Source organism: Stegodyphus dumicola, chromosome X1 (genome assembly GCF_044657685.1).
Source record: "Stegodyphus dumicola isolate Sdum_Otavi_A_Nest chromosome X1, ASM4465768v1".
Taxonomy (NCBI): Eukaryota; Metazoa; Arthropoda; class Arachnida; order Araneae; family Eresidae; genus Stegodyphus; species Stegodyphus dumicola.
In genome coordinates this window covers 97,176,187-97,298,082 of record NC_140780.1, presented here as the reverse complement: position 1 = coordinate 97,298,082, position 121,896 = coordinate 97,176,187, and the positions used below count along the sequence as shown (strand labels likewise).

At 33.7% G+C, this 121,896-nt stretch overlaps 1 protein-coding gene across 1 annotated transcript; it reads right to left on the bottom strand.

The window, feature by feature from the left end:
- Positions 1 to 7,929: 7,929 nt before the first annotated feature.
- LOC118204753 (lipopolysaccharide-induced tumor necrosis factor-alpha factor homolog) lies at positions 7,930 to 86,013 on the bottom strand. Its single transcript, XM_035377047.2, has 6 exons — positions 85,768 to 86,013; positions 73,905 to 74,032; positions 54,535 to 54,612; positions 40,748 to 40,804; positions 25,384 to 25,540; positions 7,930 to 14,819 (listed from the first exon to the last, which is right to left on the bottom strand). The coding sequence occupies exons 2-6, from the start codon at positions 74,008 to 74,010 to the stop codon at positions 14,711 to 14,713; spliced, it is 507 nt and encodes a 168-aa protein (XP_035232938.1). The 5' UTR covers positions 74,011 to 74,032; positions 85,768 to 86,013; the 3' UTR covers positions 7,930 to 14,710.
- Positions 86,014 to 121,896: the final 35,883 nt, after the last annotated feature.

Below are 121,896 nucleotides of genomic sequence, written 5' to 3'. Positions count from 1 at the left end.
GCATGGGAACCCTGCCAGTAATGAACTAAAACATAAAATATAAATATTCTACGTCGGAATTACGAGCATAAATAAAAAATGTACAGAGGCTATCCCGACTTTTATAAACTAAAGCATTATAAAACAAATACATGAAATGTGAATGAAACCGTTTGGAAAATTAGACTGAATATGCTCGACTGAATTTATGAAACTTCATCACTGCTGGCTGCCAAAATATTTATGCCTGAAGTCAAACAAGTCTACAGGTACTTAACACCTAGCAATCAAATGGACAACGTATCACTAAACTAGAAAAAAAATCCTTCATACTAATACATGTATGTACTAAAGGACCAATATTCTTTTTCTAATACGATGTGAAACACTGTTTATACAGTTCTCTCGGAAGTCCAATCAGAAAGCTATATATATATAATCAGAATGTACTATTACTATGCAACGTATGCAAACAGTATTATTACATCAACGAAGACTGAAAGATTAAACCTTCCCTCTGCCCCAATTACTTTGCCAGTTCCACATTTTTCTCATGGTTTTCCTGCGCAAAACTTTTCATTCAACAAATAACTAGTGATGAGCTCTTCATTATATGAGACATTAAAGAATGCCTTAATTATAAACTTTAATTTGTCACACGCTTGTTTTTATGATGCACGAACAGAATACATAACGCTGAGCTTCTAGAACCATCTTATTATCCATTCATCAGATAAAAATGTTCGCAAGCGTTTATTTCCTTTCCTGGTCTTTTTATATCCATTTATTTGCGTCGTTTTTCTTTTGAGAATAAAAACTCTATACTATATACCTTTAGATATTTATCAATAAAGGGTGTTTAAAGAACGACAGGACAAAGTTTAAGAGGTAGTCGAACACACCGAAATAGTTATTTTGTGAATTGCGTTAGCGCAAGAATAAATGCGCCTTAGTTTTAACTTATGAAACAATGGACTATATTTCAGACGTTTGCTGTTGCAAATGATGGACGATTATTTCAGAAGCTCATTTAAAGTATGAGCAAAGAATCATTTAATTTAGTGTACAGTAGAATGGCTATTCGATAAAGTTATTTTTTTTATTTCACTTCATTCATTTTAATAAAAAATTCTACCAGCAGTTACGGAAAATGATAATTATGATGCTTTTTGCCAGAACCATTTTATACATAAACATAAGACTGAGGAAACTGAGAGTAGTGTGATGAAAGGGCCAATACGACCTCCTCTGCTCCTAGCTTTACGGATGGCTCTGCTAAACTGCGCCTCCCCCCCAAAAAAAAGGGTAAGTTCGTGAGTAGACTGCACTGTATGAAAAAAATCGTGCAGCACGTGTGCGTGAAACTACAACGAAGCGAAGACAAATCAGACCCCTGAACTAAACTTCGGAGACCAGGGGGGTGGGAACTGAAATATATTCCTAGACTCCTGCCAAAGAAAAACTACAGTAGACTCCCGATTATCCGCGCCTGCCGCACACAAAGGTTTTTTTTTTTTTTTTTTTTTTTCAAGCGTAAAGCAAAGAAAATAAAAATGTTCACAAAACTAAGCGAAACGTTAAATTTGCTAACATCGTGGTTATTTATAGCAAAAATATCCCAGGTCTTCTCGGAACCTTCCCCTCCGACTTCTGATTAGTAACAGATTTCTTACTCACCCTTGCAGTGTCCGCTCCACCGCCCTCTCTCGTCTTAATCTTGGAATTCGAGAAATTGGACTTCATGGGGAGAAACTTAGTGGTGACCAACAAGCAGCCGACGATTTCCACCATGAATTTCAAGAATTTGTTTTAAAAGAAGAGCTATCTTTAGAACAAATTTACAATTCCGACGAATCTGGACTTTTGTGGAAATGTCTTCCCACTCGTACTTTAGAATTTGAAAGTGAAAGTAAAGCGGCGGGTCATAAAAGCAGCAAGGAAAGGATCACTATCATGTCTTGCAGTAACGCTACCGGTGGACATAAACTTAGACTTATTGTCATTGGAAAGTAAAAAAAAAAACGAGATCTTTCAAAGGCACAAGGATAGAAAATTTGCCAGTTGATTACTTTAACCCCCCCCCCCCAAAAAAAAAAAAAAAAAAGAAAAAAGGATGGATAAACATTTTTCAAGAATGGTTCGAAAAAAATCTTTGTTCTTCAAGTGCGTAAGCATCTTAAATCGAAAAACCTGCCTGAAAAAACTGTGCTATTGATCGACAAAGCACTTTCTCACCCAGCAATGAGCGTGCTAAAGTCTTCTGATGGACAAGTTTCTTCCCCCAAACGTTACTGCGCTAATTAAACCCATGGACAAAGGAGTCATTGCAACAATGAAGAGAACATACCAAACTAAGCTGCTAATGACCAAAATTGAAGAAGGTGATCTGAAAGAGTTTTAGAAACACTACAAAATCTTGGATAGCATCTGCATGGGACTCGCTGAAACCGTCAACCCTCATAAAATCATGGAGAAAACTCATGCCTAATGTTGAAGCCAACAACAACCTAACCCCTTTGAGTTGTGAAGAAGTGAATGAAGATGCAGACACGCCCACGGCGACTCTTGCCGATATGGTTAAAACAGTTCCGGGTGGTGAGAACGTCGATGCTGAAAACATTAACGAGTGATTGGAGTGTGACGTCAACGAACCTGGCTTCGAACGCTTGACAGATGACGAAATTGTGAAGAAAGCATGGAGGTAGGAAAGGGAGGAGGGGCCATTCCGCGCTAGAAGTGAAGCACTGCTTTGAAGCTTGGGTCACCAGACGGGGTGTTCTTTGTTTACATTCAGAAGCTCGCTTGACAAGATTCTGATAGTATTTCGACACACGACAGTTCCATAGAAATCGAAAAAGGGACATTCTCGCATGAAAGAAACATTCATAGTGTGATGGATAATAGCAATTTGTATAGTTTACTGACATTTACGCAAAAATCACATCTTGGTTATTTTTCGATAACTAACAACAGCGATTTTGATTATGAATTTGTTTTATAAAATTCTAAGCAGTTGCACTACAAAAATATAGATTTTAAGAAAATTGCTAAAAGAGATCTGCCAAAATTTATTTTCTAGATTTGAAAAGTTTTAAACTTGATGGCTAAATGTAAATATAAAATTATGTATGTTAAAATATTTGTAATTAGGCACATAGGTCATATTAAGTTTTTATTAAATAGAGTAATGCATGCAAGGGCTATCTGCCTAAAGAGAGAGATGCCATCGTGGAGGAATTTTGAAGAAAAACTGACCTTTGAGTGGGTATTAAGAATAATACTTAATTTTCATTCAAATTATATTCATATATATTTTTTATGTAAAACTTTCGGGTGTATGCTAAATTAGTGTAAATTACTTTACACGAAAAATATAGTGAATGCACAGAAATTAAAGATTTGCACATGCCGGAAATGAAAAATAGGAAATATGTATGGGTATTTATGCATGTGCTTGAAAAAGCATTTATCTGCCTTTGACAAAGTACTTAAATATTCATTAAATTATTTATAAATGTATCTGAAATGAAGAATTTATTCACTTATAAACAACTGTGAAGAAATCTAACGATTAAATGTATCTAATTTATAATGATTATAAATGTTATCTAAATATATAATAACTTTAATATTGAATTGTAAACATAAATTGAAATCCTGTTGACAAATACGTTATAAAATTATTTAAGCAAGAATTGTTCGTATTGGAGAGCAATCTGTTAAAAGGTATTGTAAAGCAAATGCTATGAGATGCGCACTTAAGAACGTAATAAAGAGTTTTGGAATATAAATTGTTGAAATGAATTGTAAAAAAAAAAATCTGATAAGTATAATTAAAAGAATTATTCCCTTTACATTTTATAATAACTCAGTTACAAGTTTTAAATAATACATATTTAAAAAAAAAAAAAAAAAAAAAAAAAAACTTATTTTATTCCCTTTCAGAAATGTTCAGAGAAAGTCAAATACTATTTAATACCTATTTAATTATTAGGAATTAGCGAAATACTTTAAAGTATTTCGCTAATTCCTAATTCTCTAATTTAAAATGAACCGAATAGAGCATTAATTATAAATTGACTTACATTTTTCGATTTAAAAGAAGCCAAAAAATCATGTCATATTTAAGAAAGTATTTTAGGAAGAAGCTCTATAAATAGAAAAGAAATAATGCATAATTTTAATAATTATAATACAATAAACTTTGATCCTAATTTTTGTACCTTAACCGAATAAAATCGAATTACCTTAATTTTTTTTTTTCTAATGTAATTAACGAAAACTTGTGAAAATATTTCATTCAAATTAAACCATTCTGAAAAAACTGTCCTGTGAAAAGTATAGCATTTAATTCTGTTCAGAATGAAATGTTGTTTAAAAATATGTTGTTTTCACATACTTAGGACTCTGAAGTGTTGTAGAAAAAGAAAATATATACATTTATATGTATATTTGCAACGTAATTACAAAATATTTACACCTGAATGCGTCAAATCCCATAGAACTCAATGGTAAATGACCCAATGTTTTGGTCACCACGTAGGGATCGTCGGTGCTTCAGAGCAGGGTACGGAGAAACTTGTTTAGGGCGACTCCATCTTACTTCCTACCTCCATGGAAGAAAGCAAGGGGAGAGACCGATAATGAAGGACAGCGAAGTGAAGGCAAAGACGAGCCCACTGCGCAGATGCGGAAGACTCACGAAGCGGCTTTGCAACAAGTCGACGGACTGCTGAGCTATTTGGAAGAACAAGACGACGTGGAGTTGGCCGAGAAACTTATAATACAAAAAATGCAATCTCGTATCAAGAAAAAATGCTTCCAAAACAAGAAGCAAACACAAATGACTGATTTCTCCACAAAGGTGTAGTTTTACAGTTATGCTTTTGTAATTACATAATACATTACAGTATTAAAACAGTACATGCGTATTAATTTTTCTGTGTATCCTTGAAGCCTCTCGTAAGTACAAAGCACTTTTCTGTTTTCATTAACAAAATGAATTTCAGGTTAATTTTGAGTGATATACTAAAATATTAAGCGTTAGTTAAACATTTTCTGCTGTTTAGTTTACGTTTTATTGTATATAAAAGGATTTTTCAAAGTTGGAATGACTGTTTTCTCTTTTGCAATACCCGTTTTTAGCTTTTTTCGGATTATCCACGATTTTTGTTATCCGCGGCGGCCACGCCACCCAATTCCGCAGATAATCGGCAGTGTACTGTACCTAGTATTTTCTGACGATGGTCAAAGATAAAATGAAAAGAAATACTACAATGAAAACCAGACACTTCTCATTGAAAATAATATAACTGTGTTTTAAGGAATTCTTTCAAGAGACTGTTCAAATTCGATGCGACACGAGGCAACTGTTTGTCTTACTAAGGAGGAGATCCAATAATTTAGCATTTCCCACAAATAACCGATACCTCTAATCAAAGCCATTATTTGTGATATAACAGCAGATAATGAAGAAAAGGATATTTATTGTGAACTTACAATGTTTGGAATACATGCGAAAAAGACTAAGCAATTCACAAGACAATCATGAGAAACTTCTAGTGATTTTCCTAGAAATATCTAATAAAGGGGGAGGGGAGTTCAAAGTGAAAATTTTGATGCTTTTGCAAGTCACGATTAAATCTTTTAAACGGAGAGAGTTTCAGTTAAGTTCTATTAATGCTAACGTTTAGGACATGGACAGATTTGCTTTAATCTCCCCAGATGCTTAAAATGTGCAGGAAGAAGGGAATAAAACAACTTGCTTGAAGTGTTCTGGAGAACATTGAGTGAACTAAGCCCGAAATTCTCGAGATTTCAGGGTAAAGAAGAAACTCAAACTCTCTCAACTATGAAAACAGCTCCTAAGGAGTGGAAAAATCGTCGCACAGCTTCGATTTCCGGCCCTCCTTCTGTACAAGAAAAAGGCATAAAGGAAGATATCTTCAACGGTTTTCGTTGCAATCTCTCTTAAAGAAAGTCATATATGCAGAAAAAAGCAGAAAGGCTGTATCGACACTTCAGAAACTCAAGTTTGCTTAGAAAGCGGTTGAAATCCTAAATTAATCCAACCAGGGACACTAAACTAGCTTCCCACAAACAGATCTTTCTCCTTGTTATTTCTTGCCTTCGGATTCGTATTTTTGACAAGACACAGCACCCAAGACTTTGCTAGTTAAGAGAACAGTTTTGTACTTTATTTTTTCATGTTGCCACTATCCATATTTTTATGGACACAAATTTTTCGACGTTTCACATGAGGTTCCCCATCTGGGTTTATCATAGTTACCAAAGAAAACATTGATTAAGATCTAAAAAATTGTCAAGGATTTTGAGTCGATGGATTAATACATTATTGGCAAGAAAACCGGTATTCTCTTCTCAGCTAGAATTGCTGGAGGATGTTCCAGAAACCAGCCAAAGGCAGATGCGTTCCAGCACAATGGAACACCGATCCATTTTTGACAATATGTAAGGAACCATCTTATGCCCCCCACCCAAGTTTCCACAGTCGCCTGATTTGCCATATAAGTCAACTCAAGAAGTCTCGTCTACAGGAGACTTCCTTTGAAGCTGATGAACTCACTGCCAGAATTTCGGTTGCTGCTGCAGCTGTGTGCATGTGATATGTGTGAGATGTTCGAGAAATTCCGCTAATTCTTCCATTTGCACTTGCTCTTTCGAGCAATTAATATAATAATTCAAGTTTGTTAATTTTTTTTTAATCTTCTGTGGCAATCTCGTGTTTGCACCTCATCAGCTTTGGCTTCGCTACAAAGCATCTTCCAGCACCTTTGTTTCATTTTCGGCCAAAAAATAATTACTTCCGTGTGTTCTGCCATATCTTAAAAGCATGTCCACTTTTTCTGAAATACCCTGTATATGCTCCTTTACAAACTACCAAAGATTTCCATTCCTAGCACTTTTTCATTCACTAAATGAGAAAAAAAATTTAAGATATTTGAGATCTGAGATTAAGATAAGTGATTAAAGATAAATGCATAACATATATCTGGGCTGCAGATATATAAAATTCCGATTATTCAAATCAATTACCTTTTCTAGACCAAGTAAAAATTCAGCTTGCTGTTAATTTATATGGTTTAAATTGATTTTGTTGATGTAAGTAATATAAAAAGACAATGCAATACACATTTTAAGACACTATTAATTTAATTTAGATGGATGAGCATGATAAGAACTTTGCTCTTAAGTTTCAGCAAATACACAGCATGTAAACATGTAAGGTTCCTTTATATTAATTAACCAGTTATTTTATGTTTTGGATCTTTACTGTTACTGCTCCCTTTTGTTTTCCCACCACAATGAAAATTAGTATGCATGCATTTAAGATGATGTTCTTAGATTGTAAGACAGAAAGTGTTCTGTCTCTCAGGGCCACATTACTAGGTTGCTAGATAAAATAAGCTTTGTAGTCTTCGGCCTTGCATTATAATTGCTGATAGTTAATATTCATTCCAATTAAGTTTTGTGCCAACTTCATATTAAATCGATTTGTGTAGTCTTTGGCTACTACCTTAATTGAATTTAAATTTTAAGACTGAACTTAGTGTTATTTTAAATTATATCACAACAACTGGTTGGCTGAGTTGTAAGCATAAGGTTTGCCTTCTGTTCTTATTTAGTTTAAAATAAAGGGCCTTTTACACCCTTCTTAAGTTTCAGTTATTACCTCAGGCTTAGCAATAATTTGCTTAATGTCTACCAAGAATTTGGACACTTTGGATGATTGCAAAGAACTCTATTAACATTAACAGAAACAAAATTCATATTGTATGTAAGCCTATGCTCTTTGGTTATAACAAGCATCATTAATCAGCAATAATAAGAATTAAAAAAAAAAAAAGAAGAAGAAGAAGGGGACTAAACACGATAATGTGACAATCCCCTGTCCGCACAAAGAATTAGTCTCACAATGTGCAACATAACTGCAGTCAGATATCTTTTATTAACAAGCTAATGCACATGGCATCATTTAAAAAAAAAAGATACTTATGGAACACTCAGTTATCCAGACATTTTTATTACATGGAATGGGCTATGACCTCAGTTAGTCCAAATAATGAGTTTTACTGTATAAAGCATATTTATCAATTTTTAACTGACAGTGTAAATAAAACTCATACATATCCTTGAACAAAATGTTTTTATGATATGAAGTATAAATTGTTCTGAAAGATTTTATATTAATTTTGAACTCCTGAAAACAGAAGCATATTGAAATTTTACTGTCAAGAGTGATTTTGAACTCCTGAAAACAGAAGCATATTGAAATTTTACTGTCAAGAGTGATATCTAGGGCAGTAATTTTATCACTATGAGAAAAAGGCTAAATGGACAAGTTTTGCACTAGTAACGTTTCAAAAAAAATTTCAGTACAGAATTTAGAATAACATTTCCGTAGGAAGGCCTATATACACCAGGAATGAAACAATTAACATCAATTACTAGTATTAGCTAAATAAAAATTATTAAATAAACTTTAAGTTGAAATTTACATTTGTAAATCAATTTCTAGAAACATAGCCAACAGCATTTTTTTAGATCAAAATTAACATTTCACTTGATTTTTTTAACATTATATTGTGCATACGGAGTTTTTTTTCATTAAGTAATTAGTTTTGAAAAAAAGGATAATAAAGCATGAAAACTCTTGGCAGGCAAGAATTGGCAATTTTATGTAACTTCAGAACACAACTTTTTTTGTATTCCAGAAATACAGCAAAAGTTAGTATAATTCCATTTTTTAATTTTACTTTGCAGTGTATTTCTGTAGAATTTATAGCAAAATGTGGCCAGAAAATTATTTAAATATAATCTAAAAGTTAAAGGACAGTGAATTCAGACTTTCAGAAAACAAAATGCTAACAATGACTGACCGAAAACATAGTAAATTGCTCCTTATTTTGTGAAGATACTTGCATTTAAGACATTGAACAAATAAGCTTTTTGCAGCAATAGCTACAAAACACATAGCAATGTATATTCACAGAAACATCACATATAAATGTAAAAAAGGTCATAAATCACTAAAATATCAAATGCATTATTTCTTTTACACATTTTTAAAATCATAATTCAAAATTTATTAAAGCCCTTTTTTCCTGTTTACCCATAAATTCTAATTCATCGTTTACATCATCACACTGCATAATATCCATAACTACAAGTGTTAATTGCATTTTGTATTGAAAACTTTTCATCAGTTTTTCATACATAAATACATGACTGATAGTTCTTCATGGAATTTTGAATCTGATGTCATATATAGTACATATTTAAGGATTCATTTAATTTTATGCTCAGAATATCTAAATCTTGTATCAACTTAATTTTCATTTTGCCTTTTCAATAAATGAAATTTGCATAATTTTCAATACATACAGATATGTGTTAAGACCAAAGCCTGAAAGTCTAACCACTCCGGAAACTCACTGGTCACTTATATAACAATTTATGAATACTTTGTGAATCTGGTGAAGAATATATATGAACATGCTATCACATGTACAAAATATTCATATTTAGCAATCTAAATATGAATGTTTTATGCAGTTTATTAACCTTTTCCCGAGGGCTGGGACATATATGTCCCAAGCTAAGTGTACAGCAACTGGGGTCTTAAGACAGCTTCTTGCTGGTCACAGGGATAGGAATTCTAGCACTTGAGGACTATTTTATTTTACGACACCTCGGACAGTGCGTACTTTTGTGGGACTCCGCTAATGAGCAGAGGGGAATTGTTGTTTGTATTTTCAACACACATGGCATTTGCGAATTTGGTACCTTCCAAGAAATATTTTCTTAAGAGGAGAAAATAAAAAGAATAATTTGTTACTTCGATTCTCACGCGTTTGCATTTTAAGACCTTCCTTCAGTTTTTTTTTTTTCACTGCAAAAACCATTATTAGTTCTTTCACTTGATATTTTCCTTTTTTTTTTAGTTCGGTTGTAAGTAATGGCTAAATTTAAAGGAAATTTTCTTTGTTTCATTCTTTTCATAATTGTTTTTTCGATTTATTCCAGTTTTTAATGTGCATGTAGAAGCCAGTGTAGTGAATGTAAAAGTTTCAGGCGATGAAAATTAATTTTAATGTTGTTTCCAAATGGCATACGTTCCACAACTACTGTTTACTTGAGTAAAATTTTAGTTTGTTATGTTCTAAATCAGTGTTTTTCAACAGACAGTCCACGGGCCGGTCTGTAAACACTATTTGCCAGTCCTTCCAAATTCAGAAGTATTATGACAATATACCTACCGTCGTTTACAAAAGAAAATAACTAAAATCTGACATGCATATTGCGCAACACATTATCTCAAGCTTTCTCAACATGTCTGTTATTGTCTGTTTAATTTACATTCATTAGTATTATGAGACCTATTGTTGTGCCACGAACGTGTATTTGCGGGTAATGAGTAGTCTAAACAAGATATATTAGTTTTCAGTGGAGAAACGCTTATTATTTTTTGAAGTCCATTGAATAATGGCAGCTGTATTATTAGTGTAATAAATAGAACGAACTTCTTTAAGTAATTTCATTTACAAGAAAACAGAAGTTAAGCAAATGACAATGAAGTTTTTTAACCAAATTCAATTGTTATTATGAATTCCGATTATTTCAGCCGTTGCCACTTGAGCAAAGAAAAGCGACATGAAGAGGTTGAAAATTTTGTATTTGAAGGTTTACAACACTAGAGTATGCTCACATTTGTCGCTTGTTACATCTCGCATTTTTTAAAAAAACTAGATGGAGAGCTCAGAGCAGAGAAAGGGTTACAGTAATTCTGGGATGCAGTAAAGTCCATCGGTGTAAATGAAGCGGTAGCGAAATGTGACAAACATTCTGGAGAACATTCAGAGGTATAGGTTGGTTTCACTGCAGAATGCTATACACACCCGGGTACCTGGTCCTCAGGCCCTACCCCTATTAAACAAGAATCGGGTATTTCCTAATTATGAGCGCATTAACAACTTAAAAGTTTAATAATTTTTTCAACCATAGTTTAATTCCAGGAGAGCACTTTGCTTGTCCGTGTGCATGTGCTTTAACCACCGGTCCGCGAAATTTGTTCACAAATTTTGTCGGTCCACAGGCCAATAAAGGTTGAGAAACACTATTCTAAATGATAACTAGCGACCGAATGCATAAAACTTCTTTAACACTGAAAATTCCACTCAGATTCAAATTCTGATCAATGGGGGTCACTGCATAACTTTTCATGTTCTCTCATATATGTAAAATACATACAAGCCAATTTCCTTCAAACACCCTCCACAAAAGCCCCTTTCACTTCGGCAGATAACCTTGTCTTTAATTCGACAAATAAAAATAAAATTATATTCGAAATAAGAAAAGAAAGCTAAACATATGAGCGTTTTACAACTATGTTTAAAAAACTTTCCTTTTATGAATAATACTGATGTTGATGACAAAATAATTTTCAACTGTGCGACAAATGAAATATGAATTTTTATCAAAGCAATTAGTGTAGTACATTTCATAATTCAAAATTTTAAAATGTTCCAAAACTTATTAATTTATCCATTGTTATATGTTTGCGTCTATACTATGATATCTGTATCAATTCATTCAGAAAGTAGATACATTAGTTTAAGTTAATTGAACATGGGAAAGCCCACAAAGCTGTCTACCTAAGGCAAAGGGTGCCTTTATGAAGAACTTTTAAGGGAAAATGGCTTGTATTCACGTTTCACATGGAGAAAACGAGGAAAATCAACTATGCAGCCAGCCTGGGTTAGAATCTTAGTCGAACTACCAGTATCCAGCAGTCTTGACCACTGAGTCACAGGTAGTGTTAAAAAAATAATTAATTTTTGCATGAGAATTGTATTTTGGAGGGAATCAAACAATATATTAGGATACTAAGCATGTACACAGGAAATTAGATGTGTACCATTTTTTAGCTCCCTGAACTTAATTCCCAGTACGAGTCTTCATTAATACTCATCAACTCAATGTAAATCTTCATTACTCCCAAAGAAAGCAACAATAAAAAGCTTGAGATCAAAAAATTTTGCAAAACAATGTGATACCTCAAAGACTATTTTAGCTTTCTTAAAATGCAGCTCATAAAAAAAAAAACCAAAATATTTTGCGATTCTATAAAGATCTTTATTTTTTAAAATTTTAATGCATTCCTGAATATGCAATTTTGCATTCAAATAAAATATGCAACAGCAATATAAATCAACGACTAACTATTCCCCTTCTTCTAAGGTAAAAGTAATATCTAATATCTTTAAGTGATAAAACTAAATTTTTGTTATCGAATACATTAAAACTCAACAAGGATTTTATTTTCCAAAGTTCCAGCGTTTGCTTCTGCATTTCTTTCCTGAACCAAAAACTATGAAGTGGTTAAAAAAATTAAAAAGTCTTATATCCCTCATATAAAGACAGATCAAGCCTGGGACAGGTATTTGCAATGTCACATAGAAGAAAAATATTTAAAAAAAAATTCACACCTCATGCAATGGTAAATTTTTGTTAGTGCATGTGTCGTTCACAAATGCAGTGACCAATTTCTATTTATCCAGAAATGAATTTTACCAGACTTGTACAAGCAATAACACTCATTTGGAAATTTGAAAATGCTTTTTAAATTATACTTGTAACAAATAAACTCTATTTAATCAGCTCTTCAATATCAAAAAAATTATACTACTTTAAATGAGGATGTATATATTGTTTGAAGGAAATGTTTGAATATTTTAAATCACTGAATTCTCTACACTATGACAAATGAATATATTTAACTTTGATTGCTTCACTTATTTTTCAGCACATAATCTATGTACAAGTTTAAAATTAATTTTAATCATAAAATGAAACATTTTTTGGGGGGAACAAATTTCCTAGTTATAATGTACATTTCATCTGAAGATAAAATAATAAATTGTGTTTTGTGAAAAACTTCATTTCATCTGTGTGAAAGTGATTAGAATACTTCCCGCATTCTAATGCCTGGGGCTTTGGAACTGGATTGAAAGGAAATACTGACTGTTTCACTGTCTGTTGACAAAAAAGCACTAATCACCTCATTGCTAAGATTTGATCTGATAAATCCCCCCCCTTTCCATAACCGCTGAGCCAGGAGCCCCCAGCGAAGAAACACAGCTATTTTTTGAGCCCACGGTAAAAGGTTAATAATATGAAGAAATAATTCACTGGTATCTTCTCTTAGAGATTATCACTTTAGGCTTTGGCCAATCAGGAGCTAAGGAGAAAATTATTAATGCATATGTATTTGTTCAAGAAGAATCTGACAATAATACAAATTATCTCAAATTTGCTAATCAGAAGAACCATATTCTGCTTACAGACTGTAGCAAATACACTAGAGTAATCATGAAGTGAAAAGTAATTAAATGATTTATAAATAAGAAGATTACCAAAGTAACAAGTAGCAATCTGTTATAAAAAGGTAGTCTAAAATTTCACTGTAATTAGGAAAAAATATTGTCATTTAATAAAAGAATTCACTCTCTAACTTAGAAATGTTTGAATATTGTATAAATTCATTCTTTTGATGAAATGTGTTAAATAATCATATTATTAAATATGAAGAGTGTTTTATATTTTGATACAATATTCAGACATATTCTAAATCAGATTCCCCAAATACTCATACATTATTGCAAACTTAGTTTTGTAAGCACTAGCTAGCAAAAATGCAAAATGTAGTATATTTTGGGAAATAAGCTACATCTCAAGCTTTAGACACACACACACACACATATATATAAATTATTCTTTATAAAGACACATGTGAAATGAATGAAACACTGTATTTAATTCCATATGCAAAACATTTTAAAATTGTTGATTTTTGGGGGGGAGTAACTGAACTACTACAGAAAACTTTTGCAGCTCCTTTTCGAATTAAATATTTTCAGTAATTTTTCACAGCATAAAAAGTGATTCTCTTCAGAACAAACATGCACAATTAATAAAATAAAATTAAAAAAAAAAAACTATTACATGACTATACTCAATGACCACTGAAAATACTGCGCATAACAATAATTTCTTATGCAGCATGCAACATCTTTAAAAAGCACATATTAATAGCAAAACGCAATATTCAAGCACAAATTCGATACGCTTATAAACTATGTCACTGCTTTGACATTTTAGATTGATCACATGCCAGTTTCACATCAAGGATAAAATTTTTAAAGTAATTAATAAAAATGTATATAATATTAAAAATATTTCTGAAATACTTTCAATTGTTAAGCAACACAGTTAACATCAAAAATATTGCTACAAACAGCTTTGAAGACTAGAGATGTAACACATGTTAAACAAAATATAATGTATATTATATATAACACATAAAATATTTTAACCAAAATACAAAAGTTTTAAACAGAAACACTCTAAAATTTTCAAAATACAGAAAGCTAGATATTCTAACTGAAAAATCCATATTTGTAAGAAATGCAAAAATAAATAACAACAAAGGCAAACTTGGAGTTAAAGTTTCCAATAAGCTTAAATTATGTATCACATTAAATCTTTACCAGTTTGAAGAAATAACACACAAGATGGACATGTTTACACAGCACTAGAATAAAAGAGCATAAAAAATATCCTTTGCATGTAATATGCTCACACAGCTACTGTTGAAATCCACAAACTGTTGCAAGAAAGCTTTACTTTCATCTTTTCCCCATATTCACAATTACAGTCTGCGAAATGTGCCTAGATGTTGCTTGCAACTTGGACAACGGTGTTCAATATCTTGACACTCTGGGATACAACATGGAATCAAGCAACAGCCTACCCAGCACCTAAGAAAAATTTGAGCAAAAATAATCATTTATACTAAAACATACGAGAGATGCAAACTGAAATCCGAGTTCTGTTTAAATTAGAGCAATGGATATGTCTGTTAGGAAGGAAACCTTCACAACACATACGAATACAGACAAGCATTTTCCCTATTGCAGTACACCTGCATTTACATATAACTAGAAGTCAGTTGAATGCACTGCCATTCATTGGTACTATACTGATTGGTGGGATAGCCTTGAAGTATTTTAAAACAATTGCCATAAGTTTTTGTTCTTGTGAACTGCAAAATAATGGAAAGGAATGCTAGCGATTTTGAGGTTAGTATGTTTATAATGTGTACTATGAAGCTCAGTGAATGATCACTCAGCTTACATCAAATTTAAAAAAATTTCTGCATTTCTAATGGCCTTAAACACTTACAGATAATGTATGATTAATATTAAAAAATACAGTTAGCATAAAACACACACACACAAAATGAATCGCCTCATTAATTTTAAAACAGCTGGTACTTTACAAATATAGAGCAAATGTTATGAAAGAATTATCCACAATATGTATTATGTTTTTCAGTACATGTGAATGACTATTGTTGCGTGCGTACGGGTTCGTTTATGAAATGAATGCACAAGTCCGATGAAAAATGAACAAAAATTTATTATTATCACAACAAAAATGCTTAAATTTTCTCAAATTATCAAGCAGTATTACAATATCTCACAGTAGTTATCTTTTAACTACTCAAATGTCCAATAGAACGTAATTCAAAACAGCTAAAGAAAGCTAATCCGCGAATTCGCTAGAGTCAACAAGAGCAATTTTCTAAACAACAACAAACTACGTAACTACTATGAACTGAGAGGTTTTCCTCCTTTTATAAGATTTTTAAATCGTGTGCGAGAATTTTCTGGTATTTTCTCGAAATCAAAAAGATATATTTATTTATTTAATGTTAAATGCACATGCTCTTGTATTTTCAATTTTTCCGGCTTAGCTTTCTTTTAATATTCGTCACACGCTGCACTGCGCAGGAAATAAAACCATTTAATTTATAATTGAACTAACATTAGCTTTTTAAATACCAAAATTCGTAACACTGCCCCCTTCCCAAGGACTGCACGTCCCGGGCAATACAATCCCTGGACGGGAAGCTAAACTTACAACTGTGGCATAAATGCATTAATAAGCATTACATTACTACATTACAATAATAAACAACATGAACAATAAATGCAATAAATAAAACAAATCAAATGCTATCAAATACAAATCAAATACAAATTAAATCAAATGCAAAATACAAATCAAATACTAAATACACATTTAGAAACAAAAAGGACCATGGTCTTACACTATTTACAATTATTTATACTACATACTATGCCATAGTAATGAGCTAACCTGTCGTAATGAACGACTTTAGGTTTATAGTTCGAAGACTTACAGATCCGAACCACGACATAATTCAGCCTGTTTAGGACTGTGTACGGACCATCCCAAGGTGACTGTAATTTCGGACAGTCCTTTCCGTCGAGTCGGATTCCACAACCACACCTTGTCTCCTTCGTGGAATTGATGTTCAGTAGCTCTTGTGTCGTAACGGGTCTTCATCTTCTCCGTCGCCAAGTTGACTTGCTCTCGTGCAAAGTTGTGCATCACTTCAAACCAGGCCTGGAGATCTTTACTATATTCCTCAGGCAATGAAGGAACATCCGGAGGGCGACCAAACAAGAGATCACAAGGCAGACGAAGGTCACGACCGAAGAGCATCTGTGATGGGGAATAGCTGGTAGTCTCGTGGACAGCACTGCGGTAAGCCAGTAAAAACAGTAATAATTTCTTGTCCCAATCCTGTTGGTTTCTGGAAACCACTAATGAGAGGTTATTAAGGATGGTTCAATTGAACCTCTCTACCATGCCGTCCGACTGGGGATGTAATGACGTTTGGGTTTTGTCAATGCTGAGTAGTTTGTAGAGTTTTTTTATTACTCCCGACGTAAAATTCCTTCCCTGATCGGAATGTAACTGAAGAGGCACTTCGAACCTACAAATCCAGTGCTGTACCATCACCTCAGCTATTGTGACAGCCTCTTGATCAGGAATGGGGTACGCTTCAGGCCACTTGGTGAAGTAATCAATGACAACGAATATGTATTTGTTGCTATCAGCACTTCGTGGCAGAGGTCCCAAGATGTCAAAGGTGATACGTTCAAAAGGCGCCCCTACGTTGTAACATTGCAGCTTGCCTCGGCTGCGTCTCTTCGGTCCTTTCCGACCTGCACAGGCATTGCAAGATCGGCACCACTTTTGCACGTCATCCTTTGAATTATTCCAGTAAAAGCGCTCACAAACTCTCTGCAAGGTCTTCATTATTCCAAAGTGACCTCCTGTAGGGCTGTTATGTAGTTCTTTAAGGACATCAGGAATCTGGGATCTTGGAAATATCAGTTGCCATCGGAATGTCTTCCCATCATCCGATTGGAATTTCCGGTATAGGTCTTCTAGACAGGGCGTCGGCGTTCCCGTGTGATGATCCCTTACGATGACGGATAGTGATGTCATATTCTTGGAGTCTCTCTATCCACCTGGCTATTTGACCCTCAGGGTTCTTGAAATTTAAAAGCCAGGCCAATGAGACATGGTCTGTGCGGAGGAGAAATTTTCTGCCGTATAGATAGTGATGGAAATGTTCTACAACTTTAACTATGGCGAGCAACTCTTTCCTAGTGACACAGTAATTCCTCTCCAAATGATGGTAACATTAGCTCCTGTGTCAATGATCATATTACAAGGAACTCCATCGATGTGCCCATTGATGGACAGTCCGTTACTGTTGCCACTCACTATAGAAATCTTGAGAGCTTTAAAACAAGGTTTTCCATTATCTGGCAACCTCCGTTCCTCGATATGGCCATTCATTTGTTTCCTGCATCGTTGCTGAGAAATGGTCTCAATTTCCGTACCCTGGGGCGTTCTGCAATTCTTTCATACATGGCCTTCAGTTCCACAGTTCCAGCACTTTGGTTTCTTGTCAATCCTTTTCTGTAGCATGGCATTTAATTGTCTATTTAACCCGCCTCTCGTACTTTCCATGCTTTGGGGTATTCTGCAGTTCCTTTGTATGTGGCCTTCAACACCGCAGTTCCAGCACTTTAGGGTTGGTTTTTTCTCACCAATAGTCTTGAGTTGTCTGGTTATATCGTCTAGACAAACAGTAACTTGATCCCTTGGTTCCTGCACATGAGCAGCTCCGATTGGGTGGCAGTCTCTACGAGTTGCTTGCTGGGCTGCCTCGAATTTCATGGCGTACACAAGAGCGCTTTTTAAATCTTTTACATCCGCCATTCGTAGAGCTTTCTGTATTTCAGAATCCTGGATGGCATCGATAAAGTATTGCAAGGACAGGATTTCCCTTGTTTCTGTCGGGCATTCCGAAAAGGCGAGATGAGACAGCCTTTCAACATCCGTGGCGAGCTCCTGAAGTGTTTTCGGTAGGCTTCTGTTGACGAGATTTTAATTGGAGCCTGCTGTAGTCTTTTAAACACTTCTCCCTGAAGCGCAACTCCAAGGCGCTGGACAGAGCTTCGAAATCTAATCTTTTGTTTTCGAAAGAGTCTAAAGGATATCCGCTGCATCGGCTCCTAAAGAAGCGGCAAAATGACAGGCCTTAGCTTGGGAATCCCATCCATTTGCATCCACCACGATAGAAAATTATGTCTTATACACCTGCCAGGAGGTCTTCCCATCATATGTCGATAGCTTCAGAGAGGGACGAGCAGGCATGGGTAGAAATTTTAAACCATCCGAAGTGCTCCCTGAAGTCGCTACGAATTTCTTTAAAGTGTCAACTTCTTTGGCGACGACAGCAGAAATTCTGTCTTCGATTTCTTGTTCAATATGTCCTTGGACGGCAGAAACTCTTTCTTCAATTTGTTGTTGGAAGGCCGAAACTCTTCCCTCGACTCGTTGCTCCACAGCCGACACTCTATCTTCTATTTCATCTTTGACAGAAGAAACCTTTTCTTCAATTCGCCCGACTTTATTTTCGACAGCTCCTATTCTGTGTTCCATAGCCTCAAATTTACTTTCTATTACGCAGGTTATTTCTGTTTTCATTTCGTCTTGACCTGCTTCAATATTTTCTTGTACAGCTTTTATGTCTTCTTTAAACGTTACTTGACCAGCTTCCAACTTTTCATGAACGCCTTCCATTTCCTTTTTAATGGATTCTTCCATCTTTTTCTGACCAGATTTCATCTCATCTTTCATTTCTTGCTGGCCCATTTTCATTTCCTCATTAAACGCAGAAAAGGCTGATATCAGTTGTCTTAACTGCTCTTCCATCGCTCGTGATTGGCATTCAAATCCTACTTCTGACACCAAAAATTGTTGCGTGCATACGGGTTCATTATGAAATGAATGCACAAGTCCGATGAAAAATGAACAAAAATTTATTATTATCACAACAAAAATGCTTAAATTTTCTCAAATTATCAAGCAGTATTACAATATCTCACAGTAGTTATCTTTTAACTACTCAAATGTCCAATAGAACGTAATTCAAAACAGCTAAAGAAAGCTAATCCGCGAATTCGCTAGAGTCAACAAGAGCAATTTTCTAAACAACAACTAACTACGTAACTACTCGAACTGAGAGATTTTCCTCCTTTTATAAGATTTTTAAATCACGTGCGAGAATTTTCTGGTACTTTCTCGAAATCAAAAAGACGTATTTATTTCTGTTCTTGTTAACGATCTGTTCTTCAAAATCTTTCTGTTCTTGTTAACGATCCTAATTCCATTCCATCTTTGCCCTTTAAAGAAATTATGTTTTAGTTCAGGTTTCACCAACAGATGGCGCCACTTGCTTATTCTTGTCCAGGCTTTCTTATCTTATCTAATCATTATTTCCTATCTTGTTCATTTGCGGTTTTGCAGCTGAGGATGGTGGTTCGGTAAAACTATCGAAACTAGTCCTGTGAAAATTTTGAAAATTAACGCTGATTTTTGTTGTTTGACTTCTGAATTAGTACTTATTCGGCGTGTTATTGTGTCTTAACATATTTATTTATTTAATGTTAAATGCACGTGCTCTTGTATTTTCAATTTTTCCGGCTTAGCTTTCTTTTAATATTCATCATGCGCTGCACTGCGCCGGAAATAAAACCATTTAATTTATAACTGAACTAACATTAGCTTTTTAAATACCAAATTCGTAACACTATCATGAAAGTTTGCATATTTCATCACTTTACATTCTAGGTATAGTCTCAGGACGCAGGGCACTCTTTTATATGTTTCTAGTAGTGTCACAAAAATGAAATTGGTCTTTTTACTGTTCAACTCTGGTATGTTTTTCCATGTGATATGCAGCCGTCCATAATTCGGTGAGGCTTTGATGACAGGGCCATGCACGTAATAAGAGATATTGTTGTTAGTCAGTGTGGTATCTGCGTAGTGGCCAGTGTATGAGGTATTGAGGTATGATGATTGGTGCTGGTGTATTTAGTTATGGCAAAGCACGAGGGCTATCTGCCTAAGGGGAGGGATGCCTTCGTGGAGGACTTTCTAAGAGAAACTGGCTCGTATACACGTTACACATGCGGAAAACCATTGAAAGCGCCCATGCAGCCAGCCTGTTCGCGGGATTCGAACCTTGGACCGAACTACCAGTGTTCAGCGAATTTACTGCTCGGCCGCTGCTGGGCCTTGAGGTACGATGATGTGAGCTGGGTATTAATATTTGTCTAGGGCAGACAAAGAGTAGTGAAGGTTTGAGATTTGCGGATTATGGTGAAACTGTACAGATCGGAAAACGTTTGTGGCAAGTCTATGCATATAATCATTAATGGTGTCAATGTTAAGATCTGAGTGAATAGTATTATTAGGGATGAACTGTGGTGCCTTTACTAGTTCACATAGTAATTTGTTTAGTAAAACTTGGATTTTTTTAGATATGTTTTAGCCACATGTCCCCAGATAGGACATGCATATAGAAGGGAGGGCATAGAAGTGTCTTGTCCAAGATGATTTTGTTTGGAATGGAGAATACATTATGTCAACCTAAAAGTGATCACATTGAGGCAGTAGTGGTTTTAAATTTGTCAGCAGTTGCTCAAAAGTGTTTTCTGAAAAGTTAATTTACCATCTAATGTGACACCAAGATATTTAACATTGGTGACCCATTCTGTTTCATTATCGAATAGTTTGATGTTGGTGTATTTAATTATGTGATTTATATTTTTATGCTACATACTGATCAATTATGCAAAGCTACATACTGAAGTACCACTGAATTAGAGATATATGATTAGCAAGACTTAATTCTACTTTGGCTTTCATAATGGCTATTGCATGAAAAAGCATAGCTTAGAAAACTCTGCAGAATTATTTCAGGGGTATTATTTACTAAATATCTACAATTTGCCATAAATCAATTTATAATATTAATGATAGATGGCATGCTTGGATACCTTTTTCCAGAGTATCTCAAAGGTGTTCAACTAGATTTAAGTCAGGGTCCCTTTCTGTTGGTTATTTCAGCAGAGAGAATTCAATGGAAAGCTCTTTGAACAAGGATCTGTGATGGAAGCTGGATGCTCAATATTTACCTGAATAGCAAAAAGGCATGAAAAAAATCGAAGTCATCACCCAGCAGATCTACATACTTAGATGCAGCAATGGCAGTTGGAACAAACATCAAAAGGTCCCAAACACTGTGAGAGAAAACACAACAGACCATCACTCAGCTGTCACGATTTTGTGCAGTTCGAAATCAGCACACTAGATCCATGGTTTCTTCAGGATGGTAACACTTCTTTAGCTTACCATCAGCATGATACAGAGAGAACTGAGATTCATCACTCCATGCTCTCTTATAAATGTTGGTGGTTCAGTCATGATGTTCTGTGGCCCATGGAAGATGTTAAGCTCAGCAGCATACAATAAGTAATAGTACTCTCAAGGGTCTGACTTCTGAAGCTCATATGATGAAGCAAATGCTGCATTGTCCATTTACTGACTATCCAACTGGCGCTTCATTTAGCTGCGTGGTAAACTGAGATAAGGTTTGCTATACAAGGCTGTGTACCATGCAGATAAGTCTATGAAGATAACTGAAGGCTGTTTATTAATGGCAGTTTGATCAATCATTCTTTTTCTGCTATGTGTGTACTCGTCATTTTCTTAATCCTGTGGAACAAGAAAATCCCAATTCTCAAATTATTTTTGAAATTGAATTATAGATGCATTAAGCACTTGTTCTAGACTGATGATGTCCAAATCACAAGTTGGATAACTCAGAAAAAGAGATATCATGTCTTATTCTTTACATTCCAGTCTTGAAAGAAAATTAAACTAAGGTTCACTTAATCCATCTAAGAATAATTGTTACTAAATTTTGAACTGTAAATGAAACTGGTTACACAATTCTGAGGGAAATTAAGCACGGATACAAAAACACAAAACTCAAGCTATACATATCATTCAATGCTAATTTCATACTGAAAAACAGAACAAGGCAAATTTTACACGAACAATGGGATAAATCCGAATTTAAGCCTTGCAGTTAGTTTGTTTACATTTTGTGTAATGAGCAAGTTCATTTACATCAGCAGTTAATAGGGAGAAATTCCTAAAAATAGCCCTTGCAGAGATTATTATGGCACGAAAAAATGAAAGCATGGGGATAAAACAAGGGGATAAGAAAAATTTTCTTTCAATAAATGTAAAATTTCAATTCTAGAACTTTTTATGAGTTGCTAGTCATGTTATTAATCCAGCTGCATGTGCACAAAATGGAATAATAGAATTAGCATAAGGATTCAAATTAGTGAAAACCATACTGCCGCGGCTTCTGTAAACTAGATATTTACTTATACTTTAATCAATTTTTTTCTCTCAAGAGCATAAAAATTACTTTAAAAGTAACTTCAATGTTGTATATGTAAGTTTTTTTTATACTTTGATGAATTTTTACAGGAGTTCTCCCCCCCCCAAGAAACTTCAATACACCTAGCTTTTTTCCATCCAATGGACATTGATTATTTTACATAAAAATCCTTAAAAATATCGTAATTTTGTATTAGAAACATACTGATTAAAGACTTCTTAAAGTATGATTTGGTTATTTAACTAAGTGAAAACAACCCAATTTCAGTCAAACACAAGAAAGCAAATTCTGAAATTTTGTAATTAGCAGTAAAACTCAAGAAGCCAAGACCTATAATTTGCGTTATAGTTAATCCACGCAATCCTCTGTCCCAATATGCATGGTTTATCCCAGGGGTTCTCAACCGGTGGTATGCATACCACTGGTGGTGCGCAAGAGAAAAATAGGTGGTATGCAAGGAAGCAAAGGAATTTTAAGTACAGTCAAAAGTCTTTAATCCGGACTCATCAATTCTGGATTATTGTCTGACAGTTCCGGATTATCGGTCTTTCCGGATTATAGATCATCAATTTAAACCTGGTAAGATAGCATGAAATTATAAATTATAAAATTAAAAATGCAAAAATTATAAAATTAAAAATATGAAACCGTAATTTATGAAATAAAGAGCAATTATGATCTAAAGGGTATGAAAATTTACAAAAAAAAAAAAGGTTAATATTTACTTGCTTACTTTATTAAACATTTCTTTCAACGCGCATGGGTAAAGCATACATTACGAAATCGAATTAGTCGAAATTAGAAAATTGCAAACAGAAAACTATTTGATGTGTATTCATGATATTTATAATGACGAGGAATTTGATTTAAATCATATAAAAAATGGAGCACATCAAGAAGAAATACTACATTAAGTAAGGAATTGTAAGCTGAATAAAATAAAAACATCTGCCCTGAAGATAAGGATAGTGCTGACAGATCAACTTCCAGTTCATTGCAAGCCGCGACATCCCCCCTCCCGCCCGCAGAGCGGCACGAAATTGATAAACAGATTTCAGAATGGTTAGAAAAACAAAGGATATGCTTTTATCCATTTTTTGCAGCAATTCCACTTTTTGTTTGATGGACATCGAAACATGCTTTCGCTTTGTAGATCCTTTGGCAGCTCCATAATCGGAAATTCTTTTTGACTTAATCGAAAGTTCAAGCTTAATTTTATAAAATTGCTCTAACAGTCTACAAAAAATAATAAGCCGGATACAATTTGTAGATTAAGGAACAATGCAATCTGCAACATTAACTGAAATAGATAATTAGATAATTTTAGCTTAGCTTATACCGTCCGTTATACATTTAACATGCATGCGTAAACGCATGCACAGAAAGTTTGTAGCTTTGAAATCCGGATTATAGATCATTCCGGATTATGGACGTCTGGATTAAAGACTTTTGACTTTAGTAAATTCAAAAAGTAAAAACCCCAACATCCTGATCGAGTTCTTTCTCCAACACTCGTAAATTTATACGGTCTGAGCTTTGTTCATGAGTGGTGGTGGTAGTAGTATTTTGTAGTGTTGGTACCAGAGGTTTTCAATTTTTGTTTAGATAGTACGCATTAGTCAAAAGGTTGAGAACTGCTGGTTTATCAGAATTCTAATTTTATGAAGAGGTAAAATATATTTTAAAGGATAATGAACAACAAAATATTTTTACTGAGCAATTATACTATATTTTTAGGCGTTCTGAACACATTTAATTGCCTCTCATGCTGAATACATTGAACCAATATTTAAGAATACATATTTTCTGCATTATTTTAATACACTGTACTCATCATTATGCGGGCTAATGTCAGGGAAACAGGTCCCGGATAATTGAAAAAACACCAATAATCCAAATAACCAATATTCATGCATATTGTATGTGTTTGTGTCTTAAAAAAAATCAGTTATTTTACTTTGTTTTTGAAAATGTTTAAATATTTGTCGAATTTCACTGCATATTTTTTGAAGTGTTATTTCATCGTTATATTTGAATTCTCTTTGGTCGACGAAGTCGAACAGGGCTTCAACAAAAGTCATTGCTATCTTGGGTCTAAATTGCCAGTATTTTCTTTGCTTATATACTTAGTATCATTCTCTGCCTCTTCTGTTTTTGCGACATTTGAAATGATACCCAGATCACTCAAGGACTGAAAACCTGGCTTAGCCAAATTGCCATCGAACCAATCCTCAACGTTTCCACGAATGACATTTTTGAAAAATTTTTTATCTCCAATGTTTTGACATATAACTTCACTTATTGGCTCGACTTCACAATTAGATAAATCACTGATATCTATATTAGGCATAATCTTCCTCCATGTTCAGACTTCAGCATTTTATATTTTACACACTCTTGCGCACAGCATCAAGTGTGCATGCATATCTGCAGCCATGTACAGATAATCTGCACTTGGGTAATTGTAAGTATACTGAAATCCAAAACGACAATTTCACAAGCCACTTAGAGCAAGTAATTTTTCATTTAGCATTGAGACCTTAAGCCTACATATTCACTTCAGCTGTATGTGTCAATTTATAGTGAATCTGAATTTGAATTATGAAATATGATTTTTGTCATTTGCTCTAAGTACCAGTTATTTTTGAAAATAAACCAATATAACTTACCCTAAAAGAATCAGACCTCCTGCCAATAACCAAGTTAATAAGCCAGGCAAAGCAGTTGTTTCAGACATCACATGTGCAGAACAATGAGGACAAGTTACTTGCATTGGGTAAGGACCACACTGAGCTACACTTAATACTGTTACAGATTGTACGCCTGCTGCAAAAATATTCAAAACATAAAACTTTACACACAGACAGATCGAGAAAAATATATGCCAAATTTTAGGAATCTTCATTATTTTGAATAAATAAATGTAATTGAAATATTAAGTCATAAAATAGCTATAACATACATCATTTTTACATCTGATACAAGAGTATAAGAAAGCTGTGGACAAAGCCTCTTGGCTGTAATCTTCTAGGACTACTATTTCTGGGATTTCAAGTTCCTGAATATCTTTCCTTTCACGAAAATACTGATTCATAAAAGAAGTAACCGATACTGGAGTTTGATCCAATCACTTGAATTAATATGGTTCAAATTTCAGTAATCTTTATGTACAATAAAATCAATTTCAAATTTCTAGTCAGCTTTATCAGATCCCTGGAAAATTATTTATATTTTGCATACAAAATATCTACCTGATGAATCATTACATCTACTTTAACTAAAAGATTATACATTATATTACAGAGCTCTTATTAAATAATAAAAATTAGCATTTTAATAAAACATGCTGTGAAAAGTTGCTTTAGAATAGACTATCTCAGTTTAAAATTACAGTATGTGACTGATCCTCTGTGAAAGGAATACTTTGTCAGGCCATATAGTTAAAACAACTATCTGAACAAACGACACAGTTAAGACCGAATTTTTGAAATGAAGTCAATTCAGAGCTTCGGTAGTTCAACAAATAAAAGCAACTCAACTTCACACAGCAACAGTTACTGGGTCAAAATCTCCGGTCTTTACACATGAGCTTGTACTTGTATGCCTAGCAACATACTACTAAAATTGTATTGGTCAAAAGCAACATATATACAGTTAAATTAACTACCCCTATAATGATACTACAGACTTTGGTCCCGAAGGGCAGAAAATGTAAATTTTTAAAAGAGAGATTGAATTACTAGCAGTGACTAAGTAATACTAAAAAAATAATATTAAAAGAAATTTGTACCCTACCTTTCCATGATGTGTAAATTATTAACTTTGCAATCAAATTTATTCTTATTATGTTAATAACAGAGAAAAATGTAAATACCTAGTGATTCAAAGTTCACTTCTGAAGGAATATTCAGTAAACAACTGAATATTTCTTTAGTGATATCCTATTCTTGATTCTAACATACAGAATTCTGAGTGATTGTCACCTAACATACATAATTACAGAATGGTTGAAAAACAAATTGCAGGTTATTTTCTTAACTTTACCAGCAAGTGGAAGGCTATGAAAATTTTAACATAGGTCTCATACTTTATCTTATAAAAATAATATATTAAATTCTAATTAAATTTTACAAAAAATGGAAAATACAAATAAACGTGAGTTAACAAAAAATTTTAAAACAAAAAAATTGTCACAGATTACATAAAACAAGTACATTTAATTATGTAGCAAAATTTATGCCAGAAACTGCCATATTATTTTCTTCTTTCACATCAGTTCATCGTCTAGGACAGGGGTCAGCAAACTATGGCCAGCCAATTGAATTAATGCAGCCTGTGGCTCAATACTGCTTTTTACTAATGTTTTTGTATAAGAAAAAAAATTAAGTTGATGAAATTACGCACTCTAACACAACTGCCAATTGTTGAGTTGGGACTAATGATTGCACATAGCATTACTAGTGTCGCAAATTCACATTTCATTGTCTGCTCTTACTGTAGAACAACCATTGCCAGTTCTGCCAGTTTTGCTTTAGTTGTACACATGGCTGTTGGCCCTTTTCATTGACATTCTGTGACATTTTTTCCTTTTCATTTGTGACCCAGCTATGTCATGTCACTTTCAAGACCAGATCAAAAGAGAAAAGTGGACTTCAAATCTAATGCTTGTAAAGCAGAATGGAATGTATCTTCAAATCTAATGCTTGTAAAGCAGAATGGAGTGTATCAATTATTTCGTCATATAATTAAATGCTTATCGTGCAATGCCAGAATATCTGCTGGAAAGGAGTACAACATATGCCCTCATTTTCAAGCTAAGCACAAAACACAATATTCAAAACTATGATCACTCAAATTGGAAACTTTAAGACAGTGTTTCATCACAGCACAATTTATTCATAAAATAAAAAAAAATATTGATATAATAAAGCTAACTAATGTCAGCTAACAAATAGCTCATTTATCAGCAATGAAAGGAATATCATTTACTAATGGTGAATTAATTAAATCAAGTTTGCTTGTGGCTGCCTAAGAAATGTACTCACAATAAATGGATTCATTCCTGTCAGTATTTGGGGGGGGGTGAGAACTGTTAGAAGAGATCAGTATATCAGGTGCCACATCAAAGTCAATTATAAGTAAGGCAAAGAAATTTCAAGTGGTTTTTGTAGGCTATTGATTGTTGACAGACATTCCAGTACTGTCCAACTATTGCTGTTTATTCAAGAGGTTAATAATGAGAATGAGATGAGTGAAAAATTAACTTCTATGAATAGTCCACATGGAACAAGTACAGGCACAGATATCTTCAAGGAAACATTAACACAGTACAATTTCCAATAGAATATGTTAAAATGTGTTACAACTGATGGTGATCAAAATACTTGTAAAGAGTCAGTTGGACATATTTTTAAGGCTCGTGAGGATATTTAAAACCTTTGGCAATTCATCATATTTTCCACCAGGAGGCTCTTTGTGGAATAAACCTCAATCTGTCACGTAATACTGAATCAGCTGTGTCAGCGATTAGCTGTGTTAACTCTCATGGATTTAGCCATCATCAGTTTCATGATTTTTTAATTAGAGATCAAAGTCGAATATCTTGATTTGCCAGTATTTGATGGCTCAGCACCGAGAAAGTTTTAATGAGACTTCTTGAACCAGAGAAGTAATATAAATTTTCTAAACGAGAAAAATTGCCTACAACCACTACAACGAATGTATATACAAATTAGATTTTGCTACAGACATCATGAGATATCTTAATGAATTTAACTTAATTGCAGGGTAAAACAGTGCTCAAATGTGAAATGGATGTCATAAACTAGTTTTACCAAAAATCATTAGTTCTTTTATATAAAAAGATGCTGGATTTCAAGCTTTAAATAACGTCAAGGCCCTCCTTAGAATCAAAAATAAATATAGAACAATAAGAATACAATTCTTTTACACATACTTAACTCCCTGAGTGGTCATGACCAGCCATGAGTGCTTTTTGTCACTAGGTACAGATTAGCTCATAAAAATATTTTACTTTCTTTCTTTAAATTTAAATATCATCTTAATGAATGGAAGTTTATGAAAATACAGACTAAAATAAGTAATTATAAAAATTTAGCTAATAAATGCTATTTAAATACATCTCTTCATGAGCAGATCCAAAAACCCATGCCACTCAGATGAGGGCTAAAACATGTTAAAAAACTAAGACTATTAATGTATGCCCTGGAATTACATACCTAAGTAAATTCTAAACCAGCAAAACTACTGAGAAAATTACAAGCAAAATGATTTTGAAATAGTACTTTAATGATTAAGATTTCTATTAAAATATTAAATTTTGCCAATTTCATTCTAAAGCACAAAAATTTAATGTCATAGGATGAGTGCAAAAACAGGATTTTCAATAAGCGAATATACAATAGGATTTCATGGAAACATTTTCTCCTTCAATTCTGTTTCATAAATTGCATCATTTATGTTATGCATGAAAGTGCAAAATGACTTCATTTCATTTAACTTGCACTGTTATATCTGTGAACACCGTTGAAATATTTCTTGAGCTTCCTGAATACATATTAACAAAGCACTAATCAATTTTCATAAATACAGTGTTGACAGAAGTAAATTTATTCTTCACAGATTAATATAAAATTCACTTAAGGGACATCAAGAAAATTCATTTCTCTGATCTACTGCATACTTACCAGCTAATGACAACACAATATTGCATTATGGTCTTTGACAAGAATAAAAGCAATGTCTGTATAATGGGAAAAAGCAGTATTAAATTAACATACCACAATGTAACTTAATAACAGCTAAAATAAAATACTGGTGTAATTTCAAAGCTGAAGTGCTTTTATCATACTGTGTCGCTTTAATTATCTATAGACCAAAATTCTTTTGATGCATACAAAAAATCCAAAACACTTTTCTGGCAGATGAAAATGGTCTCAATTAAGCAATGATGCATGATAGACTGTCACTTGAAGATCAAATTGAAGAGTAATGGTATGGCATAAGAAACAAGCAAATAAAAACTAAAAAAAAACTGTCACTTGAAAGTTACATTTTGACCATACACTGCTAATTTTAGGCAATTTTCAATCAATTTTTGTGATGAGCACTTAAAGGAATTTTCATGTACCACGAGTTAAAAAAAAAATTCACTGCCACCAAGAACATTTTTCACTGTTCCTTCAATACCACACAAACCAAACGCAGTTGTTTTTGTTTATTAATTAGGTGAAAAAAAAACCCTAATGTAATAGAGAAACTGACAGCTTCCTCTTTTTTTCCCAAGGGTATCAATGTAAGTTACTTTTCATTCTAAAAGTTATTATCATTTTTTCTCAGTATAAATAGCTCAGTCCTGCTGATGTAATAATATATCTACAGTTGCTAAAGCCACTGTGTTATGGAATAATTTCACAACAAATTATAATATGCATTTGCTATTTATAGCATCGCAACCAAAGAAATTAGGTCAGAATTCTGAGTTGTTAATTTAGAAATACAAATATATATTTTGATAGCTTCTGCTTATATGAGGAAAAATTAATAAAGAATACAGTTAAAATTTGTGGAATTATCTAAAAGTAAAGGATATGAGACATGAGGTTATACTTTCCTTACAATATCAGTATCGGCAAATTGATTTACAAATATCAGACAACTCCTGCAGGAAATAAAAACTGCATTCAAAGGAAAATTCTAAAAAATTTGAAATGTTTGAAGAATATTCCTTGTTTTATTGATTCCTTACAGGCATGGCAAACCCTCACTACACTCTCTCAATAAATCAGGTACGAAGTAGAAAAATATGGTATAACTACATAGATTACCCTACATTCACGCAATATAATTGCTGATGCAACTAGATATATCCTGAAAACATATAACTTAATCATACATATCCTGAAATAAATAATGCTTCAAGAATTAAACTGAATGATGAGTCAGACAGTTAATGTATTTTATAGTATTTTAAATATTGGAGCTATAAGTATTTGCATGATTTGTAAATCCATGTCTGTTTCGTGTATTTCAATAAAAAGGTATATAGAACAATTATTAAAAGATACATGTTCAAAATTACACAATAAAAATCGGATAAATACAGGAAATTATACATGAATCCACATTCTCCAATATTATGTGGTAAAAAATTCCCTTTTCAGTGAAAATTATTCAGCCTAAAAATCAGATGCTATTATCATCTGATTCTAATGACACATATGCATTTCAAACTTCCATTCGTTCCAAACGAAAGAGTTTTTCTAAAATTAATTTAACAGTGATCAATGATGATTATTACAGACACAATGGGAATAAAAAAGCAATCTTTTCCCCAGTTCAAACTTTAAATGTCAAATCAAAAGCGAAGGAGTACATTGCAGTTATGAGAATTTATGTACAGAAAAATTAAGCTAGCAAAGAGAAGTTTCATAATAAAAAATGAACATAGTTAAAATGTTCAAAAAACTTACTCTGCTACATACCAAGGCACTTAGAAATTATTTGTAGAATCCTAGATTCACTACAGTTAAAAGCTAAACATTCACCATGAAAAAAAAAATTAGTAATAATGTATATAAAATGTTTTCATATTTAATTAATAATACATGTAACAAATTAAAGCATCTTCTCATCGTAATTCCTCTACTAAAGCCGAAAAATAGGCTTTTACCTTCTTCATTTTCTTCATTCATTTTCATATTTACCGGTTGTTCCTAATTATGAATAACTAATTTTGTTATTTCACGAATCGATTAACTGGGAGCTTGGGAAACATCAGTATGAAACTTTTGATAGCTGTAAAATAGTGCTCCATTATACAGTACAAAGTCCATAATCCGGACTCGTCGGGACTTCGGTGATTCCAGATTAGGGGTTTTTCCAGATTATAGATCATAAATTTAAATCTGGTAAGATGGCATGCAGAAATTATACAATTAAAAATATTAAATAAAGAAGAATTATGATCTAAAGGGTATCAAAATTTACAAAAAAAAAAAAAAAGCTTAATATTTATTTGTTTATTAAACATTTCTTTCAATGCAAGTTGTTTAAGATGTTTCCACAAAAAGTTCCTTTTTCTTGTGTCATATATAATGGACCTTCCAATGCCATACTTCTCGCATAATTTTGAGACGAATAGGCCTTTTTTGCAACAATTCCACTTTTTGTTTAATGGACATCGAAACATGCTTTCGCTTTGTAGATCCTTTGCCAGCTCCAAAATTGGAAAATCTTTTTGACATAATCGAAAGTTCAAGCTTAATTTTTATAACAGTCTGCAAAAAATAATAAGCCTGATCCAATTAGAAGAGCGCAATCTGCAATTAGAACAGCGCAATCTGCAACATTACCTGAAATGCCTTAGATAATTTTAGCCTAGCTTATACCATCCGTTATACAGTAAATGTGCATGCGTATAAAGTTTGTAGCTTTGAGGTCCGGATTATAGATCATTCTGGATTATGGACGTCTGGATTATGGACTTTGTACTGTATAGTATCATTATTAATACTTATTATTAACATTTTTTACCTGTCTATCCATCTGTGATATTTTTATTTTGAAATATTTTAGAGAAGCTGATTCATATACCATACAAAGTCCGAGATCTGGACGTCCAATATCCGGAATGAACTAAAATCCTGACCTTAAAGCAACCAACAATCTTTTTTTTTTTTTTTGTATGCTTTACGCATGCACGTTTGATTCCCACCCACCCCCTATAATACAGCATGCGGAAAATCCCAATTCTTAATTTTACTTCAGCACTAAATAAAATACCTCGTTACTGAAGAAACAATCATTTTAACATAAATTTGTGTGATCATAATTTGATTCCATAGCTGTGTGTCTACTTTGCATGCATCTCAACCCGAAACATTCTACATCTCTGACGCCAACCTGGCGAATCATTATTTATTATATTTTGCTTTCATCACTGCATGTTTATTAGCACATGACAACTTGAGTAACAACTCATGCAGTGATGCAAAAACATTTTTTTTTTTGTATTAGTATAACAAAGAGTATGGTAACCTTTATGTTGAAATTACGCTTGCCAATAATTAGATTTAAGTAAAATGGGCTAAAAAATTTTGATGAGGAAAATTTTAACAAAAATTTCGATTAGATTTAAAATAGATTTTGTTAGTGATACTTATATGATTATAATTAGTGTTATTTGAATTAAGAATAATTGATTTGTTATAAAGCCTTAAGTATAATAAATAACTGAATTAATACAATTCAGGTTTAACCAACTCAGTGCGCGACAGAAGCAAAACAAAATTTGGCAGAACATGTCTTTCCTCATTAATCTCATGAAAGCTGATACTGAAACTGAACTATTTGCAGAGGAATTTATTGAACTCACTAATTGTAAAAAGTTATCTCCAGAACAAATTTACAATGCTAGTGGAACTGGTTTTTTCTGGCAATATGTATGCAGAATACCATGGCAACCTCTACAGAAGTCTCCAACTGGTGTCAAAGATTCATAGGAAGACTAACAATTTTAACATGCACAAATGCTGCAAGAACACACAAGTGTAAACTTTTTGTAACTGCAAAGAATACATGACCTCGAGCATTTAAAGGGGTAAAGATTTTCCCGTTACATATCGTGCAAGTAAAAGAGCATGGATGAGAGAAGTGTTAATGAACGAGTGGTTTGAAAATCTTTTCATACCAAAAGCTCGGCAACATTTGAATTCGGTTGGTTTACCTGATGACGCAAACATCGACCTGATTGTAGTAAAGTGTATGGCTCATACACTTAAGGTTTTAGTGAAAGATAATGTATCCATCTTATCCTTTCCTCCACATTGTACCTCCATCATTCAGCCTATGAACATCAGAATAGTGTGCACGCTGAAATGCAAATATAAAGCAGAATTTTTTTAATTTATGTTATATTTCTTGAATAATGGTAAGAATATTCAAGAATTTAAAAAATATTTTAGCATACAATCTGCTGTGTGGAGCATTGCAAGATCGTTGGAGGATGCGCCTCCAAATACTTTAAAAAATGCTTAGCATTATTTATGGCCAGCTACCATACCATATATCATGGTGAGGATGACGAAAATGATAGTCACAAATTTGAAGGTTTTAGGATATCACAGATCATAGAAATTTTCCAATTACTAGATTTTGTAAAGAAATGTGGAGAAGTGGTAATAAATGAAGATGATATAATAGAAGTTTTTCATTGTGACGGCAGTACCCCAATTATCAATCAATTAACAAATGGCACAATCTATAGTATGGCTCTAGTTCCGAAAATACCGCTATCAATAATGAAGAAAAAGGCAGAGAGGTTATTGAAAATGAAAAAATTTTGATTCACACTTTAGTCAGAATTCTCGACTTCACTTGAACAATGGAACTTTGTAACTGAACAAGAAATTATGTCTGTCTATAGAAGAAAAAAAGAAAGTATTAACACAAAAAATGAAGCAACTTGAACAACTTACATTGAAAGAAATGTATGGTCTATTATCTGGAAAAATCCCAAATCCAGGATTGCCAATAAGAACCTGCTTCTCTAAAGCAGTTGCATATTAATATATATTAGCTAGGTTAAGTTATGTTATCCAAATATGGCAAAGCCACTAGGGTTAAATGCCTTAGAGAAAGGATGCATTTTCATGGCAATTCTTTAATGATCAGTTTACATTACCAAAGATTACTTATCATAACATTTTCACAGAGATGACTGCTCACTGTTTTCTAAGAGACTGAGATGATCATCGCATGAAGAAAGAATCTGCATCTGCATTTTTAGTCTTCACAAATCATAAAATGTAGATGTGAATAATTTTCAGACCATTGATAGCAAAGGGCTAGATATATTTCTTGCACTGATTTTATTACAGACAACAGTATTAAATAATATTTATTTCAAAACATATTTACAGAAGTCCTACTTAATGAAAAACAATACCAGGCTTTGCTGACCTAGAGTTGAGTGCTTGTATCAGTAATAAGAGCATATGTTCTGGCTGGTGAAAAATATTCTATAAAAATAATTTATTTTAAACATACTGCCTTTATTCTAGTGAGAAAGCAATGCCAAACTGAAATATAATGAATATCTCATTTAGTTAATTACTGATAAAATGTTGAATGCATTCCTTGGCTTACAGGATGGTTCAAAAATCATTTGTGCATTAAGTATTTGAAGAATTACTATATATTTACATTTTTCCTATTGATTTTTAGGATAAGAAACATGAGTGAAAATTTCAAAAACAGTAGTATTACTGGGTAAAAACTATTACATGTTACTGCAAAAATGAAACTGATGGCAATTGATTACAGCAGAATATGAGAGAGCTACCTGTCTTGGAAAAGATGCCTTTCATTAAGGGTTCCCATCCTGACACCAGTTGACATAATATTTCCCTTTTAGGGTTGGTATTAGTTTCTAGAGAACTGTAGCGAGATTAAGTATATGCTGGGACTGACTTCACAGATGAAGATGAACCATGGGCTAATGGTAAAGAAAATTCCAGTTATAGACATCTATGTGCATTAGAGGGTGAATTTTTTAGTTAAAACTATGAAATGCACTTACGAGCCTTTTTGTTGAGGTGGCTATAATATTTTCATGAAAATGGATTATTTTACAAACATGAAATCATGCAATGTTTTCATTCAGAAACATATCTAATTTCTTGCATGATCTGTCTACTTGACGTTTTGGAGTTCTTAACATATACATGTGTAGACACATTAAGTTTCATAATATATTACTGTCACCAGAATTCTAGCTTTACACACTGTATTTTTTTAACCAGCTGGTAGAACAATGCCTTTCTTCACATAATTTTGAAAAATGAAGAAGAGAAAATTGATTCAGCTCTTCAAAACCATTTCAGATTTATAATGAAATTAATATTTTGAGACTTCTACACAAAATGTGCAACTACATTACAATTATTTTTAATGTCCTCACTCATTTTAGAATGATGTTCCATATTGAAAGTATATATTTATGTAATAATCATACTTCTTAGCAGCCTGAATATTAACATATTTCAAATTTAGGATGTATAGTAACAAATGAATGCAATTTAAAGAACTTTTTCTTTCTGAATATATGCCAAATTTTATATTTAGTCATTTTTAGCACATAATTTATTTTAATTCAAATGTTTTAATGTTGAAAGGAATATAGTGACTACAATGCCAAATAAAATACTGAGGCAAAAAATGTTGGGAGATTTTCTGAAGCTAATTTTATTGATCCAACACATTCAAAAGTGTTAATTCTTTACAAGTCAGTTTCTAGTTTAAGAAATATGAAGTTTAAGAGAATTTCAGTAGGGTTCTAATATTTTTCTACAGTTCCAAGAAAACAAACATTATGTAAATTTATCTGTGAAATTTAAGAACAAAATGCCAAATTTTTGCTGGATGAAAACTAATAATATAACATTCATAAAATAAAAGAAAACCACTACATCTTTTGATTGTCCATCTCTGTTAAACATTACCCAAACTCATCTGTAAATTTCAGAGTTTGCACAGTCTACTATGTAAATACTAAAAGTCTGGCTCTGAGTTCAAACTTTAAAATGCTGCCATTCAGTACCTAGAAAGGGGAGCATAACAACTCTAGAACACCAATTTTGCTTGAAATCTATATGCATATAAAACACACAAAAAGAAGATTTTTGCAAAAGCCAAAATTTACACTTCTCCAAGAAAGAGAGGAAAAACTCAAAATTTAAGAAAATTCAGAAATTGAAAGATTAAAATTTTTTTTTGATTCATGCAAGTGGAATCAATGATTTTGAAGATGAAGCTCAGGCTTATGATGAATATTTTTCTTTTTCAAAAGTATACACAAATAGTCTTATTTTGAAAACATAAATCCATATTTATTTGAACATTTCTGGATCCTGTCAAGAGCAATCTGCAATTCTCTCTTCACATATATGTGCACCCTGACAAATTATTTGAAGATCATTGATATACAGTGACCCTGAGGTGGTTGAAGTAGTTCTATAACAACACAATTTATTCCTGAGCTGAAAAGAGTTAGTATACAGTCTTGAGCACATCTTGTCAAAAATATTTAATAACATACAGTCAGTCCTTACTTCAAATACCCTTACCTTAAAAAAGCTCTGTATGAATATTGGTAGATTGCTGTGCATGCCACTGAAAATCATACAAAACACTGTATCTCCCTGTCTTACCACAAATTCTTATATAGATTGTTTTGTGAACAATTTTTTTCAAAAGAGAAAAGTTAAACGGCTTCTTTTGTCAAAGGTTTTTCTTATGGAAGTTTTCATAAGGAGCGTATTATCAACAGTTGTCCTAACTTCGTGAAAACCAATCTGATATGGTAAGATTGTGTTTCCTTTTCCAAAAGAAATCGACTAAACAACAATTTACACTTTTTCCAAAGAGCTAGCTTAGGCAATTCATAAGGGCTTCGGCCAATAGTTAGAGAAGTTCTTTGTTTATTTTCCTAGTATAACAATGAGAAAGACCATAGCTTTCTCCCACACAGTGGGAAAGAATGAGAAAGAGAATCATTGACTGATAGGAGAGGTCCTTCAGCATTTCCTGACACCATCTGAACGTGGACATGTATCTGCAACAAAGCTCTCTTTTTTTCAGGCATAATAAAACCGCCATCATGAGGCTCTGACTTGGAAGAACTGAATCTTATGAAAATTTTTTCAGTGCACTGCTTGACAGAAAGAACTGGAAGTGGGTAGTTATTGACACTGGAAATGGCAATTTCAAAGATGTTAAATCTTTGTCTCTATAAATCAAACAAAGAGCATGTATGAAATATGATACTTTTTAAGAATAAAGGCAAAATATGGATTAAAAATATATCAGAAGAAACATTCTATTACTCCTTCATAAGTAAACTGCACACCCTCAAAACACACGGAAAATGTAAAACTTGTAAGTACTGAATTTCTTTCCCAAAACAGCTCCTCAGATTTACAATCAAGGCATACTACAAAGCTTCAAAAGTATACAGAAGAGAAATTATGAATAAATCTCCAATCAGAAAAAACACTAAAAAACTTTATATGATACACAGTTTTCTGCTTGATGAAAACTGCTTGGAATAACTTTTCTGCATTTATCATTCACAATAATTTAATCAAGAAATTGTAGAATTTATAAAATTAAAATTTGTCAAAGAAATTCTTCACATTAATGAAATATTGCAATTTGTCTCTTCTCTTCCTGATACACATAAAGAAAATGATATCTTTCAGAAAACGACAAAAAGTAAATATTCCAGAAAATTTCACAGCTAAGGGTTATGCTACAACTGATAAAAACATTCATCATACAAAGGATTTATCCAACAATTACTTAGTATTAAATTTGCTACCTTTTCAATACACTGAGGCAAGCAAAATGAAGATACATGGGAAGAACAAAATACAGCAATAAAAGACTCAGCAAATGCTTTTGGAGTGTCACATAATGCATCACTTCTAATGAAAGAATACAAATACAAACAAATATTTGACATCAATTAATACTTTTGAAATATGGTATAAATCCATTCTCAAAATGTGATCACAACTGAACAGTCGCTGATTTTTGCTTATGTGATTTATATATAATTGTTTTAGCCAATTTTGCAATGCATGCAACTAAGCAGAAATTTACAAGTATGAATTTTTAACTAACAAAATTTAGATTTTTCTTAATTTATGCAAAACGCATTTAAGTACATAAATTACAATAGTAATCAAACATCTCATTTATTTTAAATCTTTAACGAACTAATACAAAAAAATTATTTTTACACACTTTTGATCATCCAACACAACACAATCATTTATTATAGGCCTTTTCAGTTATTTCCTAAAATGTTATTGTAGCAATGGTTCATGATGTTTTAAATACTGTGTTTAGAATACCGAAGTTCAAATACAGGAAAGCCTACTTAATATTACGAAAGCTAAGACGAGATCAAGACTTAAAAGTGAAACATGTGGGTTCACTAGCTAACTGTATCATTTCATGGATTTCATGGATTTTACAAGCTACATCACTTAACCCTTTGAGCAGCACAGGTTTTTGGATCCATCGTGAAGATCCATGTTTAAACAATCTTTATTAGCTAAATTTGTATATTTTAGTCTCTATTTTCAAAAACCTACATTAAGATAACATTTATATTATATAAGAAAGCAAGAAAACAAAATAAACTAATATATACCAATAAACTAATATATACCAATTTATACTTAAATTATAAACTAATATATACCAAGTGACAAAAAATCTCATGATCGGATAAAGCCGGTCATGATGCTCAAAGGGTTAACAGACACAGATGCAGTGAAGACAGTTTAACCTCTAAGTAGTGAGGCCTATTGGATCTATTCATGAAGAGCTATATTTACACAACATTTATTACCTTGAATATCCACGATTATTTACTTTACATTTTATATTATTTTCACATATTTTTATTAAACTTCTATCTACTACGATGATATCTAAACCATGTAAGAACATCAGATATTATTTATGATCTCAACAAGGCATTATATCAGAAGATATCATGAAATGGATAAAATCTATTAAGCTGCTCAGATAGTTAATTACACAACACCAAGAAAACCATCTCCCAGCAGCTATATTCTTGCAAGGAACAGAAGACTTCTTTAAATTAAGCATTTAGTTGTAATAGCCAAAGGACAATTTCATTTTATAAGAAAAAGGCTATGAAGGCTTTTTCAGAGCAAAAAAATCTGTCTCCCCTTTTTAAAAATAAGTCATACACCATTTTTACAAGACTTTACGAGTCTTGTATAGCTTGCATACTATTTTTAACTGAACTTCTTCATGCTTTGGTGCAAGAAATGATTTACCCTTTACAAACATATAATAAAGAATAAAAATTAAAAAAAAAATTTTTTTTATGCATGTCTGACAAATTTAACTACCCAAAACTGTTCTCAAAAAGCAGGATTTAGAAACTTCAATATGAATGAAAACAATTCTGACAAGAACAATAATCTAAATGATAATCTAAAGCTGTCAGAATAAAATAAAAAAAAAAAAAACAGATGGAAGCTGCTATGAAAGCTGGCTTTAGAAAATGCCTACATAAAAGACAATTTGATAAACACTGATAATACAACATTTGAAACATTGGGACTTTTAGCAAAAGATGCATTTCTGCAAATTATCTATAAGAACAACGTAAATTACATCAGGAGTGCAAGTAAAAAATTGCCTAAAATAGCAATATTCATAGCTTTTGTAACATAGAATGAACAATATAGATGCATTAAGAACTCTAATAAAACTTTATGTGACAGAATTAAAAAAAATGAAAAATTATAAAGGTCCTTTAATGTGTTATGTCATAATATACCAGAAGGAATAATGAACATATCAAGCAAGCATAAAAATAAGTGATACTTTCAATAGTCATACACTGACCAGAACTATATACAATGGAGTTTACTACTGTAAAAACTGAGAAAAATTATTTTCATGAGAATTACATTTTAAGAATTTTGCTTCAATTATGGATATTGTGTGCAATAATTAATATGAACAATTTCAAACTCATTTCCTTTTTTGTATTAACCGAATTCAGCTACACTTAATAAATAAAACCAAAGCAGTAAACCCTCAGAAGTTATGAAACTTTTATATAAAGAATGTAATGCAAATATTTAGATAAAGTAAACGATTTGGAAAGAGCAACCTACATATTTCGCATATATTGGATTAGTTCACAAAATAAACTCTAGATCTTTGCTAAAACTGATACCATCATTATCATACTCATTATATATAATCATTACATATCATCATCATCAACAATAATTTCTGATTTGCTAAAACTGATACCATCATTATACTTGAAAATTAATTTGAAAGATGTCTAATTCTACAAAGTAATTTCCTCAGCTTCAAATAAACTGAGAAATTCATAACATATTTAATACCATCAAATTTCCTTTTTTTTACATAAATATTTATAGTACTTACAAGGTGTTCCTGGAGGTGCATTAACAACAACAGTTTGAGATGTAGGAGGATAATACCCTGTTAAGAAATTGAAACAACAAAATTAATTGATTTGTTGAAAATTAATTATTATTCATTATATCCCTGAAACAGAAATATGTTCAATACCAATAAAAACACTTCTTTCTTTTTATTCAAATTCAATTAAAACATTCAAATAACATTTGCATTACACAATAAAACAAATGGAAATTCAACTGCCAAACAAAAAACAAAAAGGTCTACAAAGTACACTTGTTGAAATTTAAAGCATAGTCTGAAAGCATACATTTCCTACTTTAAAAAGGTTTCAAACTATGTCCAGTGGTGAAATAATTTAGTATATAGACTTCTGCACATAGGTTAACACATTAAATATGCAAGTTAAGCAACTAACAATGTGTCAAACAAAAGAGACATGATGCATTTTAGGTCATGCAGCATTCAGCCAACAATAAGGCCAACCACTGCCCTCCATAGGAAAAAAAAAAAAAAAAAAAAAAAATCTGGCCATGCAGCACTGTCATATAACCTTCCTTCGGAACAGAGGAGCTATTTAATAAAAGACAACTTTAACTATTCTATTACTCTCAACTATCAGGACAACTGCATTTCAGAATTCAATGCATGAGAGACTGCAAAAATATATAAAATTATATAAATGTCATTTATCTTCTTTTAGTTTAAAAATATCTACAGTAAAAGTCTGGAAAATCTGGAATCAGATTCAAATAATATTGCTACAAAAATATTATACCTATGATTTGTAGGTGCTTTTTTTAAAAAAAATTACGTGAACTCATTCAAGTTTTTACATGTTTCAATTAAAACCATTTCTGTCTTCAAAACCACCACTTTTTGATGGCTCTAATGCAATACTAGGTGTAATAACTGAATTGAGCAGCACTTATTACTTATTCTAAAATCTCGATTTGTCAGAACTTTGGCGATTCCTGATTTTAGACCATCGGTTTAAATCTAGTAAGATGACATGGAGACATGGCAACACTGGGGCTTTACTTATTGTTTACATCATACAGGAAAATGCTAGGGTATGCTCCACAGCCGGTGCAAGTGCACTGGGTGTCAGAATTTAAGGCCAACAAAAATTTTAGAGTTTAGAAGAATACCAACCAACAAAAATTAGGCATGGCAAAATTTTTAGAGTTTATAAGAGGCACTGGTTACTAGTAATCAGGGACAACAAAATTTTATGATGCCTATTTTTATGACATTAGATTTCCAATGCATCGATCAATGAGAAAGCTGCGAACGTCTAAGAAGAATCAAAGGGACTATCAGGTTCAATGTTCCGTCTAACCTTCTTCGGGAACATGCAAGGACCTGACTCGAAACAGAGAGCTTACTAAAGCTATGTTCAAAACTGTGGGAAGTGGACAGGATACACAAGAAGGGTATACAAAACCCTTTATTTTTCTCTATTTACAATAACTTCCGTACTTCGGAATACAAAGACACACTACTCGTGGTCTGAACGTAAGAATATAAAAATAAAACTAAACTCTAATTTAACTTTAAAATAATAAACGTGGAAGATTGGCCTTAGATTAACAGGAAGCCGTATGTAGTACAGAGAACTGTGAACACTACAATACGTTTAAAATTTATCAAGAGGATTAAAACCTCTGGCCTGGAAGGCAACCAGCAACTGCGTAAAACTTCTAAGGTAAGCGGCCTGCTTTGACTCACTGCTTCCTCTCTCTCGCTTGGCAAAAAGCCACAACTTAAATACTTGGCGTTCGCCATACAAACTTTGCATAAATACTTTAATGCTTATAATTCTGGCCAGAAGTAGAAAATAAGAAGTGATAGTAAAGATTTAAAATAAAATAAACGTTAGTAAAACTTAAGATCCTTACAGGACTTTCTGATGAGGGCATTTCAAATATGGCACAATACAAATATGCTTTTCATAGTCAAATCCAAGTTTCCTCAATAGACAAGTGATGGTACCCATTATGGAAGACAGACTGTGAGTTGTAGACTTTATCCAGAATAGCAAATCTCAGCAATAAGTATAATGAAACAGTTTGTGTAAACAGTATGTGATGAAACAGTTTCCCCCACCACCACCAGAGATAATCTAGTAGAAATAAAGGTTTTTATGGGCATGACAGCTTATAAATTAATATTACTGAAGAAAATACTGCCCCACTCTTATTCAATTGTGAAATGTCGTTTCATTTTACAGACTAATATAGTGACTCAAAACACGTATGTGAATTTGTCAAGACCTCAATCACAGAACAACAATAAATTAGCTTAGTTAGCAAACAGGTTTAAATTGAATGCTTGTGAAAAGCATTAGAAAAGAAAGTAAAAGGGTTTAAAATAAAGCTTAACAATTTCAAAAACTTCAGCAGTAATCATTCCCACAGGAGTTATTAACATTTTATTCATACATCAATACTTCAATACTATCAAGCTGTAATTAATGCAAAATGTTTATACTAATGCAAGTTTCAACTAAATATTAATGCATTATTCCTGCCCTCCAAAAATACATCCTCATAGACTCCAACCTTCAGCAAACCTTGTCAGTAGTCAACGCGTGAACAACATTTTTACAACTTTGAAAATGTGCGCGTAGCGTATGTTGTAATTAACCATTCATTAATTTTAAATTAATAATTAATTGTAATCAATTTTATTACATTTAAAATCCATATACATATAAAACTGAATAATTAAAAATATACCTTGTAAATTATATGCACATTTAATTAGAAATTTTCTTTTAACTCCTCAAGCATTCACTAATAGAAAGTACTTCAAATCACTACTAATCATAGAAAAAATCAGAAGCTATATATCATATCTTTATTCTGGATATGATTTCTACAGGGAAATAAAATTTAAATAACCAAGAATGATACATATAAGTATTAAACAAAATACGCATAATTTATGAATGCAAAGATTTATATGTAGCATGCTTAGCAAGCTTAAGTTCTGATTTTGAGAATGTTTTTTTATAACACAGTTCTTCATTTGCCTGCATATTTATTTTTTCAATCAAAACTGCTTCAAGAGTTTTAAGACCTAAATTTGGTCGAAATTCTGTCTGATTTTTTTAACAATAGAAAAAATTCTTTCGCAAGCTGCATTTGAATGAGGTATTATTAAGACAGCAAGCATTACAGAAGGCAATACTTTGTATTTAATACCCATTCATATTTTTTAATTTGTCAATTTCTCCCCATGCTATATCAATACGCAAATCTACAATTTCTTTCAAATCATCTACTTGATACATGGAAAATTCAATTTCTACTTGATTAAGACATTTTTCATCAATAATGGATGGAAAAGTATTCATCAAGTAAAGAACAGATGAAAATGAGACTTCAGTTCTCAAGTTGATGTCAGCAACTTCAGCATGTTTTAGAAATGGATCACTCAGTGGAAATTTATCAATTATATATAAACATGCAGTTACAAAAAAAGCTCGCACAGAATTGAAAAATGATTTCACTTCACTTTCATTCAACTTGGCATTTTTTAAATATAGTCTTGTTTCCGCACCAATCACTAAATTTTCATTTTCTTTTTGTTTACTATACTTCTGAAATGGAATAGACGTTAGAGTAACATCTTCATTTTCTTTAGAAATTACTGATGGTTTTACGAATCTAACAAATAAATTCATTAAAAGTTCAAAAAGTTCTCTTCTCAATTTATGTATATAAGGAGCTTGTTGTTGCAAATTAATATTTACTGTTATAAACAAAGGCAAAGTATTTTTCAAAAATAACAAGTACAATTTGGTGGTCGGTGACTGTAAAATTTTTTTAATGTTTTGCAATCTCTTTCCTTCATTCTCACTGTTATCTGGTTTATCTCCAAAAAAATTTATCACAGCATCCCACTGTTCCAAAATCCTTGTTATAGATTCTAAAAGAGACAACCATCTCGTACTGCAATATTTCAAAATTTTATGAGATTTTGCATTCTGTCCCAAAATTTGTTGAGCAACTTTGAAGCTATGCTTCCGTTTCGAACTTTTCTCCAAGTAAAAATATATATCTATTATCAACATTTCAATTTCTGAGCCAATTAATTTTTCAGTAGCTTTTTTTGCAGCTATATGCAAGAGGTGGCACGGACAACCTCGGGTGATTATACTTGGTTGATGCATTTTGATCAATGATGCTACACCTTTAAACTTTCCAATCATATTACTAGCATTATCTGAAGAAAATGATAAGCAATTTTTCCATTCTAAACCTTTGTTTTTAAAGTTTTCATTTATACAATTAAAAATACCTTCTCCTGTATTATTCGTGCATTCTAAAATAGAAATCAATGAAGTAATTATCACTCCCTTTTCTTTACTGTAGTATGTTATAACCAATGGGTACAGTTTGTTATCATTACTTCCATCAGTACTTAGAGAAAATGATGTACTGCACACTGATTTTATAATATCAGCAACAGTATTTTCTGCAAGCGTTTTCACAATAGCAGCAGTTTTGGTATGACTGCAGCTAAATTTTTTTGCTATGGCAGAATCCGGAAACATTGCTTTGAAAAGCTCTTTGGAATGATCCGAAACAGAAAGCGGTAGATTATGTTCAATTAAAAAACGAACAAAATAGCATTCGGCTTTTATAGGATCTGTTTCATCATCTTTTATTAAGAAATTTGTTATTTCTTTAGATTTTACGGTGCCAAGTTCTATATCCTTTTGAGAAAACACATGCCGTTTACAGTCATCTTTTCCGCCATGAGCAACTGAGAAGTCTTTGTTGCATACACTGCAGTGTGCGTGATTCACAGAAATTTCGGACGCTTTAATGCATGGAAATTCTGAAGAATATGAATCTTTAAACTTCTGCTTTGATAATTTTGGCTTCTTTGTTCGAGGCAGCATTATGATTAAAAATCTTTCACCTGATTCACAGTTCACAAGACACGCTAAGCTCTTGCCGTAAACTACACAATGCAGCCGATTGCAGCCTAAACATGCATCAGTGAGGAACCTGGGAGACAGACAATTGGGTGGAACTATTGATAAGTCGTTAACGGTTGGAGTTACTGATCTACGATTGGCTAATTCTTCAAAACTAGGAACGCACTCAACACGTGATATATGATAACAGGAGTATTCAGCCAATCATCGGATGGATTAGTTGGTTCCGTTTTGCGTACTGGTTCTCCTGCTCTTGTTTCTGTAAAATCCGTAGTTTTTTCCATACTTTTCGTAGCTCGTAGTTTTTCATGAATTTCCGTAGAAACTACGGAGAATCCGTAGTAGTTGGAGTCTATGCATCCTTTTTAATTCTTCAGTAACAAATGTTTATACTGAAACTATTTAGTGAGTATGAAACAAAATTTGAAATTTGCAAGTTGATGTCTCATTCGTTAGTAAAATATATTTTTATATTATCTGTAAAAATAATATTCAGTATGCTTAGATCACTTACTTTTCTTTTAATAAAACTAAGCTTTCATGATTTCAAGAAAACTTTTGTTGTTATTGTAGTCTATGATAGAATTTAAATTTAATAATTGAAACAAATCATCTTCACAACAGATAAAATGCTACTAGTCACTGAAATATTATTCTTTTATCGTGGTACTGAGTGTTGATTGACCCTCTAGAAGAGGAATTCCCAAACTTTTTCTTACACTGACCCCATCTTAAAAGAATGGTTTTCTTCAATGACTCCCTCGCATTTTTCTTAATAAGAAGAATATACAATATAAAGCATAATCATGACACAAATAACTGCACATAAATAACTTAAAGACAACAATTTGACTAAGAACATGAACTAAAGTTTTGAAAAAATTTTACAAATGTAAATAAATTTTCAGAAACAAAATCACAGATTCTGATTGCATAAAAGTTTACTTTATATTAACGTGATGGTTATGCTTGATATACTGATCCAATTCTTTAATATGTGGCATAAAATTGCTTAACTTAATACTTAAATCACCTCATTTAAAAATATATATTCTGGTTCAGTAACAACTTTCATTTGGAGATATTTTGCTCAGATTTTTAATTCTAAAACTTAGCACACCCATGTGTTTTAAATAAGATTGATGCTTGAACAACCTACTTTGTACATTCAACTCTTCTTGCTTTATAAGATCAAGATCAAATATATTGCAGTTCAGTGGTTTTATGTCATGCAGGCACATCCAAATTTTCAATGTCCTGGGAGTGAACGTTAAAATCATCTTTGAAATTCTGCAAGTAACTTTGCATTCTTTATACATTTTTGGTTGTGTTCCCTTGTATGCCCATGTTTTCCACTTTTATATTGCACTTGTACAAAAAAAAAAAAAAAAAAAAAAAAAAAAAAAAAAAAAAAAATGTATGCATTTTAAAAAACATTTTTAATTTAGAAATATTAAATAATTTTTGCATATAGTTATTTTATATTTATTTTACATGATTTTTCCCTTACTATGTGACATGCACTCATCTCCAAAATTATCCTTACATGCATGAAATCATAGAATTTTCAAACTGTGAACTATAATGTTATGGCAATATTACAAGAAAAATAACAACTAAAAAAAATTGAGGCTTTTGAATTTAATATGGAATATGATCTTAGAGTTGTACACACATTATCATAATGCATTTCCATGCTGAAAATAACACACAGCAAAGAAGGGAATTAAGGTCAACTCCTCCAACAATGCAATCTTCAGGCATTTACATCTCTAGGAGGAGGATGTCTTTGTACAATTGCTTTTTCAAGTTCTCTATTGGGTTTAGATCATGAAACTTTGCTACCCATGATATTTGCTCAATGTGGAACTTTAAAGGAATTTGTCAATGAGGTTTGCTCGATGATAGCTAGCATTACCGTTCATAAATAAAAGTGAAATTCATAAGTGCCTCTGAAAAGCTATACTTAAGACGTCATCCAATAACTCTGGCTGGTCACAGATCCGTTACTGAAAACGTGTAAGGCTGTATATCTATTGATCATTATTCTTTCCTATACTGTCACACCTACATTACCAAATCAGTCATGCTCCAAAATTGTCAAAGGAAGATTTCAGGTTCCTGTCTTCCTCCAGATGGAAACAAATTTAGAATTGGATGTTTAACTAAATCTAAAAAGAACATGGGATCATTGGTGCTTACTCCAGTTTTGATGTTCTTTGCACCATTTAAATCAATACTTTTTTGTCATGAAGACAGCAAAAACTGTACCCTTGATATTCTAACAAAAAATACTTTTTCATTAAGCCTTCAGTATACCATTTGCCATGATACAGCAATCGCAGTGACTGTTGCAACCTCTGAACTTAATTGCTGAGCAATACACCTCCTGTTACAAAGCAAAATCGATCTTGAGAAGCAGATGTTATTCGTTTATGATCTTCCCAGGCCCCCTTACAACAGTTGTAGAGTTTTGAATTTGTTTCCATAGCATAGAGACTGTTGGTCTTGAAATGTTCACACATCTCACAGCTTCCAAATCGTATATGATTCACCACTTCACAGGTTTTTCAAAATAGTACTCTGGTGCCATAACAAACTGTTTTGAGTCCTTAAACATTGAAATCAAATGCTCTATTGCAGAAATTCATTCAGGTATTCACTTTTCACAAAGTACTTCATTCATCATCAGATGATGTGTAACCTTGATTTGCCTCTCACAAACCACTTGATCACTTTTGATAGAATAATGACAATTAGGTTTGTCTTTAATACATTCTCTTCAGAAATAGATTGCATAGATAGATATTTTATGGAATTTCATTATATTTGAGAATTTGGAAATGAGTATAGCTTTATATCAATAAAAAATTAATTATCAACTTAAATAATCATTTTTCTTTCGTTTTGTAATCAACTGGATTTTGTTTATGTCAATCAACTATTGGTGCATATTTGACTTTTGAACCCCAACTGACTCCTTGATCTTCACTAACCTTTACAATTTTATCAACCCCACAGGAGGTAAATACCAACCCCAATGGGAATCCTTTTCTAAAAGATAGATTTACACAAGCCATTTCACATGCATAGCCTCTGAAAAGCAACTGAATTCATACAGCTATGAGCTTTCCTTTTTTACAAGAGCCCACCAGCAGCGGGTTCAGGGTTCGTACACATTTCTGCACACGGAAATTAAGGACTTTTAAGGACCACTAGTGAAAAACATTAAGGACCCATGAGCAAATGGGAACTGAATAAATTCAATTAAAATTATTATCTATGCCTTAACTTCACTTTTGTAACATCATCCTAAAAATAAAATAGATCTATAAGTAGCATGCATTATTTTAAAACCTGAATTAACATAATTATTAATAAGTATGAGAATAAAATAAACTTTACGAAATTTATTAAGTAGCATTAAATATTTTACACTCATAATATTTGGACATATCTGAAAGAAGATAAGTGACATTTTGTTTACGTTTTACTAACAATTAGCTTTATGTTCATTTCTTTTTATTTCTCATTTTGTCATATACTTGCTTATTCTAGAGGTTTAGTAAATAGCAGGTAGATTTTATGTCAAGCGGCATAGGTTAAAATGAGAAGAAAAATGATAATCAGCATGATTCATAACAAAAGACTGGATGTTGTCACCGCTGCTGCTTGCTGAGAGAGAGACCTGCTGATTAGAACAAACCTGAAAGGCTTGATGAGGCACTGTTGGAAAGTTCTGAAAGTTAGGTTGGGCTCTGTTTGACACAGTTAGTGATGTAGGTTTGTGTAGAGTTCCAGGGGTTGTAACCCAGTTAATATACTTTAAGGTTCCAATAAGCCACTAAAGAACCAGAAGTGATAATTTGTTCTGTATTATTTTAAGACTGGCTAGATGCAAAGAATAAGTTTTACATGAATTTTTACATTGTTGTGTTTTATTTTGTGACCACAGTAATTATAAATTAAATTTAGTAGCTCGCTTTAATATGCAGAGATAATTTTCAAGCAGTTCGTTATAAATAATTAAATTTGGTAGTTAGGTAAACTTAAGTCATTATGGATTATCTGGCCACTATTAAATTTTATTTTTTAACAATATTTGTTAAAAAAAAGCCCTATTAAAATCACAACCTAATAAAATTTCACAGTTTAAAATACATGTAATTTATGACATTGATTCTTAAATGATATTAGGATAATTACACATTAATAGCTACAAAACATTTAATTTTTGTAACAACGACACTCGACAAAATATTTATGCATTTTTTAAATTTGAAGTCTTCCCAGACATTTTGGCTATTTTATATCGATTGACTTCTCTTTAAGCATCTTTTTTAACATTCAGAAAATTGTCTCAATACGCAAACCAAGGTTCTCACTAGTTTCTGCGTGCTTTATATCCTAACTTGTCAACCTCTCCACAGTGTACCTATGAGGGTTTACTTGATCCGGTAAAAGTTAAATAGTCCAAAACCTCCCGACAGACGGGAAACAAATTATCTCCATGTCTGAAAGTAACTACAATGTCAGACAAAGGTTTAAACAAGCCTTTTATTTAAAAAGAACTTAGAACATAAAAGGCATGTTCTGATGCTTAACAAAATCAATTATAACTCATGGTGATGTAATTAAATAAGAACAGTCAAGTTCAAACTAAAAATGCGGACTAGTGGTCAAAGACTGTACTGTTTAATTTAAATTTAAAATGGCTCAGTAACTCTATCATATGAGGAAACAGAAACTGGAAATTATAGTAAAGGCTGAAATCATAAACAACTGGGTAATTTACATGATAATAACTGTACATATATTTGAAGAATAATTTTCTTTATGTATTTAGTTTCTTTCTTCAACACGTTTCCTTTTCATTTTAAAATTTTTGGATTTAATTAAGGATTTCTGTTAGTCTAAAAAAAATAAAAGCATTTATAATGTATAGAAAAAGCTGCTAATTTTATTTCTTTAGTAATATGAACATTCAGAAGAAATATGAAATATATATGGTAAGGGAAAGTTACAGAGTTGGGGGTGTCAGAATTTTTAGAATTTAGTGACACAGCGAGCAACAAAATCTAGAAATGGCAAAACTTTTAGATTTTAGAGCAGGCATTGGAAGCAAAATTTAGAAAAGCACTAAGCAGCAGAATTTAGGATCCACAGAGATTGCATCAGGTGGGAAATGCCTAGCGCCTGCTCTGTATATGATGCATTAAGACATATTAGTTGAATCTTTTAAATTGCAAATTTTCAATTTCTTTATTAATTAAAAAAATTCCTTTCCATAACGCCTGTCCATGAGATCAGATTAGATGCATTTTTAATGTTTTCCATGCTTGTGTCTAGTGAAAAGTAGAGAAAATAAAAGGGAAGATAAACATGTTAAGATAAAGATTCTAGTATTAGAAGTAAAACATTCAAATATTATGTTTTCATTGTTCTTCCAGACGTTCTCCAAAAAGTAAGAAACTCACCGCAAACTTTCTGTAAAATGCATCCATTACAAGTTAATACTATGGAGACATTTTTCGTTTTGTCACATATTTCTGGAATCTCCTAGAATCATGGGTCTATAAATCTTGCCTTCAAATCCTTCTAAATTTTCCAAGCTGCAATGGCTAAAATCCTAACGAAAAATTATCCCTACCAATTCTGTAACAGCAAAAAGCCTCAAATATTTTGAAGGAAAAAAAAAAAAAAAAAGAGGAGGGAAAAAGTGTAAAATTAACTTTATAGAGAAAACTGATGCATATTCTGAGATAATTACATGGGAAAAACTCTTATTAAGAAAAAATTAAAGATATTTTTAATTAATTACATAGCTAATTTTGCTTTTGCTAAGAACTGTTTCGTAAATTGTACTTTATAGCATTATACCTTGTTAATTTTTTAGATTCAAATCTTATATAAGTTGCCAAAATGAAACTTTATAATATAACAGCAAAAAAGAAAAATGTTTTATTTTAATGTTAGTTTTTAAATACAATTTCAATATATTGCCATTATTTTAATGACATTTGTCAATGTTACAATGTTTTAAAAAAATCATCAAAAATTCCCAGATCTCGGAATTAAAAATATTCTATAGACATTGATCTTAAAATCTCCAAAATGTTGGTAAGTCGCCAAATTCAGAACCGTTTAATAAAGGAAATCACATTTTCAAAAGTGAAAAGTTGTTTAAGAGCTCTTCATTAGAAAAAACGAAATGCTTATGTTTCACTTCTTGCTTAGAAACTTGACTACCCATTGAAAAGATAATCATATATGTCAGTGAATTGCCAAAAATATTCCTCCAAAATGCTAATTCACACTCAAAATGGCAGTCGTAAGAACAGACAGAAATTTCAGATGATTAAAATTAAGGACTTTTAAGGTGAAAAAAAATCTAAGAATTTTTAAGGAACTTACAAACCCTGGAGTTGTAAGTCACTGAACACTGGTAATTCAGCCGAATTTTGAATTCCATAGGATGGGCTGACTGCATAGGAGTTTTCATGGTTTTTTTCATGTGCCATTTTCCCTTAAAATGGCCACCACAAAGGCATTTCTTCCCATAAACAGATAGCCCTTGAGTTTGCTTTGCCTTAATAATAAATTAAATTAATCCTTTTATACTGATATGTACATGTGCATGAATCAAAAAATAACATATCTCTACATCTAATTCACTACCAAAGTTTATTAATTGAAGAACGGAAAAAGCACATTTTACAGTTTTAAAATGAATTCAATGCATTGGTGGCTTCTCTCTCTGTTATATCTCAATTTTGTTAGAGCTAATTTAATATGCCATATTATCAAAAACATGCAGAAACCACTGAAAGGTACATTCTACCTTACAGAATAGTCCAAACTTAGGTATAAAAGAAAATCAGCAAGTTCACAACGATCGTTGAAAAGTGACGAACACAAAATTGGATGAAAACAAGAGCTAAATGACATTTGAGCACAGTGACTTAACCACATATTACTCATGACATTTAGCAACATTTCCAGCATTAAGTATGGCATAATGAAATAGAAATGTGCACAACTACAGCCTGGTTGATTATGTCATCTGTCAGAATGAAACCAGACACTGCTAACAAAGTTTGTGGAACACAGTTGCATGAAATTGGCAGAAAATATCTGTATTGAATTTAAAGAAGTATCTGAATGCACCATCAGAATAATAGCAATTTATCAAGATTTCTGAACTTCAGGTAGTCAAGATAAGCACCTGCATATAAACTAAATATTAGCACTACTAATGCTATGCTTTTGTATAGCAGTATAAAAATTCAGTGGCTATGGCACCCAGTCACATTACACTTCTGATAATCCAAATGAACAAATGCTGGCATGCAGAATGTCATGCGAATGACACTTACCAACTGCATTGAGCCCAGAAAGAAATTTATGATGGAAGAATAAGGTTCAAAGCAGTTTTGCATAGTCCACATTCAGCTCTTTGGGCCTGAGAAATGAAATTAAGAGCACAGACTCTTATGTAATATTTAAAATCATTCTGCTTTGTCACCATCATGGCAACTGTTTGAGGTGGCACCATTTCTATAGCAACACATTCCGTTCATACAACACATAATGTAGACAGTTGGCTTGCTAAAATGAAATGTTGAAACAGTGGAATAAACTAGAAGAACATGCTCTGAAACACTTAACATTTGAAAGTACAATGAAATCAAGTAGAAGGCAAAGCTGAGAGCCAGACCTTGTCATTCCACATGAATGCCAGAACAGATAACAGCTCATTTACAAGAATGTTAATTGAATAAAGTTAAAGTTAGTAGATAGTATTCCTAACAGAGTTACAACTATCCGTTCAGTAAAAAGGGGACCCGCATGATATTAATTTTGTATTTATTTGTGAGCTACAGTTTCCAGATATTCTTGATCATATAATGTATACCAATGAACCAAAAGACAACTAAACCTCGACTGTATTTTACAAAGTCCAGTATTCAATACTCTTGGAAACATGTATTAAAACAGTAAATGGAAACTCTGAAAATAATTATATATTCACACAATGTTATATTAGGACTATTAGTGATTGGAATCTTGAAAACCTTCAGTTTTTCTTAGAGGGTGTAAAATTACTATTAATATTTTTCATTAGCTAGTTATTTTATGTTCTGGATCTTTACTATCATTTCTCCCTTTAGTTTCCTTGCCAACATGCAAATTAGATGGAGTATGTACGTTGAGGTTGTTAAGACTCTAAATAGAGCATATTTCTGCCTCTTGAGGCCAAGTTACTAGGTTAGCTAGCTCAGATAAGATTGTATTCTTCCGCTTGCATTATAGTTGCCAATATTTAAATTGTTACACCGGGAAGAAGTTTGAGCAAACTTGACATTAAATCAATTGTGTACCCTTTGGCAACTAGTCTTTTGTCTGTTACTTGTTTTATCACCACAAATAGTTGGCTGATCGAAGATGTGCATATATGCTTTTTTTTATTCAATATAAAGGTTTAGTTTAAAACCTTTTAAAAACTTTGTAGTTCTTTACAGACAAAGTGATAATTTGCTCTCGGTATGTTAGGAGTTTGGAATTAAGTTACGCTAGCAAAGTCAAACTTCATAACGGAAATAAATTAATTCCAAAGATAATTCCCACTTTTTAAATGCCAAGAGTATTTTAGGCAATCTAAGAAAACACGTCTTTGAAAACTAAACGTAATATATTTTACTATTTTACCTGTGGCCCACAGGTAACATTCTTAAGCCTTACAATAAGACAATTTTGTTTTTACAGAAAATTAAAGATCATGTGCAAAAACTGGTGTTTGAGAAAAAGTATAAAATACAATAAATAATCATCTGACCTGGAGCCATTGGAAAAACAGGAACACCACCTGGAGGTGGTGGATGGACTGGCCCTTGAAATATATTCCGTCCAGCAGCTTGTAAAAAACAAACATCTTTTTAGAAAGTATCAAAATTTCTGGAAATACATTTCGCCTAAAAGCATTACAATTAATAATGCAACTTCAGTTTAAATTATAATTTAAATTTATTCTGAGAACAACTTTCAGTATTGCTTTAAACATTATATTATTAAAATGAGGTGCTAATGATTTTGTCTATGAAGTTTACAGTTTATAAAAGTTATTTCCAAAAGCTGCAAATTTCACATACATTAAAATAAAACATACTTTACAATACCCAGTCATAACAATTCACACAGGCGAGAATTTGGCAAATAAAAACAGAACTGAAAACTAGTCAAGCATTCTACTATAAATTACATTCATCGAGATCACTGAACACATAAAAATGGAATTTATTCAGAGAAAACAGTTAATGAAAATGTAATACCTAGCAGTTTGATCTACACTAGAACTTTGTTGCTTTAAAGATTAAAGAGTACACAATAATTTTATCATAAAACCTTCTTACCGACCTGGAACAAAGTTCCTTTTTGACATTGTCCTAAAGAATACCACAGAACTTTAGAAACTTAAATATATAAACCTTTTGTTTTTAATGGCAGAGCACTTTATAATTAGCCTTGCACCACTACAAGGGGCGGAAGTGGTGGCCATTTCATTATGGAAACACCTGATAGGTGGCCACCGTTGCCTCCTATGAAGGGATGAACAGTTACAATCATGCCTTTTCCGAGATTTGAACCCCAGACCATAACTATGGCACTCAGTGCACTAACCACTATACCGTCTGAGCAGTATATATATATATATATAAACCTGCTTCTCACACTCACATAAAGCTAAATTCAAGGGGGGAAATTATGCCTTGCTACTGATATTTACAAATAACATTAGAAAAGGACAGACATTGCTTAGAAAATAAAAGGGGGCACAATGAAGAAACAATTATGCAATTGTAAGTGATATCTTCCAAAATTTACTCAATATGTCATTTGGTGCCGACTTACGTGCATGCATTGAGATTGAAAGTCTTATCCAGGAAAACTGGAAATGAACATTTCTATTGTTTTCAATACCTATGAAATTTTACTTTTTGGATGCTCCCTGGGATTTATTAAATTTACTTATATTATTTTTTCCATGTATCATCATGCACAATAACTCTTTGATGACTTTGCAGCATTTGGAAAACAAATTACTCAGAATAGAAAGATCCTCACATAGTTTTGCATTTACCCTCACTAAGGAAGTGGCACTCAACATAAATACTGGAGCTTCATTAAACAAAGACTTTTCTATTATTCATAAATGATAATAATGCTTTGCAATTACATGAACTAACTACTTCAGAAAGCCCCAAAAGCACTCTTCTGCAATGTTAAAAAATGTTTGCATTCTAACTATAAGAAAGAAATCAGATTTGAAATTCTGAAAGAAATTATAATTAATTGGTCTCCAAGGTTCCATGGCTGATGATGTCTTAGAGGAAAGGTAAACAACAAAATATGATAGTTCATTCCTTTCTGAATGCTCTAGTCATCAGTATAATCAGTCAATAATTAATTAATTAATTTCAATTGGTTCTGGTTAGTTCCAATAATTTTGTGATAAAAGACCCTTTAGCATAGCACCAATACTAAGGACTGCACAGATATGAGCTTCTGAAGAAAACACAGACATGTTTCAGAGAGTTATAATGAATAACGTTAGGTTACTAAAATTTTGTAAATATGTGTGTTTACTTGATTGTGTCTTGGTTTATTTGTATTTTAGTGTATTACTGTTTTTATTATTTATTTAGCAAATGTTATGTAATATAGTTCTGACTTTCTGTTTAGTTGAATTTGTATAGCCAAATTTTTATTTTGTCTCTAATTATTTATTTCATTTAAATTTATGTAATTCTGAAGTAATTGACACTTGAATTATGTAAATAGCTGAATCAGAAGCTGAAATATAAGCAACAACACTTTTAATGAATCATGACTATTTTGTCTCCAAATTGGCAACATTTGGACATTTTTTTGTCAACATGTCAATGTTTCAGAAGTTTTTTGAAAGAGCATTTTTGAAGCTCTGGAAATGATTTATTTTCACAGCTTCCAGAAGTACTAAACACAAACCTATAAATACAGTTATGTTAGAAATTGACAGTTGTAGTTGAATAGTTCAGATCAAAATCATGTAACTGTAAATGAGCTTTGCTCTCGTGCCCAGCTAAAAATACTCCATAGATAACAATAAAACTCTATATTGGTTTTTCTTACTGGTAACTAAAGAATCTTTGACACCCATGCGACCAACACCAATGTCAGTAGAATGTTCTGCTAGTTGTACTGATTTATATTTACTTTTACTGGTTTTCTTACAGGTTGCTAGTACAAATGCAATGGATGTCAGTAGGTATATGGGTTCATGCTGGTTTTTTTACAGACATCAGTAAAATTCTTTTGCAAATAATGACAATAGAAATAAATGTTTGTTTCAATAAAGAAAAAGTCACTGGTACTCATACTCTCTATGATTTTTTCCTCCCAATTTTTATTACATATTTCATTTTTTTATATTATACTAATTTTTTTCCTACTCCTAAGTTAAAAACATCACATTAAAGTTTTACATTAAAGTTAAAACACATAGGGTGAACCCCCTCATCATAACCCCCTCTCCAAAAGCACCTGAACCTGTTCTGAAGAAGCTAAATAAACACCAACATTGAACAAAACCTTTTTAGTATGATCAAAGTTACCTGGAATTGCAGGTGTTTGACTTAGAGAGGGTTTACTGTATATGCTCATTTCCTTCCATCTTTTCTACTTTTTTTTGGTCCAAAACAACAGTCGATACTTGTAATGAATAAAATTAAATGCTTTATGTGCACACACACATATATACAGATGTATCCACAATTAACCTTTTTTAAGGCAACCAGAAAGAGTTAAAGAAGAATCAGAACTTCTGTGAGAGTGATGGTCAATATTTACTTATATTCATAGAAATACTGCTCATTTTGAGAGGTGGTCACCTTAGGAAGATAGGAACGAGAGGGTTCACAGATATACATACATACATATATCAGTATTTCTGAGAGCATAAACAGAGATAGGTATTGAAAATTACCTCTTTAGCACAACTGCCCCTAGAGAAGACTATAATTACATTGGTCTTTTGGCATAAGTCACCTTAGAGAAGTTATATAAAATATCAATATTTATTTATGTCCTCATACGTACAAATTCATTTTAAAGATAGTCATCTAAGATAGGTGATCTCCAAAAGAGGATTTGCTACCAGTATGAATGATGAATACTTTCTACAACAACTACCCATGATTTCAAATGATTCTGGTCACTTGTATAAATGGTTGTCTTAGAAAAAATGTTCAATGCTGATGTTAAGTTCTCCAAAATACTGATCATTTTCAGAGGTGGTTGCCAGGAGATGGTTCAGTACATCACAAAAACAGATAAAGCAGATAGATTTTTTTTTAAAAAAGGTTCCTTGTTTAAATATGTTCTACAACAGTTTTCTTCCTCTTGGATAGGAAGCACTTTTCTTTCACCCCTTTTTGGACTTGGCCTATGTATTTCTAGTCCTGATAGTAGCAAATAAATTACAATAAATAAAATTTTTCTTATTTTTACTGCTGATTATAAGAATTCAAATAAACAGACAATTCATAAACTACAAATTAATCAACAAGAAAGCAAATTTCACTGGAGACTCTGCAAGTGTACTGGTTTAAAAAATGGTATATGTGGCTACAAATGATTCTGAAATACACTGGTGAACAAAATTAAAATATAGAAAACATTTTCCCACTTTTCTCCTAAAATACCACACAAACCTGGACAGCTGGTTGCCATATGATGTCACTGTAACACTGGTGTAGCTGATATGAGCTTACGTATTCTTGTGGGCATTGCTACGCCAGCATCAAGTATAATAGTCTCTGTCCAGCTGCTCAGCTCATTTCGCTCTACAACACAGTGGTTATTTTTCTCGTCTTTCTTGAATAATCTTTTTTTTTTTTTTTTCTGTTTTTGGGGGTGAAATGAGTACACATCATCGCTTAAATGAAGGTATGAGATGGAGAATTGTGGGTAAGCTTGAGGCAGGGCAATCCCAAGCTCAGGTTGGAAGAGAACTTGATATAACACCAAGTGTCATCTCTAATTTGTGGAATCAGTTAAGAAACAACGCGACAGTGTCCAGAAATGATGACCGGTATTTGGTACTTTCAGCCAAGCATCAGAAGACATTTACAACCACAACTGTCTCACGACATCACTACTGCCACAAGAACATCAATTGCAAGGAAGACAGTTGCCAGAAGGCTCCATGAGACAGGACTGTATGCCTATTTGTATCCCACTCACTCACTCCAACAAGAGAGAGCATTTGCAATGCTGAATACAACACCAACACTGGACACAGCTTCAATGGGCTAATGTTCTCTTCACAGTTGAGTGCAAATTCAGTCTACCACCTGATTATCTGATTATCACGTGTTTCTCTTCTATTCTACCACCTAATTGTTGGAAATTATTGATATGGAGGGAACCTGGAATCTGATACCATCCCGGCAACATCATGGAAAGGAACCAATATTGTGGTGGAGGAGTGATGGTCTGGGCAGGGATCATGTAAGATACCTGCACACTGCTCCATGTGTTTGATGTGTTTGACAGTGGTTCCATAAATGCCTAGAGGTACAGGCATGAGATCTTAGAGCCCTATGTGCAACTTTTCAGGGCTGCTGTTAGTCCTGAGTTCACTTTTATGGATGACAATGCAAGACCACACAGACCCACCTGATTGATGACTATCTGGAAAGTGAGGATATTCACTGAATGAATCGGCCAGCCAAATCTCCTGACCTTAATCCCATTGAACATGCTTGGGATGCTCTTGCGAGGGCTATTGCAATATCCCAGAACCATTCAGGAGTTAAAACTGCTGTTGTGGAAGTGCAACTTCCACAGGGACTCCTGAACTCTCTAATTAACAGCATGCCTACTCCTTGTGCATGCTGTCTGTCTGTCAAAGGCAACCACACACAATACTAGGCACATTTTCACTGCCATTTTCAAACTCAAATTTGGACCACATTGGGCTCTGGGCCACAACTCGTGCTAATGAATGGCATTTCAGTTGTTATTTTGTACACATTATAGTCATACAATAAACTATATCTATACCTAACTTCATCTATTTCTATCTGGTATTTCTCAAAATATTTGGGGAAAAATTATCCATCTCTTAATTTTGTCCACCAATATACATTCAAATGACTAAAATGTAGTTATTGTGTGAACTAACTTTCCAGTTTCTGCTTTTACATTTCAGATAACAGTGACATGATACATTTATCATGGTGTTTAAAGAAACAGAAACAATTTACTCTTATGCCAAATGAACAAATATGCTTTTATATTTTATTAAAACTGTACTTCTAAATGCTACATATCAGATTAATTAAAAAAATATTTTAATTTAAATTTTGCCACAGCTTATGTAGACACTTTATCATAAATTTGTGTATATTTAGACAATGTGAATTTTACTTGCAGTTTCAAAAGTTCTCACATGATTCAATACTGAATTTTTTAACTAGTGCTAGTGTAATATCTTTGAATTAAAAGCATATTTTTTTAATGAGCTAATTTTATTTAGCAGATCAAAAAGGTAAGTCACACTTTTCTCAATGAAACAAGCATAGTATGTATACTAGTTACTGAATGATGTAAGCATGCAAATAGGAAACCAAGGAATCTTTTGCATACTATACTAAAGCATTAAGCAAAAATTTTGATGATCATAATTGCACTTAAATATAACAGTTCTTTCGATTACTCTCTTTGACCTACTTTTCTTTACAATTATGACAGTAGAAGTTGCATGGTTACATTATATTACACAAAGTTTGCACAGTTTACTATGATGTATTTGTAATATTTACATAGTTATACAGTCAAAAGTCGTTAATTTGGACACCCATAATCCGGAATGATCTATAATCCGGACATCAAAGCTACAAACTTTCTGCGCATGCGTCATTGACGCATGCGCGTAAGACTTTTACTGCTGCGAATTTGCGTGTGCACGTGCGCAAAATACGTTTACGAATGCGCGTTTAATGTATAACGGACGGGATAAGCTAAGCTAAAATTATCTAATTATCTATTTCAGTTAATGTTGCAGATTGCGTTGTTCCTTAATCTTCAAATTGGACCCGGATTATTATTTTTTGCAGACTGTTAGAGCAATTTTATAAAAGTAAGCTTGAACTTTCGATTATGTCAAATAGAATTTCAGATATATATTTACTAATATGTAAAGGATATACAAAGCAAAAGCATCTTTCGGAGTCCATTAAACAAAAAATGGAATTGCTGCAAAAAATGGATAAAGGCATATTCTTTGTTTATCTAAACTTAAACGTTTGTTTATCTAAACTTTGTTTATTTTTAACGCCGCGGCGGCGTGCAATGAATTGGAAGTTGATTTATCAGCACTATCCTTATCTTAAGAGCAGATGTTTTTATTTTATTTGGCTTATAATTGCTTACTCAATGTAGTATTTCATCTCGATGTACTCCGTCTTTGATATGATTTAAATCAAATGCCTCGTCATTATAATTCGCTTCCGATAGCGAAGAAAGTGACAGAGGTTATTGAAAACGAAAAAATTTCGATTGACAAATTAGTCGGTATTCTCGACACAGCAATTATAGGACTTGAACAGCGGAACTTTGTAACTGAACAAGAAATTATGTCTGTTTATAGAATTAAAGAGAATGTATTATCACATAAAAAACGAAGCAACTGAAACAACTTACATTGAAAGTGTTTAATAAAGTAAACAAATAAAAATATTAAGCTTTTTTTTTTGTAAATTTTGATACCCTTTAGATTATAATTGTTCTTTATTTCGTAAATTACGGTTTCATATTTTTACTTTTATATCTGCATGCCATTCTACCAGATTTAAACTGATGATCTATAATCCGGAAAAATAGATAATCCGGAATCGCCGAAGTCCCGACGAGTCCGGATTAACGACTTTTGACTGTATTATATTTGCATAGTTTCACTATGATGTTAAAATTAAACTATTTTTTGATTTCATCATTATCAGAGTTTGACTTAATATTTTTTAACAGTACTCCAAATACATAATAGTATTTACACAATCCTGTGTTAATCCTGTAAATCCAAGATAAAAATAAGAATTTTTTTTTTTTTTAAATCTTAAGTAACTATTTAGATGAAATGCAACTTCTTATGCTAATGACTTCTTACAACAAAAAGGACTGACAATGACACATATTTCTAGAACGTAATAAATTATAACACTTGAAATCATGACAACCACATCCAAAAGCTATTGATACTATTTGGAGTTGTGATTGGTTGTCTTAGGACAGTTTCGTTGTAAAATCAGTTGCTCGAGATGTAATATTCTTTATATATGTATGAATTTCGAAAAAATAATTGAAAGGTTTCACAAGACAATTAAAGCCATAGCTTTTCAATCAAAAAATTTGGATGAAGTACTCATAACATTTTAGCATTGCTTTCAAATATTGTTCAATCATTACACTTTCTGAGGTTATGTTAGAATTAATAACATTTTGAACAAATAAATAAGCATTAAATATTATAAAAAAAAATCGGAAAGCTTTCAGATTTTATACTACGTCCAAAGGGGCCACTTTTTTAATTTACACATCCATACATGTTTTCAGAGCATTTGGGCTAAAAGTACTTAAAAACTGCATATTATTAGAGTTTCCGTTAGAAGTCTCGCATGCTGGAGATAAAAATATTTTATTCTGTACGGTGTAGTACCACCGCTTGCTTTTAAATCATCAAGGTTCTTAATAAAAAATTTGTTAAAGTTTAAAAAATATGAAATAGATAATAAAACAAATTTAAAATTAAAGAATTTAGCTTTCAGGTGCCCATATGCTGGTGCAGGATTATGTTATTCAAAATTTGATGGCTCTAGGTATTGTTGTTTTTTTACAATGCAAGAAAAATACAAACATTCATGCCGATTCTTCATTATTTAATTTCTTTAAATACAGTACAGAGCAACAATATTTGGTGGCAACAATTTGAAAAGTTATGCAGCCATTTATACTGACTTAAAGCAAAATGCTGCTGCAAGACTAACAGCCCTTCTGGGCTAGTAATAGTTAAACATTACTTTCTAATGCTAACTGAAAATTAGCTGTGCTGCAGAAAATAAGTCACAGTACTGTATGCTTAATTAATCTATTTGTGTAGATATTGTTAATTTTATTGTAAGCAGGATTGCTTGTAAATAAATATGATCATACATGCATAATCATTAAATTGGATTTTTATGCAGGAGTTAAAAGTTAGGTTTTATAAGAAATGTGTGTAACACTGAGCAGAAATATCTAGGAGGCATTTTTTAATACAGGACTATGTAAAAGTTTTATTTATACAGCTAAATATTGCATGATACATATTTCATCTGATGTTGTAAATATAGGGTAAAATCAGTACTTTTAGTGGTATTTTTATATTTTGTATCAGGACATTTAGTCCTGATAGATCAGTTATATAACAACTGCTTATAATTACTTGTACATAACAGTGACTATTTCAATACTTATGCACCAAGATGAAATTTTTTAACAATGCTGATTTATAAGAGTTAAATTGATACCTGTATGTTAAAGATTTATATAAAATTATTATACAGAGTCTATCTAAGGTTACAAGACCCGAAGAATTAGATATAGGATATAAGGATAATTATAAGACGACAGTGTCAGAAATAATAAGAGTGATTAATGAGATAATAATGAGAAAGTATAAGAGTAAATAATAATAATCTATAAATAAGAGTCATAAAATCTTAAATTGAGTCAAGAAAGAACGTTTGGTATGTCACATGTAAATCTTTGTGTTTCATTATAATATTATAAGCATTATGTATTATTATTAAATTTATTACACTGTAGCAATGTTTTATTTATGTAATGATTACAGTGATGTTTCATTTATGTTCTAAGAGATTCTGGTCACTTTCAGAAAGGATTATCTTTGGGAATTAAATGTCACTGTATTATCATTATTTCTTGATTACATAATTTTTTAAGATTTCTTTTCATTTCCTTTCTTTCCCACAGATGGTGATTTTCTTGGCACAAATCCATATTCTGCAGTTTTCCCCCCTCCATTTAACAGATGCTAATTCCCTTCATCAACTGTAAATGAACTAACGTGCAGTTACAAATGTAATTCCAGATCCCTCTAGCCAAGTACCTATTCAAATGGATATTCTCTTATCACAGTTTCCCTTATTGCAACGCAATTAGTTATCCGCTTTCAAAACAGAAAAGTGGCTTATCGAGAATCATTTGTGGTTACATCAAATGAAAGTGCAGATGTCATGAGCACGTTGTTATGTCGCACTTATCTTTAACTAGTGCTAAATTGCTCTGCTTGAAAACAGTTTCACACTTGATGGGATAATATGTAAATATGAAAATTTCTGTTGGTTACACTTTGTAATACTGACAGCAAAATATTACATTTTCAGATGACATTTATTTCAAATAATTTTAATAGGTTAATTAATCATAACTTATTTTAAATTAAACTAAAAATAAATTATGAAACCATTTTAAGTTTTCATAGAAAACTTCCAAAGTGAGGGGAAACACTTGACAATAAATAATGAAAACTTTGCTTTCTCACAAATAAAAATACATATGTTTGTATATATTTTGATCATTTTATTCTCATCCGGTAAAATATCCGAAGATTTTTGTTTGTTGTAGATATTTAAGTTAGTGCAATGTAAAAACGAATTTCTGTGACACTCCAAGGTATTATAGTTACCGAAATATCCTAAGGCATTTCCATTTCTTAAATCCTTCTTGCACCAAATAGCATATATGCTGTGAAGATATGCATCCAACATCATGCATAACAAAAAATACACAATATTTGCAGTATGTGGCATCTTCTACTTGTAGTATGAAGGATACTTCCTGAACCATGAATACTGAGTTTCTGGAGAACTTTCACTTGAAGCACTACTTGATAGGAACTTTCAATTTTCAGATGGTTTCCATGCAAGTTTCAATAACTCCAAATATATAATCTAAGCCTAAGGTTTTTTTTTTTTTTTTTTTTTTTTTTTTTTTTTTTGGGTGGTTATCTTGTGAGGTGTTTTTCCCCCCTCCCCAGTAGCATAATGTCATTGTCCTCTATGTGTAAATTTTGAGAGAACAACAAACTCTCCTCATTATTTTTATTATTATTAGAACAGTGATTACTGCACTAACTAGAATTAGATAGGCATTATCCATCATTGAAACACAGCTATCTACTACTACCACCACTATCTATACTCAACTATGCTGGTCCCAATATTTTTTGGGGTGGGTGGGGATGGCTAGAAAGATAATTCAGCAGAGAAGTTTGCTTTCTTTTTTCCATTTTTTCTTGGAGGAAATCTGAAATTATACAGTCAAAAGTCTTTAATCCGGACTTGTCGGGACTTCGGCGATTCCGGATTATAGATCATCAGTTTAAATCTAGTAAGATGGCATGCAAAAATTATAAAATTAAAAATATGAAACCATAATTTATGAAATAAAGAGAAATTATTATCTAAAGGGTATCAAAATTTACAAAAAAAAGAGCTTAATATTTATTTGTTTATTTTATTAAACATTTCTTTCGACGCGTGCATGCGTAAAGCATACATTACGCATAGTCAAAATTAGAAAATTGCAACCAGAAAACTATTTGATTTGTATTCGTGATATTTATAATGACGAGGAAATTGATTTAAATTATATCGGAGTACATCGAGACGAAACACTACATTTAGTGAGGAAATATAAGCCGAATAAAATAAAAACATCTGGCCTGAAGATGAGGACAGTGCTGACAGATCAACTTCCACTTCATTACGCATCGCGATGTTCTCCCCCCCCCCTCCGCAGAGCAGCGTGAAATTGATAAACGGATTTCAGAATGGTTACAGAAACAAATCACCTCTCTGTCACTTTCTTCATGCCTTTATCCTTTTTTTTTTTTTTTTTTTTTTCAGAAGTTCCACTTTTTGTTTAATGGACATCGAAACATGCTTTCCTGCAGATCCTTTGGCAGCTCCAGAATTAGAAACTCGTTTTAACGTAATCGAAAGTTCATGCTTACTTTTTATAAAATTGCTTTAACAGTCTGCAAAAAATAATAAGCCGGATCCAATTCGAAGATTAAGGAACAACACATTCTGCAACATTAACTGAAATAGATAATTTTAGCTTAGCTTATACTGTCTGTTACACATTAAACGCGCACGCGTAAACGTATTATGCACATGCGTAAAGGTATTTTATAAAGGTTAAGCAAAATGCATTAACGCATATGCAGAAAGTTTGTAGCCTTGAGGTCCGGATTAAAGACTTTTGACTGCATTAATACACTGATATAATTTCTCTTGCAAAAATTTATATTATCACAAAATAAAGTTTAACGATTAAGGGCCCTACCTAACAATAACAATTTAATAATAATAATGCACTCCAATTCTCATAAAATCATGCTCATTTACAGAAAGTATTATTTTCAGTAATGTTCCATAATGGAAATTAAGAAATTTGGCATAACAATCACTAATGCCAAAGTTATCGAATATCAAACCTCATGGCTTATGTAAATCAAAACACTGCACAAATTTTACTCACCTGACAATAAGACTCACAAAGGACACTATATTACTTAAGATAATTTAATAAAAGCACAATGAAACACTGTATGGTGCATTTCCATTTCTTAAATTCTTTTTGCACCAAATAGCCCATAGGCTATGAAAATTCGACAGCATTAACACTAGGAGTAGAATAAATACAAAAGTGGGAAAAGTTTTGAGCCTGTCAAACCAGAAAGCAATGATTGGCTATTGGAATCACGTGACTCTAACACCTAACAATCTAAAACCACTGGTTAGGTAACTCTAACACCTAGCCATGTGCAGCTCTCATCTCCCAAGACAAGTCAGTGAACTCAGACAGCATGGACCACTTCGCTCCAGAATGCTTGCTCAAGGTCACAAACGGTTACCCCTGTTTTTTTCTTTTTGTTGATTCTGTCCCAACAAAGTAACCACACCAAAAGGTTCAACAAAATCAAGTGCCAGAAAAAGAATTAAACTGCCACAGCAGGTTAAATCGTTTGGTAATTGCAACTGCATTGCTTTGATTCTAATTTAATTTTAATTTTGATTGCTTTAAGTTTAATTTACTTCAATCCAGCAGCTATAGTGCAGGACAGGTTTAATTTTTGTTTTTGACATATTTTTATGTTGATTGGCAAGTTTTCAAGGTTTTTCCCTAAAAGTTTTCAGGTTTTTCCCTGTAATAGTGATCAATTATTAGGTTTTAGTTTTCTTTCCAAAAGACTAAGTGTAAAGTAGGTTAGCTTCCTCTTTACTTTTATAGCTGCGCTCAGTTAAAGTCAATTGAAATAGTCAAATGTAAAAATTCGCTTTGAAAGCCATGTAAGTTAAATACCAGTTCTCCGCTCAATAAAAGACAACATCAGACACTACTAAAAGCATTTAACTGTATCTACAAAATCACCTGTAATAAATGTAACTTAGTTTACATTGGACAGACCAAGAACAAACTTAACATTAGGATTAATAACCACCAAGCTCACATTAAAAAAATTTTAACTTCTGCCTCATAAGCAACAGAAAGATGCCAATAATAATACTGTGTTTCTAGAACATTTTCAATTGCACGATTTCAAACAAATTAGTATTACTATTTTGGATATTATTCCCGACACCAAAATAAGATATTTTAAAGAATCCATTTACATATTACAAAATAAATCACTTTACCCGTACGGGCTCAATTCTTTGTTACCTACAGAATAATTTAAAAGATAAAGACATTTCAGTTTACAGTAAATCTGGAAGATTCACTACAAAAACAACAAAAAGAGGAGATAAAAAATCATTTCCTTAATTTAGATTTTGAAAACTTGATTACCAAATTTCTTAATTTTTTCAACAGCATTTTTTCACCAAAAGTAATTAATTCACTACACGCCTTCAAACACAAAATCCTTAAGCAATTGCTTTACCACTTTCAATTTAAATACAAAGGCCTCCAGTTATATACCTTATAATAGACTTTATAACAGACCTTATAATAGACTTAGGTAAGTACAAACACATAGCAACACGTTTTTTAAAAATAAACATTTTTTGTACTATTCACTTCAAGCATCCTGTTTATTAATCTATTAAAAATTAATAAGATCTTTCACCTACACCAACATCTGTTTTCTGATAATGTACAGGCAGTAGCCAAGCTATGAATATGAAATAACACTAGGTAGCTTAATCATTAACCACTATGAGTTTGACGCTCCAGATACTTGAAACTGCAAACTTCGCGACTATAGTCTTTTTGTAGATCAACATCACCAACATATTATAACAAGAAGTTTGGAAATTATAGGAGATAGAAATTTAAGGCAATTAATGAATCATGTCACCATAGTTCAATCCACTTTCAAAGTTAGCAAAAAATTCTGCATCCAACAATTCGAAAAAGATCTAGAAGCTTTCATAGTGTTCTCCAGCTATAAAACTATCTTACCTACTACTACTTAACCCATATTAGAAAGACTATAAGGTATTTCTCCTGCCTTCTTAGTATGCCTTTGTGGTGTGGTGGTCTGCACGCTGAGTGCATATTTCAGAGGTCAGTGGTTCGATTCCCAGTGAAGCCGTTGCTCATTTTTCATCTCTCCGGCTTCAAAATAATCCTAATAGCTCTACAAGACAAACTTCTCCGCCACTTCAGAAGGCTTATTTAAGCATACGTACTTAAAATAGCACACATAATAAACAAGATTTAGACAAGAAAATTAAACTTTTAAAGGATCTTTTCACCATTACAAAAATAGACAAAGCCAGTAACAACTTTGAAAGGTTTTCTACTCTAATCTGATTAAAAAGAAACTCAATAACACAGTTACCTATCAAAAAATTAAAACTATGGCGATCTTACTCCAAAAACAAAACGGGTTGATCTTTACATTATGGTAACTTGGCGATTTTTTGGCGAAAATTTGGCAACCAACTCTCCAACAGCAACCCTCTATTTTTTCCCCCCGCCACCATTTTGTCTTCACGAAGTACAGACATGTTTCTTTTCTTTTTATCTACTGAACACTTCTTCCAACAATCTACTAGCCGAATTACACTTATGCTAGAAATTTTATCAAACAAAACTGCTTAATCATGACAAATATTTACTGCAAAATTGGGAAAAAGTGCACAATACCATACTCCTTATGCGTTTTTCAAAATAACACATACACATAAACCATGTACACGCCGACTTATTTTTACTTAAAAAAACATCCCAGAATTGCACATAAATGGCATTGCGCACACTCTTCACTATATCCATGTACACTGCTTTTTTCTCATAAATTAGAAAAATTTCACGAAAATACATGACAATTTTCTCAATCTTTAAACCAGGTAAAAAGAACATATATGAAATTACCTGATCGCGAAAAAGTATTTACCCCTTACAAATATGAACATTTCCACATATAAAATAAATAAAACATCCAAAAACTTTTACCTCTAAATCATCTATTACATTATACACGTCACCAACGAATTCATACTGCAAGCATTACAAATACTTAGTGTCAGATATTTAAATTATTTCCATGCACGTTTACTTCAACTTAAACGTATACCAAATTCCTACAAACATAAAATTCACAAAATAACTATCATTTAATTAAAATATCACTAAACCATGTACACGTCGACTTATTTTTACTTAAAAAAAATCCCAGAATTGCACAAAAATGGCATTACGCACACTCTTCACTATATCCATGTACACTGCTTTTTTCTCATAAATTAGAAAAATTTCACGAAAATACATGACAATTTTCTCAATCTTTAAACCCGGTAAAAAGAACATATATGAAATTACCTGATCGCGAAAAAGTATTTACCCTTTCCAAATATGAACATTTCCACATATAAAATAAATAAAATATCCAAAAACTTTTACCTCTAAATCATCTATTATATTATAAACGTCACCAATGAATTCATACCGCAACCATTACAAATACTTAGTGTCAGATATTTAAATTATTTCCATGCACGTTTACTTCAACTAAAACGTATACCAAATTCCTACAAACATAAAATTCACAAAATAACTATCATTTCATTAAAATATAATTAAATTCAAAAACACTACTTAAAATATAAATGAGCACATACATTAAATTAATAAAAATTACCTTACAATCCTAATTACTTTAAACTAAATCATTGCTAATAACAATTTTCCCAATAATACCAAATTCCTTTCCACCTTACATTTAGAACAATGCATAAAAATAATATCCTCAAATAATTAAAAATACTAACTTACCTAATCTTCTTCAGAATCTTGATTACGTGGTGGATACACTTTTCTAATTCATTCAATAAAATTATTGAAAGATTTTTTCTGCGAATTTTTCCTCCATACTTCCTCCCCTAAATAAAAAGCAAACTTCTCTTTATCACAATGCCTAAATACCCATTTCGAATTCACTTTAGTTAGGGCCATGCGATCCAAAAATTAACCAACACTGTTTCACACAACACAGAATAAAGCTAAATACAAAATTTCCAGATTTTTTCCCGATTTCCCCTCTTTTCCGATTAAAGAACCGTAATTCATCCATTAATATCACATGACATATCCCATGATCCCTCATTTCCCTCATGCAAAATAATGCATAATCGGAACTGAGTACTGCTCACATTATTACCAAAGTCCCAGGTAGTAACCTTTATCGCCTCCAAAATGTCGCCAAACTACCATTTACCATATTGTAAAGATCAACCAAAAAACGTTTCATTTACCTGCTTAAAATTACTACAAAATAATTTTACATCAGATTTTCCAACCTTTATGTATTACCTAAATTTCACAAAACGGCGGTCAAATTTCGATTCATAGTCAATGAAACCAGAAATTACATGAAAGAAATAGACTACCATTTTTCTCAAATACTTGAAGTTCTCTATTTTATTACAGATGCACAGATGCAAGACCACAATTTCAACTGGATCATAAGTAACAACTAACCGATACTAGAAGCACTTTGCACTTTAAACATTAAAGATATTTTCTGTTACTCTTACTGTTGAGAATTTATGTATGGCTCTTACCTTTACAAGAAGTCTTCGACAGTTTTGACCAGATTTATTGACCAGATTGATTGACCAGACGACTTGACCAGATTTATTTCAACAATGTACTACTGTTATTACCAAAGAAGAATGGCAACTATATTTTAAAAGTATTCTTTTTAATAACTATGCCGAGTTTAATAATTCCTTTTTTAAACAAATTAACCGCATCCCGATAGGAACCAGCACGAGTTCTGCTACCTGTAATGTGTACCTTTTCACAAAGGAATTTCATTCCCAACAACAATTATCTTCAATACAACCTTCCTTTAAGTACAGATATATGGATGATAGTATTGCAATCAACAACTCCACTAAAACTGAATATGATCACTTTTATCCCTCATGTCTAATACAAAATAAAACTAACTATCAACAATGGGACATTAATTACTTAGATTTGCAAATTATCAATTTAAAAAATATTGAAATTTACCACAAAAGAAGACATTTTGATTTCCCTACTATAAAACTCATTCACTCGCACTCAAACATCTGCAAAAGAGTTATTCTAACTAAAAACAATACATGCTCAACAGAATAAAAAAAATCTCAAACAATGTCGAATACTATCAAGAAGAGATCAATAACATAGTCAAAATTCTCTTACAGAATAAAATTTCTCTATCATTAAAGAAAGCTGGTATTAACTACATTTTTTTTTAATTTCTCATCTAAAGTGAAATGATAATTACTACTTAAACTTAATTGAAGATAATAGTTGGATGACTAAGATAAGACATTTAATCTAAATATGTAAAAAGATCTTGTAATTTTCCTTTGTAAATTCATACTTCCTAATTTTTTTACTTCTTTGTCAATTTAAATAAACTGGCAAACTTTACTTTTACTAAAAAATAGGGCTCCTAGTAGACATACCGTACCCTGATTATGTGAAGACTTTTATCATTTATAACATGACTTTTTCCTCAACTTAAAGCCAATGTAGTTCCCATGTTTTAAGATTTTACAATGGACATTATCTTTTAAAAAGTTTTATCTGCCACCATACTGACATCAACACTCTCTCCTTCCTGATCATTTATATTAACCACACCCACAATTCCCCATCCCCCCCACACACAAAGTTTAACAGGATAGGACATTTTGAATACACACAAAAGTACAGTTTTCTGCCATTGGACACTTGGTCCTTTATCTCATACTATTTACAAGAAGTTTTAACTTTTCTAAGTCTCCAAAGTAGATCTGAATTCAACTATCTTTTGCATGAGTCCACAGTTTGAAAAACAATGGCCTTTTTAAGAAATTCAGTAAATTTACATTTGCTCAATAATTGTTTTCTAATAGGTTTACAGATTTTTAGCCGATTAAGGCTCGGATTTAAAGAAATCTTTTTTTGGAAAGTGTTTCATTTTCTTAGTATTAAAAGTTTAAGGTTTGCATAATTGGGGACCACCCATATTTTTAAGTTTTGTTTAAATGACAATTTGATTTAAAAGTCAATTCTTTTATTCATTAATTTGTTATTGCTTTGGAAAGTCCGATTTGAGATTCATTCTTTCAGTTTTAAAGTTTTTAGTGAAAATTTAATTGAATACGTTATCAGTTTTTGATCTTAAATGATTCAGAAGAACGAAACATATATTTGAGCACATTAATTGACTTTTCTAAAACTTCAATTCCTTTTCCCCTGACGATTTCTGAATTGGGGTTTCATACAAAGGAGCTTAATTTCTAATTTTTAATTTTATTACTTTTCCATTTGCATTTTTATTTATTTATTTATTATATATATATATATATATATATATATATATATATATATATATTTGTTTATTCTAATGATTAATTCCTTTATTAATTTGATTATGTTTAGCAATGTTAGACTTTTAAAAGATTGCAATTATTAATATTGTTAGGGAGTTGCCTTGTTTTGATTCAAATTTTAAGAACTTTAATTTTCAAATGCTCTATATACATACATATATATAAATTTGGTCTTGCCAATTGCAATAAAAAAGGGAGGTGCACAATTGGATGTTGGTGCAGTACCACATTCTATGGCTAATTGTTTTAAGTTATGCGAGACAAATACATACGCATGTAATGCCTTTTGTCCCCTATGAAAAAATCCTTTTTGAATCCATTTTGATGATAAGAGTCCTTTATTCTGTGCATAAGTACACACGTCATGCAAGAAAATCATCTAAATGAATTTGGGAACAGTCAAAATGGATATTCCCTTTGAAATAAGATAACCAAAATTTTTTGCAATTGTAATACTTCCTTTGCTTCATACAAGGAAGTAAAATTATCAAGCATACGTATTTTGAAACAACACTGTATGTGAGATAAATCTGAGATGTGCTTTGCTATGTTGTAAATTTTTCAAACGTAGCAGACAAAACATTTTATACTTAGTAGACATTAAAACAGAATACAGCTTAATTAGATACAGCAAAGCAAATGAAGGACCACTAGTGTAAGGAAAGGGATGCATTCATGGGAGACTTTTCAAAGAAAACAGTGCCAAACAAAGATTGTCTCACAGGCAGATAGCCTTCAAATGCTTTGATATAATCTAACCTAGAGAAAATCAGTTTAAATTTATGTTATTTAAGGGGAAAATGCATGTAGCCATTCCATTCACCAAAATTCAAATCAATGTTCAACAGTCTTATCCACTCAGTCACTTGTAGACTAATTGAAAAAGAAATTTTAAAGTTAAAATTAGTGTTCACAAAATTTTTTCGTAAATTTTTTAACTATAAAAAAAGAAATTTCATAGTTAAAATTTTGTGAACAAAGTCCCCCAAAAGCAGTATCAAAACAAATTTCAGTTTAATAAATTGATTTAGCTATTGCAAATTACATGGCTAAAAATGCCTTCAAAATTTTCCCCAATTTTAATAAAGCATTAATTAAGGAAAAAATATGACTAGAATTACAATAGAAACACATGGACCTGGAATTATACCAGCTGACTACATATTTTTCAGAGATAAATGAATAAATTTTCATTGTGATTATATTACACCCTTACCAACATTGGCTCCATACTGCATTGCTCCAGGATATGCTGCAGGCTGAGGTGCAGTGGTATATGGAGGAGGTGGCTCTGCATACGAAGAATTGATCTTTTCAGTCATAATGTTATTATATAATAAATATCTGAAACAGAAATTAATTTGTAAATATATTTCATTATCTCAATCTTAATTTTTCCTTTTAATACTGCATTTTTAAAACACAAGCCATAAAAACTGAATAACATTGAAAGAATATTTTTAATTAGTAAATATGAGCTGCTCCAGATATATACAGAATTACAGATATTAAAGACAGATATTAAAGAAAATTATCAAAATACAGCAAAGGGCTAGCAAAAGAAGCAACGAAAAATGAGTAAGCTCATTTTGTGATCATCACATAAGCAAAAAATCATTAACTCAAACAAGTAATGAAAGAAAGAGTATAGTAACAGCCATCTTATTCAAACTTTATTACACATTAAATTATTTATTTTAAAAATTTAATTACATGAAAAATGCATTTTCAAATGCTCTAATGAGTAATATGATGATTGCAACCCATCTAAAAAATCCTGAAATAAGGGATGATTACGATCCCATTTAAAAAATATTGCAGAGTAAAAACAGAATATTTCAAATAATTCAGAATACTGATATTAAACACATACATACATGTATGCATTACATACCTATTTTCACACTCTTTCAATGGCAAAGCAAACAAAAAAAAAAAAAAAAAATAGATTTTCTCTTATTATTAAAAAATAATTTGTCTCACTACATCAAGTCATACAATTGCTTATCTATTTGGTTTCTCAACATTTTCTTCAAATATTTACTAAAATAAGATTTTCTTTCGGAGGAGGTTACTTTCTGAAGCATTTATATTTTTCTTTGCTAACAACTGAAAACTCAAAATGTTCAGCAAGACATTTTGATGAAGACAATGGCTTGTTCACTTTAAGTATTATAATAAAACTTGAAGTGTATATTAGCAGATGTTCCAGATGAGAAACTGCTAGAATGAAAAGAATGGTTCACAGAATGTAAAAAATTTTGGCAAGCTGTCCAGTTACACAATAGATTATCCATAAACACTTTCCCAGAGTCATCAGAAAAATTTCCTGACCTGAAAGCTTCATTTGCTGTTTTTTGCAGCAAGAATAAATAATATTTCAGTCTGTCCAGCATCTAAGCTCTTACTGTTCAAAGATGTTCTTCATTCTGACATATCACCCATATAACTAAATGAAATTTTAGCAATGGCTTCAAGGAAGTAAAACAGATTTCATCAGTTTTCCAGCTTCTTTCTGTCTGAATACTTCATCTCAAAAAATGGGGGGGGGGGGGTAAGCAAATAGAAAAAATAATTTTTCTGTATAAGACAAACCTTAGTTTGCTCAAACATGAAGTTTGACCTCTCACTGAACTTTTTTGAATCTAAAAGTCTAAAATTTGTGTAATTGCTGAATAGTATTTGTTTGATTTTAAAGATTTACTGATTACAAAGAATTTGCAGATTTACTGATTATTGATAACATTTCACAAATCTGGAAATTTAAGATATGAGAAAGTAAGAAGTCCTATAATCCAGCTATATCCATACTACAATCACTCTTGAATACAGACAGATATAAATTCTGCATCAAATTTTGTTACAAAAAGGCTTAACAAAGAATTTTGTTTAGCATTACTTATCATATAAACTACCCGACAATGAAAATGCGCCACCAAGAAGGAGTGGCCAGAAAGTGATGAAACTCTGTAAACAGAGGGAAACAGCATTGGACAATAAGTGATCTTTATTTTGAAATGATATGCATAATATAGAGCGAGAACAGGTCAGTAGTCTGTAAGGACCATCTTGGACTGCGATACACGAACCAATACGTCTAGGTACAGAGCCAATCAGACTACGGATGGTGTCCTGACGAATGGCTCACCATTCCGTCAACCATTTGCCACAGTTCTTCTGAAAGCAGCAATGGCAGGGTCTGCAAACGGCATCCAATTACATCCCAAATTTGTTTGACTGCTGAGAGATCAGGAGAGAATGGTGGCCAGGGAAGCATCTGCACACCTTGCACAATACATTGGCTGATCACTGTAGTGTGTGGTCGGGTGTTATCCTGTTGTCAAAGGGCATTGGGCACTCCCTGAATATAGGGGAATGTCACTGCCCTCAGCACATCATCCATGTATCGTTGGGCTGTCATAGTGCCCTGAATACAAATTACAGGTTATCTGGAATCGTACGCAATTGCACCCCAATCCATGATGCTGTATTGTCACATGGTGCGGCATTCCACAATTGCTGCCAGATTGGATCTTTTTTCACATCGCCGCCACTCTTGTACTATCATTGGAGAAACAGAAGCATGACTCATCTGAGAACATGACTCTACGCCATTCTGCCATCTACATCTCTCAAGCCTGGAACTATTGCAGACGTTGGCGTCTATGATGTGGAGTCAATGGCTGTCTTCTTAATGGATGTGACAAGTGCAGGCTATTAGCCAGCAATTGAAAGTAAATGGTTCTGGTCAATATGGGAACATCTAGGGTGTCTTGAACATGTTTCAGAATGGAGATAGAAGGGGCTTGTGGAAGCACCACTACTTGTTGGCAAATGCATTGATCCCCGCGTGCTGACGTCACTCTGGCTGCACTGGCACCCCTCAAACTTGCCACATTTCCTTGTTCCAATCATCACTGTCACAGTCCGTACACTCTGGATGTGTCCAGGTGTGTGTCAAGATGAGATTTCCCATATGGATCAACCTGCCATTCTTAGTCCGATCACTATGTGCCTTATAAAATCATCTGTCTGCTGGAACTGCCTCTGTTGACAATGGCGGGGCATTCTCTGCTATTACACGCGTCCTCTGAGACAAGAAGAAATTTTCTCTGATGATTTCCCTAGCAGAAATAACAGCACGAAAATTAAATACTCTGCAGGTTCTTTTCCTTATATGTTCTTCAACATGCACTGGAGAGCTGCATATTTCACATCATTCACATAACTAGGTGACATGCACCCACCCTGAAACTTGCATAATTTTTGGCCACTCCTTCTTGGTGTTGCATTTTCAGTGTTGAGTAGTGTACAATCAACTTTCTAATCGCCAATTATGATATGAAAGCTAGGTTAGATTACTGGAATATAACACAGCACTCAAAGGCTATCTGCCTAAGGAGAGTGATGCCTTTGTGGAGAATTTTCTCATGTGATCTGGCTTGTATTCATGTGACACCCCAAGAAAACCACAAAACCAATCATGCAGTCTGCCTGTTACCTAGGATCAAACCACGGTTGAACTAACAGTATTCAACAGTCAACCACATGACCACTGGTGGAGAGATTAAGGTACAAAAATAAAAATACTTCTACTACTTTCTGATTATCAGCAATCCTGCCAAAAAGTTACAAAGTTATTCATGAAGCATGTAAGCATATTGTCAAAATAGCTAGGTGGCAACTCACAATGTTGCCAAAAAGTACTTATGCAGCAACTCTGGTATGTACCGAGCACATGTCTGTTTTAGCCAGCAATTCTAGGCATGCCCAATTTGTGCAATTCTTGAATTTCTTAAAGCAAAAATAGATCACTTTGTATAAGGAAAGAAGAACAGCACAAAATAAGAAGGCTGTCTCAAAAATTGATTTATTACCGAAGCTTCTTACTTTTAAATTCTATTGATTGCTCTTATATTGAATTCTTACTTAGTGTACCACTATTTTGAAAATGGCTGCTGTCTTTCATGCATTAGCTTGGTCAAAAAATGAGTTTACAGCAAGTTCGTGATTTCTCTGTGGGAGGTGCATATAATCAGAAAGTATCATACAAATACAGTGTGCTATAATAAAGCAATAGACATCTTGCAACACTCTTATGCACAGTTTACTTTCGTATAAATCCACTGTGGGGCAATTAATTTTTTTAATACCCATAAAGCTGATAAATCAAAGAGTAGATACACTTTCAAAAATTATTTATCATCTAGCCGAGCAGGTAATATTTAATGCTGCTCCAAATGCATCATTCTCAGAGTCGTAGCTAGGGTTTTCAGCGCCCAGGGACAACCGAAGATTTCGTGCCCCCTACTGCTTGCCAAGAATGGAAAACATTTAATTCTAAAATTTGTAACATCAGTTTGGCACCCCTTGGATTCTGCGCCCGGGGACAGATGCCCCCCTTGGCCCCCTCTAGCTACACCCCTGATCATTCTGCACATGAATAAAACTTCATACCAGTCGATATACTTTCTGGCTTGAAAAGATTTGTACATACACTCAATCTCAGTTTTCCCCCAATTTTCTAAGTTCATCCCATCATGACTACTTTCTCTTTCCAAAACTTAAGCTGCCTCTCAAAGTAAAGTTTTTTGCTAATGTTGAAGAGATCCAAAAAAGTAGAAACCTCCCGATCTGTACATTTTCAATCACACGAAAAATATACCTTTAATAAGACTATTTTCATATCTAACCGTATCACTACTGTTTGCATTAATACAAAAGAATAATCAGAGTTTAATATTTGATTAATCATTATTAAAATGATTCATTTAGAATGTACTTCTAATTATTCGTTAAGTATAAAAATATCTTTTAGTAAAATAGCTGTAGTTTAAGTAATACAATAAAAAAGGCTGAAATCACAGCAATTAATACAGTACAACCGGATGCCCATTATCCGGAATGATCTAAAATCCGGACCTCAAAACCACCAATGTTTTTCTCGTAGGCGTATTTAATTTCCCCCTCTGCACATAATAAAACATCTGGAGAGCCCTGATTCTTAATTTCACTTCAACACTAAATAAAATATCCTGTTATTATTGAAGAAACAATCATTTTAGCATAAATTTGTACGATCAGTAATTTGGCTCTGTTGCTGCATATCTGCTTGGCACACATCTCAAACCGAAACATTCCACATACATCATTGATCTGACGCCAACCTGGTGAATCATAATTTATTTTACTTTCCTTACATCACTGCATGTTTATCAAAACATGACAACTTGAATAATGACTCATGTAGCGATGCCTAAACAAATTTTTTATGTCAGTAATTTAATAATAAAGGAGTATGGTAACCTTTTTATGTTGACATTACCCTTGGCTATGATTACAGATCTAAGTTAAATGTGCTAAAAAATATTAATGAGGAAACATTTACCAAAAATTTCTTTCCATTATGCTAAAAACAGATTTTGTTGATGATACTCATAGACCCAAAGATTAAATTTAAGGCTATTTGAATTAAGAATAACTGATTTGTTATTCACATAAACCCAGAACCAGCACCAGGGCTCGTATGGCTGCATGGATTCGCAGAATTTAGGACCCACAGAGACTGACTGCATCAGGCGGTAAGATATCTAGCGATTATAAGGTTACCCTTTATAAGGATATCTACCCTTTATAAGGCTTAAGTATATGTGGTAATTTATTTATTCAGAACTCTGATAAGCTTTAAGCATATGCAAGAAATAGACATAAATATAATAAATAACTAAACTAATACAATTCAGGCTTAATTGTCTCAGCGCAGGATAAAAGCAAGATAAAATTTAATAAAACAACTGTCATTAGTCACCAAGCCCATTATGCATAGCCAAATATGTATAGTGAAGGATAGCTAAATTAGATGATGATAGCAGCTAATTTTAAAGGTTTTTGAATATCGCAAAACAAAAATGAAATTTTCCAATTAACAGATTTTGTAAAAAAATGTGGAGAAGTGGTAATAAAAGAAGATGATATAAACGAAGTTTTTCATTGTGATAACAATGCTTCTTAATCATCAATCAATTAATGAATGTCAAAATCTGTATTATGGTTCTAGATCCAGAAAATACCATTACCGACAGTGAAGAAAGTGACAGAAAGTTACTGAAAAGGAGAAAATTTTGATTGACAAGTTATTCGGAATTCTCGAAACAGCAGTTACAGAACTTCAAATATGTAACTAAACAAGAGATTATGTCGGTCTACATAATTAAAGAGAAAGTATTAGCACAAAACACGAAGCAACTTAAACAACTTACATTGAAAGAAATGTTTAATAAGGTAAACAAATAAATATTAAGCTTTTTTTTGTAAATTTTGATACCCATTAGATCATAAATACTTCATTATTTCATAAATCATGATTTCATATTTTTAATTTTATAATTTATACATGCTATCTTACAAGATTTAAACTGATGATCTAATATCTAGAAAAATCCCAAATCCTGAATCGCCGAAGTCCCAACGAGTCGAGATTTCGGACTTTGTACTGTATTATTCCCAAAACTCAAAATATTTCCTCTTGACAGTTTTTCAGCATTGATTTATATGTCTGGGAAATTATTCTGATATTCATTATCATTGAAAATGATTAACATTAAAAATAGCTTTGAAGCAGTGCAATACTGTACCAATTTTTAAAAGAAGCAAACTAATTCCCGAGATTCTGATTAGTTTTACACAATATAAATAATTTTTAAGCTACTAACTCAAGAGAGGATTTCATATTTATAAAAAGCACTCAAGCAATAATAAGTATATTGTTGATTGGTGTATAAAAAAAACATAGTTTTAATATTTCTAATTGCTTTTATGATATCTGTATGAATAATAGTTCATTTTGACATTTTAGTATTGGATAGAATTGCTGATAATTCAGTATCATTGCAATCGAAAACTATAATAACCATAACAGACCCAGAAGTTTAGTTTAAATATGCACTAGCAATTTTTTTTTATATATATATATATATATATATATATATATAATTTTAGGCCCCACCATTGCTTAAGATCACTGAATACTGGTAGTTTGCCGAATTTCGCCAAACTATATTATATTATACTGAAAGTTGGTTCAAAGTGGTTATACTATTTGTTCATGGTACAACTCTGATATACGCCCTAATTTCACCCAATGTGGCGATATGTGTTCTGCGCTGGTTTTTGGCACGATTGCGCGTTTTATGGCATCCCTGTTGACATTGAAAAATCTTTCGCAGAAGCTCGTTGGTTCGCGTCATGCTCTGTGTCTGAGAAGATAGGGGGAAAAATAAAATGGTGGAAGTTGTTGAATTGAAGTTCGGAAAAAGGAAATATCATCGTGGCCATCCTGTTAAGGGACAGTGGATATTTGGAGGTGTGGAAAGAGGGTCTGGGAGATTATTTTTAGTGGTTGTGCATGATAGAAGTAGGGACTAGTGATAATTTGTAATTTTATTTATTTGTGAACCATAGTATGAATTTTCTGGATAGTCTGTCTGGCTGTCATATAAATACGATAGTGATTACGTGGCAGCATGTTAAAAGGCGGTATGAAATTGGTATTTCTGCTGTTCGAAAAAGCATTAATTCATGGTAAGTGCATTTTATTTTATTCTTGTTCATATTTTGTAGAATATTATGTTCATTGTTTTTTTAGTATGAATTTCTGTCGTTATTGCTGTTTTTTTTTTAAAATTGTTTGAAATTTATTTTAGTTATTTTAGTTTATTTTGTTGATTAGTGCAGAGCGTCTAGATTGTGCAATTCGTAGATGTTTTTTTAAGTTTAAAAAGGATGCTATGTACATGGTAGTCTTTGAAATTTATTGTTGTTATGTTAATTTATTAAAGCGAGGTGTTCGTAGATTCGTTCATTGCCTAGATTGTGCCATTCATAGATGTTTTTTTAAGTTAAAACATATCACTGTGTACATGGATTTTTGTCAAATATTTTTGGTTCGAAACTTTACATTTTTGCTTCGGACTTTTAGCTTAAATTGTGTGTGCAAAACCGCATTTTTTGGAGACATTTTAGGCTTAAAGTTCGAAATGTAGACAAAAAATTTAGATAGTAATATGGCAGCATGTTTTGGCGAGAAATTTGGCGACTTGAGGGCACATATCACAGTAGTTCCTTGTTTATATATTTGGAAGTTATACAATTGTCATAAAATTACAATTAAAAAAAAAAAAAAAAAGATGGAAAGAAAGAGAAATGTTAAATGTCAATGTTCTTTAAAAGAAGAACTGTTCTTCTTTAGAAACTTACCACAAGTTTGAAAATTAGGATATTAATTTAACACTTGGCACCATAGGTTATAAATTATCGTGAAATTATCAGATGTGTTTATTAATTACAAATTTAGGTACTTACGTATTATCGCAACCAGGTTGGCGCGATTTGTAAGTTTGAGTAAAAAAGTATGAATAGAAAGAAAATGTACATTTATTAATTACAGATAATTTTTAATACAGTTTTTTATATTATTTTGTTTTAAAATATAAAATAGCAATTAAACCCTTCCGGTTTCGAATTTGAATAAGTTGCAGAATTATTTTTTCGGCGGAAATCTTTTGGCTATTGCTTTTAGCACTGATTGAAAACCCTCTTCGCCATTAACAGCTTGAGCTTGGCGCCATATAAATTCGATAAGGTATGAGTCAAGATGATGACGGGCTGTTCCTCTGTTTTTTGTTGTGCCATTTGGCTGAGCCCCACATGTGCTCTACATGTTGTGTGTCAACGCCCGTGTTGGGATCCACAAAGTTCTTTTTGTGATTAACAGTTCCATGCAGAAATCCAGCATTTTTGAACTCACTTGTATTGTATCCTTTCCAGCAATCCAAATAAATGATGCTTCCTTCCTTGATATTTTAGCAAATTTTTTCCATGAGGGGTAACGGCGCTTCTGTTAGGTACAGTAACCAATAAAATGCACTTTTAAAGTCTCTTTCTTTTCTCGGCAAATTCCGCCGAAAACCCATTGCTGTGGTAGTACAGTGTTATTTTTTCGTTTTACAAATAAATTCTTTTTACAAAACTACGTATAACACATAGGGTTGCCGTAAGTAGGGTCGCCAAATTTGGCAATTTATGCGAATTTTGGCCTGGTTGCGTTAATACGTAAGTACCCAAATTTATTAATTGCTAAGATGAGTGCAAGAATAGCTTTAATTTATGATGAGGCATTTCTAAAAGCAATTTTCTTAAAGTTTGGAAACGAAATTTTATGAATGCACCTAAGAGTTTTTATCCTACAATGTTAGTATGCTTTACAGCTTTTTATCCTAAAATTTTATTATTGAAGATACTGACTTATATTATAGTTAAAAAATTGAATGAGACTATCAAAATAATTTAGTTTATAGAGTAAATTATTGTTATAAAAATAATTTAATCTGTTCTTTGATTAAATAATATCTCCCAATATTTTAATATTGTACCCCATATAAATAACCATAACTACATACAATTAAAAATAGCTTTTAGGAATCTCACAATGATATTTTTCATTTTCACACACATGCATGCATGCATGCACAAAATAAATAAATATTAAAAAGAAAATCTGAAAGGTTTCAGATTTTAAATTACGTCCAAAAAGTCCTTTTTTAAACGTTCTGTGCGTTACCTTTATTTATTAACCCTGCAGAGCTTGTGTGGCATATTGTTACGTTAAAGGTTGAAAGAAGAAGAAACATTGTATTAATTTATATATTTTAATTATTTATAACAGTACTACCTATTGCTACATGATGCAATGTTAAACATGTGTTAACTATTGTGGAACACATTACAAAATCTGAAAAATTCACATTTTCAGTTAATATTTTTGCTTACAATGTGTGCAACAACAATTGCAGCTAATACATATCTTAAACAACAGCAGTGATCCAACTCAAGTAGCAGGTCAACAAGATTTTTAATTTTGGATACAGTATTTTGATATTTTCCTGATATAGATATTGTACTGCTTTTTTATTATTTATGAAAAGCTGATTTTTCTTATAATAAATCTGAAATGCTGATAACTTCAGGGGTTTATCTTGGCTACTGTTAATTTTCCACAAAAATTCCTACGATACATGTTTTATAAACATCAGTAAAACAGTATTTACTTTATATTTAAAGGTACTCTATAATGAATAGCAGTAATAGCAGCAATAATGAGACTGCAAAAAGAAGCTTGATTTAATTTTTTATATTCAAATGGCTTGGTTTAATCTTTCTATTAAAACACTTAAATTATGAGTTTATTTAAAATCTATCACCTAAGCACAATGTCTAGGACATGAATTCAGTTGCAGCGCACCAAAACCTGGCTCTACGTTTCTCAGTTTTTGAAAGAAATTCATTTCTGCCTCTAATTTTGCCTCAAATAAAAAGAGCAGCTGCATTTATTATTTAATTATTTTCCATTAGTTTAACTAAATTTATTAATTATTTCATTTTAATTAATTTTTTTCCCTTTCCTGATTGCTGCCCACACAGCTTCAGCACTTCCAATTTTATAAATTACACTCTGAATATGTCCACTAATTCAGATGATTAATACTACTATTAACTATATGCATGAAATAATGTACTTATTTCAACAATGCTCTTTACTGGCATAACCATTTTTGATAATAAAGCATCCAAATAGAATAAATTTAAAATGAATTTTCAAAAGACATTTTTGTTGATTCTATAAAGCTTTTAGATACTCAACTTCTGCAAAATCTTTTACAGTAAATTACAGCAGGAAAACTTGTTTAGAATAATGAACTTATTTCCTATACACTAGATATGAGAATTATTATAGAACTCCATAAGTGGATAGCAGTTTTATAAAACTCATTACATGGATATCTACAGAATCTATCTAAATCTCTCCAGAAATTTACACGTATCTACAGAAATTCTTGCTAATCTTTGGAATATGGTAACAGGTAGTTGGCGACATTTTGCTAAGGCGATAAAGGTTACTAGCTAGGACTTTAGCAGTGTACATGGATAAAGTCAAGAGTGTGCGCAATGCCATTTTTGTGCAATTCTGGGATGTTTTTTAAAGTGAAAATAGGTCGATGTGTACATGGATGATACCGTGTATGTGCAATTCTTAAAAACGCGGCAAGCAGTGGGCGATTCTGCACTTTCTCCCAATTTCGCACCTAATCTTCGTCATGATTAAGCACTTTTGTTCCATAAAAGTTCTAGCATAAGCATAATTCGGCTAGCAGATTGTTGGAAAAAAATGTTGAGTAAAAACAAAAAAAACATGCCTTTACTTCGTGAAAACAAAATGGCATCCAAAACAAAACTAGCAGGTTGCTGTAGCAGGGTTGGTCACACAAATTTTTGCCAAAAAATCGCCAAATTACCATAATCCAAAGATTAACTGAAATTCTCAATACATAACTTGATGGAAATTCCTTATGAAAAACTACGAAACTGTATAGTTTTATACCCACAAAATTTTATAAAAAGTTCCTATTCAAATTTACAAAGATCAGGCCATAAATCTAATGAATTCTTCAGAAATTTTCCACTTCAGATTTTTATATAATTCTATAAAAAAAAAAAATAAAAAAAAAAAAATAAATAAAAAAAATTATAAACGGAATTCTTCCCTTATATTTTAGCCTTCAATTAAAAAAGAAAAGCAAATGCAAATACTATAAAGTGGAATTTTATGTAAATCAGACCAGATGGGTAAAAGATAAATTCACAAAAGTCTACGTTAAAGAAAATTTCTGCTGTTTACGTTTTCATACAGAGAAACGCACTCAGTCTGGGGAACATTTAAGTATCCATGTAACGTCTAAAATAAAAAACAGATATTTTACCACACAAATATAGCAATAAAACAAAATCCATCAGATTTATTTTTTTAAAATGTGCTAAAATACTTCGGGGCATAGTTCTCGTTAACAAATGCTCAATTTTCCACGACTCAAAAACACCAGCAGTAGCGTATAAAAACAGGAATCTACGCAGCCTATTTTAATCAAACGAATAAGAAAGAAATTTTATGGGTGAATTTTTTTTTATACCTAATGAATAATTAATTGTACTGTCAATTTAATCACAAAGCAATTTATCCAACTTACGGAGCGTTTACCAGAAGGCTAATTGCTCAGATGTGCTACGATGAAAAGTACAGTTTTCAATTGAATACCACCCCACAGAAATCCTGAATATTTACTTATTAAAGCTTACAGAGCTTAAATTTTTCTGTTTCTAAATAAAAGCAGTTTGCAAACCCTGAACGTCACAAACACATCGAAGAGAAACAACGCGAAAACACCGGCAACAACATCAACTTGTCTTCTCGTTCTACATCCCATTCTCCCTGTAACTACTCACTTTCCCTCTGTTCCAAGGCATATTTTCCCTTTATCTTTCACTTTATTACGTTGGTTGAATATTAAATTGTTTTATTCTTCTTTTTTGGGGGGGGCGGAAGGTGTGATTGCACTATTGACATAAAAATTTTAATAACACAAGGCCAATGTGACAAATTGTTTGAAATAAGATAACTGAACTTTTTTATGTATTATTTTAAATGCTTTAGTAACATATGATTTTGAATATCAATCATAACTAAATTTTAAAATCCGGACTCGCTTTGTGCATAATTATTTTTTAATTAAAGTAACTAGAAAGAATATTTTTTCAATAAAATGAAAGTATTTACTGCTTCTACGCATTATAAACTATTGGAAAAAGATATTTTGAAAGAAGACATGTTAATTTCCATAATTTACGTTTTAAATCAAACAAAAGTATCTTTTTGTTTTAATAATTTTACTATTCTTGTAGTGAGGATCACGAAAGCTGGAGGAGCTGGAGGCAGTGTCTGAACATAGCTCCGAAGTTTTTTAAATAAGTGTTTCAAAAATGTTTTCAACTCTCTAAAATAGTTAAATGCACCTTTCCTATGCAATGTCTCATTCATCAAATTGAAAAAGGAAACTTCGCTTCTTCGAAACTTCAGGTGTTTTGTTAGGTGTTCACTATGAACACGAGAAATCCAAAAGAGGCTCTGACACGGAATATTCAGATAAGTAACATTCTGTTCTCCATAAAATATCTGTTTCTCTATCACTAGAGTGTCATTAAATTTCTTTATTTATTATTTTTCATAAGATTCTAGCATTATACAATAGTTGGTAATAGTAGCAGGTCATGTGGTTCTTTTCTTCGTAACTATTCCGTAGAGACGCCACATTCCTTATCAGTAGTCCGTTCTTATCAGCAACTCACACCCTTCGGAGGCCCCCCTTTTCGTGCTTTGGAATTTCTTGTGAGGGAAAAATGGGGATCTCTTGATCATCGATGAGTATAGATTGTGATTTTTGTAACAAAGATCCCCGACTTTTTTTTTTTTTTTTTTTTTTTTTTTTTTTCAAGTCTCAAATTTAGAATTATGAGCAAATAAAAATACAGTGACAGAATTTGTTAAACTTGTACTATAATAAATTTCAACGGTTAAATTAATAAATTAATTTTATATTTAACTAATATTTAAGAAAAATAAACTGTATAATTTATTTTTGCTGAAATTCTCTCACACTGTGTATGATGGATTTATAATTTTGTCAATTACTGTTTTTCTGAAATATACATGAATTTTTTGGAAACGGTAATATTTAATGTTACTTTATTTAAAATATTATGTACATCTCTGTGATGATATATGTCTTTTCTAGTTAGGTCTCAAGATAAGGGCATACACATTACCATGTAGGAATTCATTCTTTTTTTTTTTTTTTTTTAACTTAGCTAAAGTTTGCTTCTTAAAGACACTAATCTTTGCAGATGAACTCCTTAACTACACTCATGGACACAATCGTATTTTAGGATATTTTCTACTTCTTTTCCTTTTCTTTCTATAGGCCCTTTTTTTTCCTCCTCTATTATTTGTGGGCCATTTATTTTAAATTTTATTTTGTCCCATCTTTTCTTTCTGGCCTTTTGAACTCGTAAAAAATGTACGAAGTTCCTTTTTACTCTCCTCAAACACGAAATTGCCCCTCTTTCTATATACCTTTCCTTCGCACCTATGCTTGATTTTTCGCCCATCGGTGCAGAAAGACTTAGCGGGTGCAAAACAAGACATGTGTCTACTTTGTCTGTCTGTCTGTCTGACTATTCTTGTAGTTTTTTTCATCTGCAATTAACTGTAGTTTTAGTTTCTCAGTTCGTAATAATAAACAAAGATATACTGTGAATTTGCTAAATCAATGAGAGGCCCACCAGCGGCCGAACGGTAAAATCGCTGGACACTGGTAGTTCGGTTCGAATCCCGCGAACGGGCTGGCTGCATGGGCGTATTCGTGGTTTTCCCCTTGTGTAACGTGTATACGAGCCAGCTTCCCTTAGACAGTCCTTCACGAAGGCATCCCTCCCCTTAGGTAAGGCTCCTCCTACCCTTAGGCAGATAGCCCTAGTGTGCTTTACCGTATTCTCAATACACACTAAATCAATGAGAGGTGCGTTATTTGGTAAATGTAGAATTCAGTTTATCTATGTACACCACTGTAAACAACAAGTATACTAATTGCTTCATTAAATCTTTACCTCAAGTTTAAACATTTTCTTCATCTTACACTTCACAGAGAGGGAAAAAGGCTTCTCTATCTCTTTTTCCAGCCATAATAACTCTACTACAGTGTTCCTTATTGCATCTGCATGTAACAAAAGGAGCAAAATGTTGCATACAAGTTTATAGCTTCAATCAATCAATCAATATCTTTTATACCGGACTGTCGCTGTTAACCCTTTAACTGCTTAAGACGTGTTTAAACGTTTTTGGAATTTCTTTAAAAATGCTTAAGACGTCTTTACACGAATTTCAAATCGCACGAAAAATGCTTAAGACGTGTATACACGAAGCCCGAATTTCGCGAAGATTGCTTAAGACGTGTTTAGACGACGCGATCTGGTCTTCCTTCCCCTACCTTTCTCCAGGCGGCTGTCAGTTGACACAAAGGTCTTAATAGGGTGTGAAGTGTCTTTGAAAAGAGCACTTTAGGAAAAAGGTCCTTAGAGTGAAATATCTTTGTCAGACAGCAGGTATGTATTATCTGTGTGCCGACTAAAAGTTTGCGAAAGAAGATAAATCGTTTTACAACTGTTTGCCTTGTGGTACTTTATACAAATGAAAGTCAAACAGGATCCGACGTTGTTATAGTACATTGCCGAATTTTAGTAGAAACAAGAAAAAATAAGGATTGTAACGGAGGACGCCTTTATGCCTATATGTTATAGAATCAAATATTTTATTTCTGTATTGAAAAATGATTACAATTTCTGATTCGTCAGGAAAAAAATATAAAATGTTGCAACCAGCTTTCTTGTTTGCCTTCGTATTTCAAACGCGCGTTATTATAATGGTATATTCTTCTTTTTACATCCTTAAATGTTAAAACTGTGCTTTCAGCATGCCTGAGTTTTGTACTCGTATGTGTGGCTCTATGCTCCGTAGAAATGGCGAACTGACATATAAAAATTATATGAATGTTGAAAGGAAGATATTCTACTCGAAACTTCAACTAAACGGAATAAATGAATACGCCGAAGGAATTTCTAGAAATATTTGTTTTAAAAATTTTATTATTAAGACTTTAAATCCAAAATGTTTTGAAATCTAAAGAAAAAAATATGTAATCCTTGAAACATTTTTAAAAAGAAATCTATCGATATAAAATCTCTTAAAATAAATGGAGTGTAAATTAATTAAAACAGTTAGTGTACGTAAGGGTTAGATCTACTCCGCACAAAAATTTACAGTCAGAAGATCAATTATTTAAAGATATGAATTAATTACATTAAAAGAATTTAAAATAAATTAACATCTGTCCAAATGTCAATGCTAACAGCTATAGCACGAATGAAAGTTATTCTTTAAATTCCGAACTTAATTCATCTGTCGGTATGCAATGATTGTGTCTTTGCGATTATTTTTCTTATAGATACTACAAAAGGCCGCCAACGAAGTAGCGGTAAAATCGTTGAATACTAATAGTTTGAAGCGGGTTCAAATCCTGACGAATGGATTGCCTGCATACCAGTTTTAGCGAATTTTTGCTGCCCATGTTTAATGTGAATATGAGCCAATTTTAGTTAGCTTTTCATGATGACGTGCCTTGACTACGAGTCCTAACTCGGGTTGTGTTTGGTTTGGCTTGTTAGATTATTAAGCACGTGAAGGCGATCTGTCTAAGGGGAGGTATGCTTTCGTGACAGATTTTCTAAGGGAAACAATCTCGCACTACAAAAAGTTAAAAACCATAAAAACGCCCATGCAATCAGCTTGTTCACGGGGTTTGAATGCAGGTCAAACTACCAGTATGTTAAGAGAAGCGATTTCAAGAATATTTAATTATTTTATTTAGTTTGTCATAAGCTAAATAAAATAATTAAACATTCTTGAAATCTCTTCACATTACTGAAATGGCAATAACTTCGAATTAGACTATGCTACTACTTTTCCTCTAATTTGAAATTTTGAACTTTTCCGTTATCGGACAGCCCACCAGCGACTGAGCGGAGTCTAACGAAACAACTGGTGGTTCTGTCCGGGGTTCGAATCCCGGCAAACGGGCTGGTTGCCAAGATGATATTCTTAGTTTTCCATATGTGTAACATGTATGCAAGCCAATTTCCGTTAGGCAATCCTCGAACGAAGGCATCCTTCACCTTAGGCAAATAACCATCGAGTACTTTGCCATAATCAAATAAACCTTTATCCATAACATGCTTCAAATATTTTTATGTTGAAAAGTTCATGCGCCAAATTTGGCCCCCGTTGAATGAAATATGTTGTTTATTTTTTCTTTGTTTTTTTTAATAACAACAAGGTTCTTGTTTTCAGAATATGAATTATCAATAAAATTCTTTTAATAATATGCGATTCTATTTGTTTTTTTGTTTAATGAAAAATTAATTTAAGCGACAAATCTCTTACATTTAGAAAAATTTTCGATTTTCGAAACGAGTTGCTGTCAAAAGCGCATCTTCTCGTTGCTGCATGTATTTATTTACAGCAAACTGTTTGGCGCGTGTGCTTTTATATTTGAAAAGATTCAGAGAATTTTAAACAGGGAAATAAAGTTATTAATTTTACTGAATTTTGTGGATTCTTTGTGTTTTGAGGTAAAAGTCAAACCATCAGATATGTGATAACCTTAAAATAAGGGTATACATATAATCAGGATTTTGCGGCCAGACATTCCCAGCGAAATACATTACAAAAAATTATCTATGTAGAATTAATGTATATTCTATTTAGTATTTCAATTTATCAGTGTTATTACACATCAGTTTATCAGTGTGAGTTATATCGAGTTTTAGTTGTGTTCGATATAAGAATTTTATTTGGTTTATATAAATTCGATTCGTTTAATAATATTATATTTATTAAATACTATTTATTAAGTTTCCAAATCTGTCAAACCCAATCAATGCCCTCCTGGCTAAGATATCTGATTATCGCTATTTCGACTCATATTCGAACCCAAACAAACGACCTGGTTTAATTTTGTGATTTTCCCTATGTGTAACATGAACATGAGTACGTTTTACTTAGAAAGTCGTCCATGGAAACATTCATTGCCTTCGGCTGATAGATCTCGTTTCCTTTGCCATACTCAAAAAATCTAAAAAATTTTCAAAAAGACTAACAGATGCATATAACAAAATAAAATTAAGTAAATGCATATAAGAAAATAAAATTAAGTAAATGCATATAAAAAAAATGAAGTAAAGGTATATAACGAAAAAAAAAATGAGGTTAAAAACAAATTTTCAATAATTTTTCAATACAGTAGTTTTTAAATTGCTTGTTTTCAAATTTTATTTCATTTTTATGTATGTACTAATATACAGTGTATGTGTGCGAAAGTGTGCTTGTTCGGCATATCCATATATATTAATTAAATAAATCTGGTTTGAAAATGCATGCACTAACGCGCTATTCTCGTAATTTGAAAAACACTAAAGTATTGTCTGAGAAAAATATTTATAAAGAAAATTAAATTTCGTCTCCTTACTCGGTGCTGTGTAAAAAATTTAAATAAGCTTATTATTTTTTTCTTCTTTATTAAAAACAAAGTAGTTTCTTTTCATCTATATATGAAAAATAACAAAATCTTGCTGTCAGAATGTAAATTCTTAAAAATATAAAACTCGTTTTTTTTTAACAAAAGTTTCTGAGAAATTTCTCTAGGTCAGCAGGTTGTAACAGGACCACTGACTGCTTTGTTTGAAAAACCCGATGAAGTGGATGATTTTACCCCCAAAAGGTTTCTTTAACAAAGCAGATGCGGTCCAAATGGCTTCGCTGAAAAGCGTTCGTATTTGAATAGCTTGAAGCTTGAAAGCTTGAGTTTCAAGACTTATTGTTCCCGAAGCAATCATTCAAACAGCAATAAAATTTGTTGTACATATTTCTCTCTCTCTCTGTGAGTTCTTGAAATCTTGGAATGGGGGAAAATTTATTTTGTTTTACATATATAAGGAAACTGCATGTAAAGCAAAATAATTTAAGGCACCCATCGTATGTTAATCATTGTACGTCCCCTCAGCTTTTCGGTTGGGTATTAAGAAAAGAAATTCCTATACTGCTTTTGTATTACTTGTATAGTGAAAGATTTGAAAAAAAATAGCTTCATATGAAAAGTTTTTCTCCGATGAACGAATATAGCTGAAACATGTTTCTGTCTTCAAGTATATCCACAAAACATGAAATAGTATTGTGCACTTTTGTATTCTATTGCATTTTTATATTACTTCGTGGTAAATTTTTTTATTCTTAAATTTCTCTCTCTCTTTTCTTATAATACACAAGTACTCTTTCAAATATGGCTGACCTATGAACCTAAATTTTTATAATATAAAATTTTATATAAAAATTAGCCGTAATCATTAGACACTTTGTGTATATTATATTCTTGAATACATGCCTGCAATAAGAATACTATTGATAAAATTCGTGACATAATTAATAATGAAAATACTGTTTAAGCTAAAAACAGATTTGAATCTTTTTTTCATTATAGGGTAACATCAGCCAAACAATTTTCGTTAGAAATATACAATTATGCCAACTTGACACATCAGATAGAAAATATGTTATCGTCATCAACGGCTATGATAAAAGTTCTTTACGCTTAAGATTTTGGATTATGATAAAGCACACAGGACCTGTTTGTCTAAGGGAAAGGAAGTCTTCAGGGTAGATTTTTTTGGCGGGAAACAAACTGTTAATTAACAATCAATTGTACTTATGAAAAACCCCTAAACCTCCCATGCAGCCGCTAGAATTTACCGGTGCTCAGCTATCTTACCGCTTGGAAGCTAGTTGGCTTTCTGAACTTAACGCAATATCTATCTGAATTTGAATATTTGCATAAAAAACGAGCAAAATAAAATGACACATTGTAAATAGTACAGTCGGTCACAAAAGTATTCGAACACCGGTACCCTATCAGAAAATGACAAGATGGCGTTTTTTTCTCTCTTTCTCTCTGTGTGTCGTGTTATTCCATCCTAGGTTTTCTTCTCCCCCCCCATCTTGGAAAAAACTGGAAAAAATTGGTTACGATCTCTTTTTGAATGGGGAGATGCCATTTTGAGAAAAAGCTGACGACCCTATCTTGGAGAATGAACATGAACGCTCTACACACCCTTTTACTCTCTCTCTCTCTCTCTTTTTGAATTGGGAAGCCATTATGGGAAAAATGCAGACGACCCTATCTTGGAGAATGGAAATGAACGCCTCTCCCTCTCTCTTTGAAATGGGAAGCCATTTTGGGACCCTCTATTCTTGGGGAGGGAGAAAACTGAAGTCTGCACTTCGCTGTCTCTGAATGCGGAAAGCCCTTTTGGGAAAAGCGGACCCTCTTCTTCTGATCTTGGAGAACTGGAAATGAACGCTCTACACGATCTCTCTTTGAATTCAGAAGGTATTTTGGGACCTTCTAATGTTGGAAAACTGAAATGAACGCTCTACACCTTCTCTCTCTCTCTCTCTTTCTCTGAAATGGGTAGTCATTTGAAGACTCCCTAACTTTGGAAAAAAACAGAAATGAACGCTCTACACCATCTCTCTTTGAAAATGGGGGGTGTCATTTTGAGACCTCCCTCCCCTAAACTTGAAAAAAAAACTGAAATGAACGCTCTACACTTTCTCTCTTTGGACATGGGTAGCCCTTTGGGGACCCTCTCCTCTTGGTAGGAAAAAAAAGAACTGAAGTGAAGGCTCTACACAATCTCTCTTGGAATGGGATCCATATTTCGGGAAACGTGGATCACCTCATGCTGGAAAACTGAAGTGAACCACCAAGATTGGACTCTATATAATATTTTTTTAATTGACATCATGACCCTCCTCCAATTTGTTATTAAAAAAATTGTTTTTTTTTTTTGTTTTGGTTTTTATCCCATTTCCGATGTGATTTCAGAAATGCAATTCCATAACAGTTCAATTTCATTCGAGGTTAAATGATCTAAACAGTCTTTGACCCACCCATCCGTATGATTATTTTCTTCTCCTTCCTGTTGCACCAAATTTTGTATGTCCATATAATCATTCCACACGGGAAGGGCTGGATCCTCACAAGGCTGTCTTGAAACACTTGGAGTCTCTTTGGGATGAGTGGAGGGATCTAGGATGTCTGGACCCGGCTGCGATTCTACCTCCATGATTTCTGGACCCGTTGGAACTTGTTTACCCGGCTGAAATTCTACCTCCATGATTTCTGGACCCGTTGGAACTTGTGAACCCGGCTGTGATTCTGCCTCCATGATTTCTGGACCTGTTGGAACTTGTGGACCCGGCTGACATTCTACCTCTACGATGTCGGGACTTTTTGAAGCTTGTGGACCCGTCTGACATTCTACCTCTACGATGTCGGGACAGGTTGGAGAAAAGAAGAAGAAGAGGATACTGGAAGAGGTTCTGTCTGTGAGGAGTCCGAAAGAGGTTGCCTGTTTGAACAAGTCGGGGAAGAAGAAGAAGAAGAAGAAGCTTCTGGATTCTGAAGCGGATCTTGCACGCCAGGTAGGTTCCGGTAAGTCGACCGTTTTTTAAGAGGTAATTTTTTTTCTTCCTCCTCATCTTCAATTGTGATGACTTCAATTTCATTCCGTTGCCGGGTCGATTTTGTTTCGGGCCATGACGACGGTTTGGTCCAGCTCCTCTTATCATCTAAGGAAGGGATGGGTAAAGGTGCGGAGGGTTTTCTTCTTCTTTTTCTTGAAACATCATCGGCGATTGGAAAGAAATCTCCTCTTTCAATTGTTTCCAAAGCGAGTACGAGCACCGATCGACGAGAAAGAGACTCTTCTGGGTTGTGACGATGAGATATTGCGTTTTCGGGGGAACGACATAGTTTTGAAAAGGTCTTAGAATATATTTCTTATATTTCATCCTGTCGCTGACTTTAAAACTTCTTTCGTTCAGATTGGGGGACGATGATTCGTAATAGGCGAGAGGAGCGGCTGTGGTTTGAACAATATAAACTTCGTCCTCAGCCGTCGTTCTCACTCCAAACGTAAAATATCGTTTCGTGAGAAAAATATTCTTCCACCGAAAACTCGTGCGCGGATCTGTATATCGCCGGTCTGTTTGAATGGGCCGTCTTAAAGCTCGATCCATCCGATTCCAAGAAAAGGGAGATTCCTCTTTCGTTTGTTGCGATTCGAATAAATTTCTGTATATATTCTGAACGAGCAGGTTGGAGGATTCGACATCTTGGTTGAAAGAAACGATCGCTTGATGAGGTGGTAAATGCGGAATAAATGTCGCACAATGACACGCCAAAAAAATTTTCAAGTTGGAGATTTGCTTTAGCGTCTTCAAATCCTCCCCGTTCGAAATCCGTTGAGTTGGAAAAACGTCTAATAGCGACATGGCTCCCAATGGAAAAGAAATGATCTCGCCCAGTACTCTCGTCTTTTTATATATCTATATAGACACACACAGACACACATAGAGGCTCTATGACGTCCGTTTTATTTGTTTTTTTTTTGTTTCTCTCTGTCTTCTTTCCAAGAAATCTTATCTCCATGACCTCTTTTTCTTTTCTTAAAAAGATGAATGTGTGTGGGAATGAGGAAGTGAAAGTAATAATTTAATAAACAAAAAATTATCCAACCATGACCTTCTTTTTTTTTTTTTTTTCAAAGTCACCCTTTCCAACCCAAGGACGTCCAGAGATAGAGGAAGCAGAGAGAGAGGAGGAGGAGGGAAGGGAAGGTCACACTCTCTTTCTCTCTATAAATAAAAGGGGAGAGCCCCAAAGTCATATTTTTGTCCAAGTGGATTATGAGGAGGCATCCCCAGCTCACTACGTGTATTCCTTTCAAATATAAATATGTTGATCTTTCCTTTTATATCATCCAAGGAGTCGTTTACCTGAAAGCCTCCGATTTTTCAAAATGTGCGGGTTATTATACCGTAGGGAGTTACCAAAAGATGCAGGACGAATTTTTGTCCGACGAAAACGTGTTGATGGCTCGTGACACTCCACCTTTGGATGCACAAATTTTGTTAATGAAACGAGCCAAATATTTTTACACGTCCCACTTTCTAACCGTCTCGCAAATGAATAGGATTATGGATCGTCTTGAGAAGACAAAAGGGATTCTCGTTCATTTTAGTGAATGGTTGCATAAATGTTTGCACGAACCTCTCTCGATCGAGAAGACTGGGAAGAATACCTATTATATTCTTCTCGAGGACTCTCCTCGTTCGTCTCATCATAGAGAAGCTACGACTTTTGAAAACTGTTCAGAAGAAAAAGAAAAAACCTTTCCAAAAGCCTATCCTCATCCTCCTCGATAATGATGGGGATGAGGAGAAGCCTGTTCAGATTCCTCTCCGTTTGTCAAAACCCGTCGAGGATGAAAAACCTCTCCCTTCCTCAAAACCCCTTGAGGAAGAGAGACCCCTCGAGAAGGAGAAATCTCTCCCATTGTCAAACCTCCTCGAAGATGAGAAACCTCTTCCTTTCTCAAGACCCCTCGAAGATGAAAAACCTCTCCATTTATCAAGACCCCTCGAAAATGAGGGACCTCTCGATTTGTCAAAACCCCTCGAGGATAAGGGAACCAAAACTTCTCTCTCTTTCGAAGAGGAGGGACCTCTCAATTTGTCAAGACCCCTCGAGAATAAGGGAACCGAAAATCCTCTCCCTTTCTCAAGACTTCTCGAGGAGGAGGAGAGACCGCTTCATGTCTCAAGACAGGACCCCCCCTCTATCTCTTGAGGATCCGAGGGAAACGATTCCTATTGAAAAACCATCTATCGACGATCCCCAGAAAAGGTCTTCGGAGGAGATTAGACTTCCATGTAGAAAACGAATCTGCCACAATCATCATCATCATCATCATAATAATAATAATAATAATATTATACCCCCTTCTCAACAACAGAATCCTACAACATTTGCAGATAAATGCATTCAAACCAATCCCTTTATAGTAACCCTTTTGATTGGAGAACCCGTGCATTAGCCTCGAAAAAAAATGAGATTCTAGACTGTTTCTATGACCAGAATGTTAAACCAATAGATAGGTCTAGCTCAGAATTTTTCTTTTAAAAGAAAATAAATAAATAATCCAAAGACTATTCGTAAATATAAATGGTAAAGTTTCGAGTCGGCTGGAAAAAAATTTTTAGAGCTGAGAAAAATTCTTCAACTCAAAAAAAAAAAAAAAAAAAAAAACTTTTTGTTAATTTTTATCATGTCTTAGACATGATAAAAATTAACGGCCCTCTTCCCTTTTCGTCTGGGAATGTTGTCTCACTCTTTTGAAAAACAAATCGTGATTCATTCATGGAATGATTGCCATTAGAGAAAGGATGAGTCATGATCTATTTTTAGAAAGGGTGAGACATCCTTCCCAGACAAAAAGGGAGGGTCATTAATTTTTATCATGTCTAAAGACATGATAAAAATTAACCAAAAGTTTTTTTTTTTTTTTTTTTTTAGCTCTGAGAAATTTTTTTTTCTCCCAGCCGATTCGAGACTTTACCATTTTATTAAGAATGATTTCTCCCTGATCTATTATTTCAAAATTCCAAGATTCGCTTCAGAACCATCTGTGCTGTTGAAGAAGTAACATGATATATCTATTTTTTTAATGAGTTCTGTCAAGATTGAATTGTGCAGGATCGACCTTGCGAATTTTTTCTCTGTGTCTTTAAATAATAATGATACCGAACCGCTTTTTGTAGAGCGCAATGGAAAACACCTTTTGTATGGTTAGGACAATTCATGTGTTCGATCCCATTGTATTTGAGAATCTCTTGCGTCGATCCCGAAATGCAATAAATGGATCTTTGCAACCATTTCTCTAAAAACTGCCGTTTCATTTCTCCTCGCAACCAAATCATGGAAAAAGGTTCCGTCAACATCGTTAACACCCATGGAAAATAACTGTACGGAATTTCTCCTTCGTACCACGACAAGCCGTGATAATAATCACTCGCCCACACAGCGGTTCGTTTTTCTTTCTCGGTGAGCATTTGCCATGGAAACGGGGTTTAAAAACAAATACCCCTCGAGAAGTACCGTCCAATGTGACGTAAGCCAATTCTTTCACAATAAAGGCTCCTTGAGAATCGTAGAAACCTTCAAAGTCGAGCACGAGTTCCATGTTTTTTATTTCTTTTTCTTTCCAAGGTGACCTTTATTATTATTATGATGGATGTGTATTGAGATACGCACGATATTATTCAAAAAACAAATATATATATACGAATGTGACCTTTCCCAGAATTCATACGACCTGTCACGTGCAACCTTCTCTCTCTATATATATAAAAGAGGAGACGGCGAGAGAACGCTATCCATTTTTTCCTTCAGGACACACAGCGAGAGAGAGAGAGAATTTTGTTTTCTTTTTTTCCTCAATTGAAGAAGATGGACATTTTGAGTACCAAACCTCTCAAAGATTCCTACATTGTTCTGGACATGGAATACTTTCACTGTTATGATCCAAAGACGGGAGATATATGTTTCATCTTGAAAGAACTGGGCTACATCACTTGCGATTTAACCTTATGCGGATCCATGATTTTTCTCCCTCCTGTCCATTACGATGACTTATCGTCCCGCAATCAAGCTGTGGTCAACCAGACTACAAATAACCGACACGGCCTGCAATGGACCGAGGGTCGTCTTTCCTACGAGCATCTTCCTACGATCCTGAAAATACTGACCGAAAATGTGGAGGTGATCTACGTCAATGGATACGATAAAGCCGAATTTTTCAGCAAGCTCTGCCAGCGATCCGTTTACGAGTTTTACATCCCAGGGAAAACCGAGTGGCGGAACAAGTCGAAATGCACGCGACACCAATATTTCCAAAAGATGATTCATTGTGCCGAGAACAAGGTGAGAAATTTTCGATACCATTTGATGGAGGGTAGTTACGTTTTCCGGAAATTACATTGTTACCCCTCCGAGAGCAAAGCTGTCGAAGAGGAGGCGGAAGAATCTCCCCAGGAGAACTCGTGCGACGATGAGGAGGAGGAGGAGGAGGAGGATGAACTTTCTAATAATAATAATAAATGTCTAAGTTGGGATGCTTTAGAGACCCAAGAATATTGGTCTCAACCCTTATCTCACCTAGACCTGAAAGAGGATCCTCAAGTGTACTCTTTGTGGCCCTCTTCTAAAATTTGGTCTTGGAGAGAACCCTTGAATGTTCATGAATGAAATGGTATGTAAATCCCTAGAGAAAAAAAATAGAAAAAAAAAGTTCCTTTTTTTTGTAATCTGTTGATTTCTTTCCAATCCCATTTCTTTTCTATAACTCCACCCCAATCGACGAGAAGAAGAAGAATTTTCCAAGTTACACAAGACGAATCTTCCAAGTTACACAAGACGTAGAAAGATTTCACAAGGATTTATAAATTACACGCTCCCACATGATATATGTATAGAGAGAAAAAGACCCTCTGTTCTCTAGCCAATACGTCAAGACTTCCCTAAACTAAGAGAGACCATGAGTACCGAGGAAACCTTAGCAGAGCAAGTGGAAAGACTTTCAAAGAGATTAGAAGAGTTAAGACGGGATAGATTTACAGTTCCGCCGACTAAAGAGGAAACTATCATCGATTTCAACAAACCGCTGTACTTTCATCCCCTACCCCAAAGAATGAGACGAGTGGACTCGCCGTTGAACAGTTCCAATGAGAAACAAAATGTCACTTATTTGAATAGCCAAATTCAACACATGAATATTTCATAAGTATCTTTTTCCCTAAAGCGTAGGGAGATCGGATCAGTAGTTTTTCCCTTTTCATCGTCGAAAAAGATTGGGAGGAAAAATCTTTCTCAGCTCTCTCAGAAAAATTTTTCAGCCTTTAAAAAAAAAAAAAAAAAAACTTTTTGTTAATTTTTTTCATGTCTTAGACATGATAAAAATTAACTCTACCCCCCCTTTTGTCTGGGAATGTTGTCTCACACTTTCTAAAAATAGACCATCACTCCTCCTTTCCTAAAGAATAGAATTCCAAGAATGGGATCTGGTCTATTTTTAGAAACGGTGAGACCCTATTCCCAGACAAAAGGCGGGTAGAGTTAATTTTTATCATGTCTAAAGTTCAGGGTCCATCCATCTTCTTATGTGAAACGGTGACCCTGACAAGATCGAGATAAACAAGTCCTGTGAGTTGTTTTGTAATCTTGACGCGATCCAAGAAAGACTTTTTATTATTTTTTTTTTGAAATAGGCGGGGGGTGGGGAGAGAAAATGTTCTCACGACCCTCAGATATCTTTTCATAAATATATTTTCTATCAAAGTGTTTCTTTCATTCCGATCCTTTTAAGAGGTTGGAATGACCCTGACATTTAGATGGGGTCGCGATCCCGACAGATGTCGCGCGAGTATAAAAGTGTGTATCCTCCGCGAGATTTCTTCAGAGAACAGAAGAAGACGTGAACTGAGCTGGTAAGTCCCTTTGGTCCTATGAATATGGTTATCTATAAACTCGATTTGATTCTTAGTTTTTTTTTAATAATGATAATAATCATAACTTCATTTAAAAAGACCTTTGAAACTTTTTAACCCTTTGAAAAGAAAAATGTCTCTTTCAAGACGACGACTCTAAAACGTTTTATTGTTTTCCCCCCCTTTCTAGATCTTCCCTGTTATACATATATACCTTTTCGATTCTCTTTTTGCTCCTGTTTGTGGAAGACATCACCGTATTCATCGCCATGGCGTGTTCAGAAAACTTTATCGTGCTCGATCTAGAGGGTTTCCAGTCCTACAACCACAAGAAGGGTGAATTTACCTACGTTTTAAAAGAATTGGGCTATGCGACAAAAGATTTTTTGACCGTGGGATCGTTGACGTTTACTCCTCCTCACCCCTTCCACCAACTGAGTGAAAAAAACCAAAAGACAAATGCCTGGCTGACGAGAAACCGGCACGGACTTCGTTGGAACGAGGGTCATATTCCCTACAACCATTTAGGACGCATTCTCCAATCGCTCACTCACAGCTTCTCCACGATTTATGTGGTGGGATGCCAGAAAGCTAAATTCTTTGCTAAAGCCTTGGATTATCAAAAACCCGTGACGGAAATTTATGTGCCAGATGGAATCATTTGGAAGTATCGAGGAAAATGTGCCCGACATCATCAAAGGATGAAATATTTCCATTGTGCCGAAAACAAAGTGCGCAACTATCGATGGCATATTATGGAAGGAGATTTTCATATCAATCACGTCTATCCAGACGGAACGGAGAAAGAGGAGAGGATTCAGGAGGAAGCAGACAATCCTCTGCAAGCTTTTGATAAGGCCTACGATCAGTTAGAGAAGGATCCGTCCCCAAAAGCGTACGATAACCTCATCCAGAAATGGGATAATCTGTCCTGTTTCCAAGTGATGGAACATCCGGATGAGCATACGCCTTTAAACTTGATGGGCTCTTCTTCTTTGTCGTCAACTTCCTCCAATAACTTGAGGAAGACAGAGGGTTGGGGGGACATACCTGAAAATATTCCCCATTACGATCCAGCAGCCTGTTGGGACGAACCTTCCAAAGAATCTCATGAGACCCCCAAAATATCTTCAGAGGATCCAAAGACAAAATCCACTGAGTGTTGGGACAATGAACGGACGACTCATGATCCAAAATCCACTAAGACTATGTCCACTGAGTGTTGGGACAATGAACAGACGACTCATGCTCCAAAATCTATTGAGACTATGTCCACTGAATGTTGGGACAATGAACGGACGACCCATGCTCCAAAATCGACTGAGACTATGTCCACTGAGTGTTGGGACGATGAAACCGAAAAGACGACAGAGAATTGGGATGACCGTTCTCAAAAGTATTTGAATTGATATATACATAAACTCAGGAGAAAAAAAAATAAAGAAAAGATTTTTAGAAATAAGTAGAGAAAGGTTCTCCGCTTTCCCTATATTTATGGAAATGGACTGAGGAGAGAGAAAGAGAGACGAATCAGGAGACCAAAAAAAATGGGTCTTGGAAGGAATGAGTGCAAATGCATTCGATTCCTTCCAAGACCCATTTTTTTTGGGTCCCTCTCTCATCCAATCTTGGAAAAGAACTTTGTCCTATTTTTCTAGGTCCATTCAAAAAGAAATGAATCTATCCATAAATTTTCTTAAAAGAAAAAAAAAAAAAAACAAAAAGATTCTTTACCTCATGACGGTCCAAAGTCGAGAATCTTGGAAAAAGTTATCCACTCTCTCCATCCAGTCAAGCTTCTCTGTAGAAAATCTAGTAGGTGCATCTGCATTCTTGAACACCCGGCAGTTATTATTGGACGCGAAACGTCGAATGCTGAAATAGTTAACAGTGAGCCCATTCTTAAAGAAACGGGGATGTTTTATTCATCCAGTCGAGTGCGGAAAAATTTCTGAGAGCCGGAGAAAAATTTCTCTAACTGGAAAAAAAAAAAAAAAAAAAAAAAAAAAATACCCCCCTTTTAGTCTGAAAATTGATGTCTTCAATTTTTCAAAAATTGAAGACATCAATTTTCAAATTTTCAGACTAAAAAGGGGGGTAATTTATTTTTCAGAAACTTTTCCCAGCCGACTCGATGTGAATAAAACTTTACTGTTTGTTAAGAATGTTATTTAATGGATCGATTTCAACCTATCGTTTAGCACGTTTTAACATTAAAAATAGGATCTTCGTGGCAGTGACGCGTATGCACCGTAAAGGGAAGGTACTTAAAAACATATTGCATGTAGTCAAAAGGCCACATTTCTTCGATTTGTAGATGGTGTTTCTTGGATTGGACCACGTAATAATTGAAAGGATAGGATAATTGAGTCGGGTCTAAATTTTCAAATTCGATGAACGCGACCGGCGAATAATCAAACATGTAGAAATAAGCAAACAGTTTCACATGATGGATCGGGGAATCGGGTTCGCTTTTAAAAATATTCGCGCAAGCATTATAGCCCTTATCGTTATTTTTCAAATAATAGGGATGATCGAGTCGCACCCCGATATTCCCATACCTCGGATCACACACACAACTTCCAAATTCTGCATGATAAAAAGTATGTTTTAAAGGCTGACCTGTAAAAGCATCGAAGGAACAGGGCTGCTGGAAGTAACCGGGTTTTTGGAAAGACGCGAGATACTTTTCGGAAAATACGGTCGGATCCCATACGTTGTTTTTTTCTTCTTCCTTCGAAAACGCTAATCGTTCGTGAGCGGTCATTTCTTCACACCCGAAACCTTGCAAAAGCGGCTTGTATCCAAAATCGCAAACACATTTACCTTCTTTCAAAGGATCTTTGTCTAAACTTTCTAATCGGCCGTGAGGTCCGCAAGCAATGTCCACGTCACAATTCCCCCCGCGTTCTTTTTGCGTGACGAGATGAGGATATTTACAAAAACAGGTCGCGAATTTCAATCCTTTTTGATTCACCAGAACCCACTCTCCCGTAGCTGAAGAACAAGTAGCATGGGGAAGGAGTTTGGGAAGACATTCACCCCGAAAACATATTTGATCGTCGTCACAATCGGTTGCGTGAATACAAGTCGAATAAAGCGTCGTCCGCTGAGGAGGGTGGTAAGAAATGGATTGCCAAGGAGGGGTTGTAGTCGTTTGGGACTCGTTTCGAAACAGGTAGATCATGATCAGGTAAAGATAAAAGACGAGAAGAAATATCCAAAGCGTCATCTTCTTTTTTTCAATAGAGGTTCACAACTTTTATTTTATCGCCTCGATCTTCATGCACCAGACCGGCATTATCTCGTTGGGCCCCTATTTGTTCAAAATATTGCAAAAATTTATATTTGGTTTGTAGATTCTGGATCGATAATAAATACTTTCGAACACTGTAGACCATATCGTTTCGTTGAACCTTCACCATTTTGACAGGGTCGTCCATTATTTTTTAAATTACTTGTTTACGCCAAACATTTGATTCAGTGCATCCTCCGTGGAGGTTCCTGGACCCCCCTTAATAACACTTACTTTCCTAGCATTTGGATCCTCTATTGGGTCTTTAGGAAGTCCTCTTGTGTCCATCGGTAATTCTTTCTGTTCCGTTTTCACCTTTTCCGCGATCGAGGTGGCTATTAACTGAAGGAGGAGAGGTTGATTAAAATTGCGGCAAGGAACGATTTTGTTCAAATATTGACTGTACTGAGGATCAATATTATCTTTTCGGTGTATAATGCTGGAAAGCATATGATCGGTAATCACAAAACTGTTACTCAACAGCGATTCCAATAAACCTCGATGAATAAACATATTATGAGGGGTGAGATAGGGAAGTTGATCCATTTCTTTTTGAGCCATCTTGGCAAAAAATCGGTAACGTCGTTTGGATAATAAATGTCGACGATGGATTTTCCATAAATCCATTTCTAAATGCTTTCTTCTTATTTAAAAATGAGTAACGGGTTTGAAGTAATTGGGAATACCGATAATTTCGGGACACTTCTGTTCCCCTTCTTCCATCTCTTCGACTACAGGGAGGGAAAGAGGAGTTTCGATATCCAGATCGGTCAGAACAGAACAGATTCTTTAAATAAGATAAATTCGCGAACTAAACCTCCTATCTTGTACGAATTTTCTCCGAACGTGTACCGGTTAGAAATTTGAAGGTTTAGAATACCTAGAAAAGAAGTCGTCGTACCAAACATATTTTCAATCGAACACTGAAAAGTATTTTTTAAACCCTCTCCATTAAAGATCCGACTCTTTCGTATACACCACATATTTCTATGAATTTGAAATTTATCTTGGGCTCCTTTACAAGCAGAGCAGAACGCGGGATCGCACCGGTCCATGAAAAAACGACAATTCTCCGCAAATTTGTGTTGCGGATTCTCTTTCATGCTTTCGCCAATTTTAGTTAAAGGAGCACACAGTCGAGTCATGAACGAAGTTCCTGTTTTATTATTCTCCCCCGGTTTCAAATACCAATAACCAGCCACGAGAACATTATAGCAATTTTGTAAACCAATAATGTTTCGGATGTGAACAGTATCTTTTCGAGTTCCTTTGGAAAATTGAACTTTTTGTTGACAATGTGTCTCGTACAGCGAATCGTGATTTAAAACATCTTCCCAGTTGGGACATATTAAGTTGAGAGCACCTTGACGTTCTTTTAATTCGTCGATAGCTTTCTCAAGGATGGGAGAAGAAAGAATATTCTTGATAATCAACGAATAATCCATTCTTACTCAATAGATTTCTTTTTTTCGAACAAAGTAGAATGTAGTATCTTGGTTATTAGACTACTGGCCTTAGGAGATGTTACCTCTTCAGCAGCAAAAACTGATTTGAAGCGAAAATGGGATGACTTAAATAGATAAGCGAGAATTCATTCTAGAAAGAATTTTGCAATGTCTTGTTTGGTTGATGAAGTCGAGTGGAAAAAAAAATTTTGTGAGAGCTGGAAGAAAAATATCTGGAGAGTAAAAAAAAAAAAAAAAAACTTTTTGTTAATTTTTATCATGTCTTAAGACATGATAAAAATTAACACTACCACCCTTTCTGTCTCTGAATGATGTCTTACCATTTCTAAAAATAAACTATGACTCATTCTTTTCTTGGAATTTTATTTTTAGAAATGGTGAGTCATGGTGTATTTTAGAAACATGATGCTGAGACATCATTGAAAACAAAAAAGGGGGGTCATTAATTTTTATCATGTCTAGAAGACATGATAAAAATTAACAAAAAGTTTTTTTTTTTTTTTTTTTTTTTTTTTTTTTTTTTTTTTATGGTTGTAAATTTTTCCTGACAGATTTTTTTCCAGCCAGATTTTCAACCGACCTTTTCCCAATCATCATTTTTTAAAACTGGCTCACTATTGGTTTGTTTAAAAATGACGTCATTGCTTCAAGAACTATATACACATAACTTTCTCGTATTCACTTCTCTATACGAAATGGGGTTCCCAGCTGACATAGCAAAAACCCTATCTCGCTTCATCTACAACTCTCGTTGATGATCTATACAAAATTGGGTAATTTTTTCCACGACTTTATACAGTTCTTGATCACGGGGATCTATCTGCTTGTACGGCTTCACGTGAATTCTTAAATCATAGCGCTCGTCCATATTTTCATTGACGTTATCATCGACCCCAATTAAAAGAATGTCGTAATCGTACAAGACTCTGATATGTTCCGAACATTTTGAAATATTATGTTTTCGGCACGACTTTTCACATTGCGTGCGGCCAAATATCCGATACGCATATCGTGCAATATCGTGCAATGAACTGTTGATCACTCGCTCGACATAATCATCCGAACCTTTACTCCACAAAATGATATCGATATTGCAAAGACGTAAAAACTGGATCAGGAAATTGGTTTTGGGTCGAATTTGAAATGTTTCTCCTTCAAAGTATCCAAGCGTCTCATCCATATCTAAGACACAGACCACCACCATCTTTCTTTTTTAAAGAAAGAAGAAGATGAGTCGATCCACCACTCATACTATTATTGAACACGTGAAAGAAATTGTTTATTATGCTCCTTCCAAATGTCCTTGGCATTTTGATTATGCCTGTTTTCTCATTTTAAATAATTTCAATCAAAGACGATTCCACTGCCTGTTTACTTCCCACTCGATGCAGTGGAGATATTACAGTGCCAGCAGCTCTTGTGACTTGCCCGAACATTTTTTCGATTTGATCCTTCTTCATCGACAATTGAGTTTGGAGTATGTGTTGCCTTTTGCGACGCATTTCCGAGAACGTTCGGGATATACAATAGGTCTCTTTGAAATGAATCCTGGACTTTATAGTGCTCGCATTCTTCAACCGGAATATTTAGCAGAAACGTTTTACACGTTCATTGTTTTTTTGTGTAGTATTTGTTATCGACTCGGAGGAACGGCTCCCGTTTTAAAATTATGTTCTTTTGTGTACACGGACCATCATCCCGTGCTCGTGGATATTGGAGCTCTGAATTTGGAAAAGAGAGAACGCATCGGTCATCGAGAATTTTTAAACGAGAAGAAATGGCATCGGTTCTTGAAACGACGAACGACTCGAGACATTATTCGGTACGTGAAACTCATGCATCCGGATTATTTTAAGAAGAAATGTCGCGGTCAATGCATTCTCTCCGAGAAAGTCGTCTTCAACGATGTAACGCATCAACTGATTTGTAAAAGTCAACAATGCAGTCTGGCCGAGGTTTTAGATACTTTTCAAGAACTCATGCTCCATGAGCCTATTCGTCAACTCATTCGAACGTGGCTTTCTGCGAGATAAACAAGAAGATGGATTATAAACAACTCGTCCTCGATTTATTGAAACAGAAAAAATATCCCATTTTAGTGGATTATGTAGTTATGGATATTTATTATAAAATGGTTTATAAATCAGACGGGAAAGTAAAACGATTTGACTCTCCATGTTTCGAGTTGAATCAAAGATATTTAGAAGAACCCAATCCGTATAAACTGGAATTTATCACTTCGGATGATAGTAGTAAATTGGTTATTCGACGACAAATCGATCCTAAAGATTTTAATATAAATCAATATCCGGAAAAATGTCTTCGTGTTAAACTGTCCAGTCACCATCTTGCTGAATTTGATACGTTTAAATACAAGATGTTCGAAGAACAAATTTATAATTTCATAATGTACCTGAATAATAATATTCCTGCCATTCGAGAATTTTTGAACTTAACTCACGACGAAAGTACTCGATATTTACCTCAGTCCATACGACTGTGGGTGTATAACTATGAAACGGCCAAGATCACTCATCAAGCTATGGATCCCGAATATTTTGGACCGCGTTCATCTCTTTTACTGGAAACACGCATGATTCAAGGTTTATTATCACCATGCACTTCTAAATCAGTATTATTGTCTCTTCGAGATGATTATGCTTGGAAGAATCATACCAATAAAGCCATTTTACCGTCTTATATATACGATTACGATCCTTATAATTTACATTATTCGGATCACTGGAAAGCTCTTGTCCCGCTGGCCTTTAACCCGTTAGAAAATCCCATCATTCATTAATATTCCAGTTGCAGCACATACTCATCGTCTTCACTCCCGTCACGAACAAAATTGATGTAACGTTTCGTTTGAGGATCCTTGTAGCGACAGACTTGGCGAATACCCCGACAAATAGATCCCGGCAAATTTAAATCTCGATCCATTCCTCGAGTCGGTTTTAGAATCAGACCCGATTCGTTTGTCTCGAGGGCTTTTATAAACTTTTGATCGTAGCCAACACGAGCTTTGAGTTTGGACTTTCTCTTTCTCCCTCTTTTTTTGGGTAGAGGAGCCAAGTAATGCCGAATGGGTATATCTATACTCGAAGAGCGACTTCGGGATCGATTTCGGACTCTTGTTGGACTTGGAGATCGACTTCGGACTCTTGTTGGACTTTGAGATCGTGTTCGGACTCTCGTTGGACTTTGAGATCGACTTCTCGATCGACTTCTAGAACGTTGACGTTGAGATCGACGCCGCATATTTGGATTTATTTCTACTTTATTACGGTTTAAGAAACGTTTTACATAGTCTTGGACACGAGGTTCTTCACTCATAGCGTCATACCAGTAATTTCCCGGAATGATTATAAATTTATCGTCTCGAAACTTTATAAACTCTTCTGGACTATAGCGGGGAAAAAATTTTTGTAAATGAGACAAGTCGAATAAAACGTGCCCCAACGAACATGTCCCTGTTAATTCAGAACGACGCACGTTTCGATTTAATTCCTCTTCTAACACTTTTTGAACATACTCAATAGGAACTTTGGAAGGATAAGACATTTTTTTTTTTTTTTTTGCTTTATATATCCCAAATGACTTGTCCATAGAAATATAATCGGAAGAAAACTGAATCTCGAACGTGCTGGTGTGTATCATAGTAAGCGTGATCGTATAAATCAAACACATCTAAATGAGCCAAGGCATGTAAAGTAAAAATGAATAATAATTGCCATGTCGTTTCATTACGATAAAATCGAGTTTGATCTACATTGACCTGATTAGCATAATAGGTGTTCATATTGATCGTACCCCTGTTTTGATCTACCAGCATCTTGTTCGAAGTGGAATAGTTTAAGCAGTAATTGCGATGAATTTTAATAAACTCGAAAAGATTAAAAATAACGTAGACGGGAATTTTTCCTTCCTCGGTTTCGGTTTCATTAATATATAACTGAATAATCTCTTTGGGTCCTCCTGGCTCTTCACAATAATACATGGACATTTCGTAACGGTCCAATCGACGAATTGGATTTTCCAAGATACGATTGAGAATCGAGACCCATCGTTCAAATATGAAATGGAATTTTTTAAAATCGATCGTGGCCCAATCATCCATGATTTTAAAGCATGCCGTAAAAGCATCTCGCCAAGTATTAATTTTAGACTGAAGAGCCGTTCGACGACAAGATCGACGTTCTTCGTGTTGATCAACTCGTCTTTCCATATCCTTATCCTTTGTTTTTTGTCCAAAGAAAAAAGATGGCTGAAATATATATATTTTTGATGATGTTTGGTCTCTTTCTATTTTTCTTTCCTACTTCTGTTATGGAATCGGATTCCATCCCCATGAACGAATCGATACCGCTTAAAGATTGCCGACGAGAAAAAGTCTGGTGTGTGGATACATGTGATTTTCTTTGCACAAACGGGGAAGAAATGCAATGTGTTCGAGGACTCTGTATGCCCAAACTGAACCCTTACCCGTGTCAAACTGAAAAGGGGGGAATAATTATTCTTACGGAAAAAAATGGATTTTATCAGTGGTCGTGTTACTGCACGGATTCAGCTTTTTACAATGGACCAGATTGTGGAGAATTGGCGAAAGATGTTTGTCAAAATGGTACATTTATCTATAGGGGGTTCAATCAACACGAATGCATGTGTCAATTTCCACAAGTAAAGGCTATAATTCAAGGAAAACCTCAATGTGTACATAGGAATATAGCTCGGTTTTATAGGGAACCATAATGAACTGTTAGGATCAAGTCAATTAAGTTGGGTGAAAAGAAAAAAAAAAAAACATTTTGGTTAATTTTTATCATGTCTTTAGACATGATAAAAATTAACTCTACCTCCCCTTTTTTGTTTGAATCAGGTCTCAACATGTTTCAAGAACAGATTTCCAAGAAAGGTATAATCAATCTTTTCTCACAAATCTATTTTTAGAAAAGGTGAGACATTATTCCTAGACAATTTTTTTAGTTTATTCATTCAACAAAACATTTCAAAATTCTTTCTAGAATAAACTCTCTCTTATCTATTTAAGTAATCTGACTTTCGCTTCAAAATCGCCTGTGCTGTTGAAGGAGGTAACATCTTCCAAATTGGCTTACATATGCATTATGACAAAGACTTCAGTAAAGGTAGGAAATCTTTTGCTTTTTACCTATTTTTCATTTTGTTTAAAAGAAATTTTCTCTGACCAACTCCTTTCATGGAATATTCTTTCATAACTCTGATTCTCTGACATATTTCTTCACTCCCATTTTTTTAACTCTATCTAAGCATTTCGACTCAATCTATAAACGTTAACAGTTACTATATTTTTAAAAAATAAGCTGTTACGTTTTTGATTCCATCTCTTTTTTGCTTCTTCTAGCATATGTTTACGATAACCTACAATTTTCATGGAACGTTTAATGATAGTATAGGAAGGATTAAAAGGTCGATACGGAAAATATTTTCGAAAGAATCGTTTTAACTTTCTTGAACAACTATCTAATCTTCGAGGGAAAAGTGGGCCGGCAATAACCCAAGCCAGAAATTCATACAAAAACCGATTACGTTGATCCCATATATTGGACGATACCAATTTTTTTTGTGCATAATGCCGTCGAAGATCTGTTTCGTTCAGAATTTTTAAAATTTCTTTTGCTTTTAAATCAGTTTCAAGTATGATGAGAATAAATAATGCCATTTCTTCATATTCATAGCACTTTATAACTATTTCTTTCAGTTTCTTTAGGTCATCTAATGTAAGAAGAGGGCCTCGACACCTTTTAATATTAGTTTGCTTCGGACGCTCCCATTTAACACTTAATAAACGATATAAAAACCATAGTTTATTCTTCACTTGATTACGCGATTTCTTTTTTTCCTCAGTCAGATACTCTTCATATTTCTGTAGTGCTCTCTTATAATGATATTTTATACCATCACCATGTTTTCGATACCAGTCATAGAATTCATTAAAATAAAATTCATAATTAGTTCGTGTTGCTTCCGAAATATTCATCCGTTTAATAATACTTTGACATTCCTCCATTGACGGACATGGTATGAATACTGTATTGTCATGCTTGTGTCTATGTTTAGGAAGAGAGTTTTCCCAACATTTCCATCGTCTCATTCGTTGGTATTCCCTCTCTTTGAATCGAACGTTTGGATCTCTTCTCCTCTCTCGTAATCTCCATCGATTTGCTTCTTTTACTCTTTCCAATGACCAATAATGTTTCATATAGGCCTTTTTCTTCCTTTTCCTTTCAGATAAAATTGTAGATTCCTCATTATTCATCTTGATTCAATCCCTTCATATTAATTATTATATATGTTATTTTTGATTCCGTCTTATATTTTTTTAATCTAATCCTTTTTTGGTATCTAAAAATTAAATTGATTAAAAAAATATAGGGGTTCTATAAACCTTTTAAATATCCTTTAACCGTAAAATACAAAGCATACTAAAGTTCTAACCCCTCTATTATTACCCCATTTCTCGAACAAGGCACCTTGATCAAGTAATGGGGTTATGATAGAAGGGTTAGAACTTTAGTTATTTTTGTTATTTTACAAAAATTTAACAAAAAGGTTTATAGTAGAAGGTTTCAAAATTTTATTAATGATATTAAATTATTATTAATGATTTTTTGAATGGGTGCCAGGATCTGACGCTATTGATAAAGAAATAACTTAATCCATAATATATATGTCTGAAAAACAAATACCATGAAGGGGGAACATAGTTTTCCTAATATTTATCTTGCTGTGTTTCATAAATCATGTAGATGGTCAGACAAATTACTAATGTAATGACAAATAAACAGTAAAGCTGAATAGTATGAATAAAAGGCATAAATGTCTTATAATTAGATCCAAAAACGGATCGGAGAAATGATTCATAACTCATTTTATCTTGTTCATTCCTTTCTCTCTAATTACATACAAGTTCTATCAATATCCTTAATGGATTCAAGATTCTACTTCAACTATAAAATTGACTCATCGTAAGATTTTTTACTTGCAGATACTCAAGGCAGTTTGGTCTGTTTATTAGAATTCCAAATACATTTCCCGCATCTGTTCTAACCAATGGATTCTGGATTTACAACGAGCGGTTTTTATCAGAAGCATAAAAGATTTTCCCCATCTATTCTCTAGCCATGGATTTTAGATTTTATTAGACCCCTTAGCGAATGTCAGTTCGGATACTACGCCAACTATAAAATCGGCCTATCGTAAGCTTTTCCACTTGCGGATACTTTCTCAGATGTCTATTTTCTTCTTTTTTTAATCCGACCCTCTCAAAAACAAAGGATAATGAATATTCATAAATACGCTACACTTTACAGCCAATTTCATGGCTTGCATTTAGGAGGATTCAATGTGATTCAAGATACGATTTTTTTCCCTTAGCCCATATGCGGCTTCAACCTTCTGTGATTCGAAAACTCGCTCATTTCGATAAAGTCGTCCCGAGTCAGAAACCACTCGTTCTCGCCCTAGCCGCCTATTGTAAAATGTCGGACTTGTCGTGTACCGTTTTTCTTCAACGCAATGCATCATGGATCCTTCTTTTAGAAAACGAACGGGTCATTTTCCCCAATATCCCGAATTCATCGGAATCCTCCCACAATCTTTTCAAACTTTTCGCCACACCATTTTTTGTGAAAGATCCTAAAACGATCGAACGGTATTTACAAAATCCCGTGTTCGAAAACGTGTACCGCTCCCAAAATAATCATACAATTCTATATTTAGACGAATGGGATATACCGTATCCAGGAGGACATTACTTTGATGATGATAACGGGCCCAGATTACATTTACCAGAAGATGACGGAGGGAAAAGGTATCGTCTTTGTTTTTTGTCCAACCAGTTCCATCACGAGAATGACCTCGTCCATAATTTCATCAACGAATGGAAAGATCGACCGGACGTTTATTACGATCCTCTGAAAACGCGAACGGCTTTTCCGTCTTCCTTTATTGAATTTTTACCGTCCGTGAATCCTGAGAAACCCATCCCGTTTCCCATTGAGTACAATAAGAGTACGGCGCTCATTCAAAAACAATGGACGTATCAGCACCATCCTCAATATATTGTCCAAGATATTTTGAATACGTACGATCAGAGAAATTCGCTTGAGAAGGTCGGACTCTTGATCGAATACCCGTTTCAAATCGGGTTCGAAAATGCTACTCGATCGAATCCTAACGGGAAATGCATTGGACTCGTCGTCAACGGTTCTGAACCGGAAACGATTTTATATGTTCGATCACCGTATCAGCGGTACATGGAATATCAAGCCATCCCCACGACCGTGCACTGGATTCCTATTCTTTACGAACCAGAAACCACGTATCCACTTCAACCGATCGTACTCTGTTCGACGATCATCGGGTTTGAATACAAAAAGGTCTCTTATGTTTCTTATGTACAAAAAGGTTTCTTATGTTTAAGTTATGTCATGCTCGAATCTCATCCGAAACAACCTGCTAATAGAAACACAGCGTGTCTGTTCCATCCCGTCACAGATGTGAGCGAATTGACGTTTCTCGAGAGTTACGAATACGATTGTCAGCATGCGCTTCACCGAGTTCGATATGCTTCCATTCCTCATGATTTATGGTGTCTGACCAAAATCGAAGAAGAAAAACCAGTTCCACTTGCTAAACCCTATGCTCATCTACCTTACCTGGTTCAATCATGGCTGGAATTTTATCATCAGAATCGTTCCACGGATCCAGAAATCAGGTACGGCAATCTGAAACTCTTTCAATTGGCTCTAACTTTGGCTCGACATAAAATATGCTTTTCGGCCGAAACGGTCGAAACCGAAGAAGAAGAAGGTATCATTGTACCAAGAAATTCATCGTCCCCGATCGTCATTCGCCTAAGTCGGGAAGCTCGAAAATTTCTCGATATTGTCCGGTTAAGAATTGAATTTATGGAACGACCAGTTTCCTCTCCATGTGTTCTGTTGTAAAGAGAAAAAAAAACGAAGCAAATATCTGTAGATTGAGAGATGGTGATTCCCTTAGCTCAGCTAGGAACTCAACTCACAAGAAGTGCGAAAGTTATCCACTGATATACACGATTCTTGAAACGATGACGTCATCTTGAAATGTCTTGTGAATCGAGTCGGCTGGAAAAAATTTCTGAGAGCTAAAAAAAAAAAAAAAAAAAAAAAAAAAACTTTTTGTTAATTTTTATCATGTCTTTAAAACATGATAAAAATTAACTCTCTCTTCTTTTTGGCTGGGAAGGATGTCTCACCGTTTCGAAAAACAAACCGTGACTCATTCTTGCAATGATTGCCATGAGAAAGGATGAGTTATGGTTTTTTTCAAACGGTGAGACATCCTTCCCAGACAAAAAGAAGAGAGAGTTAATTTTTATCATGTCTTAAGACATGATAAAAATTAACAAAAAGTTTTTTTTTTTTTTTTTTTTTTTTTCATCTACAGAAATTTTTCCTAGCCGACTCGATTGGCAAGACATCTCAAAATTCTTTCTAGAATGGACTCTCGCTTATCTATTTAAACATTTCAAGTTTTACTTCAGATCGCTCAGGAGGGTTGAAGAAGAAGCATTTCGTAACTTGGAGATCATATTGTATTCTTTTCCATTTCGGAATTGGTCAAGATTCGATTAGGAGCAGCAATCAAGTAATCATACATCTGATTACATCGTAGCAAATAATCGACCGTGATCCAATTGGGTTGAATATTCACAATCAACAGTAAAAAATAGAGTATTTCAACGCGAGTTATTTCGTACGTCATATCTCCCCGTTGAGCGAACTGGTCGGCTATCTGATCTATTTCCGTAATGATAGTAAAAAAGTTCAGTGGATCCACGACCAATTCTGTATTCCATTGAATTGTAAATGGAAGTACGAGGTTTTGTTCACTCAAAAAATACAAATAGCCGTATTTCTCTTTTTCTCGAAACAGCGTTTGAATATAGTCTCGCACCGCTTCCCGTACTTCTGGATCGCGCACCAGTTCGAGCGTGACGAGGCTCGTGAAGGGCGGAAATTTATGAAATTTGATATATTGAGGTACCACGGTATTCAGTCGAGGACGATATTTATGATGAAGAAGGTGATCAATAGGAGTCTTTAAGGATTGAAGTGTAACGATATCCATCTTTTCTTATACGAATTTCCAAATAATAAGGCCGATGATGACAAGAACGATTCCCAACAAGATTGGTTTTAGGTACGGTATATTACCCAAAACATCCAAAATACCACTCGTGATGGAACCTGTCACGTCTTGACTGAAATGCGTTAAAGCTTCTCCGATCGTGGGTCGACGGCATTTCAATTCTTGCGTCGGTGTACAATCGTGATATTGACAATCACATAATCGACAACACGTATCCTCTTTCTCGTTGTCGTACCCTTCACACGCATTCCATTGCTGAATAGGAAATCCCGTGCACGATTCGATCCCATGAACAGGTTCGGGTTGACAACAACTCAATTCTTTAAGTTTACAAACCATGTCCCCTCCGTTGTAGAGAAAACAGCCCGAATTGTCCCGAATGTATTGGTTGACATATTGAGAACCGAGCGCGACGGCCGTCACCCCTCCTGCGGTCAGAAGAGCTTTCTTACTAAACACTTTATCAAAAGCTTTTTGAAGGGGTTTATTCTTCGCGACGACTTTAGCGACCTCCCCTGCTCGTTTGACAGGAATGTCGAATTGTTTAAATTGTTTAGCGACTTTGCCTCCAGACTTGTTAAAAAATCGCATATCTCTTGACCCTTGCCGGATTTTCAGAAACCAAGACAATGAACGAATCCAATTGTATTTTTAGTAATCGAAAAATTCCTTGTGGGTCGGATAATATTTCGGCGTTTCGGAATATTCTCTGCCTGAACCATCTTCGAAATCCTTATGGATTACAAATTTATTATCATCGAATGGAATCGGAATCGCATACCAAGGTCGTTGGACCTTTCCTGATTGTGAAGGAAAATTTCTCGTTTCCGAAAAATGCTGTCATTTTACCGACACGCGAGTTCCTGGATAAACATTTCCGACCCGATTTACACGACGTCCAGTTGGACGATCTCACGTTTAAACTCAACCCGTGCATCGAGCACTATATCAACCACCTGTATTCTCAAGACCCGACCGACTTGAAACGCAATAACGCCATGGATGTGTTTGATCGGCGTTTCCATTACGAACTGCTACGGAATTTAAGTGTTGGCAACACGAACGAAATTGGTTTAGGCGTGAACAATACCACGAAGATGCAAGAAGAAATGATGGTGCATTTCAAGAGCACGCTTCAGCAACGTCTTTGCGGTTTATACCACTATATTAATAATTCAAATGTAGCGACGCTCTTCGACAAGATAAAGGTATGCGACATGGCGAATGGAGGTCTCTTTGTCGACCCTAAAACGGAATTCTCTCCCTTTTACAATTTCCTGCTGGCGCATTGTTTATTCGATTTTCATAAACTACCCAATTTAGACCTCGTTCCCGAAACCGTCATTTCGAATGTCGCGTACAAGAAAGGGGTTGGGTTTTATACGTTAGAAGATATTTGTCACCCTGAACCGATTGTTGTGATGGGAGAAGAAACAGGATCTTCGTATCTCTATCAATCCAAATGCATCACGTATCCCAAAGAAACGACTTTAAATAAACAATTGACGAGAAAGGATTTGCCCGATAATCTCATTATGAAAAATGCCATGCAGTTTTCTGATACGCGGTTCCTAACTTGCTAAATGCGAAAAGGTTTGGAGAAGAAAATTGATTTGGTTGGGGGTTAAAAAGTCAGTACAGAAAAATTTCTATTATGTAAAAAGGAAAAAAAAACAAAATGGTAATATACCTTGACACAGATTCTGTTTTCATCATGTAGAAGCTTGTACACAGACCACAGCATTAAACGATCTGAAATGAAACTTGAATGGCTTAAATAGATAAGTGAGAACACATTCTTGAAAAAAAATGATGGTCTTGTTGATCGAGTCGGCTGGAAAAAATTTTTAAGATCTAAAAAAAAAAAAAAAAAAAAAACTTTTTGTTAATTTTTATCATGTCTTTAGACATGATAAAAATTAACAACCCCCTTCCCTTTTTGTCTGGGAATGTTGTCTCACACTTTCTAAAAATAGACCATAACTCATCCTTTCTAATGGCAATCATTCCAAGAATGAGTCACGGTTTATTTTTCGAAAGAGTGAGACAACATTCCCAGACAAAAAGGGGAGGGTAGTTAATTTTTATCATGTCTAAAGACATAATAAAAATTAACAAAAAGTTTTTTTTTTTTTTTTTTTTTTTTTTTTAACTTTTAATCCAGATCATCCAGATCACGACGAGACCTGAGAGCGTACGGTTTATACGCAAATTTACTAAACTTGTTCTTCATAGAACTGGCAGAAACCTCACCTAAATAGACTGGATCCTCATTGCCTTTTACATCCTCAGCCTCCTTCTTAGACTTCTCTTTCTTGAATGGTTTGCACAGATCTGGATTGATCTTGCTTTTGATGGGAACCTGGTCTGGATCCACCTTTTCAGTTTTGATTTTCTCTTTATCGAAGGTAGTGGAAATGGTTTCGTTAATAATATTTCTCGAAGAAGGTTCTAAAATATTTAACTGAAACACGGGTTTTTCGATCATATTCAGAGCATCTTCTTGAAAGAGAATCATATCTCTACAAATGCCTCCTACTCTACAATACAAAGCGTCCGTTTCGTAAAAGTACCGCGAATTAATTTTAATATTTAAAATACCAATAAACATATCGTTATTCACGAATTCTTGGTCCAGGGTTTCTTGAAACACGTTTAAAAGGGTCGTTCCATCAAACACTTTGGTTTTGCGTAAACACCATTGATTTTGAGACATCTGAGAATTCAGATCATTTCGTTGACTCATTTGCCGACACGCTTTACAGAGAGAAGGTCTACATTTTTCAATGAAGAACCGACATTGTTCTGAAATCAGCATTTGGGAATGATCGGCAGCCACGGCTTTGGTAATGTCCACCAGAGGAGGACAGAGTTTACATATGAAAGAATGGGCATTCAGATTCCTCTTATAATTAGTAGCGCAGAGAACCCAATACCCCGCTACGAGAATATTATAATGATGATTGAAATCTTTAATATTTTCAATCTGAATATAACCTTTTTCTACGGGATGCTGGAACGGGATCGCTTTAGCTTGAAAATCTTGAAACTGAGGATTGTTGGCTAATATATTTTTCCATTCTCGGCTCACGAGGTTTAACGTTCTCGGGTTATTTTCAACGATTTCGTCAATCCCCGCTTTTAAAATCGGGTGCGCAAGAATACGATCGATTAACTCTGAATATTCCATAGTTTCCCTTTATTATTATTTTATGGACTTCTAAACATCTCGGTCTGTTTCCTCAATTCTTTCGCGTACCGGTCAATGATTTCAATCGTTTGATTCATGCAATAGGTTAAGAATTCATCTTTAATGTAGGCTGTATGCGACCCCTGCCAATCTAACCCTCCTGTCAGAGTTTGTACGTCCCATTTGATGTATTGCAATAAAACATCGGTCCATTCTTTCACCGTCATATTGGATCGAATGCTTCGATCCACGAAATCCAATTTATTCAGCACGGATCTAATATATTCCTCCGACGAAAAAACGGTTTTTCCGTACACGACATCAAATCGTAATCGAAAATAGGACACGTATAATTGATAAAACAGGTCGCTGAGCATTTTGAAATCGGACGATACGGAGGGAGAAGGGGTTGGTTCGGTTTTAATGTGTTCCAATTCCTTTTGCAAGTGGGCTTTTTCGTCCACACATCGATCTAAAGCGTGTTTGGCATCTTGTAAATCCAATGACAGACCTCTTACATAGTCTTCGTCGACCGTCGATACGTGCTTTCGTTTATATTTCGAAGTATCGGACATTTCTACATCCTGCGGAGCTACGAGAGCTTTAGCCAGTTGGTTTTCTAAAGTTTGGTTTCGAGACCGAGACACTTCCAGTTGGTTTTGTAAATCTTTCACTTCCCGCTGTAATTCCTCCACTTGATCCGTAGGATACGTAATGGCCGGTACAGTAGTGGGTTCTTTCACTTCGGTAATGTGAGGACGTTCCTCCAACTGCCGTCGATATAGGTCTCGTTCCTGCTCGAAATATAAAATCACCGAATTCGCCAATTCTTCAATGGGATCCGGTATGTTCGGAAACTGGGCTCGAAGCGTGACAATTTGTTTATAAACGAGATCTTGAAATTGTCGATGCTCGTGAATCACGTTTTGAAGTTGATGGACAACGGCTTGCGGCCAATCTTCCCTCTGATCACTAGGATCATTCTGAAGGATCGTTTTTAGGAACGTGGTTAATTTCGTTTTGGCGTAGAGAAGGTACTCATTACATTTCGTATAATTACTTTCGACTTGATCGAGTTTCTGTTTCAATTCGAAAAGTTGTTCTTTGGTTTTACGGAGCTCGACTTCACAATCGTTGCGATTCTCGACCTGTCGAGCCCATTCGATCATGCTCGACGCCAAATTATCGAATTGAACGACCGGTATTTCGGGAAAATGACCTTTCAGTTGCGCCAATTGCGTTTCGAGGGTCCTCTCTAGATTTTCTTTGAAATGGAATACTTTTTCGAGTTCCGCGAGAATCTGATCGTAATCCGTGGCCCCAAAATACGCATTCCATTTAGTCCGTATCAGAGTTACCAAATTCGTTTTCAGGACCTCCAGTTTCTTTTCCAAAGCGACGCGTTGCCGTTTTTCATGTTCTAGACTCTGCTGTAATTTTTTATGTTCTTGGCTACGATCCCGATGGAGTTGAGCTTGGATTTGTTGTAGGACCTCCTTCGCTTCGTTCTGGTTCTCAATCGATTGTTGAAGATCGTGCAGTCGTTGCAAGAGGGTCGTGTCTTCCATCATGCTTTTAGAGGAAGAAGGGAGACTGTGAAGAATGGTATGAGCTAAATTGTCGGGCGTTAGCGATTGATTTAAAGCATTCCCGAGAAGTGTTAATTGGTTTAAAAGCTGGGTTTGCCAATTTTGTAAATACTGGATATACGTTTGAATTTGCTGGAAGAAAAACGTTTTCCAATCTTGGTTCGCACCTAAAGGTTTCCAAAATGAGGGGGGAAGGATCGTCTGTAAAAACGTCATAAACTGCGTTTCGTGGAACTCCTTCATTTGTTTAGCCATTTCGTCTCGAAGAATCGTCTCGATATGAGGATTTTTCTTTTGCAGCGTGTCAAGAACGCGTTGAATACCTTCCTGGAAATGTGTTTCGGACTCGATTTTCCATTTTTGCAGGAGGTCGGTTCGTTCTTTCTGACCCTGCTCCAACTGCTTTTCCAACATCCGTTTTTCGTTTTGACAAAGGGTCAATTGTCCTTTCAGTTCCTCGTTCAATTGCTGGACGTGCTGTTTTTGTTCCGATTGATACGATGTTAAAAACTGGTCGAGGGTTTCTTGTAATTGCTCTAATTTAGATCGCGACGACTCGATCATGAGCTGCTGAGAAGGAGGCGATTCGAGCGGTAAAGTTTCAATGACCGTAGTTGTAGAAGAAGGAGGAAGTTTCAGTTGCTCGATCGTTTCTTGTAAAGCCATTTGCAAAGGGCAGATTAAACTTTCCGTTCGTTGCATCCATTCTTCAAGTCCCGTTTCGTAGCGTTGGTGGAGCATTTGCCATTCGTTCATCAAACGGTTTGGAAACTCGATATTATTATTATTATTATTATTATTCAATTGTTGTTGTTGTTGTTGTTGTTCTACTATTTGCCTCTGCCATTGTATTTTTTCAGACTCGTGCGTTCGAATTTGTGTCTGTAAGGTTTCGTGATCTCGTTTCAATTGCTCCCACTGAGTTTGTAAGGTTTCGTGATTCCGTTTCAGCTGCTCCAACTCAGTTTGCAGGGTTTCTTTCTCCCATGTAAGGCGTTCCAATTGTCGTTGCAAATCCACGACTGAATGCTCTTTTCCGAATCGAGCGGTATTCACATATTGTTCTTTTTCCGCTAGAAAATAACGCATTTCGTTCCGGTGCTCTTGTTGGAGCGTCTCGATTTGTTTCTCAAAAGCTTTCCGATCTGCCTCCAATTGAGTTTCCAAAGAAGCGATTTTGTTTTCCAGGTCCTGCGATTCCATCGGAACAATCTCTTCCAAATGCAAGAAATGCGAAACAAGAAATCGATGATGCTCGAACTCTTTTTATACAGTTGAGGATAGAGATGGAGTAAAGGTCGACTCAGGAGAAAAGCATCGATCACGTCGTCTCGAAGATTTTGTTTGAGACCATCGACAACATTTAAAGATATAAAAGTGGGGTCGGACTGGTATTGAATAAGACATCGAACCAGTTCTCGTAACATTCTTTTCTTTTTGCTTTTTTTTTAAATCATTAAAAGGTAGGCTACTTTGTTCAAATCGAGCAACATATATTGATATTTTTCTTCGGAGCGGGACGATAACCAAATCATGACTTCTTTCAAGTAGC

Excerpts from the sequence above, each read along its gene's own strand:
- LOC118204753 (XM_035377047.2), bottom strand. The coding sequence starts at position 74,010 with ATGACTGAAAAGATCAATTCTTCGTATGCAGAGCCACCTCCTCCATAT. Across the intron at positions 40,805-54,534 it reads TGTTTTTCCAATGGCTCCAG|GGTATTATCCTCCTACATCT; the intron begins GTCAGATGATTA and ends ATTTCTTAACAG. Across the intron at positions 14,820-25,383 it reads GGAGGTCTGATTCTTTTAGG|GTGCTGGGTAGGCTGTTGCT; the intron begins GTAAGTTATATT and ends AATTTTTCTTAG.